Raw genomic sequence first — 144,179 nt, forward strand, 5'->3', positions numbered from 1 at the left:
TATAACCCCACAGGCAGGATAACCCAACAGATACTATAACCCCACAGGCAGTATAACCCCACAGGCACAATAACCTCACAGGCAGGATAACCCCACAGGCAGGAAAACCCTACAGGCAGGATAACCTCACAGGCAGTATAACCTCACAGACACTATAACCCCACAGGCAGGATAACCCCACAGACACTATAACCCCACAGGCAGGATAACCCCACAGACACTATAACCCCACAGACACTATAACCCCACAGACACTATAACCCCACAGGCAGGATAACCCCACAGACAGGATAACCCCACAGGCAGGATAACCCCACAGGCACTATAACCCCACAGACACTATAATCCCACAGGCAGGATAACCCCACAGGCACTTTAACCCCACAGGCAGGATAACCCCACAGGCAGGATAACCCCACAGGCACTATAACCCCACAGGCAGGATACCCCACAAGCACTATAACCCCACAGGCACTATAACCCCACAGGCAGGATAACCCCACAGGCAGGATAACCCCACAGGCAGTATAACCCAACAGACACTATAACCCCACAGCCTCTGTAACCCCACAGGCAGAATAACCCCACAGGCAGAATAACCCCACAGGCAAGATAACCCCACAGGCACTATAACCCCACAGACACTATAACCCCACAGGCAGGATAACCCCACAGACACTTTAACCCCACAGGCAGGATAACCCCACAGACACTTTAACCCCACAGGCAGGATAACCCCCAAAACAGGATAACCCCACAGGCAGGATAACCCCACAGGCAGGATAACCCCCAAAACAGGATAACCCCACAGGCAGGATAACCCCACAGGCAGGATAACCCCAAAGACACTATAACCCCACAGGCAGGATAACCCCACAGGCGGGATAACCCAACAGGCGGGATAACCCCACAGGCACTATAACCCCACAGACACTATAACCCCACAGGCAGGATAACCCAACAGACACTATAACCCCACAGGCACTATAACCCCACAGGCAGGATAACGCAACAGACACTATAACCCCACAGGCAGTATAACCCCACAGGCAGTATAACCCCACAGACACTATAACACCACAGGCAGGATAACCCCACAGGCAGGATAACCCCACAGGCAGGATAACCCCACATGCAGGATAACCTCACAGGCAGGATAACCCCACAGGCAGGATAACCCCACAGGCAGGATAACCTCACAGGCAGGATAACCCCACAGGCAGGATAACCCCACAGGCAGGATACCTCACAGGCAGGATAACCTCACAGACACTATAACCCCACAGGCAGGATAACCCCACAGACACTATAACCCCACAGACACTATAACCCCACAGGCAGGATAACCCCACAGACACTATAACCCCACAGACACGATAACCCCACAGGCAGGATAACCCCACAGGCACTATAACCCCACAGGCACTATAACCCCACAGACACTATAACCCCACAGGCACTATAACCCCACAGGCAGGATAACCCCACAGGCAGGATAACCCCACAGACAGTATAACCCCACAGACAGTATAACCCCACAGGCACTATAACCCCACAGGCACTATAACCCCACAGGCACGATAACCCCACAGGCAGGATAACCCAACAGACAGTATAACCCCACAGGCACTATCACCCCACAGGCGAGATAACCCCACAGGCGGGATAACCCCACAGGCGGGATAACCCCACAGGGACTATAACCCCACATGCAGGATAACCCCACAGGCGGGATAACCCCACAGGCAGGATAACCCCACAGGCAGGATAACACAACAGGCGGGATAACCCCACAGGCGGGATATCCCACAGGCACTATAACCCCAAAGGCGGGATAACCCCACAGGCAGGATAACCCCACAGGCAGGATAACCTCACAGGCACTATAACCCCACAGACACTATAACCCCACAGGCAGGATAACCCAACAGACACTATAACCCCACAGGCAGTATAACCCCACAGGCACAATAACCCCACAGGCACTATAACCCCACAGGCAGGATAACCCCAGAGGCAGGATAACCCCACAGGCGGGATAACCCAACAGGCGGGATAACCCCACAGGCACTATAACCCCACAGGCAGGATAACCCAACAGACACTATAACCCCACAGGCACTATAACCCCACAGACACTATAACCCCACAGGCAGGATAACCCAACAGATACTATAACCCCACAGGCAGTATAACCCCACAGGCACAATAACCTCACAGGCAGGATAACCCCACAGGCAGGAAAACCCTACAGGCAGGATAACCTCACAGGCAGTATAACCTCACAGACACTATAACCCCACAGGCAGGATAACCCCACAGACACTATAACCCCACAGGCAGGATAACCCCACAGACACTATAACCCCACAGACACTATAACCCCACAGACACTATAACCCCACAGGCAGGATAACCCCACAGACAGGATAACCCCACAGGCAGGATAACCCCACAGGCACTATAACCCCACAGACACTATAATCCCACAGGCAGGATAACCCCACAGGCACTTTAACCCCACAGGCAGGATAACCCCACAGGCAGGATAACCCCACAGGCACTATAACCCCACAGGCACTATAACCCCAAAGGCAGGATAACCCCACAGGCACTATAACCCCACAGGCACTATAACCCCACAGGCAGGATACCCCACAAGCACTATAACCCCACAGGCACTATAACCCCACAGGCAGGATAACCCCACAGGCAGGATAACCCCACAGGCAGTATAACCCAACAGACACTATAACCCCACAGCCTCTGTAACCCCACAGGCAGAATAACCCCACAGGCAGAATAACCCCACAGGCAAGATAACCCCACAGGCACTATAACCCCACAGACACTATAACCCCACAGGCAGGATAACCCCACAGACACTTTAACCCCACAGGCAGGATAACCCCACAGACACTTTAACCCCACAGGCAGGATAACCCCACAGGCAGGATAACCCCCAAAACAGGATAACCCCACAGGCAGGATAACCCCACAGGCAAGATAACCCCCAAAACAGGATAACCCCACAGGCAGGATAACCCCACAGGCAGGATAACCCCAAAGACACTATAACCCCACAGTCAGGATAACCCCACAGGCGGGATAACCCAACAGGCGGGATAACCCCACAGGCACTATAACCCCACAGGCAGGATAACCCCACAGACACTATAACCCCACAGACACTATAACCCCACAGACACTATAACCCCACAGGCAGGATAACCCCACAGACAGGATAACCCCACAGGCAGGATAACCCCACAGGCACTATAACCCCACAGACACTATAATCCCACAGGCAGGATAACCCCACAGGCACTTTAACCCCACAGGCAGGATAACCCCACAGGCAGGATAACCCCACAGGCACTATAACCCCACAGGCACTATAACCCCAAAGGCAGGATAACCCCACAGGCACTATAACCCCACAGGCACTATAACCCCACAGGCAGGATACCCCACAAGCACTATAACCCCACAGGCACTATAACCCCACAGGCAGGATAACCCCACAGGCAGGATAACCCCACAGGCAGTATAACCCAACAGACACTATAACCCCACAGCCTCTGTAACCCCACAGGCAGAATAACCCCACAGGCAGAATAACCCCACAGGCAAGATAACCCCACAGGCACTATAACCCCACAGACACTATAACCCCACAGGCAGGATAACCCCACAGACACTTTAACCCCACAGGCAGGATAACCCCACAGACACTTTAACCCCACAGGCAGGATAACCCCACAGGCAGGATAACCCCCAAAACAGGATAACCCCACAGGCAGGATAACCCCACAGGCAAGATAACCCCCAAAACAGGATAACCCCACAGGCAGGATAACCCCACAGGCAGGATAACCCCAAAGACACTATAACCCCACAGGCAGGATAACCCCACAGGCGGGATAACCCAACAGGCGGGATAACCCCACAGGCACTATAACCCCACAGGCAGGATAACCCAACAGACACTATAACCCCACAGGCACTATAACCCCACAGACACTATAACCCCACAGGCAGGATAACCCAACAGATACTATAACCCCACAGGCAGTATAACCCCACAGGCACAATAACCTCACAGGCAGGATAACCCCACAGGCAGGAAAACCCTACAGGCAGGATAACCTCACAGGCAGTATAACCTCACAGACACTATAACCCCACAGGCAGGATAACCCCACAGACACTATAACCCCACAGGCAGGATAACCCCACAGACACTATAACCCCACAGACACTATAACCCCACAGACACTATAACCCCACAGGCAGGATAACCCCACAGACAGGATAACCCCACAGGCAGGATAACCCCACAGGCACTATAACCCCACAGACACTATAATCCCACAGGCAGGATAACCCCACAGGCACTTTAACCCCACAGGCAGGATAACCCCACAGGCAGGATAACCCCACAGGCACTATAACCCCACAGGCACTATAACCCCAAAGGCAGGATAACCCCACAGGCACTATAACCCCACAGGCACTATAACCCCACAGGCAGGATACCCCACAAGCACTATAACCCCACAGGCACTATAACCCCACAGGCAGGATAACCCCACAGGCAGGATAACCCCACAGGCAGTATAACCCAACAGACACTATAACCCCACAGCCTCTGTAACCCCACAGGCAGAATAACCCCACAGGCAGAATAACCCCACAGGCAAGATAACCCCACAGGCACTATAACCCCACAGACACTATAACCCCACAGGCAGGATAACCCCACAGACACTTTAACCCCACAGGCAGGATAACCCCACAGACACTTTAACCCCACAGGCAGGATAACCCCACAGGCAGGATAACCCCAAAAACAGGATAACCCCACAGGCAGGATAACCCCACAGGCAGGATAACCCCCAAAACAGGATAACCCCACAGGCAGGATAACCCCACAGGCAGGATAACCCCAAAGACACTATAACCCCACAGGCAGGATAACCCCACAGGCAGGATAACCCCACAGACAGTATAACCCCACAGACAGTATAACCCCACAGGCACTATAACCCCACAGGCACTATAACCCCACAGGCACGATAACCCCACAGGTAGGATAACCCCACAGGCACTATAACCCCACAGGCACTATAACCCCACAGACACTATAACCCCACAGGCACTATAACCCCACAGACACTATAACCCCACAGGCAGGATAACCCAACAGACAGTATAACCCCACAGGCACTATCACCCCACAGGCGAGATAACCCCACAGGCGGGATAACCCCACAGGCGGGATAACCCCACAGGCGGGATAACCCCACAGGCAGGATAACCCCACAGGTGGGATATCCCACAGGCACTATAACCCCAAAGGCGGGATAACCCCACAGGCAGGATAACCCCACAGGCAGGATAACCTCACAGGCACTATAACCCCACAGACACTATAACCCCACAGGCAGGATAACCCAACAGACACTATAACCCCACAGGCAGTATAACCCCACAGGCACAATAACCCCACAGGCACTATAACCCCACTGGCGGGATTACACCACAGGCACTATAACCCCACAGGCAGGATAACCCCACAGGCAGGATAACCCCACAGGCGGGATAACCCCACAGGCACTATAACCCCACAGGCAGGATAACCCAACAGACACTATAACCCCACAGGCAGGATAACCCAACAGACACTATAACCCCACAGACACTATAACCCCACAGGCAGGATAACCCAACAGACACTATAACCCAACAGGCAGTATAACCCCACAGGCACAATAACCCGACAGGCACTATAACCCCACTGGCTGGATAACCCCACAGGCACTATAACCCCACAGGCAGGATAACCCCACAGGCAGGATAACCCCACAGGCGGGATAACCCCACAGGCGGGATAACCCCACAGGCACTATAACGCCACAGGCAGGATAACCCAACAGACACTATAACCCCACAGGCACTATAACCCCACAGGCAGGAAAACGCAACAGACACTATAACCCCACAGGCAGTATAACCCCACAGACACTATAACACCACAGGCAGGATAACCACACAGGCAGGATAACCCCACAGGCAGGATAACCCCACAGGCAGGATAACCTCACAGGCAGGATAACCCCACAGGCAGGATAACCCCACAGGCAGGATAACCTCACAGGCAGGATAACCTCACAGACACTATAACCCCACAGGCAGGATAACCCCACAGACACTATAACCCCACAGGCAGGATAACCCCACAGGCAGGATAACCCCACAGACACTATAACCCCACAGGCAGGATAACCCCACAGGCAGGATAACCCCAGAGACACTATAACCCCACAGACACTATAACCCCACAGGCAGGGTAACCCCACAGACACTATAACCCCACAGACACTATAACCCCACAGACACTATAACCCCACAGGCAGGATAACCCCACAGACACTATAACCCCACAGGCAGGATAACCCCACAGGCAGGATAACCCCACAGACACTATAACCCCAAAGGCAGTATAACCCCACAGACACTATAACCCCACAGGCAGGATAACCCCACAGGCACTATAACCCCACAGGCACTATAACCCCACAGGCAGGATAACCCCACAGGCAGGATAACCCCACAGGCACTTTAACCCCACAGGCAGGATACCCCACAGGCACTATAACCCCACAGGCACTATAACCCCACAGGCAGGATAACCCCACAGGCAGGATAACCCCACAGGCAGTATAACCCAACAGACACTATAACCCCACAGCCTCTGTAACCCCACAGGCAGAATAACCCCACAGGCAGAATAACGCCACAGGCAAGATAACCCCACAGGCACTATAACCCCACAGACACTATAACCCCACAGGCAGGATAACCCCACAGACACTTTAACCCCACAGGTAGGATAACCCCACAGGCAGGATAACCCCAAAAACAGGATAACCCCAAAAACAGGATAACCCCACAGGCAGGATAACCCCCAAAACAGGATAACCCCACAGGCAGGATAACCCCACAGGCAGGATAACCCCACAGACACTATAACCCCACAGGCAGGATAACCCCACAGGCAGGATAACCCCACAGGCAGGATAACCCCACAGACAGTATAACCCCACAGGCACTATAACCCCACAGGCACGATAACCCCACAGGCAGGATAACCCCACAGGCAGGATAACCCCACAGGCACTATAACCCCACAGGCACTATAACCCCACAGACACTATAACCCCACAGGCACTATAACCCCACAGACACTATAACCCCACAGGCAGGATAACCCAACAGACAGTATAACCCCACAGGCACTATCACCCCACAGGCGAGATAACCCCACAGGCGGGATAACCCCACAGGGACTATAACCCCACAGGCACTATAACCCCACAGGCACTATAACCCCACAGGCGGGATAACCCCACAGGCGTGATAACCCCACAGGCGGGATAACCCCACAGGCGGGATAACCCCACAGACACTATAACCCCACAGGCAGGATAACCCCACAGGCACTATAACCCCACTGACACTATAACCCCACAGGCAGGATAACCCAACAGACAGTATAACCCCACAGGCACTATAACCCCACAGGCGGGATAACCCCACAGGCACTATAACCCCACAGGCGGGATAACCCCACAGGCAGGATAACCCCACAGGCACTATAACCCCACAGGCAGGATAACCCCACAGACACTATAACCCCACAGGCACTATAACCCCACAGGCAGGATAACCCAACAGACACTATAACCCCACAGACACTATAACCCCACAGGCAGGATAACCCCACAGACAGGATAACCCCACAGACAGGACAACCCCACAGGCAGGATGACCCCACAGGCACAATAACCCCACAGGCAGGATAACCCAACAGACACTATAACCCCACAGACACTATAACCCCACAGGCAGGATAACCCCACAGACTGGATAAACCCACAGACAGGATAACCCCACAGGCAGGATAACCCCACAGGCACTATAACCCCACAGGCACTATAACCCCACAGGCAGGATAACCCCACAGGCAGGATAACCCAACAGACACTATAACCCCACAGGCAGGATAACCCCACAGGCACTATAACCCCACAGACACTATAACCCCACAGGCAGTATAACCCCACAGGCAGTATAACCCCACAGGCAGGATAACCCCACAGGCAGGATAACCCCACAGGCAGGATAACCCCACAGACACTATAACCCCACAGGCAGGATAACCCCACAGACACTATAACCCCACAGACACTATAACCCCACAGGCAGGATAACCCCACAGACACTATATAACCCCACTGGCAGGATAACCCCACAGACACTATATAACCCCACAGGCAGGATAACCCCACAGACACTATAACCCCACAGGCAGGATAACCCCACAGGCACTATAACCCCACAGGCACTATAACCCCACAGGCAGGATAACCCCACAGGCAGGATAACCCCACAGGCACTTTAACCCCACAGGCAGGATAACCCCACAGGCACTATAACCCCACAGGCAGGATAACCCCACAGGCAGGATAACCCCACAGGCACTTTAACCCCACAGGCAGGATAACCCCACAGGCACTATAACCCCACAGGCACTATAACCCCACAGGCAGGATAACCCCACAGGCAGGATAACCCCACAGGCAGTATAACCCAACAGACACTATAACCCCACAGCCTCTGTAACCCCACAGGCAGAATAACCCCACAGGCAGAATAACGCCACAGGCAAGATAACCCCACAGGCACTATAACCCCACAGACACTATAACCCCACAGGCAGGATAACCCCACAGACACTTTAACCCCACAGGCAGGATAACCCCACAGGCAGGATAACCCCAAAAACAGGATAACCCCAAAAACAGGATAACCCCACAGGCAGGATAACCCCCAAAACAGGATAACCCCACAGGCAGGATAACCCCACAGGCAGGATAACCCCACAGGCAGGATAACCCCACAGACACTATAACCCCACAGGCAGGATAACCCCACAGGCAGGATAACCCCCAGACAGTATAACCCCACAGACAGTATAACCCCACAGACAGTATAACCCCACAGGCACTATAACCCCATAGGCACGATAACCCCACAGGCAGGATAACCCCACAGGCACTATAACCCCACAGGCACTATAACCCCACAGACACTATAACCCCACAGGCAGGATAACCCAACAGACAGTATAACCCCACAGGCACTATCACCCCACAGGCGAGATAACCCCACAGGCAGGGATAACCCCACAGGGACTATAACCCCACAGGCACTATAACCCCACAGGCACTATAACCCCACAGGCGGGATAACCCCACAGGCGGGATAACCCCACAGACACTATAACCCCACAGGCAGGATAACCCCACAGGCACTATAACCCCACTGACACTATAACCCCACAGGCAGGATAACCCAACAGACAGTATAACCCCACAGGCACTATAACCCCACAGGCGGGATAACCCCACAGGCACTATAACCCCACAGGCGGGATAACCCCACAGGCAGGATAACCCCACAGGCACTATAACCCCACAGGCAGGATAACCCCACAGACACTATAACCCCACAGGCACTATAACCCCACAGGCAGGATAACCCAACAGACACTATAACCCAACAGACACTATAACCCCACAGGCAGGATAACCCCACAGGCACTATAACCCCACAGACACTATAACCCCACAGGCAGTATAACCCCACAGGCAGTATAACCCCACAGGCAGGATAACCCCACAGGCAGGATAACCCCACAGGCAGGATAACCCCACAGACACTATAACCCCACAGGCAGGATAACCCCACAGACACTATAACCCCACAGACACTATAACCCCACAGGCAGGATAACCCCACAGACACTATATAACCCCACAGGCAGGATAACCCCACAGACACTATATAACCCCACAGGCAGGATAACCCCACAGACACTATAACCCCACAGGCAGGATAACCCCACAGACACTATAACCCCACAGACACTATAACCCCACAGACACTATAACCCCACAGGCAGGATAACCCCACAGGCAGGATAACCCCACAGACACTATAACCCCACAGGCAGTATAACCCCACAGGCACTATAACCCCACAGGCAGGATGACCCAACAGGCAGGATAACCCCACAGACAGGATAACCCCACAGACAGGATAACCCCACAGGCAGTATAGCCCCACAGACACTATAACCCCACAGGCAGGATAACCCCACAGACACTATAACCCCACAGACACTATAACCCCACAGACAGGCACATCTGTATTTGGGGAGTTTCTCCCATTCTTTTCTGCAGATCCTCTCAAGCTCTGTCCGGTTGGATGGGGAGCATCACTGCTAAGCCATTTTCGGGTCTCTCCAGAGATGTTCGATCAGGGTTCAAGTCCGGGCTCTGGCTGGGCCACTCAAGGACATTCAGAGACTTGTTCCGAAGCAACTCCTGCATTGTCTTGGCTGTGTTCAATGCTGCAGACATTTTTTGGTATCGTTCCCCGGATCTGTGCCTCGACACAATCCTGTCTCGGAGCTCTATGAACAATTCCTTCGACCTCATTGTTTGATTTTTGCTCTGACGTGCCCTGTCAACTGTGGGACCTTATATAGACAGGTGAGTTCCTTTCCAAATCATGTCCAATCAATTGAATTTGCCACAGGTGGACTCCAATCAAGTTGTAGAAACATCTCAAGGATGATCAATGGAAACAGGATGCACCTGAGCTCAATTTCAAGTCTCGTGGCAAAAGGTCTGAATACTTAAGTAAATAAGGTATTTCTTTTTTTAATACATTTTATCGCATTACATCACATAACATTACATAACATAACATAACATTACATTACATAAATTACATTACATAAAATAACATTATATAACATAACATTACATCACATAACGTCACATGGTATCACATGACTTAACATCACATAGTATCACATAACATTACATAACATAACATAACATTACATAACATTACATAACATAGTATAACATAACATTACATAACATCACATCACATCACATAACATTCCTGACATCGCGACATCACACAGCATCACATAACATCACATAACAACACATAGTATCACATCACATACCATCACATACCATCACATAACATCACATCACATAACATCACATAGTATCACATAACATCACATAGTATCACATAACATCACATCACATTACATCACATCACATAACATCACATAACATCACATAACATAACATAACATAACATTCCTGACATCACACAGCATCACATAACATCACATAACATTACATAACATAACATTACATAACATTACATAACATAACATCACATAGTATCACATAACATAACATTACATCACATAGTATCACATAACATCACATAACATAACATTAGATAACATTACATAGCATCACATAGTATCACATCACATAAGATAACATTACATAACATCACATAGTATCACATCACATAACATCACATTACATAACATCACATAGTATCACATAACATAACATAAGATAACATTACATAACATCACATAGTATCACATCACATAACATCACATTACATAACATCACATAGTATCACATAACATAACATCACATAACATCACATAACATCACATAACATAATATCACATAACATAACATAACATAATATCACATAACATCACATAACATAATATCACATAACATCACATAGTATCACATAACATAACATTACATAACATCACATAGTATCACATAACATAAGATAACATGACGTAACATCACATAACATCACATTACATAACATCACATAGTATCACATAACATAACATAACATCACATAACATGACATTACATAACATCACATAGTATCACTTAACATAACATCACATAACATCACATAGTATCACATAACATCACATAGTATCACATGTTTGTGATGTTATGTTAAAAAAATTAAGTTTATGAAACTTGTTGATGCGGTTACAAAAACAACGGTATCGTTTGATCCGTAGCAGATATGATTGTTCCATGACCGTATTTGAATAGCGGAGAAGTAGACGAAGATGTCATATTGCTCAAACTTTGTTGTCGTAAGTTGTCGCCAAGTGGTCAGAGTTCCCTGATTTGTGTTACATGTTGCATTATTGCATTTACAGTGAATGGAATGTTGGAAGTGACAATGGGGAGCTTTAGAATGTCTAGGAAATGCAAAATCAAAATGTATAACTTGAAAAGTATAAAAGATATCAACAAATTTTAAACATTTCAGCCTAAACAATATAGGAGTTGAGTGCTAAAGAATAATAATAATAATAAGTATGTTGAAGATGTAAGTGGGAGATTTTGCTTTGCAAGCCCCACAATAATCTGTGTTCTGCCCCTGAACAAGGCAGTGGGTTACACTGTTCCTAGGCCATCATTGAAAATAAGAATTTGTTCTTAACTGACTTGCCTAGTTAAATAAAGGTTAAATAAATAAATAATAATAATAATAATATGAGTATGTAAGAAAGCTAGAGTTGTGCTTTGTCTTCAACACGCACACCTAATAAATCACGAAATAGTGTTTTTATTGGCATGGGTTTTGCGTGATGGCAAGGCAGACCAACAAATTGATGGACTGTGACTTTAAGAGAATTTATTTCCATATTTTATTCGCCTTGTCTGGGCGGACCGATTTGTCACTGGTACTTGAGAGCGAGAGAGAAAAAAACACTTGTACAGAAACTGCAAACGTTCATCTGAGAGACTGTAATGCAAGAGGTTGAAGGATACAGAGCTCTATTCAATTCTGGAGAATCAGTAACGGCAAGTTGACAAGATACCACCAATCACAACGGAAGTAACTTACTTAACTGGCGGTGAGTCCTACATATGATTCAGTTGGTAGGGTTGTTTATAAAATTACATTTATAGATTTTGGTTGAAGTTGTCAGTGCGCCGCCGGGTCGCCCAGTTTGTAAACAAATACGGTGAACATGCCCGGTCATCGGGTTGTGTGTGTGTGTGTGTGTGTGTGTGTGTGTGTGTGTGTGTGTGTGTGTGTGTGTGTGTGTGTGTGTGTGTGTGTGTGTGTGTGTGTGTGTGTGTGTGATTGTTTGTCAACCGCTTTCTGTTTACAGTAAAATAGCCTCCAGGCAGCGGAGACTACGATTTAATTCATGCATTTTTGAATCAATGAAAATGTGCCTATTTAGCGGATAATTAATTCATTGATTGAGTGTGAATAGAATGAAAGTGCGGCTCAGTTGTTCTGCTCCTTGCCTTGTTTCCACACACCACTGTTGTTTAGAAAAATCCGATTTTAGATTACATTTTGTGCTGTGGTTCACATTTTAGTAAGAATGTTTTGGTTTTATGTCTGCAATTGATAGGCCAAATAAAACCCGACAACAAGGGAGTTGAGCGTCCCAACTCGCGCGACTGATATCAAATTGAGATGGGAATGATTTCGCGGAACGGGACGAATTAATGACGTTTTCCTCATAATTAACCATTGCTGTGTGTGTGTGTGTGTGTGTGTGTGTGTGTGTGTGTACTTTCAAGAGTCTGCCCCAAGTCATTCACTGTCATTCATTGTTTTCACTACAATGTTCAAAGCTAAATCAATAGGTAATTTACACCACACTATGTTTATCGTACGTCAGTATCACGTTATAACATATTTTCAGTTTGCTTCGCACACGGAACCATAAACGGTTTGTTTACTTGGAGAGTGATGGCACATGGCAGCCTGCTTGGCACGCGAACCTCAACCAGCCTGGTCTCATAGACTAGACATGTTGGGCGGCAGGACGCGTCGCGGTTAAGAGCTTGGTTCGAGAATCTGTGGACGTGCCCTTGAGCAAGTCACTTAACCTAAATTGCTCCTGTAAGTCACTATGGATAAGAGCGTCAACTAAAATACGTAACATGGTAAACATAAATCCGGGACACTCAAATTAGTACGATAAATTGCGCTGAAAATACTGGACCCATAGCACATCACGAAACGAGTACAATGTACTAAGCTTTGAACACTTCATCAGATTTGCAAACGTGAAGTCCCTTACCAGAAGCTGCAAAGGACTGGAATGTCCACCAGGGGAAACGGCAGGGTCCCTCTATATAAAAACCGCTATAGGCCAGTCCTTTACCTTCAGAGGAGTACATGCATGGAACATTCTATCAGAAGAACACAAACTATTGGAATATTTTAGTACATTCAAAAGAAACGCCCCAAAACTTGTTACTACAGCTCCAACAGTACAGTCATGTATGAACTAATGATGTGTTCTTTTTATTATAATTGTTTGATTATGTATTTTATTTTATTTTTCCTGTTTTCATTTAAAGTCCATTTTAAGGACGGGAGCTAGAAACACTATAGTGCAATGCATCAGACGATTGTTTGTTCAATGTGTCAATGTGGTTGTACTTGTCCCTATCCAATAAGTAGTGTAGTTCGTTGGGATGGATGGTTAGGCATGTAACGCTACTGTCTAGCAAGCCAGAGTTTGCATTTTCTAATCTTATCACGGTCAACGTTAGCATTTTTTATATATATATATAATTAGCAACTTTGAAACTACTTACTACTTTTTTTAGCTACTTTGCAACTATTTAGCATGTTAGCTAATGTTAGCTTTAGCCACCTAGCTAACATTAGCCACAACAAATTGGAATTCGTAGCATATCGTTCGTTTCCAAATTCATAACATATTGTACGATTTGCCATTAGTAATATATCATACGAATTGTAATTCGTAACATATAATACTTAATGGATAATGGACATCCACAAATGAATACATATCATACGAAACGTAACATATCATACTAATTTCAGCTTCCCGGATATAAATTTACTATGTTACGTCTACCCCTGAGTCCAGGTTGCCTCAACAGATGAATGTAGGCTAATGGGGTTCCCCAGACTAGCACCACATGCCCCCAAATTCACCCTGATTTCGAGGATGACTTTGAATTATGAAGAAAAAACGTTTTTAAAAGCCATTTTGTTTAGATTGTAACCTACTTAATATCCAATAATTATACATGATTAGGAATTATTTAAAAAAATTCAAACCAATTTCATGGTAATTAGAAAATACACACATTTAGACAGGCTGTGCCAATGATGCCTAGTACCGCATTCTCCCATAGCCTGTCACAATAGCAGGTGCCTGGGAAAACAGCCCACCTTGCACCTTTACCTTCTGGCAATAAAGAGGTGGGAGAGGGAGGTGGGAGAGAGAGAGAGAGAGAGAGAGGAAGACAGACAGACAGACAGGGGGGGGTGGAAGACAGACAGACAGAGGGGGGGAGGTGGAAGACAGACAGAAAGACAGACAGGGGGGAGGTGGAAGACAGACAGACAGAAAGACAGACAGACAGAGGGGGGAGGTGGAAGACAGACAGACAGACAGACAGAGGGGGGGAGGTGGAAGACAGACAGACAGACAGACAGACAGACAGAGAGGGGGGGGAGGTGGAAGACAGACAGACAGACAGAGGCAGACAGACAGTCAGACAGACAGAGAGGGGGGGAGGTGGAAGACAGACAGACAGACAGACAGACAGACAGACAGACAGACAGACAAGGAGGGGGGAGGTGGAAGACAGACAGACAGACAGAGAGAGGGAGGTGAAAGACAGACAGACAGACAGACAGAGAGAGGGGGGGAGGTGGAAGACAGACAGACAGAGGGGGGGAGGTGGAAGACAGACAGACAGACACAGACAGACAGACAGACAGACAGACAGACAGAGAGAGGGAGGTGACAGACAGACAGACAGACAGAGGGAGGTGGAAGACAGACAGACAGACAGAGGGGGGGAGGTGACAGACAGACAGACAGACAGACAGACAGAGAGAGGGAGGTGGAAGACAGAGAGAGGGAGGTGGAAGTCAGACAGACAGACAGACAGACAGAGAGAGGGAGGTGAAAGACAGACAGACAGACAGACAGAGGGAGGTTGAAGACAGACAGACAGACAGACAGACAGACACAGACAGACAGACAGAGAGAGGGAGGTGACAGACAGACAGACAGACAGAGGGAGGTGGAAGACAGACAGACAGACAGACAGACAGACAGACAGGGAGGTGGAAGACAGACAGACAGACAGACAGACAGACAGACAGACAGACAGACAGACAGACAGACAGACATAGACAGACAGACAGACAGACAGACAGACACAGACAGACAGACAGACAGACAGACAGACAGACAGACAGACAGACAGACAGACAGACAGACAGACAGACAGAGAGAGGGAGGTGACAGACAGACAGACAGACAGAGGGAGGTGGAAGACAGACAGACAGACAGAGGGGGGGAGGTGACCGACAGACAGACAGACAGACAGAGAGAGGGAGGTGGAAGACAGACAGACAGACTGAAGTCAGACAGACAGACAGACAGACAGACAGAGAGAGGGAGGTGAAAGACAGACAGACAGACAGAGGGAGGTTGAAGACAGACAGACAGACAGACAGACAGAACAGACAGACAGACAGAGGTCAGAGAGAGGGAGGTGTAAAGACAGACAGACAGACAGACAGAGAGAGGGAGGTGAAAGACAGACAGACAGACAGACAGACAGGACAGACAGACAGACAGACAGACAGACAGACAGAGAGAGGGAGGTGGAAGAGAAGACAGACAGACAGACAGACAGACAGACAGACAGACGGAGGTGGAAGACAGACAGACAGACAGACAGACAGACAGACAGACAGACAGACAGACAGACAGAGGGAGGTGGAAGACAGACAGACAGACACAGACAGACAGACAGACAGACAGACAGACAGACAGACACAGACAGACAGACAGAGAGAGGGAGGTGACAGACAGACAGACAGAGAGAGGGAGGTGGAAGACAGACAGACAGACAGACAGACAGACAGACAGACAGACAGACAGACAGACAGAGAGAGGGAGGTGGAAGACAGACAGACAGACAGACAGACAGACAGACAGACAGAGAGAGGGAGGTGAAAGACAGACAGACAGACAGACAGACAGACAGACAGACAGACAGACAGACAGACAGACAGACAGACAGACAGACAGAGGGAGGTGGAAGACAGACAGAGAGAGGGAGGTGGAAGACAGACACAGACAGACAGAGAGAGAGAGGGAGGTGGAAGACAGACACAGACAGACAGAGAGAGAGAGGGAGGTGGAAGACAGACACAGACAGACAGAGAGAGAGAGGGAGGTGGAAGACAGACACAGACAGACAGAGAGAGGGAGGTGGAAGACAGAGAGAGAGATGTGGAAGAGAGCCCGGTGCACAGATTGAACAGCAGAGGGAACTACTCTCCTCTGCAGTCTCAGCCCCTGTGACCGTGCAGTAGAAGTTGGCATGCCTGTCGCATGGGCAGCGTGTGTGTGTGTGTGTGAAACCCTGTGCCAGCCTTCTGCTCACTGTCAGCGTGGTTTACTTACTAGTTGTATCATGTTCATAGTATCTGAAGTTACACTTGCTGTAGCATACCATAGTAAAGTGCCTAGTAGTGCTTCATCGGGTATCATTTGCCTACGTACGCATTATGGTAACTCTGCGCCACCACCCTGCCAAAGAAAGATATCCAGGTGAAACACTGCACAGTGTGACCGCTCATCATCATAATGTATTTGGAAATGTCTTGTAAAATATATTCCGACATGCATTAAAAAAAAATATATATATATATATATATTTAAATGTATGGCAAACAATAATAATTGGCCAAATCATATTGTAATTATTTTTTTTTAATTCATTACAATATGATTTGGGCAATTATTTTTGTTTGCCATACATTTCAATTTCAACATTTTTATTTTTATTTTTTTGTATTCATGTTGGAATATATTTTACAAGATGGGGGGAAAAAAAACAATTGTTTTATGAAGTTGAACATTATGTTGAACACAACTCTTTATGTCAGAATCTAAAAAAAATTGGTGAAATATATATTTTAAATGTTATTCACTGACACAATTGAAATGATATCACTGTCTAAGTGTTGTCGTTGGTGACCAGAACATGATGTCCATGTATCCATATGTAAAGAGTCATTTTAAGAAGCCGGTTTAGGAACCACCTTGGTCACCCTGAAGACTAAATGTCATGGCCATGCATTTCTGGAATAGTGTCAGGTATTACATGCATTTGAGCAAAAATGTATCTACACTACATTTCATGGGAATTTCTATCGTATAGGGGGGTGGGGGTGGGGGGGAGAGGGAAAGAGCGAGGGCGTGTGCAGTGAAACTTGTTTTGTTTTTTTCTTTCCGCTCCATGAAGCTCGTGGCTTTCGTGTGGCGGACGCTTGGGAGTTTCAGCAGGAACTGTGGTTTCACCCTGGGAAGGTAGCGTTAGGTTGCGTTAAGTGGGCCAGATCTGTTGGCACTCCATTGTTGGCTGACACTTTTATCAGGAACAGCTCTGCTCAATTCACACAGTGTGTGTGTGTGTGTGTGTGTGTGTGTGTGTGTGTGTGTGTGTGTGTGTGTGTGTGTGTGTGTGTGTGTGTGTGTGTGTGTGTGTGTGTGTGTGTGTGTGTGTGTGTGTGTGTGTGTGTGTGTGTGTGTGTGTGTGTGTGTGTGTGTGTGTGATGAGCGGTGGCATATTGAGAGCAGCCTTTCCAGGCTTATGCTAGGTCCCCATACACTGGGAATACTTGCCTCCTGACGCTGATGTAACGGTAACTCACAAACTCCAGGAATCAGGCTCATTTTTAAACCGGCTTTGAGAAATAGTGTGTGTTTTGAAGTGATTGTGGTGTGGTATTACCACCTGTTATGAATGTCTAATGATGAATAATTCCGTCCACTTCCTGAAGTTCAGCCGCTCTTTTATAACTAATGCTTTGATTGCTAATGAGACTTAAAAAAAAAAAAATGTTAATCAAGAATTGCTGGTCGCCAAAGTTATGTTCCACGTGATTTACAGTAACGCCATCTAAAGTTCCCCCCCCATGTCTCTCTCTAATGTTTTACTGAGGCTCCTGATTGATGAGGAGAAGGACCTTTTATCTCACTCGGCACACACACACACATCCTGTCCTAAAGTGTTCCTCTTTCCTGTAGGGCGACTACCGCTGAGGCTCCTAATGGATGATGAGGAAGAGGACATGTCTCTTCAGCATCCTGCCTCACAGTGCTGGGGCACCCACTTCAGGGACATCAAGTACCACACCAGGGACAGCAGAGGGTCCAGAGACACCAGGGACAGAGGGGACACCCAGGACATGTCTACACAGATGTCGACTGGACCCGTTGTCCCACGGTCAGAGGGACACAACATCATGGTTCCACAAGGGCACAACAACAACACTTTGCCCTGTGGGGTGCAGGACAATCACCAGGCCAGAATGCTGCTCCACGGTAAAACAAAAAAAAGCATGAAGAGGAAACCACTACCTCACACATGTATCATCAAACCTACACTGAGTGTATAAAAACATTAAGAACACCTGCTCTTTCCATGACATAGACTGACCAGGTGAATCCAGGTGAAGGATATGATCTCTTATTGATGTCACCTGTTAAAATTCAATCAGTGTAGATGAAGGGGAGGAGACAGGTTAAAGAAGGATTTTTCAGCCTTGAAACAATTGAGACATGGATTATGTATGTATGGGCAAGACAAAAGTTTTATGTGCCTTTGAACGGGGTATGGTAGTAGGTGCCAGGTGTACTAGTTTGTGTCAAGAACTGCAACGTTGCTGGGTTTTTAACACTCAACAGTTTTCCTGTGTGTATCAAGAATGGTCCACCATCCTAAAGGACATCCAGCCAACTTGACACAACTGTGGGAAGCAGTGGAGTCAACATGGGCCAGCATCCCTGTGGAACACTTTCGACACCTTGTAGAGTCCATTCCCTGACTAATTGAGGCTGTTCTGAGGACAAAAAGTGGTGGGGGAGGAGGGAGGTCCAACTCAATGTTAGGAAGGTGTTCCTAATGTTTGGTATACTCAGTGTATTTCAAATGCATGAATCAAACAAGGTGTTTGCGGTGTATTTGACTCAGGTCTGACCAGAGGACAGTTATAGTGTTTGTTTAGTGTGGTTAGGTCTGACCAGAGGACAGTTGTAGTGTTGGTTTAGTGTGGTTAGGTCTGACCAGAGAACAGTTATAGTGTTGGTTTAGTGTAGTGTAGTTAGGTCTGACTAGAGGACAGTTATAGTGTTGGTTTAGTGTAGTTAGGTCTGACTAGAGGACAGTTATAGTGTTGGTTTAGTGTAGTGTAGTTAGGTCTGACCAGAGGACAGTTGTAGTGTTGGTTTAGTGTGGTTAGATCTGACCAGAGGACAGTTGTAGTGTTGGTTTAGTGTGGTTAGATCTGACCAGAGGACAGTTGTAGTGTTGGTTTAGTGTAGTTAGATCTGACCAGAGGACAGTTGTAGTGTTGGTTTAGTGTGGTTAGGTCTGACCAGAGGACAGTTGTAGTGTTGGTTTAGTGTGGTTAGGTCTGACCAGAGGACAGTTGTAGTGTTGGTTTAGTGTGGTTAGGTCTGACCAGAGGACCGTTGTAGTGTTGGTTTAGTGTGGTTAGATCTGACCAGAGGACTGTTGTAGTGTTGGTTTAGTGTGGTTAGATCTGACCAGAGGACCGTTGTAGTGTTGGTTTAGTGTGGTTAGATCTGACCAGAGGACAGTTGTAGTGTTGGTTTAGTGTAGTTAGGTCTGACCAGAGGACAGTTGTAGTGTTGGTTTAGTGTATTGTGACTCGGGGGTTTTCCACTAGACCAAGGCATCAGGACAGTTTTCAACGTAACATCCAGCTGTTCAACACTGTCACAGTAGAGGTTGTCGTCCCATGGCTTTTTACATGTTTCATACACATTCTTACACTATATCATTCAGGAGAAAAAACAGACGGAGGCTGGAAAATACACACACACACACACACACACACACACACACACACACACACGCACATTTGAATAGAAGGTTGTGTGCTGTGATGTCATGTTGTCAGGGTGACATCACTCTAACAGCGTAAAACCGTTGAGTAACACGGTCGTGACTTCCGCCAGTTTATCAGACCAATGAGAGGTGACTATTTGTTCTCAACGTCTGGGTCAAAGTTCAGACACGTAAACACAGCCTACTGTTCTAACCAGCAGGCTGCAATTATTATCACCCCTGACTTGTCGTTAGATGCTTTATTTTTTTGTCTTTTTGTCTTTTTTTTTGTGTGTGACCTTTACCCCTTCTCACCGACATCCAGTGTAGTGCTTTGACAACTATCTCCTGCCTTATCCATCTCTTTATGTTCCTGTCCATCCCTATCTGTGCACTAAGGAACATACAGATCTATTTTTATTACACAAAGATAATTGTTTCCTTAATGACTTTGCCGTTGATGATGGCAGGTAGAGCGTGCCGTAGTCGGTGACTAAACCAACCTCGGCTGGGGGCGTCATTAAGCTTGTTGTTGGTTTAACTTTTTAATATGTTTGAGTTGCTACCGACACGCTCGTATCGAGGGAGTTTCTAATGTTTTACGACTCCTATAATTTGACTGTAAGAAACTAGAACCAGTTTAGTGTTACTGGCAGCGGTACAGCGACGCAGCGGCAGCATGCTACAGTAAACACCGTGAGTCACCTAGCCCGCCAGCCGGTCTTTGGTGACAGACAAAAGAAGCATTGTGTTTTCTGTTTCTGGCACATAAACACAACCGCCAGTAAATCTAGAAAGTTTAGCTGCTTGTCATGAGACCAGAGTCAAGGGCCAGTTCTAAATCAAGGCCCATACTAATTTATCCACTTCAAAAAGTCAAAGTGGGAGAGATCTGTTGTCTCCTTAAACCCTTCTCCCAAAATCATTAATATACCCAATTGCAAAACGCTTTGGTTTATTATCCTTGGGTCAACCGAATATCTCACTAACCAAAGGTGAATCAGAGGCTAAATCCAGCCCATGCCATTATAAAACAACTGAACAATATACATTTTTCTTCCCACAGGCAATGCTGGATTCTGTTTGCACTTCCCAGCTCAGTTTGAGCCTATGGACGATCAGGGAGCGAGGCAGAACGATGAGGGGGAGGGTAGGAGAGAGGACGATGAGGAGGAGAGGAGGAGAATGGAGGAGAGACTAGATGAAGAGCGGGTGGAGGATAGCATGGCGGATAGCACGGAGGTCAGGATCGGACGTAAGCTCCGGGAGATCGGAGACCAGTTCCACCAGGACCATGTTCAACTGGTAAGGGTCAAAGGTTAACTGTGTGTGTGTGTGTGTGTGTGTGTGTGTGTGTGTGTGTGTGTGTGTGTGTGTGTGTGTGTGTGTGTGTGTGTGTGTCTGCGTGTTTGGTTGGGTATGGTGCTGGGGCCACCCACTGCCAGACTGCTCTGGCTTGTGGATTTTTCTAGGCCGTCATTGTAAATAAGAATTTGTTCTTAACTTATTTGCCTAATTTAAATAAAGGTTAAATAAAATAAAACAATTCACAGTGAAAAGAAAAGTCCCAACATTTTACCAACTGGGGTGGCCACAAATATGCCTGCTAAAAATAGAGCTTTGTCACTGATTCAACCACATTCTGGGCTAGAACCATTCAGTGGAACCATTCCCCCCCCCACAACCCAACACCACAAATTACCAAGCAGATATGCTAGAGGATGGAGCCTGCTCACAGAATTCATAAAGTATTATTATTTACATTGAAAAAGGCGATTTTATTTACACTTCTGAAGTACAATGAACATTAGGAACGGCTACTCTTTCCAAGACGTAGACTGACCAGGTAAAAGCTACGATCCCTTATTGATGACACCTGTTCAATCAGTATAAATGAACGGGGAGTAGACAGGTTAAACATCCTTAAGAGTCTATTGAAGCACCGGTGCGTCAATCTAAGTAAAATAATTTTACAACCCCCCCCCCAACAAAATCCATCAATTTAAGATAGACATATATCTGCTTTTTTGCAGTGGCTGCATCTCAATCCACTACATTGCCTGCATCTCAATCCACTACATTGGCTGCATCTCAATCCACTACATTGGCTGCATCTCAATCCACTTTTTGGCTGCATCTCAATCCACTTTTTGGCTGCATCTCAATCCACTACATTGGCTGCATCTCAATCCACTACATTGGCTGCATCTCAATACATTGGCTGCATCTCAATCCACTACATTGGCTGCATCTTTGTCAGACCATGAGACATCCTGAAAATCAGTCTTCTTACGAAAACGTGTGTGTGTCATCCAAACTATTATGGGAAGGGGAATCTCTCACAAACAACGATGGTGTTCTCTGTTTTGCTCTACGACCCCCCCCCCCCACAAATGTCACGGGACTCCTCTGAAGGTAACCGGGACTCCGCTGAAGGTAACCGGGACCGGTTTAAAAAGTTAATGGAAGTATAGAGGTAGTTTTGCACCTACCCCAAAAAAGGGGTGTCCCCCCCCCCCCAAAAAAAATAATATCTCCTAGATTTAGGACAGACACTTCAAAACCTTATTCCTTATGATTAATTTTTTGACTGTCTTTTGCTATTTATGAATGTGTTATTCAGTGTGTTTCTATGGGCTGGTGGCCCATAGAATATTTTATCAAATACATATATTTTTATACCTAAAAGGGTCGTGAAATTCAAAATCAAATAGCTAAATTATCCATTGTATGACCATCTCAAAACAACCCAGCCCCCCAACACCGCCGTAGATTGTTAACAATTTCAACAACTAGGGATGGGCGTCTTCCCCTATCAAGACGATTCAATACGTATCTAGATACATGGGATACGATACAGGAACTATATGTTTTAGTTTGAAACGATTAGGTTCGATTTGATTAGACGATGAATCGATTCAGTTTGATGCGATATGATTTGATGCATAAACACATTAATGTTCCATTCTACATTAACATCTCTCTGAGCTGGGCCATCGCTGAGCTGGGCCATCGCTGAGCTGACTGTTGTGTAAAGAAATAAATAATAATAATAATAAACACTTGTTCTCAGTTGAAGCTGACGTTTATCTCAAAAATACAACGGAAATAGAACTACCATATCACCTAGTCATTTACCATTAAAAAAAAAAAACACATAGAAAACATATAAACAAAATACACTGTCCAATCGATGATATGAATCATGGAGGCTATACTAGACAATCATTGATGAACACAACACTGACGTGTGTTTGTGTGTTTGTTGAAGGATGTATGTCTATGGTGTATGTACTAGGTAGGCACCTGATCTGAGCCCATAAGGGAGACTAGAATTCAACCACTGAAGTAGTGGACGCACCAGTTGTCACAAAATATGAGACGTTTTCAGAAGGTAGAACGAATGTAATACAAGCAAAACATTTTGAGTAAATCTGATTTTGAACCGATGCATGCCACATGCTACACCGAACCCAAAAAATATAAACGCAACATGTGAAGTGAGTTGAAATAAAATATTCCTGTCAGGTGTGGCATATCAAGAAGGTGATTAAACGGCATGATCATTACACAAGTGAACCTTGTGCTGGGGACAATATAAGGCCAACCCTATAATGTACAGTTTTGTCACACAACACAATGCCACAGATATCTAAAGTTTTGAGGGAGTGTGCAATTGGCATTCTGACTGCAGGAATGTCCACCAGACCTTTTGCCAGAAAAATGAATGGTCATTTTTCTACCATAAGCCACCTCCAACATCGTTTTAGAGAATTTGGCAGCACGTCCAACCGGCTTCACAACCTCAGATCACGTGTAACCACGCCAGAACAGGGCCTCCACATCCTGCTTCTTCCCCTGCGGGATCGTCTGAGACCAGCCATCCGGACAGCTGATGAAACTGTGGGTTTGCACAACCGAAGAATTTCTGTACAAACTGTCAGAAACCGTCTCAGGGAAGCTCCTCTGCGTGCTCGTCGTCCTCACCAGGGTCTTGGCCACTGGAACGCTGGCAGAAGTGTGCTCTTCATTAATGAATCCCAGTTTCAACTGTACCGGGCAGAAAGTCTGTCGTGTGGGCGAGCGGTTTGCTGATGTCAAAGTTGTGGGGTTATGGTATGGGCAGGCATAAGCTCATTTATTTCAATTGACTGACTTCCTTATATGAACTGTAACTCAGTATATTCTTTGAAATTGTTGCATGTTGCGTTTTTATATTGTTGTTCAGTGTACATTTGGATCGGTTTGGGGTTCATGGACCGATGCGGTCATATCTTCAACATTTGAATTGTGTTTTTTGTCGGACAGGGAGAAGCTTTTGTCATGTAGCCTGAATTAGCCTAGCTAGTTAGCTATCTTATCTAGCTTTCTTCTCTCTGCAGTCAAGACAGGTACTTTTTTAAATTTAGATAGGATGATAAATAACTGGTAAGTCTCTACTTGGGTGAGTTAACATGCAGTGGTTGTTTTCTCTCTCTCTCCCAGTCTGTGCCCGTCTCCAGCACTCCCACTCCCACACATTTACACAGTCGGCCGCTCCCCACTCGCTCTATGCCTCTCTCTCTCTCTCTCTCTCTCTCTCTCTCTCTCTCTCTCTCTCTCTCTCTCTCTCTCTCTCTCTCTCTCTCTCTCTCTCTCTCTCTCTGTCTCTCTGTCTCTCTGTCTCTCTGTCTCTCTCTCTCTGTCTCTGTCTGTAGCTCCGGGTAATAAAATAGCAAAACAATTGGCTTTTCTGCTGCGTCCTCACTCATGAAGTGTTTGATGTGAATTTTCGATTTCATTTGCATTGATGTCGGAGTGACTCGAGGGACAATATATATTATATTGGTCCTTTTTCAATGGATTAAATACTGATACAAATACATCGGTAAAAGACTAATATCGGCTGATTTTTAATATCGGTCAACTGATAAATCCGTCGGGCTTTAGTTACAGGCTGTTGTGAAATAGTAGAACCTGCTGTAACTGACTAGTACTTTTTTTCTCTAAGTGACCAAAACATGGTGACGTTCTAATTTTTAGCTGATATGGGAATGAATACACAACTAGCATATCCAACTGGGATAATGTTTTAGGTTACACCGGCAAGTGTGTACCGGACGTGATTGGGAGTCCCGTAGGGCGGCTTACAATTTGCCCAGAGTCATCTGGGTTTCGCCGGTGTAGGCCGTCATTGTAAATAAGGATTTGTTCTTAACTGACTTGCCTTGTTAAATAAATAAAATGGAGATGTGGTAAACTAACAAGGCTAGCTAACTTGCTATGTTTTTAGCCAGGCTGCCAGCTAGCTACTACTAGCAAGGGAAGGTGACTCTTCCTTGTTTTCACAAAATTAAAATACAAAAAATAAAAAACTTTGCTCGCGCCACCTTGTGAATGGGGACCGGCGAGGATATCATGTTACCACAAGATGTCCGCTATTGTAAGGTTTACTACAAGCTTCACTCCGTTGATCTATATGCACATTTTTATTTAACTTAACCTCTCTGCTAACACACTACACTGTCTCTGCTAACACACTACACTGTCTCTGCTAACACACTACACTGTCTCTGCTAACACACTACACTGTCTCTGCTAACACACTACACTGTCTCTGCTAACACACTATACTGTCTCTGCTAACACACTACACTCATTACAGCGTAGTCACCTCTATGGGGGGGGAGCGAGGGAATCATTTGCATAGTTTCATAGAAGCAAATTTACACAATGGGGCGGTGGGTAGGTACTAGTGTCCACTTGAAAAATAACTCAGTTCAATTCTTTTTAAAACATTCCTCTGTTAATGAGTAAAACCCTGGGAGGGGGACCCCTTATCTGTGGTGTAAGTATTAGGCTGTGCATGGGTCTGTTTGCTAAGGTGAGGTGTGGCTGACTGAGTATCAGTCGTGGCTGGTAGTTTGGGAGAGCGAGAGTTCGACTAGACAAAGAGTTACGGAGGATGTGTAGTGTTCAGTGTGTGAGAGCTACTCTGAGTCTGGGTAGATCTGTGCCGGCTGTTTTATAAGCGGAACTAAAAATAGAGCTGTGACTCACTAGCTACAGATACTGCCAGTAACGTGACGATTACCCTCACTTACTACCCCCACTGACTGGATTTGTGTCTGTGTGTCTGTGTCTGTGTGTGTGTGTGTGTGTGTGTGTGTGACAGAGAGAGATAAGAGGGTCTTTTATCTAGAAGAGACAGCAGAGACAGTTGTTTTTATTTGGAATGATCTGATAATATTGTCAACACAAAGCCTGTCGTAGTAGTGTTGAAACACAGAGGATCTGCTGCTCAGGACACATGACATCCACAATGTTTCTGTGTCAGATTTCTCACTGTGGCCTCTGTCACACACTTCCACATGACATGAGGCTGTGTGAGCTAATGTTTAGCTCAATTAGCTGTCAAGTCTGTCTCTGTCTGTCGTGCATATCATATCTAACTTGGCAGGTAGCCTAGTGGTTAGAGCGTTGGGCTAGTAACCAAAAAGTTGCTGGGTTGAATCCCCGAGCTGACGAGATGAAAAAAAATCTGTCGTTCTTCCCCTGAACAAGGCAGTTAACCCACTTTTCCCCGGTAGGACTGTCATTGTAAATAACAATTTGCCTAGTTAAATAAAGGTATTAAAACAAAAAAAAACTCATTTTTGATGAGGTGACCAGGGGAGGTACAGAGGTAGGGCCAGGGAGTTTGAGGTTTAGGTGTTACCCATCTGTTTTTAGGAGAGCTGTAACCAAGTCCTTATTGTATTTGGTTACCAAGTGTGACCGATTTTTAATGAAGCACTTCACTATTGTTCCTGTCAAGAAAGCACTGTCCAAAACCCCCATTATACAACAAATACAGTACCTTCAGAAAGTATTGGACTTTTATTTTATTTTACTCTTGACTTTTTCCACATTTTTGTTTGTGTTACAGCCTGAATTTAAAATGGATTACAAATCAATTCAAAATTGAAAACTGAATTTCTTGAGTCAATAAGTATTCAACGCCTTTGTTATGTCAAACCTAAATAAGTTCAGGAGTAAAAATGTGCTTAATAAGTTGCATGGACTCACTCTGTGCAATAATAGTGTTTAACATTATTTTTTTTAATGACTGCCTCATCTCTGTACCCCAACACATACAATTTATCTGTAAGGTCCCTCAGTCGAGCAGTGAATTTGAAACATAGGTTCAACCACAAAGACCAGGGAGGTTTTCCAATGCCTCGCAAAGAAGGGCACCTATTGGCAGATGGGTAAAGATACAAAAAAAAAAGCAGACATTGAATATCCCTTGGAGCATGGTAAAGTTATTCATTACACTTTGGATGGTGTATCAATACACCCAGTCACTACAAAGATACAGGTGTCCTTCCTAACTCAGTTGCCAGAGAGGAAGGAAACCGCTCAGGGATTTCAGCATGATGCCAATGGTTACTTTAAAACAGTTCCAGAGTTGAATGGCTGTGATAGGAGAAAACTGAGGATGGATCAACAACATTGTAGTTACTCCACACTAACCTAAATGACAGAGTGAAAAGAAGGAAACTTGTACAAAATAAAAAATATATTTCAAAACATACATCCTGTTTGCAACAAGGCACTAAAGTAAAACTGCAAAAAAATGTGGCAAAGAAATTAACTTCATGTCCTGAATACAAAGTGTCATGTTTGGGGCAAATCCAACACAAAACTGAGAACCACTCTCCATATTTTCAAGCATGGTGGTGGCTGCATCATGTTATGGGTATTTCATTCATTTTCTTAAATAAAAAGAAACAGAATGGAGCTAAGCACAGGTAAAATCCTAGAGGAAAACCTGGTTCATTCTGTTTTCCAACAGACACTGGGAGGCAAATTCACCTTTCAGCAGGACAATAACCTAGAACACAAGGCCAAATCTACACTGCAGTTGCTTACCAAGACGACATTGAATGTTCCTGAGTGGCCAAGTTACAGTTTTGACTTGAATTGGCATGAAAATCTATGGCAAGACTTGAAAATGGCTGTCTAGCAATGATCAACAACCAACTTAAAATAGCTTGAAGAATTTTTTTTGTAAGTGTGCAAATATTGTACGATCCAGATGTGCAAAGCTCTTAGAAACTTACCCAGAAAGACTCACAGCTGTAATCGATGCCACAGATGATTCTAACATGTATTGACAGGGGTGTGAATACTTATGTAAATTAGATAATTCTGTATTTCATTTTCTGAAAATGTTCCCAAAAATTCTTAAAACATGTTTTCACTTCGTCATTATGGGGTGTTTTTGGTAGATGGGTATGAATACTTTCTGTATCTGAGGGACAAATGCCTGCTCTGAAATCCATCCCTTTTCTTGCATTCTGGGAAAAATGTACACCCTTTGTTACATAACATTTTTAAATGGCATCAAAAATTTGGTTATTGTAATCAGTGGTCTAAATAATAAAGCCTTCTCCACTGGCCTAGTGGAAGTAAAATAGGCACTGCAACATAACATTAAGACGCTCAATTAGGGTTGTGTTTAGTTGCGCTGGTTCAACTCATTTCAGTCTGCCTACTACTCTGTGGAGAGATACGGTCTGCTTACTACTCTGGGGACAGACAGACACACAGACAGACACACAGACAGACACACAGACAGACACACAGACACACACAGACAGACAGAAACACAGACAGACAGACAGGCACTGCCTACTACTCTGTGGACAGACAGACAGACAGACAGACAGACAGACAGACACTGCCTACTACTCTGTAGACAGACAGACACACACAGACAGACAGACAGGCACTGCCTACTACTCTGTAGACAGACAGACACACACACAGACAGAGTGTGACTGACTGATGCTTATGCAACCTGCTGAAATACCCAGCTTGGCTTTTCAGTTAGAAAGCCAACAGGAGATGCGCTTGAACAGAGATGAGAGGGAAAGAAGTGGAGGAAGAGAGGCTTTAGTGGCAGGATAGATGCAGCTCCTGGAGGGGGAGGGAGGAGGGGGATGGGGAACAGTAACCTGTTCACTCCGTGCAGGCTCTAAGACAGTTCTTAGTGACGGAGCCCAGTTATGTTGCACTCCAAGCGTAACTGAGACAGAACTGCTGTTGTGGAAATATCCGACGTGCTCCGGTGTTGTGTCTGGTCTAGACGGCTGGTTTACCACCGGTTATAGTGTTTCACCTCAGCCGTGATGTCATATTCAACTCAGGAAGCACCACAGACGGTGTCATTTGTGGTTTTCAATAACTTGTTGCTGATGGTAACGTCTGTGATGATGGTTATGGTGATGGACGGGTTTATGTAAGGCACTTTGTGAAAACTGTTGCTGTAAAAAATATATAAAATAAAAAAAAGCTATAGAACTAATTCTGATTGATTGATTGATATTAATCTCCCTCCTGCTCTCTTGTCTTCCTCACAGTTCCTGCAGCATCAGAGGGATGTCCTGCCAGTCTGGATGCGTCTCACAATGGCCCTCTATGGCTTCCTGTTTAACAGAGGGCCCCCCGCCATACCCCGTCCGAGAGGACAGGAGAGATGAGGGAGTACCTCGCAAAACCCCTCCACCCATCTCAGAGGGCCTCCCCCGACCAAAACGAGCGACCAGACTTTTAGATGGCACTGTATGATGGAACACGGGTTTGGATTCCTTTTTAAAATTTTTTTTTAATCAAAGATGAAGAACTGGTCACTGCTGGATGGAGACTAGAAGCATCTCTCCGTCTCTCTCTCTCTCTCTCTCTCTCTCTCTCTCTCTCATGCTGTTAGAACACAGAGATATTTTCTAAAATAATTGTGAAATATACCTTTTTTTTTTTTTATATATATATATGAGAGGTCCCTTCAAGAGAAGACTTTATGGTCTTCTGTGTGAACTTCTACTCACCCACCCTACCACGAACTTGACAAACTTCCAATGTATTTTCTGAACTAGCAAAACTCCATGTAACTCGATGTTTCACACTGGTCTATATTTTAAAAATGGTTGTGATTTTTAATGACTCTGTGGTGGGGTTGTCGAGTGGTGAGCGCTGTCTGCATTCGTGACATGTTGATCTCTGGTGTAGATTGAGCTCCGTTGTCTTATCCTATGTCTTTCAATGGTGTCATCCACCAGCAATTCAGTCTGAATGAGAGGAAGATTCAGTCTGAATGATGGGTCTGTTTTTTTGTTTTTTTTTAATCAACAGGATGAATGCATGTATAATTTAATTTGTGTTCTTAAAGATCCTTAGATATATGTGTATATGTATGTATGTATGTATGTATGTATGTATGTATGTATGTATGTATGTATGTATGTATGTATGTATGTATGTATGTATATATGTGTATGTGTCTCAAAGTTGAGGACAACTTTTTGATAAACTCTGACAGAGAAAAGATTGGATTTTTCAGGATTTCTTTATCTGGCAGGATAGACAATCACAAACAACAGACCCTGTGACGATAGAAAGGGTAACAAGAGACTACCACATGGGTCTGCTGGGGGGGGTGGGGGTGAGGCAAAGACAAATGTTGTACAATCAACGATTGGAGCAATACTGTATAGATGAACCAGTTTGGAAGGCACTAAAGAAACCTTAGGAATCTAATTGCAGTTACAATCCAATTTGCATGCATGGGACAACGTACTGTATATCTAATAACTCAATCAATCAATGATGTTCAATGACGGCCATCTTTTGATTTGATGACGTCACTCAGTTCGATTGAACTAGCCGTGACCTCTTACTCTATATAACTCTTTATCTTCGCCTGAATCTGTTTTGGCATCAACACAGGTACAATTGAAATGGTTTCATGAAATAGACAATGAAAATGTATTCCTGTGTTGGTATGGCTAAATATGTTCAACAGGAATGAATGTACACAACGCTGTCGACCAGCTGTCTAGGTACTGAAGGGTTGAGTCCTATGAAACTGTCCCATTTTTTTTTTGTGTGTGTTTTTGCAGAAAGGTTTTGTACAAAGTCATTTTTTAAATTTTATTTATCAATGCACACTGACACCGTGCTACCATTGGTTTTTACTGAGGGGTGGGGCTCAGTTCTAGTGAGTTCTCACCTCCACCATGTCTACTCCTAAAGACTAGTTCTGAGGATTTCAGAAAGTCCCATAGAATCCAATTTGTGTCAGCATTTTGATTTAGTGCAGCATTTCAATATGAAACCAACGACCACTGAGTGAACTGGTTCTTATTTGAGTAAATTTTTTAAAAGTGGTTTTAAAAATGATAATATCAACAGAAGACAGGATTTCGAATCTAATGTAAAAAAAAATAAAAAAAATAAAAAGACTAAATTATAATATGAATGTAATTAATGACGACATTGATGGGTTAAACCTTTTTTTTTCAGGGAGTAGTTGCCGAGTCATTCAAGGCCTTCCTTAATGAGTGTTTCTATTCTACTTTAACATCATGCGCATATGCAAATTCCTAATGAGAATAACAAGGTTTGCATGTGTTGTACTGTTGATTTTATAGAACATCCTCTTCCCACATGACGTCACCTGATCAACAGACTATTGTTTCTGTTCCTATAAGTCCCAAATGGCACCTTGTTCCCTACGTATATAGTGCTCTACTTTTTAACCAGAGCCCATAGAGAATAGTGTGTAATTTGGGATGCATCCATGTTCTTTGATGGTTATCTGTGATGTCATTGACAGAAGGTTATAATGTCAGATTTCACCACAGACGCTGTTCTGTTTTGACATTCCACAATACATTTGAATATTTAAAACATCTCGAAACAAGGAAGATGACAAGACCAGGGAAAGAGAAAGTTGTACCCTTTGGCTCAGAAAGAGAGACCGGTCTCTTTGAAAGCACGTAATGCCAAAAAGTTTTCTGCAAACCACCGAACACTGAGCCAGTCGAAGTAGTCTCTATATCAGCCATCTCTCTCTCTCTCTCTCTCTCTCTCTCTCTCTCTCTCTCGCTCTCTCTGCCATCTCTCTCGCTCTCTCTCTCTCTGCCATCTCTCTCGCTCTCTCTCTCTCTCTCTCTCTCTGCCATTACAACTCCTCCCTCGTTCAATCATCAACTACTCCCTGGCCTTTTCCACAATAGTTTTCTTTTGACACTTTTTTTACGTTCCTTTTCAAAAGTAATTTATTTTAATTTATTTTAGTCTATTTTCGCTCAGTGCTACTGTATAGCTATGCGGATGTGTACAGTTTCTTCTCCTCCTAGTAGATGGAACAGTTGAGCCAGGACAGTCAGTAACAGTACTGTGTGTGTTAGAATCCCAAATGGCACCCTATTCCCTATATAGTGCATAGGGTTCTGATCAAAAGTAATACACTATGTAGGGAATAGGGTGCCATTTGTGTGTTAGCTGGGCCTGTGGGTCGAGAGGACAGACGGACTAATAGCCATGTGTCTCCTCTCACTAAGCTGTGTGTGTGTGTAACACCAAATGAACAGACAATCAAATGTGCTAAATGTGCCTTCCGTGAATTAGACCAGCCATCATCCATCACAAAAGTCTGGTCGTGGTTATCTACAGATGGTGTTCACAGCTCTCCTAGTTCAGTCTGGTTGTCTATAGATGGTGTTCACAGCTCTCCTAGTTCAGTCTGGTTGTCTATAGATGGTGTTCACAGCTCTCCTAGTTCAGTCTGGTTGTCTATAGATGGTGTTCACAGCTCTCCTAGTTCAGTCTGGTTGTCTATAGATGGTGTTCACAGCTCTCCTAGTTCAGTCTGGTTATCTATAGATGGTGTTCACAGATCTCCTAGTTCAGTCTGGTTGTCTATAGATGGTGTTCACAGCTCTCCTAGTTCAGTCTGGTTGTCTATAGATGGTGTTCACAGCTCTCCTAGTTCAGTCTGGTTGTCTATAGATGGTGTTCACAGCTCTCCTAGTTCAGTCTGGTTGTCTATAGATGGTGTTCACAGCTCTCCTAGTTCAGTCTGGTTGTCTATAGATGGTGTTCACAGCTCTCCTAGTTCAGTCTGGTTATCTATAGATGGTGTTCACAGCTCTCCTAGTTCAGTCTGGTTATCTATAGATGGTGTTCACAGCTCTCCTAGTTCAGTCTGGTTGTCTATAGATGGTGTTCACAGCTCTCCTAGTTCAGTCTGGTTATCTATACCACACTAGTTGCTTGGTTGACCATGTGAGCTTCAAATGGAACCCTATTCCCTATGTATGTGTACTACATTTGACCAGGACTTATCGAGAACAGGGTTCCATTTGACCTGGAAGCTATAGAGAACAGGGTTCCATTTGACCTGGAACCTATAGAGAACAGGGTTCCATTTGGGACACAGCCATATCCACCCTCTAGGTCACATGCCTTATCAATGACCTTTAACCCAGACCCCTCTCAACCCTGACCCCTTTCAACACACACAGTCCCGGCCCATCACCTCAAAACTCAAATATCCAAACGACTGTTGGCAATCAACGTGCACTAGAAGTAATGTTGTTTTATGTTTTTTTTTATATGCGTCTCTTTTTATACTCCTCTACTGAACCTTAACCTCTCCAGATTCATGTGTCTTTAAAGATCTGTTATATATTCTGGATTGGCCTAGCTCGATCTATTTATATTCTGCATTGGCCTAGCTCAACAGGACTATCCATATGTCTTTAAGATCTGTTATATATTCTGGATTGGCCTAGCTCGACAGGACTATGTTTCTGTGCTGTGTTTGAAACATATTCACTACTTTTGACCAGGGCCCATTGGGCTCAAAAGTAGTTTACAATAAGGAATAGGGTGCGATTTAGGGATCCTAGTAGGGATATAGGCTGAGGGTACAAGGAGGAGTGAGGCACGACGGTGCCAGTATTATTTGCATGGAGGAGGGGTTGTGTGGTCATCCTATAGGTTGGTGTTGACGACAAACCCATAGGAACCAACCGTTGGTGTTGACGACAAACCCATAGGAACCAACCGTTGCCTCAATCCCCTTCCAGGTTAAAATGTATATGCTATGTTCAACCTTCAGTGTCTTGAATATCAAGTCCAATTTTTTTCATTTATTTTTTATTTTTAAATTTCCTAAGAAAGTGTGAATCTTAACAATTAAGTGCTGTGATTATTTGTGTTTTATATAAACAAAAGTTTGTTGCAGCTGATTCTTAACTTTTTAAAACTTTCTAAGCAAAAAAAAAAAAAAAGTTTTCATACTTTCTTTTGTAAAAAACAAATGTAAGAATGAAATCTGAAAACATAATTTCTTGCTTTTTAAATGTTGTGACATGATTCTTGTTTTTTACCAATTAAGTCCGCTGTGTCGTTCTCAGTTCAAGGGCTGTTTTGATATTTGATCATTCTGTATATGGAGTAAAAATGCATGTCCCAGCATTCCTGAAATCTGGATCTTAAGGGGTTTGAATGTAAATTCATTGAGTGGAAAAACCACAGTGTCTCTTTTTGAAATACTATATGAACTGAAACAGCGAAGCCTTCCGTCTAACTTCTGCTCTGTTGAATTGGGACTCTTTATTTACCATTGTCTTCTAATCACACATCATTAGAGCTCTCAGAACCATCTTCAAATCACATATCACTCTAGAACACATCATTAGAGCTCTCAGAACCATCTTCAAATCACATATCACTCTAGAACACATCATTAGAGCTCTCAGAACTGTCTCAAGGATTCCACGTCGGTGTGTTCTACGATGTCTGGCCCCGTCTGTCTATATGTAGCAGAACTATGCGTTCGTAATGGCACCCTATTCCCTATATAGTTGCACTACTTTTGACCAGAGCTTTATGGTCCTTGGTTAAAAGTAGGGCACTATATAAAGGGAATAGGGTGCCATTTTAGATGCAACCTGTGTTATCTCTGAGATGCTCCTGAAAGCCCTGCACGATTTTTAAACCATGTGGAACACGGCGGGAAAGAGGGAGGGAAGAAGGGTGGAAAATATTTGTTTTTCTAGTGCAATATGCTGTACATAAAGAGCTTGGCTCTACAAAGTCTACAAATCTTTCCTCACTAAACATTTTCTCACTGAAATTTCCTTTTTGTTGTATAATGGGTACACTGTCTTTTTTTTTCCTTCGTTTTTTTTAATTAAAATGTTATGAACGTTTCAAATGGCTTGTGTTTTGGCTTTGTTTCTGTCCCCTCTTACTACAAGTGTTACGTAAGGCTTTGTTCACGTAGTCAGACACACGATAATGAGAATGTCCTTCTATGAACACATCACACACTGAACACATCACAGATGTGTCCCTATGGACTCTGGTCAAAAGTAGTGCACTATATAGGGAAGAGGGGGACATTTGGGATGTGTATAGTGTGTTATGTTTCCATTTGGGACGCACTATACACATCATCTTCTTCACCCACACAGAGATGGTAAGATACTATTGATGATATTATTAATTATTATGAAATAGGATTATGAATGTCATTCTCATGTTTCACAAGTTTGGACAGCGCAGCACAGAAGAGCTCAGTACAGTAGAATACAGTACAATGTACTACTGTATTGGACTATGTTCTACTCACTGTAGAGGACGGCGTTCTACTCACTGTATTGGACTGTGTTCTACTCACTGCACTGGACTGTGTTCTACTCACTATAGAGGACTGTGTTCTACTCACTGTAGTGGACTGTGTTCTACTCACTGTAGTGGACTGTGTTCTACTCACTGTAGAGGACTGTGTTCTACTCACTATAGAGGACTGTGTTCTACTCACTGCACTGGACTGTGTTCTACTCACTGTAGAGGACTGTGTTCTACTCACTGCACTGGACTGTGTTCTACTCACTGCACTGGACTGTGTTCTACTCACTGCACTGGACTGTATTCTACTCACTGTAGAGGACAGAGTTCAACTCACTGTAGTGCACTGTGTTCTACTCACTGTAGTGGACTGTGTTCTACTCACTGTAGAGGACTGTGTTCTACTCAATGTAGTGGACTGTGTTCTACTCACTGTAGAGGACTGTGTTCTACTCAATGTAGTGGACTGTGTTCTACTCACTGTAGAGGTCTGTGTTCTACTCACTGTAGTGGACTGTGTTCTACTCACTGTAGTGGACTGTGTTCTACTCACTGTAGTGGACTGTGTTCTACTCACTGTAGTGGACTGTGTTCTACTCACTGTAGTGGACTGTGTTCTACTCACTGTAGTGGACTGTGTTCTACTCACTGTAGTGGTCTGTGTTCTACTCACTGCACTGGACTGTGTTGTACTCACTGTAGAGGACTGTGTTCTACTCACTGGACTGTGTTCTACTCACTGCACTGGACTGTGTTCTACTCACGTTAGAGGTCTGTGTTCTACTCACTGCACTGGACTGTGTTCTACTCACTGAAGAGGACTGTGTTCTACTCACTCAAGAGGACTGTGTTCTACTCACTGTAGAGGACTGTGTTCTACTCACTGTAGAGGACTGTGTTCTACTCACTGTAGAGGACTGTGTTCTACTCACTGTAGAGGACTGTGTTCTACTCACTGTAGAGGACTGTGTTCTACTCACTGTAGAGGACTGTGTTCTACTCACTGCACTGGACTGTGTTCTACTCACTGTAGAGGACTGTGTTCTACTCACTGTAGAGGACTGTGTTCTACTCACTGCACTGGACTGTCTTCTACTCACTGCACTGGACTGTGTTCTACTCACTGCACTGGACTGTGTTCTACTCACTGTAGTGGACTGTGTTCTACTCACTGCACTGGACTGTGTTCTACTCACTGCACTGGACTGTGTTCTACTCACTGCACTGGACTGTGTTCTACTCACTGCACTGGACTGTGTTCCACTCACTGTAGTGGACTGTGTTCTACTCACTGTGCTGGACTGTGTTCTACTCACTGTAGAAGACTGTGTTCTACTCACTGTAGAGGACTGTGTTCTACTCACTGTAGAGGACTGTGTTCTACTCACTGCACTGGACTGTGTTCTACTCACTGCACTGGACTGTGTTCTACTCACTGCACTGGACTGTGTTCTACTCACTGCACTGGACTGTGTTCTACTCACTGCACTGGTCTGTGTTCTACTCACTGTAGAGGTCTGTGTTCTACTCACTGTAGAGGACTGTGTTCTACTCACTGTAGTGGACTGTGTTCTACTCACTGTAGTGGACTGTGTTCTACTCACTGTAGTGGACTGTGTTCTACTCACTGTAGTGGACTGTGTTCTACTCACTGCACTGGACTGTGTTCTACTCACTGTAGTGGTCTGTGTTCTACTCACTGTAGAGGACTGTGTTCTACTCACTGTAGAGGACTGTGTTCTACTCACTGTAGTGGACTGTGTTCTACTCACTGTAGTGGACTGTGTTCTACTCACTGTAGTGGACTGTGTTCTACTCACTGTAGTAGACTGTGTTCTACTCACTGTAGTGGTCTGTGTTCTACTCACTGTAGAGGTCTGTGTTTTACTCAGTGTGTGTCTTGTTACCAGTTACAGGTTTTAATCACTTAATATTTCACAAAATATACAGTTCCAGTAAAACGTTTGGGCACACGTTCTTATTAAAGTTTTTATTTTTATTTTAACAATTTTCTACATTGTTGAATAATAGTGAAGACATCAAAACTATGAAATAATACATATGTTATCTGTCATCAAGGCAAAGGGTGGATACTTTAAATAATGTAAAATATAACATATATTTTGTTTCGTTTATCACATTTTTGGTTACTACATGATTCGATATGTGTTATTTCATAGTTTTGATGTTTTCACTATTATTCTACAAAGAAAGAAAATCCCTGGGCACAAGGCACAGGGCAAAATAAACTTACAGAAGGTCAAACATTTCTCCAAAACTAAATATGTGTTGATATTAGTTGGCAGAGGTCTGTTTCAGATGCCTTTTTCTAGGACCCCTTCCTGTTTATCCACAAATCACAAAGCCTTTACAGGAGATTTATTTGTATTATTTTTTACCTTTATTTAACTTGGCAAGTCAGTTAAGAACAAATTATTATTTATAATGACGGCCTACCGGGGAACAGTGGGTTAACTGCCTTGTTCAGGGGGCAGAACGACAGACCTTGTCAGCTCAGGGATTCGATCTAGAAACCTTTCGGTGACTAGTCCAATGCTCTAACCACCAGGCTAACTGCCACCCCAGATACAAGCCTTGACAACCCTGTAAAAATACAATGGCACTTCTGGCAAAGAAAGTGCAGATCAGTCAAAATACTGAAGCTTAACATTCTTCAAACAATGGAGGTATATCATAAACCTGTTGGGCTTCTGCGAAGAAGAGAGGTATGTAAAACGTTACAGGCGCTCTGCTTTAGCCTGTACCCTAATCTATATGTGCTGTTTTGCCAACTCCAATGCATGGCAATGATCATAGACAGCACAACGAACAGATCTGGCTGGTGCCAGGCTAGAGGTGCTCCGCGTTATAGTAAGACCTTATATAAACTGTGATTCACACATCTGAGACCCACACTCTTCCTTCCGGCTTCTGCTCCTGTTCTGAACACACTGGTTGGTGTGTTGTGATCAGTAGAGGAGGTAGAGGGTTATTCTAGTGAAGGTGTAGACGAGACAGTTAGTCTCTACAGCTACTAGCTAGGAGAGAAATGTAGAACAGTCGGGGCGGCAGGTAGCCTAGTGGTTAGAGCGTTGGGCTAGTAACCGAAAGGTCCCTAGCTAGCAGAGTACAGTCGGGGCGGCAGGTAGCCTAGTGGTTAGAGCGTTGGGCTAGTAACCGAAAGGAGAGTACAGTAGTACAGTCGGGGTGGCAGGTAGCCTAGTGGTTAGAGCGTTGGGCTAGTAACCGAAAGGTCCCTAGCTAGCAGAGTACAGTCGGGGCGGCAGGTAGCCTAGTGGTTAGAGCGTTGGGCTAGTAACCGAAAGGTCCCTAGCTAGGAGAGTACAGTCGGGGCGGCAGGTAGCCTAGTGGTTAGAGCGTTGGGCTAGTAACCGAAAGGTCGCTAGCTAGTGGTTTTAGAGACTAACATCTAACTACTGTACTCTCCTAGCTAGTATCTGTGTGGTTACACATTTGCATATTTTGTTCTCACTCTGTTCTGTCCTCGCTCTCTGTTCTGTCCTCGCTCTCTGTTCTGTCCTCGCTCTCTGTTCTGTCCTCTCTCTCTGTTCTGTCCTCGCTCTCTGTTCTGTCCTCTCTCTCTGTTCTGTCCTCTCTTTCGGATGTTTCCTGACAGAGCTGCGATTTTCTCTACTGTGGGCAGCAACTAGAGACACTGGCTGAGTTATGGCAGGACTGGTGCTATACCTCCTAAACACTACCATATAATACATTACCCACAGCCCCTCTACCTCCTAAACACTACCATATAATACATTACCCACAACCCCTCTACCTCCTAAACACTACCATATAATACATTACCTACAGCCCCTCTACCTCCTAAACACTACCATATAATACATTACCCACAGCCCCTCCACCTCCTAAACACTACCATATAATACATTACCCACAACCCCTCTACCTCCTAAACACTACCATATAATACATTACCCACAGCCCCTCTACCTCCTAAACACTGCTATATAATCCACAGCCCCTCTACCTCCTAAACACTGCCATATAATACATTACCCACAGCCCCTCTACCTCCTAAACACTACCATATAATACATTACCCACAGCCCCTCCACCTCCTAAACACTGCCATATAATACATTACCCACAGCCCCTCCACCTCCTAAACACTACCATATAATACATTACCCACAACCCCTCTACCTCCTAAACACTACCATATAATACATTACCCACAGCCCCTCTACCTCCTAAACACTGCTATATAATCCACAGCCTCTCTACCTCCTAAACACTGCCATATAATACATTACCCACAGCCCCTCTACCTCCTAAACACTACCATATAATACATTACCCACAGCCCCTCCACCTCCTAAACACTGCCATATAATACATTACCCACAGCCCCTCCACCTCCTAAACACTACCATATAATAGATTACCTACAGCCCCTCTACCTCCTAAACACTACCATATAATACATTACCCACAACTCCTCCACCTCCTAAACACTACCATATAATACATTACCCACAACCCCTCCACCTCCTAAACACTACCATATAATACATTACCCACAACCCCTCTACCTCCTAAATTGAAACTAATTTCAGGTTTTGAAAATCACCGTTTTTTTACTGATGTCACAGAGAAGCGTTTTTTTAGGCCCTGTTTTCACACACCTTCACTTTTTCCAAAGTGGAACTAAAAGTGATTCAATTGTCATTTTTTGTTAATGATCTAGTCAAAATAATGTCAAAGTGGAAGAATTTATACAGTAAGTGTCAAAAGTTTGGACACACCAACTCATTCCAGGGTTTTTCTTTATTTTTACTTTTTTCTACATAGTAGAATAATAGTGAAAAAATCACAACTATGAAATAACACATACGGAATCATGTAGTTACCAAAAAAGTGTTAAACAAATCTAAATATATTTTATGTTTGACATTCTTCAAAGTAGCCATCCTTTGCCTTGATGACAGCTTTGCACACTCTTTGGCATTCTCTCAACCAGTTTTACCTGGAATGATTTTCCAACAGTCTTGAAGGAGTTCCCACATATGCTGAGCACTTGTTGGATGCTTTTTCTTCACTCTGCATTCCAACTCATCCCAAACCATCTCAATTGGGTTGAGGTCGGGTGATTGTGGAGGCCAAGTCATCTGATGCAGCACTCCATCACTCTCCGTCTTGGTCAAATAGTCCTTACACAGCCTGGAGGTGGCTAAAAGACTAACAGACTGAACTCTCTGATCCAAAATCACAGAAAGGTCAAGAGGTCATTGATGTCAGTTATCATCATAACTTCTGCTTCACTCATTGAACTCCCCGCCCAGGCCAGGCTGTGTTGGCTGGCTTGTTGTGAACCTCTGAACTCACCGCCCGGGCCAGGCTGTGTTGGCTGGCTTGTTGTGAACCTCTGAACTCACCGCCCGGGCCAGGCTGTGTTGGCTGGCTTGTTGTGAACCTCTGAACTCACCGCCCGGGCCAGGCTGTGTTGGCTGGCTTGTTGTGAACCTCTGAACTCATCGCCCGGGCCAGGCTGTGTTGGCTGGCTTGTTGTGAACCTCTGAACTCACCGCCCAGGCCAGGCTGTGTTGGCTGGCTTGTTTTGGATGATCTCATTCATCAGCAGTTGTTTCCCCAGCTGGAGCTGGAGAAAGCACAGAGGGATATATAGGCATTGTTTCGCATGTTAACACTGTCTGTCTATCCCTCGATGGTAAAAATAGCCAGCTCCATTTTCTCTCTCTTTGCAGCAGAGCTAGACAGAGCCAGGGAGCGGAGAGCCAAAAACAATATTTGGCCTAGGCAGCAGATGTCCCCTAACTAACAAACCCACCAGGGCTGGGAGGGGGAACTCTTGGCATCGCTACACCTAAGATACAGAATAATAATAAGATGTGGGTTTATCAGGAAACTCCAGAAATGTGTGTACCCTTTACCCTTCATCGTTGATTCAAGAGTAGAAAGTGCGAGCTCTTGTCTCGCTTTCAGATTCTCTGATTTTCAAGGTGATGAAAAACTTGCCATTCTCTTTTATTTAAGTAAATACTTTATAAGTTCAGGGAGTTGTCCTGTTTCTGGCAGCCATGTTAGAGACAAGTTAAAGGATTTCAGCTTTAATTTCACTGCAGAAAACCAGGTCTCTCTCTCTCTCCTCATCTCTCTCTTTCTTTCTCGCTTTCTCTCTCACCCTCTCTGACTGGTGTTTGGCTGTCTTGGCTGACAGCCAGCTCAGAGCAAACAGTGGCACTGGTCGTCAGGGTGACAGATACCAATTTTGAGGGCAATAAAGTAAGTAATAGAAACTGTGAGAGGTTAACCCCTGAGGTACCAGTGGTTGTGTGGTCAGGTTCTGGCCCTCTAAGCTCATCTACAACAGCTACAACAACAACCCACTGGGCACACACTGGTTGAATCAACGTGTGTGTGGGGGGGAAATCATCAACCAGTACTGTTTTCATCTCATTTTAATCAGCATTATAAACGTTTAAATAAGGGTAAAAAAAAAGACTTAAACTCTAATATAATGACTTAACCTTGACTTATAGGTTGTTAGGATATAACAAAATATAAAATATCCAAACGTAAAAGTTTATTATTAATGTCATGAATTTGGCATCCTATTTATAGGGCTAATGGTAACTACTTGTAAACTTCTAAAGACCAGTCATGAATGAATGACAGTAAACCTAGCTACACGTTGAAAAGATGGTGCCCATTGGGTAAATCACATGTCAATGAAGCCAACATAAACCCAACCTCACTCCTAATTTACTTTCACATACAGCTTGTTTAAATAAGAAAAGTAGGAGGAGTTACTTTCAACTTGTGAATTTTATTCAGGTCTACGCAAATTATTGGTCTACGCAAAGGAGTATGGAAGCTGATCAGTATCCATAGGTGTTGACATGGCAGCTCAGCAGAAACAAACACAGCTTATTTTCAAAGCTAAGCAGGGTACATAGAGGTAGGTATCTCGATGGTACAGTAGACTAGTTCTCACTGAAATACATTAGTCTTCATACACCAGTAGGAGTCAATGTTCAGGCAGAAATCGTTGGACTGTGGATTCACATTTTATTTCAATATTCCTCTTTATTTAGGTTGATGGGCATGACATTGAAAACAAAGACCTTGATTCAAACATGCCATTTTTCTATCAACATTGAAACAAGGTCGAATAACAAATAATCAAATTTGAAATTCGACAAATTTTCAACCACCCAAAAATACTGTATATTGAATATAGGATGACATTTTTTTTTTTAATCATTTCCACGTGGAATTTTGAACGCAATTTCAATGTATACATAGTTGGAATGATAATGTTCGTATTTAAGTTGAAGCCATTTGCACACACTGTATATCGACTTTTTCAGCTGTATTATTGACTGTATGTTTGTTTATTCCATGTGTAACTCTGTTGTTGTTTGTGTCGCACTGCTTTGCTTTATCTTGTCCAGGTCGCAGTTGTAAATGAGAACTTGCTCTCAACTAGCTTACCTGGTTAAATAAAGGTGAAATATATATTTTTTTAATTAAGTCTTACCCCAATTTCAATATTTACAACGTTGGTTGAAATTAGATGAAAACAGTACTGGTTTATGACTCTTTTTTTTTCGAATCAAATGTATATTCCGCACTGATTCCACGTCACAATACGTTGACAATTGACGTTGAAACAACGTTCATTAACGTTCATTCAACCAGTGTGTGCCCAGTGGGAAGCTTGCCTATCACAGCATCAGATAGGTTTGTATGACAGGTCTCTTGTGTGCGCCAGAAGCTACTGCCCTAAACTTTACACTCTTTGGAAAAAACGGGTTCCAAAAGGGCTCTCCGGCTGTCCACACAGGAGAACCCATTTTTTGTGGGGTTCCAGGTGGAATTCTCTGGTAAAGAGAAGTGCAGAGGTGTCACACTATACCATCTTCCCCCACCATCGATCTGCTGTCTGACATAAATTAGATGGGGCTTACATCTGATCACCTTGGCCTGTGAAATAAAGAACAAACTTCTCTTTCTGAGTACCAATTACTAGTAAACCTGACCTGTAACTGTAGGAAAATAGCAAGCCTCCGACAACAACAACAGAGACCATCCTCGTGAATCATTTTTCCAAATGAAGATTACTACTGTACATCTCCCTCATCTATGTGTAACTGGGAGAACTGCCACTATCCGTCACTCCAGTCCACCACACCTGGGTTCAAATAGTGTTTGTTTCTTTCAAATGTCTCACGCTGTGCTTGAATGAGTTGGCATGGCTCAGTGGAGTCCCAAAGTGCAAGCCTTGCCCTTCTGGTCGCCACACAGTCTCAAGCCTTGCCCTTCTGGTCGCCACACAGTCGAGACACTGACTTGGCCAGGTGGAATCAACACACTGACTTGGCCAGGTGGGGGCGAGACGCTGACTTGGCCAGGTGGAGACGACACGCTGACTTGGCCAGGTGGAGACGACACGCTGACTTGGCCAGGTGGAGACGACACGCTGACTTGGCCAGGTGGAGACGGCACGCTGACTTGGCCAGGTGGAGACGACACGCTGACTTGGCCAGGTGGAGACGACACGCTGACTTGGCCCGGTGGAGACGACACGCTGACTTGGCCAGGTGGAGACGACACGCTGACTTGGCCAGGTGGAGACGACACGCTGACTTGGCCAGGTGGAGACGACACGCTGACTTGGCCAGGTGGAGACGACACTCTGACTTGGCCAGGTGGAGACGACACGCTGACTTGGCCAGGTGAAGACGACACGCTGACTTGGCCAGGTGGAGACGACACACTGACTTGGCCAGGTGAAGACGAGACATTGACTTGGCCAGGTGGAGACAAGACACTGACTTGGCCAGGTGGAGACAAGACACTGACTTGGCCAGGTGGAGACGAGACACTGACTTGGCCAGGTGGAGACGACACACTGACTTGGCCAGGTGGAGACGAGACATTGACTTGGCCAGGTGGAGATGACACACTGACTTGGCCAGGTGGTGTCGACACATTGACTTGGCCAGGTGGAGTCGACTTGGTTCAGCTGTAAAATATAATGGACCAGCAAAGCTCTCCTCTCCGGCCTCCTGACCTGGCATTGGTCACCCTGCACAAAGCAATAAGCACAGTATCAGTCTGTTGGAGGTATTAAGTCAGTAAATCATAGAATTATCTGGCTATGGAAGTCAGGCAGGTCAGTCAAGCAGAGAGTAAAGCACCAGCCAACCTGTAAGGAGAGAGGAGAGCTGGGTTAGAGTTTCTCTCTCCTCTCTCCTTCTCTTCCACTCTCAGTTTCTTTATCAGTTTGAATCTCCCCTGAACAATACATAGCCCGTTTCACTAGTTGCACAACCCGTGGGTAGTGAAAGTAAAAGTCTGTCTGGCATACTGTTATGAGAGCGTAGTACACTACACAGACGTGGTACACTACACAGATGTGGTACACTACACAGACATAGTACACTACACAGACATAGTACACTACACAGACATAGTACACTAGGCTACTGGACAACTAGTCATGGTCAAGCAGTAAATTTTAGCTTATTTTTTCATTTGACACCAATGTAAACACTGGTTTAGGATCCCATTCTGTTTTTTCATTTGTAACATGCATTTCAGGAATGAAGGCTTTCACAGAGTTTACTGCTGTGTTGATGCTAGAAAATATTGAATTGGCTACTTCTGACTCCAACGTTGAACAGTTCATCCCCAAGGGAAACAATGCGCCAGACGAAAAACGAAGGTGGGTGAAGCTCAGGACACAGCTTTTATATTTGGAGCTTTTATATGTTCCTCAGGATGAATAGGAGATCCTCTCTCCTAGGACATCACTTATATTTCAGGGGAGTTATTCCTGTTCAGCGGAGGGTGGCGGGGTGTGAGATGTTGGACAACGGCGAACCGGCCCTGATTAGGACGTTGGACGCTTTCAATGGAATGTTGGCAGATCGAATGTATTACAATATGGCTCAGGATACCTCAGCACCTCAGGATACCTCAGGATACCTCAGCACCTCAGGATACCTCAGCACCTCAGGATACCTCAGGATACCTCAGCACCTCAGGATACCTCAGGATACTTCAGCACTTCAGGACACAAAACAAGAGGCTTTTTTTGTGAACGCTTAACTTCCGTTTGCGTACACTTTTTGAGGAAATTCTTGGCTGTCCAATGGAGACTTGGGCGTACCATCTGAGGAAGAGGTCTGGAGGTCAGAGAGAAACACCCCTACACCTGCACCACCTCCCACCTCAGTCTGGAACAACAAGCTGGCTGTCAGATGGGTTCCAGATGTGGGCCGGGACAGGGGAGCGTCTCTAGTCATTCTCGCAGTTCCACTGGACATGGTGACGATAGTTACACTATGTGTTGTTTCCATGTGTCAGGAAGAGACGAGCTAAAGCTGACTCCCAGAGTTGATGCCCAAATGGCCGAACCAATTCAACTGTGTTCAAATTCTAAGAACGAACAGCTCGCTCAATTTTGTTACGGATGCAGCTCAAGGGACAGAAAAAAACCTTACCCCTTAAACTGTAGTACCCAACTCTGGTTAACATAACCTTCCTTGATCGCTGCATGACTTGATACTGAAACAAAAAGCTGTGTTGTTGACGTGGATTTGCTTGACCACATATTAAATGTAGCGTTGATTAGCATTTCCTTGGATCACATTGGTGTCCCTGGTAACATCTTTCTCAAATACCCCTAAAAGGTATACATGAAGTTGTATTGACCTCTTAGTGTAGCCCAATTGTGCTTTTGTAGTCGTTTGAGACAAACATGGATCGTCCATTGCCGGTGAAGATTCATGGAGGGGTTTGTTCAGGGTTAGACTCCGCCACCCAGGAAGAGTGAGCTGACCCAGACAGAAGTGTGTTGTGAGCGTTTTACTGTCTGATGAGCCAGTCCTGATAAATTAAGATCACAGACAGAAACCAGAGATAGGATCAATAAATTCCTGTAAAAATCTCACCTGGTTATTGGCAGAAGGTTTCTATTTGAGACATTATGTTTTTGGATTAACCAATTGAGTAATCCAACCTCTACGGTGCTTTATGCCCATCTCAGGCAATATTCCTGTTCTTCACCGATCTTGCAACTTCAATACCCAACACATTAACCCACTAGGCTCATCAATTCTCCATCTCCCACACCCTGCCTCCACACAGACCCAGACAATGGCACTCACATGGCCCCTGCTGGCCTAGTACAGACACATTAACAAAGTGAAAACAGTACAGCATTAATACAGTGCTACTGACCCAGTCCAGCTTTAATACAGTGTTACTGGCCCAGTTCAGCATTAATACAGTGTTATAGACCTAGTTCAGCATTAATACAGTGTTATAGACCTAGTCCAGCATTAATACAGTGTTATAGACCTAGTCCAGCATTAATACAGTGTTATAGACCTAGTCCAGCATTAATACAGTGTTACTGGCCCAGTTCAGCATTAATACAGTGTTACTGACCCAGTTCAGCATTAATACAGTGTTATAGACCTAGTCCAGCATTAATACAGTGTTATAGACCTAGTCCAGCATTAATACAGTGTTATAGACCTAGTCCAGCATTAATACAGTGTTACAGACCCAGCCCAGCATTAATACAGTGTTACTGGCCCAGTGCAGCATTAATACAGTGTTACAGACCTAGTCCAGCATTTATACAGTGTTATAGACCTAGTCCAACATTAATACTTTCAGGCACATTAGCAAAATATGACCCCAGCTTGGATGCCCACTCTAGCACGGCACTTACGGGGGCTGGTATTACTCGCACCGGACTGTGCGTGCGCATGGGCGAGATCGTGCGCACTTCCGCATATACTGGCGTTCTCACCGCCAAACGCTCCCCATAATAAGCACAGGGAGTTGGCTCAGGTCTAATGCCTGACCTAGCCAATCTTCCCGTGTGCCCCCCCCCCAAACATTTTTGGGGGGCTGCCTCTCAGGCTTCCTTGCCAGCCGTGTTCCCGCATAGCGTTCCCGGTCCTCTCCAGTCTTCCTCCATGGTCCTTCTCCAGCTAATATCTCCTCCCAAGTCCATGACTCCTTATACTCCTCTTGCTGCTCCTTCCTCCGCTGCTTGGTCCGTTGTTGGTGGGTAGTTCTGTAACGTTTGTCGTATTGAGTGGACCAAAATGCAGCAGGAATGTGTATACTCATCTTCTTCTACTAGAAGGAGAAACACAAACAAAATACTTTTACAAAATAAACAACAAAGACAGTCCTGTAAGGCTAAACGCCATACACGGAACAGGAAACAACTACCCACCAACACAGTGACAAAAACCCCTTACTTATATATAGCCTCCAATTAGAAGCAACAAAGAACAGCTGCTTCTAATTGAAGGCCAACCCCAAAAACCCTGAACATAGAAATAGACTAAATAGACACAGACATAGAAATATACTAACATAGAACATTGCCCCAAAAAAAACGAAACACACCAAACAAACACCCCCTGCCACGCGCTGACCAAACTACAATAACAAACAACCCCTTTTACTGGTCAGGACGTGACACCTAAAAATAAGGAAGCCTGTACAGAATACAAATATTCCAAAACATGCATCAAATTTTCAACAAGGCACTTGTCACGACTTCTACCGAAGGCGGCGCCCCCTCCTGCTCGGGTGGTGCTCGGCGGTCGTCGTCACCGGCGTACTAGCTGCCACTGATTCCTTTTTGTTTTCCCCCCTTTTCGTTATTAGGTGCATCTGTTCTTAGTTGGGCTAATTAGCTGGCTTTATTAGCCAGCAGGCCCGCCTGCTCTGTGTGCGGGATTATTTTTCCATTGTATGCTGTGCGTGATTACACGCGGTTTGTTGCACATTTTTCAGTGGTGCGTATGTTTGCGCAAGCTGTGTTTTGTCCCGTGTGTTTGGGGCACTTTGGTTTGTAGTGCGCTCTGTGCGCCGTTTGAGTTGGCTGTCGTTTGGTTTGGAAGCCTATTAAAGCCAATACACCGAATCGCTGTTTTCCTGCATTTGATTTCTCATCTACCAACACCCACGCCTTACAGCACTTATGTAATACTGTTTAAAAAATGTGTACTTAACGTAAGGACTTAACGGAGGGTCTAACACATTTCTCTTACTGGTCTGCCTCTTTAGTCCAGGATGCATTGCATGTTGCCATTGCCAGAGATAGTATAGAAAGGAGATAGGAAACCAATGAATGAAGGAACGTATAACGCCACACCAAGCAGACTGTCAATCAATCGCGTTCACGTTGTCACGCTGTGTTACGCAATCCCTTCTCAAAATCAGTTTATATATCGAGAAACGTGCCTATTTCCCTCGAAAGTTTCCAATGTTTCGATTCCAAAGCTATACGATACTACAGATAGCAAGTTAATTATCTCACATCTCAGAAAAGATTTGTAATGTTGTAATCCTTGATGGGGAAATTTGTGCTAATGTTGAGTGATTTGGTCCGACATGTTTTATGCTAGAAACAAGGTGTAAAATACCTGGGAAAGTCTTGACTCCGATGCATATGGGGGTGTCATTGTTTCATTGCTTTGACATTCAGAGGCTGAGCTACAACCTTCTATAGCCAAGAAGACAAAACATTGACTTTGCTTGGGAAGTAATCTAATTCTGTCACTATCAACTGATTAAGCTAATCACTTTCTGTGCAATAGAAGATGTTTAAACTCAGACAGCTTTAAGGGAAACACTTGTGAGCTTCTCTCGTTGGGTTAAGCCATGGAAGAAGAGTAGCCAGCAGGGGTGGAGGGGTAGGTATACTCTGTCTGGAGTGGAAAGGTAGGTCTACTCTGTCTGGGGTGGAAAGGTAGGCCTACTCTGTCTGGGGTGGAAAGGTAGGCCCACTATGTCTGGGGTGGAAAGGTAGGCCCTACTCTGTCTGGGGTGCAAAGGTAGGCCCTACTCTGTCTGGGGTGGAAAGGTAGGTCTACTCTGTCTGGGGTGGAAAGGTAGGTCTACTCTGTCTGGGGTGGAAAGGTAGGCCTACTCTGTCTGGGGTGAGAAGGTAGACCTAACTTTTGAATGTACATATGTTAAGATTCCTATTGATGTCTCAGATTTAATTATTTGCAAACAGGGACAGTTTCGTTGCAATCAAGACACACTGATTTGGCATTGGATAAATATGAAGATGTGAACACATAGGCCTATCGCTATGTCCATTCTTAGCTTGTCATGTCAGTAATACTGAATGTGTAGTAGTAAAAAATATTATTTTAATATTACGTAGTATTGCATGAGGTGTTTATAAAAGGCTATTTGTTCTCGGACCTGCAAATACGATGATAGATTAATTATTTTAGATTCATTCAATGCTTTTACTATGAAAGGAGATCTTTCCACCCCATGCTCTTGTCCACGGTGATCTGTGAACCCACAACCTTCTGGCCCGCAGCCCTGTGCGCTATCAAAATTCCTGTGTTACCATGTAATGCTGACAGGACGAAGAACAGTTTCTAAAACTGCATATCTAAGGTACTGGTCTGTCAAAGAGGTGAGGGTAAAGGGTAGACATGTTCTCTGCTATCCATTTTGTTTTTATTATTATTTTGGCTATAGGGGAGAGTCACTTTTTTTCTTTTTTTTTAAGCGTTCAGGGAGGGTTTAGGTCAAATATATTTTGCTGAAGGGAGGGCCATCCATTTTCATTTCAGAGCGGTCCGATTTTCTCCATGTAACCCTTATTATAAATCATGTTCACTCCCTAAGTGGTTTTATTATCTGTCCTGGGTCATAGGTAGAGAATTATGGGAGAGGGAGAGAGAGGGGAGAGCAGGGAGACAGAGAGGAGAGAGCAGGGAGAGAGCAGGGAGACAGAGAGGGGAGAGAGCAGGGAGACAGAGAGGGGAGAGAGCAGGGAGACAGAGGGGGGAGAGAGCAGGGAGACAGAGAGGGGAGAGAGCAGGGAGACAGAGAGGGGAGAGAGCAGGGAGACAGAGAGGGGAGAGAGCAGGGAGACAGAGAGGGGAGAGAGCAGGGAGACAGAGAGGGGAGAGAGCAGGGAGACAGAGAGGGGAGAGAGCAGGGAGACAGAGAGGGGAGAGAGCAGGGAGACAGAGAGGGGAGAGAGAAGGGAGACAGAGAGGGGAGAGAGAAGGGAGACAGAGAGGGGAGAGAGCAGGAAGACAGAGAGGGGAGAGAGCAGGGAGACAGAGAGGGGAGAGAGCAGGGAGACAGAGAGGGGAGAGAGCAGGGAGACAGAGGGGAGAGAGCAGGAAGACAGAGAGGGGAGAGAGCAGGGAGACAGAGAGGGGAGAGAGCAGGGAGACAGAGAGGGGAGAGAGCAGGGAGACAGAGAGGGGAGAGAGCAGGGAGACAGAGGGGAGAGAGCAGGAAGACAGAGAGGGGAGAGAGCAGGGAGACAGAGAGGGGAGAGAGCAGGAAGACAGAGAGGGGAGAGAGCAGGGAGACAGAGAGGGGAGAGAGCAGGGAGACAGAGAGGGGAGAGAGCAGGGAGACAGAGAGGGGAGAGAGCAGGGAGACAGAGAGGGGAGAGAGAAGGGAGACAGAGAGGGGAGAGAGCAGGGAGACAGAGAGGGGAGAGAGCAGGGAGACAGAGAGGGGAGAGAGCAGGGAGACAGAGAGGGGAGAGAGCAGGGAGACAGAGAGGGGAGAGAGCAGGGAGACAGAGAGGGGAGAGAGCAGGGAGACAGAGAGGGGAGAGAGCAGGGAGACAGAGAGGGGAGAGAGCAGGGAGACAGAGAGGGGAGAGAGAAGGGAGAGAGCAGGAAGACCGAGAGGGGAGAGCAGGAAGACAGAGAGGGGACTCATCTTTTCATTGTCATGTGCCACTTTTATTACTCAGACTCTACGTCATGCTTGTGCCCCCCTGGGCTTGGACATTCCCCACAATGAATCAAAGACAGAGATAGAGTAAATAAGCTTGAATCGCTTAGATATCTAACACCATGTTGGTTCATTGTTGACTCTTGAATCGTTTAGATATCTAACACCATGTTGGTTCCTTGTTGACTCTTGAATCGTTTAGATCTCTAACACCATGTTGGTTCCTTGTTGACTCTTGAATCGTTTAGATCTCTAACACCATGTTGGTTCCTTGTTGACTCTTGAATCGTTTAGATCTCTGACACCGTGTTGGTTCCCTGTTTTTTTTATTTCACCTTTATTTAACCAGGTAGGCTAGTTGAGAACAAGTTCTCATTTGCAACTGCGACCTGGCCAAGATAAAGCAAAGCAGTTCGACACAAACAAGAACACAGAGTTACACATGGAATAAACAAACATAAAATCAATAATACAGTAGAAAAAGTCTATATGCAGTGTGAGCAAATGAGGTAGGATAAGAGAGGTAAGGCAATAAATAGGCCATACTGGCGAAATAATTACAATATAGCAATTAAACACTGGAATGGTAGGATGTGCCGAAGATGAACGTGCAAGTAGAGATACTGGGATGCAAAGGAGCAAAATAAATAAATAAATACAGTATGGGGATGAGGTAGATTGGATGGGCTATTTACAGATGAGCTATGTACAGGTGCAGTGATCTGTGAGCTGCTCTGACAGCTGGTGCTTAAAGTTAGTGAGGGAGATATGAGTCTCCAGCTTCAGAGATTTTTGCAGTTCGTTCTAGTCATTGGCAGCAGAGAACTGGAAGGAGAGGCGGCCAAAGGAAGAATTGGCTTTGGGGGAGACCAGAAAGATATACCTGCTGGAGCGCGTGCTACGGGTGGTTGCTGCTATGGTGACCAGTGAGCTGAGATAAGGCGGGGCTTTACCTAGCAGAGACTTGTAGATGACCTGGAGCCAGTGGGTTTGGCGACGAGTATGAAGCAAGGGCCAGCCAACGAGAGCATACAGGTCGCAGTGGTGGGTAGTATATGGGGCTTTGGTGACAAAACGGATGGCACTGTGATAGACTGCATCCAATTTGTTGAGTAGAGTGTTGGAGTATTTTGTAAATGACATTGCCGAAGCCGAGGATCGGTAGGATGGTCAGTTTTACGAGGGTATGTTTGGCAGCATGAGTGAAGGATGCTTTGTTGCGAAATAGGAAGCCGATTCTAGATTTCATTTTGAATTGGAGATGTTTAATGTGAGTCTGGAAGGAGAGTTTACAGTCTAACCAGACACCCAGGTATTTATAGTTGTCCACATATTCTAAGTCAGAACCGTCCAGAGTAGTGATGCTGGATGGGCGGGCAGGTGCGGGCAGCGATCGGTTGAAGATTGACTTGTTGATGACCCAAAGGCCACTAGTCTGGAGGGAATGACTGTCACGAAACACTTGGATAGCAGGAGGGGTGAAGTCAGGTGCAGGAGACTGAGGTCCGTGAAACAAACGTTTAATAATTATTGAAAAAAAATGCCGCAACAAGACAGGGTGCACAATAATACAGGAGGAGAACAGCTCCAAAAATACTAAAGGACGGGACGCAGCCCGGCAACCCTAATGCTTAAAACACGCAGCGTAAATAGGAAAATGCAATATAAACCCCTACGTGCCCAAAAGGAATGACACATAAACAATCCCGCACAAATCCACAAACGAAACAGACAAACTAAATACCCCACTATTTGACTAACACAAAACAGGTGTGGACCTAAACAGACATAACTAACAGACACTGAAACATAGATCGGTGGCAGCTAGTAGGCCGGCGACGACGACCGCCGAGCACCGCCCGACCGGGGAGTGGCGCCCCCTTCTGTGGACGTTGTGACAATGACAGAGGGCGGTATGACCATGGACATCAATTTGTAACTGTAACACAACATGAAAAGCTTCATCCTGCTGTACATGATGTTGGTAAATAAATATTACAAACCTGACAAATTCATATGTTGTCAAAGACAACTAACAGATTTTATTAAGCTCTTGTGTCTTCACCTCCAATAAAAAATGATCTAACACGCAAAATATAACCTAACCAGACCGTTACTGAAAACGGCAGTAACTAAAACTCTGAGTTGTAGTCAGTCACACCAAAAACCAGTATTGGTTACCTTTGGTGCATAGTGCTGATTGATTAACTTGGGCAGTGAACTGAAAACCCCTCTATGTCAGTGTTGAAATTCACATTGCAGTTTTTTTTGTCCTAGGCTCTGTTATCTGTCAGGGCTAGACACAGTGGACTGGCCCGTCTTTAGGGGTGAGAACAAAACAGAACAGCATCTGGACTTTAGATCTATATATTGGCTCAATGGAATAAGACATCACAGAGTGTGATGAGTGGATGTCCCGGACGTACAGGGAGGGAGGGAGGGAGGGAGGGAGGAAGGGAGCAGTGAGGGAGGGAGGGAGGAGGGGAGGGAGGGAGGGAGGGAGGGAGGGAGGGAGGGAGGGAGGGAGGGAGGGAGGGAGGGAGGGAGGGAGGGAGGGAGGGAGGGAGCAGGGAGGGAGGGAGCAGGGAAGCAGGGAGGGAGAGAGGGAGGCCGTGGCTCCGGAGACGATTACAGTAGGCCAAAGGGGAAGCAGTACACACACAGGGACCACACAGGGAATACACAGGGAGAAATTACACACAGGGAGTAGGAAACACACAGGGAGTAGGAAACACACAGGGAGTAGGAAACTCACAGGGAGTAGGAAACACAGGAAACACACAGGAAACACACAGGGAACACACAGGGAACACACAGGGAATAGGAAACACACAGGGAACACACAGGGAACACGAAGGGAATAGGAAACACACAGGGAACACATAGGGAATAGGAAACACACAGGGAACACACAGGAAACACGAAGGGAATAGGAAACACACAGGGAACACATAGGGAATAGGAAACACACAGGGAACACACAGGGAATAGGAAACACACAGGAAACACACAGGGAACACACAGGGAATAGGAAACACACAGGGAACACACAGGGAATAGGAAACACACAGGAAACACACAGGGAACACACAGGGAATAGGAAACACACGGAACACACAGGGAACACGAAGGGAATAGAAAACACACAGGGAACACACAGGGAATAGGAAACACACAGGGAACACACAGGGAATATGAAACACACAGGGAACACACAGGGACCACACAGGGAATAGGGAACACACAGGGAATAGGAAACACACAGGGAACACACAGGGAACACACAGGGAATAGGAAACACACAGGGAACACACAGGGAACACACAATGAATAGGAAACACACAGGGAACACACAGGGAACACACAGGGAACACACAGGGACCACACAGGGAATAGGGAACACACAGGGAATAGGAAACACACAGGGAACACACAGGGAACACACAGGGAATAGGGAACACACAGGGAACACACAGGGAACACACAGGGACCACACAGGGAATAGGGAACACACAGGGAATAGGAAACACACAGGGAACACACAGGGAATAGGAAACACACAGGGAACACACAGGGAACACACAGGGAACCTACAGGGAACACACAGGGAACACACAGGGAACACATAGGGAATAGGAAACACACAGGGAACACACAGGGAACACACAGGGAACACACAGGGAATAGGAAACACACAGGGAACACACAGGGAACACACAGGGAACACACAGGGTATAGGAAACACACAGGAAACACACAGGGAACACACAGGGAACACACAGGGAACACACAGGGAACACACAGGGAATAGGAAACACACAGGGAACACACAGGGAACACACAGGGAACACACAGGGGAGTTTTCATTTCACTCTTATCAAACACTAAAAGCTATGACGTCACTGTCCACAGAGGAAATCTTGGTGTCCATCCCAAATGATATCCTATACTAGTATAGTGCATTACCTTCAACCAGGGCTCATAGTTCTATTACCTTACTGCTGGGTAACAACCAGGGCTTGCTGTGGTTGCTATAGGTTACAATGATACTATGGTTGCTATAGGTTACATTGATACTATTGATTGTTATACTGTAGGTACAGTGATACTATGGTTGTTATAGGTTACAGTGATACTATGGTTGCTATACAGTACATTACAGTGATACTATGGTTGCTATAGGTTACATTGATACTATGGTTGCTATAGGTTACAGTGATACTATGGTTGCTATAGGTTACAGTGATACTATGGTTGCTATAGGATACAGTGATACTACGGTTGCTATAGGTTACAGTGATACTACGGTTGCTATAGGTTACAGTGATACTATTGATTGTTATACTGTAGTTACAGTGATACTATGGTTGCTATAGGTTACAGTGATACTATGGTTGCTATAGGTTACAATGATACTATGGTTGCTATAGGTTACAGTGATACTATGGTTGCTATAGGTTACAGTGATACTATGGTTGCTATAGGTTACAGTGATACTACGGTTGCTATAGGTTACAGTGATACTATGGTTGCTATACAGTACATTACAGTGATACTATGGTTGCTATAGGTTACATTGATACTATGGTTGCTATAGGTTACAGTGATACTATGGTTGCTATAGGTTACAGTGATACTATGGTTGCTATAGGATACAGTGATACTAAGGTTGCTATAGGTTACAGTGATACTATGGTTGCTATAGGTTACAGTGATACTATTGATTGTTATACTGTAGGTACAGTGATACTATGGTTGCTATAGGTTACATTGATACTACGGTTGCTATAGGTTACAGTGATACTACGGTTGCTATAGGTTACATTGATACTACGGTTGCTATAGGTTACAGTGATACCGCGTTGCTATAGGTTACAGTGATACTGCGGTTGCTATAGGTTACAGTGATACTGCGGTTGCTATAGGTTACAGTGATACTACGGTTGCTATAGGTTACAGTGATACTACGGTTGCTATAGGTTACAGTGATACTATGGTTGCTATAGGTTACAGTGATACTGTGGTTGCTATAGGTTACAGTGATACTGTGGTTGCTATAGGTTACAGTGATACTACGGTTGCTATAGGTTACAGTGATACTACGGTTGCTATAGGTTACAGTGATACTATAGTTGCTATAGGTTACAGTGATACTACGGTTGCTATAGGTTACAGTGATACTATGGTTGCTATAGGTTACAGTGATACTATGGTTGCTATAGGTTACAGTGATACTATGGTTGCTATAGGTTACATTGATACTACGGTTGCTATAGGTTACATTGATACTACGGTTGCTATAGGTTACAGTGATACTACGGTTGCTATAGGTTACAGTGATACTATTGATTGTTATACTGTAGGTACAGTGATACTATGGTTGCTATAGGTTACAGTGATACTATGGTTGCTATAGGTTACAGTGATATTACGGTTGCTATAGGTTACAGTGATACTACGGTTGCTATAGGTTACAGTGATACTATGGTTGCTATAGGTTACATTAATACTATTGATTGTTATACTGTCGGTACAGTGATACTATGGTTGCTATAGGTTACAGTGATACTATGGTTGCTATACAGTACATTACAGTGATACTATGGTTGCTATAGGTTACATTGATACTATGGTTGCTATAGGTTACAGTGATACTATGGTTGCTATAGGTTACAGTGATACTATGGTTGCTATAGGATACAGTGATACTATGGTTGCTATAGGTTACAGTGATACTATGGCTGCTATAGGTTACAGTGATACTATTGATTGTTATACTGTAGGTACATTGATACTATGGTTGCTATAGGTTACATTGATACTACGGTTGCTATAGGTTACAGTGATACTATGGTTGCTATAGGTTACAGTGATACTACGGTTGCTATATGTTACAGTGATACTACGGTTGCTATATGTTACAGTGATACTACGGTTGCTATAGGTTACAGTGATACTACGGTTGCTATAGGTTACAGTGATACTATGGTTGCTATAGGTTACAGTGATACTATGGTTGCTATAGGATACAGTGATACTATGGTTGCTATAGGTTACAGTGATACTATGGCTGCTATAGGTTACAGTGATACTATTGATTGTTATACTGTAGGTACATTGATACTATGGTTGCTATAGGTTACATTGATACTACGGTTGCTATAGGTTACAGTGATACTACGGTTGCTATAGGTTACAGTGATACTACGGTTGCTATATGTTACAGTGATACTACGGTTGCTATAGGTTACAGTGATACTACGGTTGCTATAGGTTACAGTGATACTGCGGTTGCTATAGGTTACAGTGATACTACGGTTGCTATAGGTTACAGTGATACTATGGTTGCTATAGGTTACATTGATACTACGGTTGCTATAGGTTACAGTGATACTACGGTTGCTATAGGTTACAGTGATACTACGGTTGCTATATGTTACAGTGATACTACGGTTGCTATAGGTTACAGTGATACTATGGTTGCTATAGGTTACAGTGATACTACGGTTGCTATAGGTTACAGTGATACTATGGTTGCTATAGGTTACAGTGATACTATGGTTGCTATAGAGTAGGTTACAGTGATACTATGGTTGCTATAGAGTAGGTCAGAGTTCCAGTATGACTTTGAGATGACAGAATAAGAGGGGTTTAATTTCCAGTGTCAGCTGAAAGAGGGGAGTTAGGTATGGAGGGGGGGGGGCATCGTTAGGTCTGAGGGGCACGTAAACAGACACTTACACGCACACACAATACACACACAGTACATTCACACTCCTATGGCCCGGGGGCACCAGCTGGGTCTCTGTGGGGAATCCTGGTTCATACACAGAGCTGACAGTGTAACTCACAGCCCGGGTAACACGAGACATGACCGAGGAAGGATTGAGGAGGGAGGGAGGGAGGGAGGGAGGGAGTTGAGACTGCATGCAGAAACAGCCTTCGTGTACAACTCGAAGCCACAAACAATGCATGCAGAGCCCGAGGACAGCAACAACATCTCTACGTCAAGGCAATCAGACTGTTAAACAGCCACCACTAACACAGAGAGGCTGCTGCCAACATACAGACTTGAAATCATTGGCCACTTTAATAAATGGATCACTAGTCACTTTAATAATGTTTACATATCTTGCATTAGTCATCTCATACGTATATACTGTATTTTATACCATCTATTGCATCTTACCTATGCAGCTCGGCCATCGCTCATCCATATATGTATATTTATATATTCTTATTCCATCCCTTTACTTAGATGTGTGTATTAGGTAGTTGTTGTGGAAGTTGTTAGATTACATGTTAGATATTGCTGCACTGTCGGGAACTAGGAACACAAGCATTTCGCTACACTCGCATTAACATCTGCTAACCCTGTGTATGTGACCAATAGCATTTGATTTGATTTAATTAGATCCAACGAAATGATGAGAAAACAAAAAAGAGAACTATTTGACACAGTGGAAAAGATTTACCCCCAAAAAAACACTGAGCAAACTGAAACGCTATCTATCCCTAAACGTGGTTCCCCTGTGGCTCTGTTGGTAGAGTGTGATGCTTGTAACGACAGTCTTGTGGGTTCGATTCCCACAGGGGGACCAGTATGAAACTGTATACACTCACTACTCTAAGTTGCTCTGTTGAGAGTTTCTGCTAAATGACTAAAATGTGCAGAAAATGCACAATATCTGACCACTGTAACTTAACAATTCTTGACCAAGTACAGTCTCAGTGAGCATAGCCTTGCTATTGAGAGAGGTTTCCCTAGGAAGACCCAGCTTCTCAAGAGAAGAAAGGCTCTGTGCACATTGCCCACAAAATGAGGTGAAAGCTGAGCTGCATTTCCTAACCTCCTCCCAAATGTATGACCATAGAGACAGACCCACAAAGATTTTGAAAATCAAATATTGATGAACTCCCATATCTGTTTGGCGAAATACCACAATGTGCAATCACAGCAGCAAGATGTGTGACCTGTTACCATTAAAACTGGGCAACCAGGGAGCACAAACAACATTGTAAATACAACTAATCTTTATCCGTTTACGTTTATTTGCACGTTGTTAAAAAACACTGTACGTGGCTGACAATAAAACATTTGAAATGTCTTTATCCTTTTGAAACCGTTATGAGTGCACTGTTTGCTGTAATTATGAGTGCACTGTTTGCTGTAATTATGAGTGCAATGTTTACTGTAATTATGAGTGCAATGTTTACTGTAATTATGAGTGAAATGTTGTTTATTTCACTTGCTTTGACAATGTAAACATATGTTTCCCATGCCAGTCAAGCCCGTTGAATTGAAAGACAGTCAAGACAGTCAAGACAGACAAGACAGACAAGACAGACCAGACAGACCAGACAGACCAGACAGAAAGAAAGAAAGTTGTGTATCCAGAAACAAAAGGAAGAAATAGAGAAGGTTATAAGGAAGGATTTGAAAAAGGAGAGGATGTGAAAAGAAAAACTGCTTTGGTTCTCTTATTGTTATGAGCATTTTTTATATTTTAACTTGGCAAGTCCGTTAAGAACAAATTCTTATACCTGGGCCAGTTGTGCATCACCCTATGAGAGCTCCCAATCACAGCCAGATGTGATGCGTCCCTGGATTCGAACCAGGTATTGCAGTGACGCGTTCGTACACTGAGATGCTGTGTCTTAGACCACTGTACCACTTGGGACCTTCAGTGATACATCTACATCTGCATTGCTTGCTGTTTGGGGTTTTAGGCTGGGTTTCTGCATAAGCGCAATATGACATCTGCTGATGTAAAAAGGGCTTTATAAATACATGTGATTGATTGATTGATCGATTGATGCTAAGATACTGGAGCTATCAATTGCGCCGGCAACGACCTCCAGCTTGACCCCAATGACCTTTTGACCTCCCTCTAGATGAGACAGAGGCCCCACTGGGGGAAAAATAGTTTCCCTCACTCCAAATCTCACTGCGGGAGAGAGAGAATTACTCTCAATAAATAAATGTCCTAATTATTACTGTGTAAAATGTTGCATGTTGAATTGCATGACTGCCTCTGAAACCATCTCCTCACATACAGACATACCAGCAGCAACGCCAACAGAGCGGGACATCCTGTTTTTCCAGGTCACGGTCCTCCAAGAATAGCACAGAGGCATGTTGTTAACCTTACCCACAGCATAATGGACTGACTGACTGACTGTAGGGCAGCAAGGAAACTATAGAGACATGTTGTTAACCTCACCCACAGCATAATGGACTGACTGACTGACTGTAGGGCAGCAAGGAAACTATAGAGACATGTTGTTAACCTCACCCACAGCATAATGGACTGGCTGACTGACTGTAGGGCAGCAAGGACACTATAGAGGCATGTTGTTAACCTCACCCACAGCATAATGGACTGACTGACTGACTTTAGGGCAGCAAGGAAACTATAGAGACATGTTGTTAACCTCACCCACAGCATAATGGACTGACTGACTGTAGGGCAGCAAGGAAACTATAGAGACATGTTGTTAACCTTACCCACAGCATAATGGACTGACTGACTGTAGGGCAGCAAGGAAACCATAGAGACATGTTGTTAACCTCACCCACAGCATAATGGACTGACTGACTGACTGTAGGGCAGCAAGGAAACTATAGAGACATGTTGTTAACCTCACCCACAGCATAATGGACTGACTGACTGTAGGGCAGCAAGGAAACTACAGAGACATGTTGTTAACCTCACCCACAGCATAATGGACTGACTGACTGTAGGGCAGCAAGGAAACTATAGAGACATGTTGTTAACCTCACCCACAGCATAGTGGACTGACTGACTGACTGTAGGGCAGCAATGAAACTATAGAGACATGTTGTTAACCTTACCCACAGCATAATGGACTGGCTGACTGACTGTAGGGCAGCAAGGAAACTATAGAGACATGTTGTTAACCTCACCCACAGCATAGTGGACTGACTGACTGACTGTAGGGCAGCAATGAAACTATAGAGACATGTTGTTAACCTTACCCACAGCATAATGGACTGGCTGACTGACTGTAGGGCAGCAAGGAAACTATAGAGACATGTTGTTAACCTTACCCACAGCATAATGGACTGACTGACTGACTGTAGGGCAGCAAGGAAACTATAGAGACATGTTGTTAACCTCACCCACAGCATAATGGACTGACTGACTGACTGTAGGGCAGCAAGGAAACCATAGAGACATGTTGTTAACCTTACCCACAGCATAATGGACTGACTGACTGACTGTAGGGCAGCAATGAAACCATAGAGACATGTTGTTAACCTCACCCACAGCATAATGGACTGACTGACTGACTGTAGGGCAGCAAGGAAACCATAGAGACATGTTGTTAACCTCATCCACAGCATAATGGACTGACTGACTGACTGTAGGGCAGCAAGGAAACTATAGAGACATGTTGTTAACCTCACCCACAGCATAATGGACTGACTGACTGACTGTAGGGCAGCAAGGAAACTATAGAGACATGTTGTTAACCTCACCCACAGCATAATGGACTGACTGACCGTAGGGCAGCAAGGAAACTATAGAGACATGTTGTTAACCTTACCCACAGCATAATGGACTGGCTGACTGACTGTAGGGCAGCAAGGAAACTATAGAGACATGTTGTTAACCTCACCCACAGCATAATGGACTGACTGACTGACTGTAGGGCAGCAAGGAATCTATAGAGACATGTTGTTAACCTCACCCACAGCATAATGGACTGACTGACTGACTGTAGGGCAGCAAGGAAACTATAGAGACATGTTGTTAACCTCACCCACAGCATAATGGACTGACTGACTGTAGGGCAGCAAGGAAACTATAGAGACTTGTTGTTAACCTCACCCACAGCATAATGGACTGACTGACTGACTGACTAGGGCAGCAAGGAAACTATAGAGACATGTTGTTAACCTCACCCACAGCATAATGGACTGACTGACTGACTGTAGGGCAGCAAGGAAACTACAGAGACATGTTGTTAACCTCACCCACAGCATAATGGACTGACTGACTGACTGTAGGGCAGCAAGGAAACTTCCCTGACTGTTGTGTTCCTCTGGTTTCCCCTCCTGTGGTGTGTGTGTGTGTGTGTGTGTGTGTGTGTGTGTGTGTGTGTGTGTGTGTGTGTGTGTGTGTGTGTGTGTGTGTGTGTGTGTGTGTGTGAGAGAGAATCTCTAGCTAGTGTTACAGCAGCCATACTCTACAGTCCCTCACTGGTCAAGAGGTATGTGTATGACAGAGAGTACACACACAATATCTACTCTTACAGTCTGTCAACAGTGGAGAGGTATGTGTTCAAGTATTATCATGCATAGAGTGTATATGAGATACACAGTGCATTCAGAAAGTATTCAGACCCCTTGACTTTAAAATGGATGAAGTAAATGTTTCCCCTCAGCTCCTGAGTGGCGCTGTAGTCTAAGGCACTGCATCGCAGTCCAAGAGGTATCACTACAGTCCCTGGTTTGAATCCAGGCTGTATCACATCCGGCTGTGATTGGGAGTCCCATAGGGCGGCGCGCAATTGGCCAGGGTTTGTCCGGTGTAGACCGTCATTGTAAATAAGAATTAGATTTTTAACTGACTTGCCTATTTAAATAAAACATTTATCTACACACAATACCCCATAATGACAAAGTGAAAACAGGTTTTTAGAAATGTTTGCAAATGTATTAAAACAAAAAAAACTGAAAAACTTATTTACATAAGTATTCAGACCCTTGGCTTATGTGAATCGAAATTGAGCTCAGGTGAATCCTGTTTCCATTGATCATCCTTGAGATGTTTCTACAACTTGATTGGAGTCCACCTGTGGTAAATTCAATTGGTTGGACATGATTTGGAAAGGCACACACCTGTCTATATAAGGTCCCACAGTTGACAGTACATGTCAGAGCAAAAACCAAGCCATGAGGTCGAAGGAATTGTCCGTAGAGCTCCGAGACAGGATTGTGTCGAGGCACAGATCTGGGGAAGGGCACCAAAACATTTCTGCATTATTGAAGGTCCTCAAGAACACAGTGGCCTCCATCATTCTTAAATGGAAGAAGTTTGGAACCACCAAGACTCTTCCTAAAGCTGGCTGCCTGGCCAAACTGAGCAATCGGGGGAGAAGGGCCTTGGTCAGGGAGGTGAACAAGAACCTGATGGTCACTCTGACAGAGCTCCAGGGTTCCTCTGTGGAGATGGGGGAACCTTCCAGAAGGACAACCATCTCTGCAGTACAACACCAATCAGGCCTTTATGGTAGCGTGGCCAGACGGAAGCCACTCCTCAGTGAAAATGTCTAAAAAAACTGTTTTTGCTTTGTCATTATGGGGTATTGTGATGTCATTATTGGGTATTGTGATGTCATTATGGGGTATTGTGATGTCATTATGGGGTATTGTGATGTCATTATGGGGTATTGTGATGTCATTATGGGGTATTGTTTGTAGATTGACGAGGAAAAAAACGATTTAATCAATTTTAGAATAAGGCTGTAACAAATGAACTGTACATACCACAAACACTTGGTGATGGTATGCATAGCTTCATCAGCATCCGCCGGGTCTGGACTCCAACTGCTATGCTGATGCTGAGGTATGTGTGAAGAGACGTGGAGGGGTGGTGGTTGACCTTGTGGGACCCAGAAGGGGTTTTATTTTGCTGTTTTTCTTGATTCAGGACTTTTCAACCTTTCTGTCTGAAAGTGGTGTTGGGTTAGACCTCCCCTCTCTTTCCGTCTGTCTGTGGTGTCAGGTTAGACCTCCCCTCTCTTTCCGTCTGTCTGTGGTCAGGTTAGACCTCCCCTCTCTTTCTGTCTGTCTGTGGTGTCAAGTTAGACCTCCCCTCTCTCTCTTTCTGTCTGTCTGTGGTGTCAGGTTAGACCTCCCCTCTCTTTCTGTCTGTCTGCGGTGTCAGGTTAGACCTCCCCTCTCTTTCTGTCTGTCTGCAGTATCAGGTCAGGCCCCCCCCTGTTTCCGTCTGTCTGTGGTGTCAGGTTAGACCTCCCCTCTCTTTCTGTCTGTGGTGTCAGGTTAGACCTCCCCTCTCTTTCTGTCTGTCTGCGGTATCAGGTCAGGCCTCCCCTCTCTTTCCGTCTGTCTGTGGTGTCAGGTTAGACCTCCCCTCTCTTTCTGTCTGTGGTGTCAGGTTAGACCTCCTCTCTCTTTCTGTCTGTCTGTGGTGTCAAGTTAGATCTCCCTTCTCTCTCTTTCTGTCTGTCTGTGGTGTCAGGTTAGACCTCCCCTGTCTTTCCGTCTGTCTGTGGTGTCAAGTTAGACCTCCCCTCTTTTTCCGTCTGTCTGTGGTGTCAAGTCAGACCTCCCGTCTCTTTCTGTCTGTCTGTGGTGTCAGGTTAGACCTCCCCTCTCTTTCTGTCTGTCTGTGGTGTCAAGTTAGACCTCCCCTCTCTCTCTTTCTGTCTGTCTGTGGTGTCAGGTTAGACCTCCCCTCTCTTTCTGTCTGTCTGTGGTGTCAAGTTAGACCTCCCCTCTCTCTCTTTCCGTCTGTCTGTGGTGTCAGGTTAGACCTCCCCTCTCTTTCTGTCTGTCTGTGGTGTCAAGTTAGACCTCCCCTCTCTCTCTGTCTCTCTGTCTGTGGTGTCAGGTTAGACCTCCCCTCTCTTTCCGTCTGTCTGTGGTGTAAGGTTAGACCTCCCCTCTCTTTCTGTCTGTGGTGTCAGGTTAGACCTCCCCTGTCTTTCCGTCTGTCTGTAGTGTCAGGTTAGACCTCCGCTCTTTTTCTGTCTGTCTGTGGTGTCAAGTTAGACCTCCCCTCTCTTTCCGTCTGTCTGTGGTGTCAAGTTAGACCTCCCCTCTCTCTCTTTCTGTCTGTCTGTGGTGTCAGGTTAGACCTCCCCTCTCTTTCCATCTGTCTGTGGGGTCAGGTTAGACCTCCCCTCTCTATCTGTCTGTGGTGTCAGGTCAGACCTCCCCTCTCTTTCCGTCTGTCTGTGGTGTCAGGTTAGACCTCCCCTCTCTATCTGTCTGTGGTGTCAGGTCAGACCTCCCCTCTCATTCCGTCTGTCTGTGGTGTCAGGTTAGACCTCCCCTCTCTTTCCATCTGTCTGTGGGGTCAGGTTAGACCTCCCCTGTCTGTCTGTCTGTGGTGTCAGGTCAGACCTCCCCTCTCTTTCTGTCTGTCTGTGGTGTCAGGTTAGACCTCCCCTCTCTATCTGTCTGTGGTGTCAGGTTAGACCTCCCCTCTCTTTCCGTCTGTCTGTGGTGTCAAGTTAGACCTCCCTTCTCTAGCTGTCCACTCTATCTGTCTGTTGTGTCAGGTTAGACCTCCCCTCTCTTTCTGTCTGTCTGTGGTGTCAAGTTAGACCTCCCCTCTCTCTCTTTCTGTCTGTCTGTGGTGTCAGGTTAGACCTCCCCTCTCTTTCTGTCTGTCTGTGGTGTCAAGTTAGACCTCCCCTCTCTCTCTTTCCGTCTGTCTGTGGTGTCAGGTTAGACCTCCCCTCTCTTTCTGTCTGTCTGTGGTGTCAAGTTAGACCTCCCCTCTCTCTCTGTCTCTCTGTCTGTGGTGTCAGGTTAGACCTCCCCTCTCTTTCCGTCTGTCTGTGGTGTAAGGTTAGACCTCCCCTCTCTTTCTGTCTGTGGTGTCAGGTTAGACCTCCCCTGTCTTTCCGTCTGTCTGTGGTGTCAGGTTAGACCTCCGCTCTTTTTCTGTCTGTCTGTGGTGTCAAGTTAGACCTCCCCTCTCTTTCCGTCTGTCTGTGGTGTCAAGTTAGACCTCCCCTCTCTCTCTTTCTGTCTGTCTGTGGTGTCAGGTTAGACCTCCCCTCTCTTTCCATCTGTCTGTGGGGTCAGGTTAGACCTCCCCTCTCTATCTGTCTGTGGTGTCAGGTCAGACCTCCCCTCTCTTTCCGTCTGTCTGTGGTGTCAGGTTAGACCTCCCCTCTCTATCTGTCTGTGGTGTCAGGTCAGACCTCCCCTCTCATTCCGTCTGTCTGTGGTGTCAGGTCAGACCTCCCCTCTCATTCCGTCTGTCTGTGGTGTCAGGTTAGACCTCCCCTCTCTTTCCATCTGTCTGTGGGGTCAGGTTAGACCTCCCCTCTCTATCTGTCTGTGGTGTCAGGTCAGACCTCCCCTCTCTTTCTGTCTGTCTGTGGTGTCAGGTTAGACCTCCCCTCTCTATCTGTCTGTGGTGTCAGGTTAGACCTCCCCTCTCTTTCCGTCTGTCTGTGGTGTCAAGTTAGACCTCCCTTCTCTAGCTGTCCACTCTATCTGTCTGTTGTGTCAGGTTAGACCTCCCCTCTCTATCTGTCTGTGGTGTCAAGTTAGACCTCCCCTCTCTATCTGTCTGTGGTGTCAGGTTAGACCTCCCCTCTCTTTCCGTCTGTCTGTGGTGTCAGGTTAGACCTCCCCTCTCTGGACAGACAGACAGACACTGGACAGACAGACAGACACTGAACAGACAGACACTGAACAGACAGACAGACACTGAACAGACAGACAGACACTGGACAGACAGACACTGGACAGACAGACAGACAGACAGACAGACAGACAGACAGACAGACAGACAGACAGACAGACAGACACTGAACAGACAGACACTGGACAGACAGACAGACACTGAACAGACAGACAGACAGACACTGGACAGACAGACACTGAACACACAGACAGACACTGGACAGACAGACACTGAACAGACAGACACTGGACAGACAGACAGACACTGGACAGACAGACAGACACTGAACAGACAGACAGACACTGAACAGGCAGACACTGAACAGGCAGACACTGGACAGACAGACACTGAACAGACAGACACTGGACAGACAGACAGACAGACACTGAACAGACAGACAGACACTGAACAGACAGACACTGGACAGACAGACACTGGACAGACAGACAGACACTGAACAGGCAGACACTGGACAGACAGACAGACACTGGACAGACAGACACTGAACAGACAGACAGACACTGGACAGACAGACACTGAACAGACAGACACTAGACAGACAGACAGACACTGAACAGACAGACAGACACTGAATAGACAGACACTGGACAGACAGACACTGGACAGACAGACAGACACTGAACAGGCAGACACTGGACAGACAGACAGACACTGGACAGACAGACACTGAACAGACAGACACTGGACAGACAGACAGACACTGGACAGACAGACACTGAACAGACAGACAGATACTGAACAGGCAGACACTGGACAGACAGACAGACACTGGACAGACAGACACTGAACAGACAGATACTGGACAGACAGACAGACACTGGACAGACAGACAGACACTGGACAGACAGACAGACACTGGACAGACAGACACTGGACAGAGAGACAGTGGACAGACAGACACTGAATAGTTAACCTTTATTTATATGGATGACGCTGGGCCACACTGTACCATGTCTACCCAAAATAGTTCACTTTTATTTAACTAGGCCAGTCTGTCTACAATGACGGCCTACACCGGCCAAAACCCAGACGACGCTGGGCCACTCTGTACCATGTCTACCCACAATACATTCAATCAACACAATCAAATGTATTTATAAAGCCAGATATCACCAAGTGCTTATACAGAAACCCAGCCTAACCCCCCCCCCCAAAACAAAACAGCACGCAATGCAGATGTAGAAGCACGACACCGAGTCAACCTACCTACAATACCCCATGTCTACTACCCACAGTACACCATGTCTGGACAGCTGACGATGTGAAGGTGTGAAACAGAACTACGTGTCTTTAACATAGAAGGGAAGCGACAATTGTGCAGAGATCCTCATTATAGCGGAGAGACAGCGTGAGAACGAGTGGTGTTGTGGTTAAACGTCATGAGGTGCGATCGGGCCTGCTGCTCGAGCTATCACGCTGAGCTGGGTATGAAATAGATCTGATCTTAAAGGGAAATTCCAAAGGGGAGGTTGGGGGGGTGTGGGGGATAAATAGATGTCTTTAGCCAGCATCAACATCATGGGACTGAGATGAAAGAATAGCTTTGTGAGAGACTCAGTCTATCATGGTTATGTGAGAGATTCAGTCTATCATGGTTATGTGAGAGATTCAGAGTATCATGGTTATGTGAGAGATTCAGAGTATCATGGTTATGTGAGAGATTCAGAGTAGCATGGTTATGTGAGAGAGTCAGAGTATCATGGTTATGCAACATTGGTGCAGTATGTACCGTATGTTACATACATGCCTAAAACACAGGAGGCTGCTGAGAGGAGGACAGCTCGTGATAGTAGCCGGGAACGGAAGAAAATGGAACGACATCCAACACCCGGGGAAACCATGGAAACCATGTGTTTGATTCCATTCCACTGATTCCGCTCCAGCTGTTACCACGAGCCCGTCCTCCTCAAATTAAGGTGCCACCAACCTCCAGTGGCTAAAAAAAACAACATCCTACGAAAGAAGATTTAGCCTTGTCCCGAGCCCTCATAATAACCAACAGTTACCTTAGAAAACGGATATATAACCCGTAGTATGGATTCTGGTCTGTTATCATCGGAGAGGTTGTTGTTTTTTTCTTCAATAAGTTTAACTGAGGTTGCAGATTAAACACTATAGAAGTAGGTCAAACAACTTGACCACTTCTTCACCACACGTGTCCGTTTAAGAGCCTGTTCTGAGCACAGAGATCAGAGGATTAAAAAGATCATATCTCTTGAGTATAAGTACCTCTAATTGGCTCTCTCCTGCCAGAGAAGAGAGATGTGTTTTAGAACAGAGAGAGGTGTGTTTTAGAACAGAGAGATGTGTTTTAGAACAGAGAGATGTGTTTTAGAACAGAGAGATGTGTTTTTGAACAGAGAGATGTGTTTTTGAACAGAGAGATGTGTTTTAGAACAGAGATGTGTTTTAGAACAGAGAGATGTGTTTTAGAACAGAGAGATGTGTTTTAGAACGGAGAGAGATGTGTTTTAGAACGGAGAGAGATGTGTTTTAGAACGGAGAGAGATGTGTTTTAGAACAGAGAGATGTGTTTTAGAACAGAGAGATGTGTTTTAGAACAGAGAGATGTGTTTTAGAACAGAGAGATGTGTTTTAGAACAGAGAGATGTGTTTTAGAACGGAGAGAGATGTGTTTTAGAACGGAGAGAGATGTGTTTTTGAACAGAGAGATGTGTTTTAGAACAGAGAGATGTGTTTTAGAACAGAGAGAGATGTGTTTTAGAACAGAGAGAGATGTGTTTTAGAACAGAGAGATGTGTTTTAGAACAGAGAGATGTGTTTTTGAACAGAGAGATGTGTTTTAGAACAGAGAGATGTGTTTTAGAACAGAGAGATGTGTTTTAGAACGGAGAGAGATGTGTTTTAGAACAGAGAGAGGTGTGTTTTAGAACAGAGAGATGTGTTTTAGAACAGAGATGTGTTTTAGAACAGAGATGTGTTTTAGAACAGAGAGATGTGTTTTAGAACAGAGAGATGTGTTTTAGAACAGAGAGATGTGTTTTAGAACAGAGAGAGATGTGTTTTTGAACAGAGAGAGATGTGTTTTTGAACAGATAGAGATGTGTTTTAGAACAGAGAGGTGTGTTTTAGAACAGAGAGATGTGTTTTAGAACAGAGAGAGGTGTGTTTTAGAACAGAGAGAGGTGTGTTTTAGAAGAGAGATGTGTGTTTTAGAACAGAGAGATGTGTTTTGAACAGAGATGTGTTTTAGAACAGAGATGTGTTTTAGAACAGAGATGTGTTTTGAACAGAGATGTGTTTTGAACAGAGAGAGGTGTGTTTTAGAACAGAGAGAGGTGTGTTTTAGAACAGAGAGAGATGTGTTTTAGAACAGAGAGAGGTGTGTTTTAGAACAGAGAGAGGTGTGTTTTAGAACAGAGAGAGATGTGTTTTAGAACAGAGAGAGGTGTGTTTTAGAACAGAGAGAGGTGTGTTTTTGAACAGAGATGTGTTTTTGAACAGAGATGTGTTTTTGAACAGAGATGTGTTTTGAACAGAGATGTGTTTTAGAACCGAGAGAGGTGTGTTTTAGAACCGAGAGAGGTGTGTTTTAGAACCGAGAGAGGTGTGTTTTAGAACCGAGAGAGGTGTGTTTTAGAACAGAGAGAGGTGTGTTTTAGAACAGAGAGAGGTGTGTTTTAGAACAGAGAGGTGTGTTTTAGAACAGAGAGATGTGTTTTTGAACAGAGATGTGTTTTTGAACAGAGATGTGTTTTTGAACAGAGATGTGTTTTAGAACAGAGATGTGTTTTGAACAGAGATGTGTTTTAGAACCGAGATGTGTTTTAGAACAGAGAGATGTGTTTTAGAACAGAGATGTGTTTTAGAACAGAGATGTGTTTTAGCACAGAGCTCAGAACAGGCATAATATGAGACACCAAGGTTATTTCTCTAAATTTCCTTCTAATTTTTTCCAACACAGTCTCGAAGGTGTGTGTGTGTGTGTGTGTGTGTGTGTGTGTGTGTGTGTGTGTGTGTGTGTGTGTGTGTGTGTGTGTGTGTGTGTGTGTGTGTGTGTGTGTGTGTGTGTGTGTGTGTGTGTGTGTGTGTGTGTGTGTGTGTGTGTGTGTGTGTGGTGGTGAGGCAGTGCCAGTAGAATAACTAGGATGTGAAAGAGAGAGAAAGGAAGGAGTATTGTTCTTGGCACTGAGCAGAACAACCAAATCCAAGACCCCAGATGGACTCAAACAAGCTCCAGCAATAACACACACACACAGAACAGATACACACACACACAGGATACACACCTAATAACTTGTGAATTAGTGGCAGTCTCTGTTCCCTGATATTGCTCTGTTCAGAGACCTTGTCTACCTAACCAGTCTGAACAATAGGAGTCTGGAGCCAGGCCCTTAAAACAACAACACAGCCTCCGTCTTTTAAGGAAATGCAATGTAAAGGCACACGGCTTACTTTATTGATACTTTTTCCTACGTTCCCAGATGGATGGACGGAGAGACGGACAGCCCACGCACACAGACAAAACTCTCACAATCACACGTAGAAACGTTCTCCCACAGAGAGGCTTCCCGCGTTGACACACTGTATAGTCAACGTCAACATTATTATTCTAATCAAATACTAAATCTATCAAGACTATACCGCAGTTACGTAATAGCTACAAGACACAGAGATATTGACTGTTTGAACACTGTCAATGTTATGAACTGTTGTGTCAGACACGATTAAACACAAACACTTTGAATTCCCTGAGGACGGTTTGGGTATAGTCCCTCTCTCTCTCCTCTCTCTCTCTCTCTCTCTGTCCCTCTCTCTCTCTCTCTCTCTCTCCTCTCTTTCTCCCTCCCCTCTCTCTCTCTCTCCTCTCTTTCTCCCTCCCTCCCTCCCTCCCCTCTCTCTCTCTCTCTCTCTCTCTCTCTCTCTCTCTCTCTCTCTCTCTCTCTCTCTCTCTCTCTCTCTCTCTCTCTCTCTCCTCTCTCTCTCTCGCTCTCTCTCTCTCGCTCTCTCGCTGTCTCGCTGTCTCTCTCTCCTCTCTCGCTGTCTCTGTCTCTCTCTCCTCTCTCGCTGTCTCTGTCTCTCTCTCCTCTCTCTCTCTTTCTCTCCTCTCTCTCTCTCTCCTCACAGGAAAACAAGACCACAGCAGCAACCATAGCGACAGAGCGAGAGGAAGACCTGGCCTGGGCCTGTCACCTATCACAGCTTCTGATTGGCTGAGAGGTCTGTTGTTGCTTTGTTGCCGTGGGATGTGCAGGCAGGTCTGTCAGCCGGAGAGAGCCTTGTGTTGCCGTGACCTTGTGTTGTTGCCGTGACGGACGCTGCTCAGCTCTCTCCACTCAGCAGTCCTGTCAGTCCCGTTATAGAGGCAGCAGGAAAGGAGACCGCAGGGTTTTACATATTTTATTCAACCTTTTCTTTTGACAGGGAATCATGCTGAGACCAAGATCTCTTTTACAGACGAGCCCTGTAAATACCAAAAAAAATACACTATTAAAAGCAAAACAGAGATCCAAAACACAATCGTAGAAAACATGAAGATTATTTGCTAGACTAGCTGTTAGACTGACAGTCTTTCTCTCTCTCTCTGTCTGTCTCTCTCTCTCTCTCTCTCTCTCTCTCTCTCTCTCTCTCTCTCTCTCTCTTTTCTCCGTCTCTCTCTCTCTCTCTTTGTCTCTCTCTCTCTCTCTCTGCCTCTCTCCCTCTCTCTCTCTCTCTCTCTCTGCCTCTCTCTCTCTCTCTGCCTCTCTCCCTCTCTCTTTCTCCCTCCTGCCTCTCTATCACTCATTCTGCTATTTTTTTACTACAGTTTCCTATAGAATATTAGCTATGAGTAGGTCGGTAGTCTAGCAGTTAAGAACGGTGGGCCAGTAACCGAAAGGCACTTAACCATAATTGCTCTTTTAAGTCGCTCTGGATAAGAGTGTTTGCTAAATTAGTAAAATGTTAAAATTGAAGACAGTACTTACTATCAAATTCTGTAGTAAACTTGAAGAATACTATGCTGCACACTGTAGTATCCCTCTAACATGAAGTACTTACTACAGAATGTTGTTGAATACTTTGGTAAATACTACAGTATTATCCACACACAAAACACCGCAGTAAATACTTTAGAAATGTCTGCGAAAAACACTACAGTCTGCAAAAAAAAAACAATACACTTTTATTTAACTATAGTAAATACTACAGTTTTTAATTTGTGCCACTCATAAGTGAGAAATCTACATGCCAAGTATAGCCCTTATATTTTGTCCCCTACAGAAAAGAGCAGAAGCTCTGAACTCCAGTCCTATCTACCTACATGTTATGGAACATGTGAATGTTTAGTATTTCCCCAGTTGGTTTCCTCAAGGAGAAAGCCTCCACTTCTGTGTCAAAGATAACAAAAACAAAAACAGTAAAATACTACGGTAGTGTCCTCTAAAACACTACAGTAAATACTACAGTATACTACAATCTGCAAAAAACACCAAATGAATTACTGTCGTATGTACTACAGTTTTCTTTTACTACATACTATAGTTAACTACACATACTACAGTAAATAAAAAATCTTATTTTTTCATGTGGGTTCTCTCCCCTCTCTCTGTCTCTCCTCGCTTTCCTGCTTCTCTCTCTCCTCTCCCTCCTCTCCCTCCTCTCTCTCCTCTCTCTCTCTCCTCTCCCTCTCCTCTTCCTCTTCCTCCTCTCCCTCTCCTCTCCTTTCTCTCCTCTCTCTCTCCTCTTCCTCCTTTCTCTCTCCTCTCTCTCTACTCTCCCTCCTCTCCCTCTCCTCTCCCTCCTCTCCCTCCTCTCTCTCTCTCCTCTCCCTCCTCTCTCTCCTCTCCATCCTCTCTCTCTCCTCTCCCTCCTCTCTCTCTCCTCTCCCTCCTCTCTCTCTCCTCTTCTATTCATCTTTCTCGTCTCTACTAGGTCTCTAGGTAATGCAGGTGCATCATGACTCCTCTGAATCTATTTACTTGATAACTAACTTTATTTCTTCCTCAGATTCCACTGACTCACTTTTGATGGACGCCGGTTTTGTTGATCCACCTGAAGTCTTGATGTACCTCGGGTCACATGACAGTAGGATTATCGGAAGTAATAAAACTTCAACATCATGTGAGTTATGTTTCTGGTTGTGGTGGATAGCTGCTGTTATATTCAAATCTCATATCTGTTTAATAAAACGTAATCTCATTAGAATACAACCGTTCCTGCTCTGGTAGCCAAGCATGATGTCATGGCCTAGTTACGCAACCTCTAACAGCCATTTGTCTCCTTCTTACAGACATTGTATTAAAACGGTTAACTAATAGCCTGATTCCAGCTACAAATAATGTGAGTCAAACATATTAGTGTTACTGATATACAATAATGGGTGCCGTTTTACAGGCACCTAACAAATTGTGCTATTCTGTATGTTTTTTTGTTGTTGTGTTTTTTGTAACTTGTTTGTAACTTGTTTGTACATAAATCCCTGATCCCCGTCATTTTACATGAAGAGTAGACGTCAATACAGGGGTCGCAGATCATGGTGGTTGGTGAGAATTTGTTGGTGATAATCCACCTTTTCCACTGGCGGAACAATCATTGGAGAATAAACTGGATGAGCTCCGATCGAGAATGTCCCACCAACGGGACATTCAAAACTGCAATATCTTTTGTTTCACTGAGTCATGGCTGAACGAGGATATGGATAATATACAGTTGGCTGGGTTTTCCGTGCATCGGCAAGACCAAACAGCAACCTCGAGTAAGACAAAGGGTGGTGGTCTGTGTCTATTTGTCAATAACAGCTGCTGAGCGATCTCTAAAAGGAAGTCTCTAGGTTTTGCATCGCTTGAGTTAGAATACCTCATGATAAACTGCAGTCCATACAATTTACCAAGAGATTTTTCATCTATATTATTCGTAGTCGTCTATTTACCACCACAAACCGATGCTGGCAATAAGATCGCCCTCAACGAGCTGTATAATCCCATAAGCAAATAAGAGAAGCAGCACCCCTAGTGGCCGGGGTCTTTAATGCAGGAAAACGTACATCCGTTTTACCTAATTTATACCAGCATGTCACATGTGCAACCAGAGACACATACAAAGCTCTCCCTCGCCCTAAATTTGGAAAATCTGACCATAATTATATCCTCCTTATTCATGCTTATAAGCAAAAACTCAAGCAGGAGGAACCCTTGACAATCTCATTACGGAAGTGGTCAGATGACGCGGATGCGTTTTGTGAGCACAGACTGGAAAATGTTCTGGGAATCATCCGTTGGAATGGAAGAGTATACCACATCAGTCACGATGTCGTCCCCACAGTGACTGTACTCCACATCTATATACATATCTACATCTCTCTGTACATACATAGCCCAACCAGAAGCCATGGATTACAGGCAACATCCACTCTGTGCTAAAGGCTCAATCGCTTCGAAGCAAGCAACACTGAAGCATGCATGAGAGCACCAGTTGTTCCGGACGACTGTGTGATCACGCTCTTCGTAGCCGATATGAGTAAGACCTTTAAACAGGTCAACATTCCCAAGTCCGCAGAGCCAGACGGATTACCAGGACGGGTACTCAGAGCATGCGCTGACCAACTGGCAATTGTCTTCACTGACATTTTCAACCTCTCCCTGACTGAGTCTGTAATACCTACATGTTTCAAAAGACCACCATAGTCCCTGTGCCCAAGAACGCCAAGGTAACCTGCTTAAATGACTACGGCCCCGTTGCACTCACGTCTGTAGCCATGAAGTGCTTTGATAGGCTGGTCATGGCTCACATCAACACCATCATCCCAGAAACCCTAGACAAACTTCAATTTGCATACCGCCCAAACAGATCTACAGATGATGCAATCTCTATTGCACTCCACACTGCCCTTTCCCACCTGGACAAAAGGAACACCTATGTGAGAATGCTATTCATTGACTACAGCTAAGCGTTCAACACCATAGTGCCAACAAAGGTCATTACTAAGCTAAGGACCCTGGGAGTAAACACCTCCCTCTGCAACTTGATCCTAGACTTCCTGACTGGCTGCCCCCAGGTGGTAAGGGTAGAGAACAACACATTAGCCATGCTGATTCTTAGCGGTGTGTGTTTAGTCCCCTCCTGTACTCCCTGTTAACCCACGACTGCATAGACACGCACGACTCCAATACCATCATTAAGTTTGCCAATGGTATGGCAGTGTGGTGCCAGGACAACAACCTCTCCCTCAATGTGAGCAAAACAAAGGAGCTGATCGTGGACTACAGGAAAAGGAGGACAGAGTACGCCCCCATTCACATCGACAGGGCTGTAACGGAGCGGGTCGAGATCTTCAAGTTCCTTGGTGTCCACATCACTAAGGATCCATCATGGTCCAAACACACACCAAGACAAACGTGAAGAGGGCACCACAGCGCCTATTCCCCCTCCGGAGACTGAAAATATTTGGCATGGGTCCTCGGATTCTCAAACTGTTTACGCTACTGCTACTGTGGGAGATAAGCAGCTGTGCTGAAGGGGAAAGAACATAAATATTTTGGCTATAGGAGGAGAAGAAGACATCTACATTTTACATTTTAGTCATTTAGCAGACGCTCTTATCCAGAGCGACTTACAGTAGTGAATGCATACATTTCATCATTATTTTTTTTTCATACTGGTCCCCTGTGGGAATCGAACCCACAACCCTGGCGTTGCAAACACCATGCTCTATCAACTGAGCCACACAGGACCATGTGGTTCTGATAGAGCAACAGGCCATGGTGGGAGGCATAGCAACCTGACAACCAGACTTGAGTTATGCAGAAAGGGCCCCCAAATACTCAAGATAGCCAGACAAAGGGGTACAGAGAAAAGGATGAGCACAGATGTGGGCGTTAACAAGCAACAACTCATATGGAGAGATAATGGTAAAGAACGGTCAAGGGAAGCTATTTTCATATAGAGGGAGGGGACTCTATACGTTATGCAAAGACAGAATCATATAAAGATAGGACTCTGTAATATGAGAATTTAGTCTTTTCCATGGAGGGGCTTGGCTCTGTTACGTGTGTAATAGGGTCCTTCCATGGAAGGGCTCGGCTTTGCTACTCTGTAATAAAGTCTATATTGAATTCACAAGTTCTTGTAAGAGTATTATGTTCTTAAGACAATTTTCCACGACACTACTCACTGTTTATTATCGATTCATGTTCACCTACATGCAGTGGTAGAAAAAGTACCCAATTGTCATACTTGAGGAAAAGTAAAGTTACCGTAATAGAAAACAATTCAAGTAAAAGTGAAAGTCACCCAGTAAAATACTACTTGAGTAAAAGTCTAAAAGTATTTGGTTTTAAATATACTTAAGTATCAACAGTAAATTGTTAAAATATAAAAGTAAAAGTATAAATCATTTTTAATTCCTTATATTAAGCAAACCAGAAGACACAATTTTCTTGATTTTTTTTAATTTACAAACAGCTAAGGGCACACTCCAAAACTCAGACATCACCTACAAATGAAGCATTTGTGTTTAGTGAGTCCTCCAGATCAGAGGCAGTAGGGAGGACCAGGGATGTTCTCTGTTTAGTGAGTCCACCAGATCAGAGGCAGTAGGGTGAACCAGGGATGTTCTCTGTTTAGTGAGTCCTCCAGATCAGAGGCAGTAGGGATGACCAGGTATGTTCTCTGTTTAGTGAGTCCTCCAGATCAGAGGCAGTAGGGTGAACCAGGGATGTTCTCTGTTTAGTGAGTCCTCCAGATCAGAGGCAGTAGGGAGGACCAGGGATGTTCTCTGTTTAGTGAGTCCACCAGATCAGAGGCAGTAGGGTGAACCAGGGATGTTCTCTGTTTAGTGAGTCCTCCAGATCAGAGGCAGTAGGGTGAACCAGGGATGTTCTCTGTTTAGTGAGTCCTCCAGGTCAGAGACGGTACCAGTACCCCCTGTATATAGCCTTATTGTCATTTTATTGTGTTACTTTTTAAACTTTATTTCTTATTATTTATTTATTTTTGCAAATATTTTCTTATTTACTTTGAAAAACTGCCTTGTTGGTTAAGGGCTTGTAAGTAAGCATTTCAGGGTAAGGTTGAATTCTGTTGTATTCGGACCATTTTTTATTTTACCTTTATTTAACTAGGCAAGTCAGTTAAGAACAAATTCTTATTTACAATGACGGCCTACCAGAGGGCAAAAGGCCTCCTGCGGGGATGGGGGCTGCGATTAAAAATAAATTCAATAAAAATATAGGACCAAACACACATCACGACAAGAGAGATAACACAACAATACATAAAGAGAGACCTAATGTCACGGTTGTCGTAAGGAGAGGACCAAAATGCAGCAGGGAAGTGTATACTCATCTTCTTTATTACGGACAACGAAGGAAAAACCAAAATAAACACGTATACAAAAACACAAACGAACTAGAGAGTCTTGTCAGGCGCGCGCACACACACACACACAGCAAAACAAGAAACAATCTCCCACAAACACTAAACCAAACACATACCCATATATAGGACTCTCAATCAGAGGCAACTAGAAAACACCTGCCTCCAATTGAGAGTCCAAACCCCAATTAACTAGACATAGATATACAACTAACCAGAAAGAACATAGAAATACTAACACAGAACATAACCCGGAACTAACTAACCAAACACCCTACTAAATAAACCACCACCCCGAACCACATAAACAAAATACCCTCTGCCACGTCCTGACCAAACTACAATTACAAATAATCCCTAATACTGGTCAGGACGTGACACCTAAGACAACAACATAGCAAGGCAGCAGCACATGACAACACAGCATGGTAGCAACACAGCATGACAACAACATGGTAGCAACACAACCTGTCAGCAGCACAACATGGTAGCAGCACAAAATGGTAGCAGCACAAAACAGGGTACAAACATTATAGGGCACAGACAACAGCACAAAGGGCAAGAAATCTATTTTGATTTGATTTATTTTGAGACATTTCAACCCTGTTTTGCAGACATAATATTGTCCATTCTGTAGTAACTTACATTACATATGCACTCTCTCAACCATCTGATTACACACACCACATCTACACCTATAGACGTATCTACACCTATAGACGTATCTCCACCTATAGACGTATCTACACCTATAGACATATCTACACCTATAGACATATCTACACCTATAGACACATCTACACCTATAGACATATCTCCACCTATAGACATATCTACACCTATAGACATATCTACACCTATAGACATATCTACACCTATAGACACATCTACACCTATAGACATATCTACACCTATAGACATATCTACACCTATAGACATATCTACACCTATAGACACATCTACACCTATAGACACATCTACACCTATAGACACATCTACACCTATAGACATATCTACACCTATAGACATATCTACACCTATAGACGTATCTACAACCTGTAGACATATCTACACCTATAGACACATCTACACCTATAGACGTATCTCCACCTATAGACGTATCTACACCTGTAGACGTATCTACACCTATAGACACATCTACACCTATAGACGTATCTACACCTATAGACACATCTACACCTATAGACACATCTACACCTATAGACGTATCTACACCTATAGACGTATCTACACCTATAGACGTATCTACACCTGTAGACACATCTACACCTATAGACGTATCTACACCTATAGACACATCTACACCTATAGACATATCTACACCTATAGACACATCTACACCTATAGACACATCTACACCTATAGACATATCTACACCTATAGACACATCTACACCTATAGACACATCTACACCTATAGACGTATCTACACCTATAGACATATCTCTACCTGTGTGGAGACTCGGGAAAGTCAGGTAGCTTTAAAGGACCTACACACTGACACTGGAACACGCACTCACACACACACACACACACACACACACACACACACACACACACACACACACACACACACACACACACACACACACACACACACAATACACACAAACGCACTCACACACATTTACATTTACATTTACATCATTTAGCAGACGCTCTTATCCAGAGCGACTTACAAATTGGTGCATTCACCTTATGATATCCAGTGGAACAACCACTTTACAATAGTACATCTATATCTTTTTCTTTTTTTAAATCTTTTTTTTGGTGAAGAATGGCGTAACAGCACCTCTTCAACCTAAGGAGGCTGAGAAATTTGGCTTGTCACCTAAAACACTCACAAACTTTTACAGATGCACAATCGAGAGCATCCTGTCGGGCTGTATCACCGCCTGGTACGGCAGCTGCTCCGCCCATAACCGGAAGGCTCTCCAGAGGGTAGTGAGGTCTGCACAACGCATCACCGGGGGCAAACGACCTGCCCTCCAGGACACCTACACCACCCGATGTCACAGGAAGGCTAAAAAGATCATCAAGGACATCAACCACCCGAGCGACTGCCTGTTCACCCCGCTATCATCCAGAAGGCGAGGTCAGTACAGGTGCATCAAAACTGGGACCGAGAGACTGAAAAACAGCTTCTATCTCAAGGCCATTAGACTGTTAAACAGCCATCACTAGCATAGAGTGGCTGGCTGCCAACATACAGACTCAAATCTCTTGCCACTTTAATACATTTAATAAATGGATTTAATAAAGGTATCATTTGTCACTTTAAATAATGCCACTTTAATAATGTCTACATATCCTATATTACTCATCTCATATGTATATACTGTATTTTATACCATCTACTGCATCTTGCCTATGCCGTTTGGCCATCGCTCATCCATATATTTATATGTACATATTCTTATTCATCCCTCTACATTTGTGTGTATAAGGTAGTTGTTGTAAATTTGTTAGATTACTTGTTAGATATTACTGCACTGTCGGAACTAGAAGCACAAGCATTTCGCTACACTCACATTAACATCTGCTAACCATGTGTATGTGACAAATAAAATGTGATTTGATGGTCATCGGTAGGTGGGGGCCAGAGATTACATTTACATTTTAGCAGACGCTCTTATCCAGAGCATCTTACAGTAGTGAATGCATACATTTCATACATTTATTATAATTTTTTTTCCCAGCACTGGTCCCCCGTGGGAATCAAACCCACAACCCTGGCGTTGCAAACATCATGCTTTACCAACTGAGCCACACAGGACCAGATTGTGGGTAAGGGGTGTTAATAACGATGTTGACAGATGGGCTGAGGGTTAATTAAGGGTCAAGGTTAAGGTTCACACTTGGTACCAAAAACGTATAACTGCACTTTTACCTAGTGAACTGTCCGTTGTTGTCTCTGATCTCTATCTGATCAATGACCACTAACCTCTGCTTCCAGATCAAGCTCTGACACCGGCATACTACTGGTCCACACTTTACCTTGTAGCAGTGTGTAAAGTAATTCACTTTGGTGGGTCCCCTGCGGGACGGTTGAGCTAATGTAGGCTAATGCAATTAGCATGAGGTTGTAAGAAACAAGAACATTTCCCAGGACATAGACATATCTGATATTGTCAGAAAGCTTAAATTCTTGTTAATCTAACTGCACTGTCCAATTTACAGTAGCTATTACAGTGAGAGAATACCATGCCATTGTTTGAGGAGAGTGCGCAGTTTTAAAAATACAAAAAAGTGGTTGTTTTTTCTTTTACCAGATCTAATGTGTTATATTCTCCTACATTCCAAACTTCAAAGTGTTGCCTTCCAAATGGTACCAAGAATATGTATATCCTTGCTTCAGGGCCTGAGCTATAGGCAGTTAGATTTGGGTATGCCATTTTAGGCAAAAATGTAAAAAAAGGACCAGATCATTAGATCTGTGTGTCGTTGTCTCCCCCCCACACCCCCCACCCCCACAGGACGGTTGAGCTAACGTGCGCTAATGTGATTAGCATGACGTTGTAAGTAACAAGAACATATCCCAGGACATAGACATGTCTTATATGGGCAGAAAGCTTAAATCCTTGTTAATCTAACTGCACTGTCCAATTTAGCTATTACAGTGAAAAAAATATCACGCTATTGTTTGAGGTGAGTGCACAACAACAAAAAACTTTTATCACGGCTACTGGTTTGATACATTCGCCTCTGAAGGTAAATAATGTACTTACATTCAGTAACCTTGCTCTGATTTGTCATCCTGAGGCTCCCATAGATAAAATGTAGCATAGTTTTGTTTGATAAAATCCTTTTTTATATTCAAATGGAGGAACTGGCTTCTACAGTTTGAACCCATTGCTGTGTCAGATTCTTGATATCAAGAGATTACTGACGCTTGTGCTTGTAAATTATTAGCGGTTTTGGTACTTGTCTGATGATGCAACCATTTCTAGTCCCCGCTGGCCTGGCCTGGGTACTGACAGGCTGATGACTATCTACACCCTAGTCAATGTTTCCTGCGGAGGGAGTTTGGCCGCTCTCCGACATGGAGGATGACTGGGCCGGGAGATGCATCTCTGGTAAATGTATAGACAGTCATAGTGTTACAGGTCAAGTCTGAAGGGGTGAGATTTCAATATTTGTCTAACAGTCTCTTAGTGATGGGAGTTTGAGCGAAGTTGTCCGCTTTCTACACAGATTGAAGAAGTGCATCTGGTCTGGCCAGGAGATGTTTCTTTTAGGTAGATTTGCAGACCTAAGGAGAGGGTGTGTTACAGGTCAGGTCTGAAGGTGAGAGGAGATTTCGGTATGATGCAACCCTTGTTAGTCCTCCCTGGCCCGGTGTGAATAGAAAGCTCAAAGCCCTCACTACATGTTCTCACTACGGAACTCCAATTTGAGCAGCAGCAGCTGAAAAATGAGCTCCTACAAATATTGAAATTTACATGGTTTTTAGAGTGAAGTACATCGGAAAAAAGCAAAAGAAAACTGCAAGACTGAATAGGAGAAAAAACAAGCAACAAACAAAGAAGATAGGCTTTTGAAAAATAACTATTTTTCATAAAATTGTAGTTATCTTAGCAAGCTGAATTGTTTACCAGTTGCTAAGCAGTTGCTAGGGACTCTTTTGGAAGAAGCTAGCTAGCTAACGAAGAACAACAAAGAATATCTAGTTAACAGAAGAAAAGAAAGAGAAAATCAGGACAGAAGAAAAAGGATATCAAAGTGAAACAGTTCTCTAAAGACACAGGAGACAATAATACAAGAAACAACACTTCTGTAGCTTGTCAACTATGTGTCTGTCTATCCCTGTTCTCTCCTCTCTGCACAGGCCATACAAACGCTTCACACCGCGTGGCCGCTGCCACTCTAACCTGGTGGTCCCAGCGCGCACGACCCACGTCGAGTTCCAGGTCTCCGGCAGCCTCTGGAACTGCCGGTCTGCAGCCAACAAGGCTGAGTTCATCTCAGCCTATGCTACCCTCCAGTCCCTAGACTTCCTGTCGCTGACGGAAACATGGATTACCACAGATAACACTGCTACTCCTACTGCTCTCTTTTCGTCTGCCCACGTTTTCTCGCATACCCCTAGAGCATCGAGCCAGCGGGGTGGTGGCACTGGAATCCTCATCTCTCCCAAGTGGACATTCTCTCTTTCTCCCCTGACCCATCTGTCTATCTCCTCATTTGAATTCCATGCTGTCACAGTTACCAGCCCTTTCAAGCTTAACATCCTTATCATTTATCGCCCTCCAGGTTCCCTTGGAGAGTTCATCAATGAGCTTGACGCCTTGATAAGTTCCTTTCCTGAGGATGGCTCACCTCTCACAGTTCTGGGTGACTTTAACCTCCCCACGTCTACCTTTGACTCATTCCTCTCTGCCTCCTTCTTTCCACTCCTCTCCTCTTTTGACCTCACCCTCTCACCTTCCCCCCCTACTCACAAGGCAGGCAATACGCTTGACCTCATCTTTACTAGATGCTGTTCTTCCACTAATCTCATTGCAACTCCCCTCCAAATCTCCGACCACTACCTTGTATCCTTTTCCCTCTTGCTCTCATCCAACACTTCTCACTCTGCCCCTACTCGGATGGTATTGCGCCGTCCCAACCTTCGCTCTCTCTCTCCCGCTACTCTCTCCTCTTCCATCCTATCATCTCTTCCCTCTGCTCAAACCTTCTCCAACCCATCTCCTGATTCTGCCTCCTCAACCCTCCTCTCCTCCCTTTCTGCATCCTTTGATTTTCTCTGTCCCCTATCCTCCAGGCCGGCTCGGTCCTCCCCTCCTGCTCCGTGGCTCGACGACTCACTACGAGCTCACAGAACAAGGCTCCGGGCAGCCGAGCGGAAATGGAGGAAAACTCGCCTCCCCTGCGGACCTGGCATCCTTTCACTCACTCCTCTCTACATTCTCCTCTTCTGTCTCTGCTGCTAAAGCCACTTTCTACCACTCTAAATTCCAAGCATCTGCCTCTAACCCTAGGAAGCTCTTTGCTACCTTCTCCTCCCTCCTGAATCCTCCTCCCCCTCCTCCCTCTCTGCGGATGACTTCGTCAACCATTTTGAAAAGAAGGTTGACGATATCCGATCCTCGTTTGCTAAGTCAAACGACACCGCTGGTCCTGCTCACACTGCCCTACCCTGTGCTTTGACCTCTTTCTCCCCTCTCTCTCCAGATGAAATCTCGCGTCTTGTGACGGCCGGCCGCCCAACAACCTGCCCACTTGACCCTATCCCTCCTCTCTTCTCCAGACCATTTCCGGAGACCTTCTCCCCTTCCTCACCTCGCTCATCAACTCATCCTTGACCGCTGGCTACGTCCCTTCCGTCTTCAAGAGAGCGAGAGTTGCACCCCTTCTGAAAAAAACCTACACTCGATCCCTCCGATGTCAACAACTACAGACCAGTATCCCTTCTTTCTTTTCTCTCCAAAACTCTTGAACGTGCCGTCCTTGGCCAGCTCTCCTGCTATCTCTCTCAGAATTACCTTCTTGATCCTAATCAGTCAGGTTTCAAGACTGGGCATTCAACTGAGACTGCTCTTCTCTGTGTCACGGAGGCTCTCCGCACTGCTAAAGCTAACTCTCTCTCCTCTGCTCTCATCCTTCTAGACCTATCTGCTGCCTTTGATACTGTGAACCATCAGATCCTCCTCTCCACCCTCTCCGAGTTGGGCATCTCCGGCGCGGCCCACGCTTGGATTGCGTCCTACCTGACAGGTCGCTCCTACCAGGTGGCGTGGCGAGAATCTGTCTCCGCACCATGCGCTCTCACCACTGGTGTCCCCCAGGGCTCTGTTCTAGGCCCTCTCCTATTCTCGCTATACACCAAGTCACTTGGCTCTGTCATATCCTCACATGGTCTCTCCTATCATTGCTATGCAGACGACACACAATTAATCTTCTCCTTTCCCCCTTCTGATAACCAGGCGGCGAATCGCATCTCTGCATGTCTGTCAGACATATCAGTGTGGATGACGGATCACCAGCTCAAGCTGAACCTCGGCAAGACGGAGCTGCTCTTCCTCCCGGGGAAGGACTGCCCGTTCCATGATCTCGCCATCACGGTTGACAACTCCCTTGTGTCCTCCTCCCAGAGTGCTAAGAACCTTGGCGTGATCCTGGACAACACCCTGTCGTTCTCCACTAACATCAAGGCGGTGACCCGATCCTGTAGGTTCATGCTCTACAACATTCGCAGAGTACGACCCTGCCTCACACAGGAAGCGGCGCAGGTCCTAATCCAGGCACTTGTCATCTCCCGTCTGGATTACTGCAACTCGCTGTTGGCTGGGCTCCCTGCCTGTGCCATTAAACCCCTACAACTCATCCAGAACGCCGCAGCCCGTCTGGTGTTCAACCTTCCCAAGTTCTCTCACGTCACCCCGCTCCTCCGCTCTCTCCACTGGCTTCCAGTTGAAGCTCGCATCCGCTACAAGACCATGGTGATTGCCTACGGAGCTGTGAAGGGAACGGCACCTCCATACCTTCAGGCTCTGATCAGGCCCTACACCCAAACAAGGGCACTGCGTTCATCCACCACTGGCCTGCTGGCCCCCCTACCTCTGAGGAAGCACAGTTCCCGCTCAGCCCAGTCAAAACTGTTCGCTGCTCTGGCACCCCAATGGTGGAACAAGCTCCCTCACGACGCCAGGACAGCGGAGTCAATCACCACCTTCCGGAGACACCTGAAACCCCACCTCTTTAAGGAATACCTAGGATAGGATAAAGTAATCCTTCTAACCCCCCCCCTTAAAAGATTTAGATGCACTATTGTAAAGTGGTTGTTCCACTGGATATCATAAGGTGAATGCACCATTTTGTAAGTCGCTCTGGATAAGAGCGTCTGCTAAATGACTTAAATGTAAATGTTATGTAATGTTCCTGTCACTGTTGTCGTAAGGCTTGAACCAAAACGCAGCGGGAATATGTATAGTCATCTTTTTATTTTGAAGAAGGAGAAACAACTAAATACGTATACAAAAAGAACAAAACGAAACAGTCCTGTCAGGTGCAACAAACACTAAACAAGGAACAACTACCCACAAAATCCCATAGAAAAACACCCCTCTTAAATAGGACCTTCAATTAGAAGCAACTAGGAGCAGCTGCTTCCAATTGAAGGTCAACCCAACAAACACCACATAGAAATAGATATACTAGAACTAACATAGAAATAGACTAACAAAGAACATAGCCCAACAAACCCCGAAACACTCTAAACAAACACCCCCTCTTAAATATGAACATAGCCCAACAAACCCCGAAACACTCTAAACAAACACCCCCTGCCACGTCCTGACCAAACTACAATAACAAATAACCCCTTATACTGGTCAGGACGTGACAGTTCCTGAGTGAATATTTCCTGTTGAATTTGGCTTGTCCCTGCTCTAACAGGAAGTGGATCTGAGGAGGACACTGAGGCACAGAAGATGTCTCTCTCTCTCGCTCTCTCTCTCTCTCTCTTTAGAGGCCTATGGAGTCAGAGTTACAGGACAGGTCTAATGGCGTGTTGGTAGCATTGAATGTTGTGCTACAGGTCACAGCTTGGGATGGAGATGGCAGACTCAATCATCCCTGTCTTCACTTCTGTTCACTACCCATTCATTTAACATGATGGTTAAATATCTGTCCGTCATTCTACAACTCCTAAAAGATGAATCATATATAATGAAGATACTCTCAGAATCCCAAAATGTGACATACATGTATAACCAGGATGAACTTCCATTGTCAGCCAATGAATACACACACACACACACACACACACACACACACACACACACACACACACACACACACACACACACACAATAAACACCAACTAGTTTGAGATATCAGTACAGCCAGGATTTCTACCTTCGCAACCAGAAGACAAATGAAGAAAAAGAGAGAACAGAATATTGATTGATTTTTCATTTATACTTTTTTAATATATTCACAAGCACAGCATGCCACTAATTACACGATGTACAGAGGAAATTAATATCTCAAGGCTCAGGAGATTAGTATTATCAACATTACTGATAAACCAGCTCTGTGGGGCATCTCTCATTGTGTGTGTGTGTGTGTTTCTCCCTCAGTCCTGTGATGAATGGTGTATTCCAGACGTCCTGCTATTACAGTAATTACAGCCGTACAACCCCACAGCATGCTCCCTCATAATCAACACCTCCGTGTACAGTGATTTTCTATACAAGAACGGATTAGAATCTGTCGTCTTCTCCCATTATTTAAGAGATCACCATTAATCAAAATGGACGAAACGTGACTTGATTCACTAACCAGGAAGACAAGGTTTGCGTCCCAAATGGCACCCTATTCCCTACATAGACCTATGGGCCCTGGTCATGTAGTGCACTATAAAGGGAAGAGGATGCCACTTGGGATGAGAACAAAGGAACTTTGCAGGTAGCCTAGCGACAGGTAGGTTAGCGGCAGGTAGCCTAGAGGCAGGTAGCCTAGCGGCAGGTAGGTTAGTAATTAAGAGTGTTGGGCCATGCTGAAAGGTCACTGGTTAAAATCCCCGAGCCGACTAGGTGAAAAAAACTGCCGATGTGCCCTTGAGCAAGGCACTTAACACTCATTTCTCTTGAAAGTTGCTCTGGATATGAGTGTTTTTAAATGACTAAAATGTAAGTGTTGGTTATATGAGGAATAGGAAGGCTCTGTCAGGGTCTGGTTAGTTATATGTGGAATAGGAAGTATCTGTCAGGGTCTGGTTAGTTATAGGAAGGCTCTGTCAGGGTCTGGTTAGTTATATGAGGAATAGGAAGGCTTTATCAGGGGCTGGTTAGTTATATGAGGAATAGGAAGGCTCTGTCAGGGTCTGGTTAGTTATATGAGGAATAGGAAGGCTCTGTCAGGGTCTGGTTAGTTATATGAGGAATAGGAAGGCTTTATCAGGGGCTGGTTAATTATATGAGGAATAGGAAGGCTCTGTCAGGGTCTGGTTAGTTATATGAGGAATAGGAAGGCTCTGTCAGGGTCTGGTTAGTTATATGAGGAATAGGAAGGCTCTGTCAGGGTCTGGTTAGTTATATGAGGAATAGGAAGGCTCTGTCAGGGTCTGGTTAGTTATATGAGGAATAGGAAGGCTCTGTCAGGGTATGGTTAGTTATATGAGGAATAGGAAGGCTCTATCAGGGTCTGCTATTTATATGAGGAATAGGAAGGCTCTGTCATGGTCTGGATAGTTATATGAGGAATAGGAAGGCTCTATCAGGGTCTGGTTAGTTATTTGAGGAATAGGAAGGCTCTGTCAGGGTCTGGTTAGTTATATGAGGAATAGGAAGGCTCTATCAGGGTCTGGTTAGTTATATGTGGAATAGGAAGGCTCTATCAGGGTCTGGTTAGTTATTTGAGGAATAGGAAGGCTCTGTCAGGGTCTGGTTAGTTATATGAGGAATAGGAAGGCTCTGTCAGGGTCTGGTTAGTTATATGAGGAATAGGAAGGCTTTATCAGGGTCTGGTTAGTTATATGAGGAATAGGAAGGCTCTGTCAGGGTCTGGTTAGTTATATGAGGAATAGGAAGGCTCTGTCAGGGTCTGGTTAGTTATATGAGGAATAGGAAGGCTCTGTCAGGGTCTGGTTAGTTATATGTGGAATAGGAAGGTTCTGTCAGGGTCTGGTTAGTTATATGAGGAATAGGAAGGCTCTGTCAGGGTCTGGTTAGTTATATGAGGAATAGGAAGGCTCTGTCAGGGTCTGGTTAGTTATATGAGGAATAGGAAGGCTCTGTCAGGGTCTGGTTAGTTATATGTGGAATAGGAAGGCTCTGTCAGGGTCTGGTTAGTTATATGAGGAATAGGAAGGCTCTGTCAGGGTCTGGTTAGTTATATGTGAAATAGGAAGGCTCTGTCAGGGTCTGGTTAGTTATATGAGGAATAGGAAGGCTCTGTCAGGGTCTGGTTAGTTATATGTGGAATAGGAAGGCTCTATCAGGGTCTGGTTAGTTATATGAGGAATAGGAAGGCTCTGTCAGGGTCTGGTTAGTTATATGAGGAATAGGAAGGCTCTATCAGGGTCTGGTTAGTTATATGAGGAATAGGAAGGCTCTGTCAGGGTCTGGTTAGTTATATGTGAAATAGGAAGGCTCTGTCAGGGTCTGGTTAGTTATATGAGGAATAGGAAGGCTCTGTCAGGGTCTGGTTAGTTATATGAGGAATAGGAAGGCTCTGTCAGGGTCTGGTTAGTTATATGTGAAATAGGAAGGCTCTGTCAGGGTCTGGTTAGTTATATGAGGAATAGGAAAGTTCTGTCAGGGTCTGGTTAGTTTTATGTGGAATAGGAAGGCTGTATCAGGGTCTGGTTAGTTATATGAGGAATAGGAAGGTTCTGTCAGGGTCTGGTTAGTTGTATGAGGAATAGGAAGGCTCTATCAGGGTCTGGTTAGTTGTATGAGGAATAGGAAGGCAGGGTCTGGTTAGTTTATGAGGAATAGGAAGGCTCTGTCAGGGTCTGGTTAGTTGTATGAGGAATAGGAAGGCTCTATCAGGGTCTGGTTAGTTGTATGAGGAATAGGAAGGCAGGGTCTGGTTAGTTTATGAGGAATAGGAAGGCTCTGTCAGCTGTCACAAACTGGCTCCAAGTTCGTAACAAAAAGGGAGACAACGTGGAGATAAGGAATAACAAAATATATTTATTAACTAAATTAACCTATATACAAATGAACAATAGTGTGTCTGCATGGAAAGAGTCTCCCCAATGAATGTGGAAGAGGTCTATTTATCCTGGGACACACCCGAGCCCAGGTGTTTCCCATGTAGCTAACAACCCTCCCGGCTCCGCCCACCGGCATCCTAATAAGGAAACAAGAGCAAAGAGAGAAAATACGGCAGACAGAGTGGGAGGGTCGTCACACAGCGTCTGGTTAGTTATATGAGGAATAGGAAGGCTCTCTCAGGGTCTGGTTAGTTATAGGAAGGCTCTATCAGGGTCTGGTTAGTTATATGAGGAATAGGAAGGCTCTGTCAGGGTCTGGTTAGTTATATGAGGAATAGGAAGGCTCTATCAGGGTCTGGTTAGTTATATGAGGAATAGGAAGGCTCTGTCAGGGTCTGGTTAGTTATATGAGGAATAGGAAGGCTCTATCAGGGTCTGGTTAGTTATATGAGGAATAGGAAGGCTCTATCAGGGTCTGGTTAGTTTTATGTGGAATAGGAAGGCTCTATCAGAGTCTGGTTAGTTATAGGAAGGCTCTATCAGGGTCTGGTTAGTTATATGAGGAATAGGAAGGCTCTATCAGGGTCTGGTTAGTTATTTGAGGAATAGGAAGGCTCTGTCAGGGTCTGGTTAGTTATATGTGGAATAGAATGGCTCTGTCAGGGTCTGGTTAGTTATATGTGGAATAGAATGGCTCTGTCAGGGTCTGGCTCTATCTGCAAACTGAAGAGCCTCTGAATGTGTTGTCCATTAGATGGAAAAAGAAAAGCACTTGTACCATTGTACCTTTCAGAGAGGCCAAACTGTTCTTTATATACCACAGTACCTTTCAGAGAGGACAGGCTGTTCTTTATATACCACAGTACCTTTCAGAGAGGACAGGCAGTTCTTTATATACCACAGTACCTTTCAGAGAGGACAGGCTGTTCTTTATATAGCACAGTACCTTTCAGAGAGGACAGGCTGTTCTTTATATAGCACAGTACCTTTCAGAGAGGACAGGCTGTTCTTTATATAGCACAGTACCTTTCAGAGAGGACAGGCTGTTCTTTATATACCACAGTACCTTTCAGAGAGGACAGGCTGTTCTTTATATACCACAGTACCTTTCAGAGAGGACAGGCTGTTCTTTATATACCACAGTACCTTTCAGAGAGGACAGGCTGTTCTTTATATACCACAGTACCTTTCAGAGAGGACAGGCTGTTCTTTATATACCACAGTACCTTTCAGAGAGGACAGGCTGTTCTTTATATAGCACAGTACCTTTCAGAGAGGACAGGCTGTTCTTTATATACCACAGTACCTTTCAGAGAGGACAGGCTGTTCTTTATATACCACAGTACCTTTCAGAGAGGACAGGCTGTTCTTTATATACCACAGTACCTTTCAGAGAGGCCAGACTGTTCTTTATATACCACAGTACCTTTCAGAGAGGACAGGCTGTTCTTTATATACCACAGTACCTTTCAGAGAGGACAGGCTGTTCTTTATATACCACAGTACCATTCAGAGAGGACAGGCTGTTCTTTATATAGCACAGTACAGTACAGTTGAAGTCGGAAGTTTACATACACTTAGGTTGGAGTCATTAAAACTCGTTTTCAACCACTCCACACATTTCTTGTTAACAAACTATAGTTTTGACAAGTCGGTTAGGACATCTACATTGTGCATGACACAAGTAATTTTTCCAACAATTGTTTACAGACAGATTATTTCACTTATAATTCACTGTATCACAATTCCAGTCAGATGTTTACATACACTAAGTTGACTGTGCCTTCAAACAGCATGGAAAATTCCAAAAAATGATGTCATTGCTTTAGAAGCTTCTGATTGTCTAATTGACATCATTTGAGTCAATTGGAGGTGTACCTGTGGATGTATTTCAAAGCCTACCTTCAAACTCAGTGCCTCTTTGCTTGACGTCATGGGAAAATCAAAAGAAATCAGCCAAGACCTCAGAAAAACTATTGTAGACCTCCACAAGTCTGGTTCATCCTTGGGAGCAATTTCCGAACGCCTGAAGGTACCACGTTCATCTGTACAAACAATAGTACGCAAGTATAAACACCATGGGACCACGCAGCCGTCATACCGCTCAGGAAGGAGACGTGTTCTGTCTCCTAGAGATGAGCTTACTTTGGTACGGAAAGTGCAAATCAATCCCAGAACAACAGCAAAGGACCTTGTGAAGATGCTGGAGGAAACAGGTACAAAAGTATCTATATCCACAGTACAACGAGTCCTATATCGACATAACCTGAAAGGCCGCTCAGCAAGGAAGAAGCCACTGCTCCAAAACCGCCATAAAAAAGCCAGACTACAGTTTGCAACTGCACATGGTGACAAAGATTGTACTTTTTGTTCTCTGGTCTGATGAAACAAAAATAGAACTGTTTGGCCATGATGACCATCGTTATGTTTGGAGGAAAAAGGGGGAGTCTTGCAAGCCGAAGAACACCATCCCAACCGTGAAGCACGAGGGTGGCAGCATCATGTTGTGAGGGTGCTTTGCTGCAGGAGGGACTGGTGCACTTCACAAAATAGATAGCATCAAGAGGTAGGAAAATGATGTGGATATATTGAAGCAACATCTCAAGACATCAGTCAGGAAGTTAAAGCTTGGTCACAAATGGGTCTTCCAAATGGACAATGACCCCAAGCATACTTCCAAAGTTGTGGCAAAATGGCTTAAGGACAACAAAGTCAAGGTATTGGAGTGGCCATCACAAAGCCCGGACCTCAATCCTGTAGAAAATGTGTGGGCAGAACTGAAAAAGCGTGTGCGAGCAAGGAGGCCTACAAACCTGACTCAGTTAAACCAGCTCTGTCAGGAGGAATGGGCCAAAATTCACCCAACTATTGTGAGAAGCTCGTGGAAGGCTACCCGAAACGTTTGACCCAAGTTAAACAATTTAAAGACAATGCTACCAAATGTTAATTGAGTGTATGTAAACTTCTGACCCACTGGGAATGTGATGAAAGAAATAAAAGCTGAAATAAATAATTCTCTCTACTATTATTCTGACATTTCACTTTCTTAAAATAAAGTGGTGATCCTAACTGACCTAAAACAGGGAATTTGTACTAGGATTAAATGTCAGGAATTGGTTAAGATGTATGTAAACTTCCGACTTCAACTGTATACCATAGTGCCTTTCCTACGTCAACAGCACTGTAAGTAATATCAGCTCACTTGTCCATGGGAATTAAAGCTCCTGTATATTCTTCTTGCAGCAGAATTGATAATAAATCAAGTCCGTGTCTCAAATGGAACCCTATTCCCTACTCCCTACCTAGTGCACTACTTTAGACCAGGACCATAACCACCCTATTCCCTACCTAGTGCACTACTTTAGACCAGGCCCCATAACCACCCTATTCCCTACCTAGTGCACTACTTTAGACCAGGGCCCATAACCACCCTATTCCCTACCTAGTGCACTATTTTATACCAAGTCCCATAACCACCATATTCCCTACATAGTGCACTACTTTAGACCAGAGCCCTTAACCACCCTATTCCCTACATAGTGCACTACTTTAGACCAGTGCCCATAACCACCCTATTCCCTACATAGTGCACTACTTTAGACCAGAGCCCATAACCACCCTATTCCCTACCTAGTGCACTACCTTAGACCAGTGCCCATAACCATTCTATTCCCTACATAGTGCACTACTTTAGACCAGAGCCCATAACCACCCTATTCCCTACCTAGTGCACTACTTTAGACCAGAGCCCATAACCACCCTATTCCCTACCTAGTGCACTACTTTAGACCAGAGCCCATAACCACCCTATTCCCTACCTAGTGCACTACTTTAGACCAGTGCCCATAACCACCCTATTCCCTACCTAGTGCACTACTTTAGACCAGGGCCCATAACCACCCTATTCTCACATAGTGCACTACTTTAGACCAGAACCCATAACCACCCTATTCCCTACATAGTGCACTACTTTAGACCAGAGCCCATAACCACCCTATTCCCTACCTAGTGCACTACTTTAGACCATAGCCCTACACACACAGTGACTTACTCTCCCCCGGGGTTTGGCAGCTGCAGGAGGACCAGCTGTAAATCAGGGGCAGCAGGTAGCCTAGTGGTTAGAGCGTTGGGCCAGTAACCGAATGGTTGCTGGATCGCATCCTCCGAGCTGACAAGGTAAAAATCTGTCATTCTGCCCCTGAAAAAAACTGTTCCTAGGCCGTCATTGAAAATAAGAATTTGTTCTTAACTGACTTGCCTAGTTAAAAAAAAATATTCAGATGTCTGCCAAGTGAAGGATAAGATAGCCTAGTGAAACCTGGCTGAACTCACCACTGTATCTCCTGAAGAGCAGAGTTCAGTTTGGTGCAACCAGGCTGCATGAGCAGAATCTAACAAACACAACCAATTAACAGTCTGCTTATTTAACCCATCAGATTTGGTGAAGAAAAATCCTATCTTCATCTGATGTCTCCTCACTCAATTTACAAGGCCGTGTTACTGTTCATTGTCTAAACGAGAAGTGAAATGTTTACTACGTAAAGCATCGGGCATTACATACACCTAGAGTAATCAAGAAGAAAGTCCACCGGGTTCATTCAATTGAATTTCAGCCTATGTAATGTACGGTCTTCCCAATCAAGCTGCACTGTAAAGAAGTAGTGTAGTTTCTTGTAAAACGGATTTTTTGGACTGCAGCTGTAGACCAGACGTAGCTGTGGTTTCCTCCTCTGTGCAGGTGTCTCCTCAGCTCAGAGAGCTTGCGTCAGGTCATGTTACCCAATGCAGCCGGAACAGAAGCAATGAATTAACTCACAACACACTTCTTTGTGTATTCCCTTTGTCTTCTCTCTTTCCACCTTCTCTCTTTTCCCCTCCTTTCTTTTCTTACATCCTCCAGGCGGGATCAAGGAGGTCCTCACTGGTGAAACACGACCCCTGCCATGCTGTGTCCGACACACACACACACACACACACACACACACACACACACACACACACACACACACACACACACACACACACACACACGCACACACCGCAGAGTATCACTTTGATTAACAGGTTCCAAAAAAGGCCAGGTGCTGCTGGAGTCCAGCACAGGGAGACCTATTCTATTGTCATGGTGACCAGGGGGACCCATTCTATTGTCATGGTGACCAGGGAGACCTATTCTATTGTCATGATCAGGGAGACCTATTCTATTGTCATGGTGACCAGGGGGACCCATTCTATTGTGATGATCAGGGAGACCTATTCTATTGTCATGATCAGGGAGACCTATTCTATTGTCATGGTGACATGGTAAATGTAAATGTAAATGTAAATGTCATGATCAGGGAGACCTATTCTATTGTCATGGTGATCAGGGAGACCAATTCTATTGTCATGGTGACCAGGGAGACCTATTCTATTGTCATGATCAGGGAGACCTATTCTATTGTCATGGTGACCAGGGAGACCTATTCTATTGTCGTGGTGATCAGGGAGACCTATTCTATTGTCATGATCAGGGAGACCTATTCTATTGTCATGATCAGGGAGACCTATTCTATTGTCATGATCAGGGAGACCTATTCTATTGTCATGGTGATCAGGGAGACCTATTCTATTGTCATGGTGATCAGGGGGACCTATTCTATTGTCATGATCAGGGGGACCTATTCTATTGTCATGATCAGGGAGACCTATTCTATTGTCATGGTGATCAGGGGGACCTATTCTATTGTCATGATCAGGGAGACCTATTCTATTGTCATGGTGATCAGGGGGACCTATTCTATTGTCATGATCAGGGGGACCTATTCTATTGTCATGATCAGGGAGACCTATTCTATTGTCATGGTGATCAGGGAGACCTATTCTATTGTCATGGTGATCAGGGAGACCTATTCTATTGTCGTGGTGATCAGGGAGACCTATTCTATTGTCATGATCAGGGAGACCTATTCTATTGTCATGGTGATCAGGGAGACCTATTCTATTGTCATGGTAATCAGGGAGACCTATTCTATTGTCACGATCAGGGAGACCTATTCTATTGTCATGGTGACCAGGGGGACCTATTCTATTGTCATGGTGATCAGGGGGACCTATTCTATTGTCATGATCAGGGGGACCTATTCTATTGTCATGATCAGGGAGACCTATTCTATTGTCATGGTGATCAGGGAGACCTATTCTATTGTGATGATCAGGGAGACCTATTCTATTGTCATGGTAATCAGGGGGACCTATTCTATTGTCATGGTGATCAGGGAGACCTATTCTGTTGTCATGGTGATCAGGGAGACCTATTCTATTGTCATGATCAGGGAGACCTATTCTATTGTCATGGTGATCAGGGGGACCCATTCTATTGTGATGATCAGGGAGACCTATTCTGTTGTTATGGTGATCAGGGAGACCTATTCTATTGTCATGGTGATCAGGGAGACCTATTCTATTGTCGTGGTGATCAGGGAGACCTATTCTATTGTCATGGTGATCATGGAGACCTATTATATTGTCATGGTAATCAGGGAGACCTATTCTGTTGTCATGGTAATCAGGGAGACCTATTCTGTTGTCATGGTAATCAGGGAGACCTATTCTGTTGTCATGGTAATCAGGGAGCCCTATTCTATTGTCATGGTGATCAGGGAGACCTATTCTATTGTCATGGTAATCAGGGAGACCTATTCTATTGTCATGGTAATCAGGGAGACCTATTCTATTGTCATGGTGACCAGGGAGACCTATTCTATTGTGATGGTAATCTGGGAGACCTATTCTATTGTCATGGTGACCAGGGAGACCTATTCTATTGCCTTGTCTCCATGTGGGATGATTGAAAAGTCGGAAACATCCTCAGGTGACAGAGGCTTGTGTGTGTGTGTGTGTGTGTGTGTGTGTGTGTGTGTGTGTGTGTGTGTGTGTGTGTGTGTGTGTGTGTGTGTGTGTGTGTGTGCCTGTGTTCGTGTGACACGCTTCACAGAATATGAAAGAGAAAAGGCTGCAGACCTTCATGAGGCCCTGGGGGTTGATGACGCTGTGACTGTGACGGTGGTGTGAGATTTACTGTAAGAAGGACCTGTGACACCTAACCACAGCACACACACACACACACACAAATACCATTATAGTTTTTGCAGTTGGAGGCCCAGTCCAAACCAGATTGTCTTTGCTCCTTCACAACAATTTTGGACCCCCTTGTGGCCCCCCTAAATGTGGAGTATGAAATTATTTTTACATAATTAATTTTTGCTATTGTTCTTTTTTTACATCCGTTATTAGACAGTGGCAACGATGATGATTATGAACATGGTCTTTTGGCTGCTAATGCAGTGAAGAAAACGATATGACAACAATAACGTCTAATGTAACTGGCCCCTCTAACAGTACAACTGGCCCCAGCTTGGCCCCCTCCAGTTGAAATGGTTTAGAACCGCCACTGGTCACTACTACATACGGCGATACCTAGGGGCGTGTTAGGGGCGTGTTAGGGGCGTGTTATTGGCGTGTTAGGAGCGTGGCCCAAATGGCATCTGTATCATGCACTACCATGGGGCTCTGGTCCAAATTGTGCACTTCATAGGGAATAGAGTGCAATTTGGTGGACACACCGTAGTGAAACTTCTAGTGTGATCACATGTACTCTACTCCCCCCCCCCCCTCTCTCCACCGATGTGCTGTGCTGTGCTGTGTGGCAACACCAGACTATCGAGTTCCTAATCTAACCACCAGAAGCTATAGAGAAGCACAATCTCCAGCCAGGTGGTTCTCCTGATGAACATTGTTTAAGTTCACTGGGTTCATACAGCTGACTTGTAACTGTACCAGACTGTCTGTAATCAAACTGACTGACAGCTATTGAACGACAACCCATGGGTTTAGATAAAGTACTGTAAATGGCTGAATGGAATCTGGCATTGTCTCAGTACTCCCTCTACAAGTACATATAAAGATTAATATTTTTTAACGAGGCAAGTCAGTTAAGAACACATTCTTATTTACAACAATAGCCTACCTGGGAAACAGTGGGCTAACTGCCTTGTTGAGATTTTTTTTACTTTGTCAGCTCAGGGATTCGAGCCAGACACCTTTAGGTTACTGGCCCAATGCTCTAACCACTAAGCTACCTGCTCTAACCACTAGGCTACCTGCTCTAACCACTAGGCTACCTGCCTCTAACCACTAGGCTACCTGTCTCTAACCACGAGGCTACCTGTCTCTAACCACTAAGCTACCTGCTCTAACCACTAGGCTACCTGCTCTAACCACTAGGCTACCTGCTCTAACCACTAGGCTACCTGCTCTAACCACTAGGCTACCTGCCTCTAACCACTAGGCTACATGCTCTAACCACTAGGCTACCTGCTCTAACCACTAGTCTACCTGCTCTAACCACTAGGCTACCTGCTCTAACCACTAGGCTACCTGCTCTAACCACTAGGCTACCTGCTCTAACCACTAGGTTACCTGCCTCTAACCACTAGGTTACCTGCTCTAACCACTAGGCTACCTGCCTCTAACCACTAGGCTACCTGCCTCTAACCACTAGGCTACCTGCCTCTAACCACTAGGCTACCTGCCTCTAACCACTAGGTTACCTGCCTCTAACCACTAGGCTACCTGCCTCTAACCACTAGGCTACCTGCCTCTAACCACTAGGCTACCTGCTCTAACCACTAGGCTACCTGCCTCTAACCACTAGGCTACCTGCCTCTAACCACTAGGCTACCTGCTCTAACCACTAGGCTACCTGCTCTAACCACTAGGCTACCTGCTCTAACCACTAGGTTACCTGCCTCTAACCACTACGCTACCTGCTCTAACCACTAGGCTACCTGCCTCTAACCACTAGGCTACCTGCCTCTAACCACTAGGCTACCTGCTCGAACCACTAGGTTACCTGCCTCTAACCACTAGGCTACCTGCTCTAACCACTAGGCTACCTGCCTCTAACCACTAGGCTACCTGCTCTAACCACTAGGCTACCTGCTCTAACCACTAGGCTACCTGCCTCTAACCACTAGGCTACCTGCCTCTAACCACTAGGCTACCTGCTCTAACCACTAGGCTACCTGCTCTAACCACTAGGCTACCTGCCTCTAACCACTAGGCTACCTGCCTCTAACCACTAGGCTACCTGCCTCTAACCACTAGGCTACCTGCCTCTAACCACTAGGCTACCTGCTCTAACCACTAGGCTACCTGCTCTAACCACTAGGTTACCTGCCTCTAACCACTAGGCTACCTGCTCTAACCACTAGGCTACCTGCCTCTAACCACTAGGTAACCTGCTCTAACCGCTAGGCTACCTGCTCTAACCGCTAGGCTACCTGCCACTAGGCTACCTGCTCTAACCACAAGGCTACCTGCTCTAACCGCTAGGCTAACTGGCGCTAGGCTTCCTGCCGCCCCTACACTAAACACAAACGACATACAATATCTGAGATGACACCAGTTTATTGTCCCTGGCTGGCAATCACAGAGGCAGAAGCGTAGGCTGTGGCTTTGACACTATCAACAACAATGACACGCAAATGGACTCACCAGACAGGGGGCCCTGAGGGAGAGAGAGAGAATCTTATCTAGAAGGAGAGAGCGAGATCCTTCCTGTCACTGTTGGGTGGCATTGAGCGGCTGCAAAACAGGAAGCTTTCCCTGAGAAGAAACAGAAAACAGCCGCGTAATTAACCTCTGAAGAGAAGCAGTGGGCTGGTTCTCACATATTTTTTTTACGTTTTTTTTTTGCACTAGCACATCATCAAGCTTCGATTGTTTGAATCAGCTGTGTAGTGCTATAGGGCAAAAAAAAAAAAAAAAGTGCCAGAACGTACACCTCTTGGAGTCCCCAGGACGGAGTTTGGGAAACACTGACCTAAGGGATGCAACACTAAAGACAAAGCCAGGATGTGACGTTACAGAGATGTGTTCTGTTGCGCTGTTGACTGAGATGTGTTCTGTTGAGTTGTATAAGTGAGTTGACTGAGTTGTGTTCTGTTGAGCTGTTGACTGAGATGTGTTCTGTTGAGCTGTTGACTGAGATGTGTTCTGTTGAGCTGTTGACTGTGATGTGTTCTGTTGAGCTGTTGACTGAGATGTGTTCTGTTGAGCTGTTGAATTGAGTTGTGTTCTGTTGAGCTGTTGAATTGAGTTGTGTATAAACTGTTATAAAAAAAACAGTGTTGAATTTGTAACAGTCACAGTCTGCCCCCTAGTGTTCATTGGTTAACAAACATGTAGGAGTATACACTGACTGGACAAAACATTAGGAGCACCTTCATTTATAGATTTTGTATTTGAAAACTTTTGGGGGGTAGATGAGCTTTAATATTGCAGATAGATTGTAGCTTCCATCAATATAATTGTCTGCATCATTTCCAATCCCCCATATATATTTTTTGTAAATATACAGTACCAGTCAAAAGTTTCAGAACACCTACTTATTCATTTACATTTACATTTACGTCATTTAGCAGACGCTCTTATCCAGAGCGACTTACAAATTCAAGGGTATTTCTTTATTTTTACAATTTGTATACATTGTAGAATAATAGTGAAGACATCAAAACTATGAAATAACACATATGGAATGATGTACTTAACCTTTATTTAACTAGGCAAGTCAGTTAAGAACAAATTCTTATTTACAGTGAGGGCCTACCAACATGCTAAAGGCCTTCTGCGGGGATGGGGGCTGGGATTAAAAACAAAAATAAATGTAATTAAAATATTGGACAAAACACACATCACAACGAGACAACACAACACTACATAAAGAGAGACCTAAGACAACAACATTGCATGGCAGCAACACATGACAACACAGCATGGTAGCAACACAACTTGACAACAACATGGTAGCATCACAAACTGTCAGCAGCACAACATGGTAGCAGCCCAAAACACGGTACAAACATTATTGGGCACAGACAACAGCACAAGGAGCAAGAAGGTAGAAACAAAAATACATCACGCAAAGCAGTCATAACTGTCAGTAAGAGTGTCTATGATTGAGTCTTTGAATGAAGAGATTGAGATAAAACTGTCCAGTTTGAGTGTTTGTTGCAGCTCATTCCAGTCGCTAGCTGCAGCGAACTGAAAAGACGAGCGACCCAGGGATGTGTGTGCTTTGGGGACCTTTAACAGAATGTGACTGGCAGAACAGGTGTTGTATGTGGAGGATGAGGGCTGCAGTAGATATCTCTTTAGCTTCACAGAGTTCAACAAACAAACACATCTCAACATCAACTGTTCAGAGGAGACTGTGTGAATCAGGCCTTCATGGTCGAATTGCTACAAAGAAACCTCTAATAAAGGGCACCAATAAGAAGATGAGACGTGCTTGGGGGAAAAAACATGAGCAATGGACATTAGACCGGTGGAAATCTGTCCTTTGGTCTGATGAGTCCACATTTGAGATTTTTGGTTCCTACCGCCGTGTCTTTATGAAACGCAGACTAGGTGAACAGATGATCTCTGCATGTGTGGTTCCCACCATGAAGCATGGAGGAGGAGGTGTGGTGTGGTGGTGCTTTACTGGTGACACTGTCAGTGATTTATTTAGAATTCAAAGGACAGTTAACCAGCATGGCTACCACAGGATTCTGCAGCGATATATGCCATCCCATCTGGTTTGTGCTTAGTGGGATTATCATTTGTTTTTCAACAGGACAATGACCCAAAACACATCTCCAGGCTGTGTAAGGGATATTTGACCAAGAAGGAAAGTGATGGTCTACCAACATGCTAGCATCCTCCTCCGAGTTGTCCACTGCACTGAGGCTAGGTAACACGGTCACCACCGATAAATCCATGATAATCGAAAATTTCAATAAGCATTTCTCTACGGCTGGCCATGCCTTCCTCCTGGCTACTCCAACCCCTGGCCAACAGCTCCGCCCCCCCGCAGCTACTCGCCCGAGCCTCCCCAGCTTCTCCTTCACCCAAATCCAGATAGCAGATGTTCTGAAAGAGCTGCAAAACCTGGACCCGTACAAATCAGCTGGGCTAGGCAATCTGGACCCTCTCTTTCTAAAACTATCTGCCGCCATTGTTGCAACCCCTATTACCAGCCTGTTCAACCTCTCTTTCGTATCGTCCGAGATCCCTAAAGATTGGAACGCTGCCGTGGTCATCCCCCTCTTCAAAGGGGGTGACACTCTAGACCCAAACTGCTATAGACCTATATCTATCCTGCCCTGCCTCTCTAAAGTCAGATCACTGACCATTGCGAATCCCACCGTACCTTCTCCGCTGTGCAATCCGGTTTCCGAGCCGGTCATGGGTGCACCTCAGCCACGCTCAAGGTACTAAACGATATCATAACCGCCATCGATAAAAGACAGTACTGTGCAGCCGTCTTCATCGACCTGGACAAGGCTTTCGACTCTGTCAATCACCGTATTCTTATCGGCAGACTCAATAGCCTTGGTGTCTCTAATGACTGCCTCGCCTGGTTCACCAACTACTTCTCAGACAGAGTTCAGTGTGTCAAATCGGAGGGCCTGTTGTCCGGACCTCTGGCAGTCTCTATGGCGGTACCACAGGGTTCAATTCTCGGGCCGACTCTTTTCTCTGTACATATCAATTGTGTCGCTCTTGCTGCGGGTGATTCCCTGAACCACCTCTACGCAGACGACACCATTCTGTATACTTCTGACCCTTCCTTGGACACTGTGCTAACTAACCTCCAAACGAGCTTCAATGCCATACAACACTCATTCCGTGGCCTCCAACTGCTCTTAAACGCTAGTAAAACCAAATGCATGCTTTTCAACCGTTCGCTGCCCGCACCCGCCCGCCCGACTAGCATCACCACCCTGGACGGTTCCGACCTAGAATATGTGGACAACTATAAATACCTAGGTGTCTGGGTAGACTGTAAACTCTCCTTCCAGACTCATATTAAACATCTCCAATCCAAAATCAAATCAAGAATCGGCTTTCTATTTCGCAACAAAGCCTCCTTCACTCACGCCGCCAAACTTACCCTCGTAAAACTGACTATCCTACCGATCCTCGACTTCGGCTATGTCATCTACAAAATAGCTTCCAACACTCAGACTGCATCCAGTTTGCTGAGTAATCACAGTGTCATCCGTTTTGTTTCCAAATTACCTTATACCACCCACCACTGCGACCTGTATGCTCTAGTCGACTGGCCCTCGCTACATATTTGTCGCCAGACCCACTGGCTCTAGGTCATCTATAAGTCTATGCTAGGTAAAGCTCCGCCTTATCTCAGCTCACTGGTCACGATAACAACACCCACCCGTAGCACACGTTCCAGCAGGTATATCTCACTGATCATCCCCAAAGCCAACACCTCATTTGTCCTCCTTTCCTTCCAGTTCTCTGCTGCCAGTGACTGTAACAAATTGCAAAAATCGCTGAAGCTGGAGACTTATATTTCCCTCACCAACTTTAAACATCAGCTATCTGAGCAGCTAACCGATCGCTGCAGCTGTACATAGTCCATCTGTAAATAGCCCACCCAATCTAGCTACCTCATCCCCATACTGTTTTTATTTACTTTTCTGCTCTTTTGCACACCAGTATCTCTACTTGCACATCATCATCTGCTCATTTATCACTCCAGTGTTAATCTGCTAAATTGTAATTATTCGCTACTATGGCCTATTTATTGCCTATCTCCTCATGCCTTTTGCACACACTGTATATAGACTTTCTTTTTCTACTGTGTCATTGACTTGTTTATTGTGTTGTTGGCTTGTTTATTGTTTATTCCATGTGTAACTCTGTGTTATTGTCTGTGTCACACTGCTTTGCTTTATCTTGGCCAGGTCGCAGTTGTAAATGAGAACTTGTTCTCAACTAGCCTACCTGATTAAATAAAGGTGAAATATATATATTTTTTTAATCAGATGACCTGGCCTCCACAATCACCCAACCTCAACCTAATTGAGATGGTTTGGGATGAGTTGGACCGCAGAGTGAAGGAAAAGCAGTCAAAAAATGCTCAGCATATGTGGGAACTCCTTCGACTGTTTGAAAAGATTCCAGGTCAAATCATATTCAAACCAAATAGAATTGTATTTGTCACATGCGCCAAATACAACAGGTGTAGACCTTACAGTGAAATGCTTACTTACAAGCCCTTAACCAACAATGCAGTTCAAGAAATAGAGTTTAGAAAATATTTACTAAATAAAGTAAAGTAAAAAATGTAATAAAATCAAAAAGTAACGCAAGAAAATTACATAACATTAACGAGGCTATATACAGGGGACACCGGTACCGAGTAAATGTGCAGGTGTACAGGTTAGTCAAGGTCATTTGTAAAGTGACCATGCATAGATAATAAACAGCGAGTTACAGCAGTGTTAAAACAAATGTAAATAGTCCAGTGGCCATTTGATTAAATATTCAGAAGTCTTATGGCTTGGGGGTAGAAGCTGTTAAGGAGCCTTTTGGTCCTAGACTTGGTGCTCCGGTACCGCTTGCCATACAATAGCAGAGCGAACAGTCTATATCTTGGGTGACTGGAGTCTTTGACATTTTTTTGGGCCTTCCTCTGACACCGCCTAGTGGATAGGTCCTGGATGTCAGAAGGCGTGGCCAAGTGATGTACTAGGCTGTACACACTACAGTCTGTAGCGCCTTACCGTCAGATGCCGAGCCGTTGCCATACCAGGCGGTGATGCAACCGGTTAGGATGCTCTTGATGGTGCAGCTGTAGAACTTTTTTGAGGATCTAGGGACCCATGCCAAATCTTTTCAGTCTCCTGAGGGGGAAAAGGTTTTCTTATGCCCCAGTATTCTCACATATGTGTTCCTTTTGTCCAGGTGGGAAAGGGCAGTGTGGAGTGCGATTGAGATTGCGTCGTCTGTGGATCTGTTTGGGCGGTATGCGAATTGGAGTGGGTCTATGGTTTCCGGCATGATGGTGTTGATGTGAGCCGTGACCAGCCTTTCAAAGCACGTCATGGCTACTGACGTGAGTGCTACGGGGCAGTAATCATTTAGGCAGGTTACCTTCACTTTCTTGGGCACAGGGACTATGGTGGTCTGTTTGATACATGTAGGTATTACAGACTCGGTCAGGGAGAGGTTGAAAATGTCAGTGAAGACTCTTGCCAGTTGGTTCACGCATGCTTTGATTACACGTCCTGGTAATCCGTCTGGCCCACGGCTTTCTGAATGTTGACCTGTTTAAAGGTCTTGCTCACATCGGCTATGGAGAGCGTGATCACACAGTCACCTGGAACAGCAGGTGCTCTCATGCATGCTTCAGTGTTGCTTGCCTCTAAGTGAGCATAAAAGCTATTTAGCTCATCTGGTAGGCTTGCGTCACTGGGCAGCTCGCAGCTGTGTTTCCCTTTGTAATCTGTAATAGTTTTCAAGCCCTGCCACATCCGACAAGCATCAGAGCTGGTGTAGAAGGATTCAATCTTAGTCCTGTATTGATGCTTTGCCTGTTTGATGGTTCGTCAGAGGACATGGCGGGATTCTTATAAGCGTCCAGATTAGTGTCCCGCTCCTTGAAAGCGGCAACTCTAGCCTTTAGCATGGTGCGGATGTTGCCTGTAATCCATGGCTTCTGGTTGGCATATGTACGTACGGTCACTGTGGGGATGACATCGTCGATGCACTTATTGATGAAGCCGGTAACTGAGGTGGTATATTCCTCAATGCCATTGGATGAATCCCGGAACATATTCCAGTCTGTGCTAGCAAAACAGTCCTGTAGCGTAGCATCCGCGTCATCTGACCACTTCCGTATTGAGCGAGTCACTGGTACTTCCTGCTTTAATTCTTGCTTGTAAGCAGGAATCAGGAGGATATAATTATGGTCATATTTGCCAAATGGAGGGCGAGGGAGAGCTTTGTATGTGTCTCTGTGTGTGGAGTAAAGGTGGTCTAGAGTTTTTTTCCCTCTGGTTGCACATGTGACAGGCTGGTAGAAATGAGATAAAACGGATTTAAGTTTGCCTGCATTAAAGTCCCCGGCCACTAGGAGCGCCGCTTCTGGATGAGCCTTTTCTTGTTTGCTTATGGCCTTATACAGCTCGTTGAGGGCGGTCTTAGTGCCAGCATCGGTTTGTGGTGGTAAATAGATGGCTACGAATAGTATAGAAAGTGTGGTATAGAGCTTATTGTAAGGTATTCTACCTCTGGCGAGCAATACCTCGAGACTTCTTTAATATTAGACATCGCGCACCAGCAGTTACTGACAAATAGACACACACTCCGCCCCTCGTCTTTCCAGACGTAGCTGCTCTGTCGTGCAGATGCACTGAGAAGCCAGCCAGCTCTACGTTGTCTGTGTCGTCGTTCAGCCACGTCTCGGTGAAACATAAAATATTATGGTTTTTAATGTCCCGTTGGTAGGATAGTCTTAATTGTAGGTCATCAATTTTATTTTCCAATGATTGCACGTTTGCTAGAAAAACAGATAGCAGTGGGAGTTTACTCGCTCGCCTCCGGATTCTCAGAAGGCTGCTCGATCTGCGGCCCCATTTACGCCGTCTTTTCTTCATGCAAAAGACTTGGATCTGGGCCTGTTCCAGTGAAAGCAGTTTGTTTTCCAATGATTGCATGTTGGCCAATGAGGGTAATGGTGGTGTTCCTACTTGTCTGCACATTTTTACAAGGCACCCTCCTTTTCTTCATCTTTTTTTTCACGCTGATGACAGGGACTTGGGCCTTGTCTTGACAAAGCAGTATATCCTTCGCGTCAGACTCATTAAATAAAAGCTGGTTGAGAGAATGCCAAGAGTGCGCAAAGCTGTCATCAAGGCAAGGGATGGCTGCTTTGAAGAATGTAAAAATATAAAATAGATTTTGATTTGTTTAACACTTTTTTGGTTACTACATGATTCCAAATGTGTTATTTCATAGTTTTGATGTCTTCACTATTATTATACAATGTAGAAATAGTAACCATAAAGAAAAACCCTTGAATGAGCAGGTGTGTCCAAACTTTTGACTGGTATTGTACATACAGTTGAAGTCGGAAGTTTACATACACTTAGGTTGGAGTCATTAAAACTCGTTTTTCAACCACTCCACAAAGTTCTTCATGAGGTAGGAAAATGATGTGGATATATTGAAGCAACATCTCAAGATATCAGTCAGGAAGTTAAAGCTTGGTCGCAAATGGGTCTTCCAAATGCACAATGACCCCAAGCATACTTCCAAAGTTGTGGCAAAATGGCTTAAGGACAACAAAGTCAATGTTTTGGAGTGGCCATCACAAAGCCCTGACCTCAATCCCATAGAAATTTGTGGGCAAAACTGAAAAAGTGTGTGCGAGCAAGGAGGCCTACAAACCTGACTCAGATAAACCAGCTCTGTCAGGAGGAATGGGCCAAAATTCACCCAATTTATGGTGGGAAGCTCGTGGAAGGCTACCCGAAACGTTTGACCCAAAATGATCAATTTAAAGACAATTCTACCAAATACTAATTGAGTGTATGTAAACTTCTGACCCAATGGGAATGTGATGAAAGAAATAAAAGCTGAAATAAATAATTCTCTCTACTATTATTCTGACATTTGACATTCTTAAAATAAAGTGGTGATCCTAACTGACCTAAGACAGGGACTTTTTACTAGGATTAAATGTCAGGAATTGTGAAAAATGTAGTTTAAATGTATTTGGCTAAGGTGTATGTAAACTTCTGACTTCAACTGTATATATAAATACATATATATATTTTTTAAAATATTTTTTCCTTTATTATTTTCCACTAACCCTACCACCCCTCCCCTAGCTGGAGTATACTAATGAACAACAGCACTTACTTCCGGTAGGGACGTACTAAGGTCCCGGATAGGGGGAGAAGGAACGAAAGATGGCGGAAGCGGATGATGAAGTGGATTCTGAATCTAATGGCGGTAGAATCAAGGAGAATTGGAGTATTGTCCAAAAGAATTGAAAACTGAGCAAAGTAGTGTACAGTGATGAGAATGAAACCCTTTGTATCTAGTAGGAGTACAGATTCTTAATGAGGAGCAGCTGAGCAGAGTACCAATCTTGAAGAAACCATTTGAGCAATCCAAACTGCTGGTTAAAGTGAAGGCTGTGAAGATCACGAGAGGCAGGCTTGTTTAGATTTTTTTTGTGCTTCTGCGGATCATAAGCAACATGTGTAATGTCTTAACCGATTTGATAAGTTTGAAGTGTGTCTCTTCGGAACAGGGCACCCCTCAAGGGGGTTATATCTGACGATTTTGAAGAGATGAAAAATATTCCTGCCGTGATTGAAGCACGTCGGATGAATCGTGTGCTGAATGGTGAAAAAGTGAAGAGTATCTGTTCTTTTTTTTTTTTTATATATATGGAGTCTCTCCCTACTCAAGTGCAGTTGGTGTATATTAACTACAGAGCCAGAGCATTTATCCCAAGACCAATGCAGTGGGATCATTGTAAATATTTTGGTCATATAGCAAGTGTTTGCAGAAGGGAGAAGCCGAGATGTCCAAGTTGTGAAAAGGATCATATATGTGTTATAAAAGTGATGAATATGTTGCAATTGCGGTGGGAAACATGAAGCCACGTCTTTCGAATGCCCCACAAGGGTGAAAGAGAACGAGGTGGCCAAAGTCAGGGTTGTACTGAGCATTTCATATGCAGCAGCTGTGAAAAAAGGTTGAAGGGTTGAATGGTGCATCCAAAGTGTCCATGGTAGTGGATTGGCCTACACTGCAGGATGCAGGTGTTGCCTTTCACCAGCAGGATCCTGACATTTTGAAGGTTAAGATGGTGGACTTTGTAGCCTTTGTAGCTGTGGTAATTAATGGCACTGCCAAGGTGGAGAGAAGGTGGACTTTGTGGCCTTTATAGCTGTGGTAATTAATGGCACTGCCAAGGTGGAGAGAAGGTCCAGGAAGATAGAAATCATAGTGATTGCGGTGGAGCGGTTCCTGGGGCTGAAAGATTTTCAGCAAAGGAGTTACATGGAATATTGGCACAAGCCGTACCACCCTCTCAGGCCCTAGAGGCGTACCACCCTCTCAGGCCCTAGAGCCGTACCACCCTCTCAGGTCCTAGAGCCGTACCACCCTCTCAGGTCCTAGAGCCGTACCACCCTCTCAGGTCCTAGAGCCGTACCACCCTCTCAGGTCCTAGAGCCGTACCACCCTCTCAGGTCCTAGAGCCGTACCACCCTCTCAGGTCCTAGAGCCGTACCACCCTCTCAGGTCCTAGAGCCGGACCACCCTCTCAGGTCCTAGAGCCGTACCACCCTCTCAGGTCCTAGAGCCGGACCACCCTCTCAGATCCTAGAGCCGTACCACCCTCTCAGGTCCTAGAGCCGGACCACCCTCTCAGGTCCTAGAGCCGGACCACCCTCTCAGATCCTAGAGCCGTACCACCCTCTCAGGTCCTAGAGCCGTACCACCCTCTCGGGTCCTAGAGCCGTACCACCCTCTCGGGTCCTAGAGCCGTACCACCCTCTCGGGTCCTAGAGCCGTACCACCCTCTCGGGTCCTAGAGCCGTACCACCCTCTCGGGTCCTAGAGCCGTACCACCCTCTCGGGCCCTAGAGCCGTACCACCCTCTCAGATCCTAGAGCCTTACCACCCTCTCAGGTCCTAGAGCCTGAAAAGGGAGATATGGAGAACTGGAAGAAGGAAGAAGTGGGAGTTTTGTTTGTTTTGGCAATGTACTATTTTAATTAGGGTGGATTAAGTTTTACTGTTATGTATGGATTTATTTATTTGTATTTTATTTTTTGGGTTACACCTTTTGGTGTGTAAGTCCGCCATAAAACCCACAGAAGAAGAATAACAACAAGGTCCCAGATAGCACGTATCTTTTAAAACAATCAATATGTGTGTTTCTTTTAAGGTCTTTGTATAATCTGTAATTTGTTGTACCCCCTAGCATATGTTATCATTGTCTATTTGTATACTTCTTGTATGTATACAGATTATTCTACATTATTAAAGTAAAATAGCACGTATCTCGTCCCGATCCACCAGTATCCCCTATTGCTTTGCGAGTGTGTTTGAAACCATAAGCATTTTACATTCAGCGGCGCTAGTGTTTATGTTAGCAGGGCATTTTCTTTTAGGAATTATCAGCTTTTTTATTAGTAACGAATCTTAGTTTTAAGTACATCACACGCAAACATGGAGATCGGCACAGAAATAAGCAAGAAAATACGGGTGAGGTTATTTGATACTATTCAAAATCAATAGACTTTATTGACATGTCAAGTTAAATTAGCTACATTGTCAACGTATACATATAACAACAATGGTGGGACCAACAGTAATAATAATAATAATAATTATATTTGTCTTGGAAACGTACCAGCAACTGATTAAAAAAAACTATTTTCACACGACTTCGATATAAGAGTTAGCGTTAGCGTTAGCGGAAATGCTCTCCAACCACGGAAGTGGCGTAAAAAAAAAGTGTGTCCCACGTCCCTTAGCAACGAAAGCTAGCGTTTATATTGGACAGATTCAGGTAGGTCCCTCCCTGTTTGCTGAACCTGTCCAATAGAAACACTCGTTTTCGTTGCAAAAAAAAACCAAAAAAAACGGAACCGTTTTCAAAACTGTTTGGGGTTTAATCAGTGGTCCAAACAGTTGCAAAACGCCGATAGAAACGAGAGTTTCTATTGGACAAATGCAGGTTGGTCCATCTCCGTTTGCTTCCGTTTAAGAAACGTTTTGCAACAGAATCGGCGGAATGAATAGACACTAAGTAACGCTGGCTAGGTGACCCGTGAGACAAGACAATATGTGTAAAGGTGTCGAAAATACAATGACATCTAATTACACTTTATGCTTGCATTTTTGGCATGACAATCATTGCTCTGAACGTTATCCAGATAAATGTAGCTACGTTGGCTAGCCAGGCAAGGGAATGCGAGAGAGTCATTGCAAACTGGTACTGTATTATTGACTGTATATTTGTTTTACTCCATGTGTAACTCTGTGTTGTTGTATGTGTCAAACTGCTTTACTTTATCTTGGCCAGGTATTAATTGTAAATGAGAACTTGTTCTTAACTAGCCTACCTGGTTAAATAAAGAAAAATAAACATGGAACGTTACAGTAGCTAGGTTGTCTTTTTGACCAAGGCTAGCAATTCACAATGTATTTTATATATATATATATATATATATATATATATATATATATATATATATAGGCTGCTATCAAGGGGAAACTTCAAGAACTTGGTGCCTATGTTGGTAAGTGTGAATATCATCAGCTTTTGAACACATGTGCATCAGCTGCAATCTTGACTGTTTACCTTCTAAAATGGGTTGTAGATTCCCTTGCTTCAGATGTGATTTTGTTAACTGTTGTAACTGTCTCTCTCCAAGATGAAGAGCTACCAGACTATATCATGGTGATGGTGGCCAACAAGAAGACTTCACAGCAGATGTCTGACGACCTGGCCCTCTTCCTTGGAAACAATACCATCAAGTTTACTGTCTAGTATGTAGCTAACCAGCTAGGCCTGGTCCCAGATCTGTTTGTACTATCTTGCCAAATTCTAAGGTAATTGAATTGCTGTTTGGCAAGTTAGCACAAACAGATCTGGGACCAGGTTATAGCTAGTTAGGTGTAAACGCTTCTCCTAACCCTGGTGTGTTGTCATTAACAGGTTACACGAAGTCCTGGAGAAACTGAGGTCTGTGGCAGTAGGTCAATTCCAGTAACACCAAAGGAGTCTGTGCTTTCACTGAAAGTAATACTGTAGCGGCTGGTGAGAGAGGGTATCGCCCTATCAGAGATCAAAGGAACCCGAGATGGTTATGTAACAGACTTCAAGGCCAGGGTTGTTTATAATACTGTAATATAAAGTAATCTTGTGTGTTGAGTGTCTACTCTTTTCTGTTCTTGAATAGAGACAATGCATTTTTTTTAAACAAATGCTATATCTGTTGAAATGTGTTATCTGTCCATGTGTAACTATATTGACAATCTCTCTCTCCATGTGTATATCTAGAACCAGAGTCCCTGAGGCCTCCGCTCTACTCTGAAGCTGGCATCTCAGCTGCGAAAAGCCAGAGGAAGGGTGGGGGGTCAAAGGGGCTTGTGGTGTCCAGTTCGCTCTCTGATAGGACGGAGGCCCGCGTGTCCAGCTCCGCCCATGAGTGTAACCGATGTGAAATGGCTAGTTAGTTAGCGGTGGTGCGCGCTAATAGCGTTTCAATCAGTGACGTCACTCGCTCTGAGACCTGAAGTGGTTGTTCCCCTTGCGTTGCAAGGGCCGTGGCTTTTGTGGCGCGATGGGTACTGATGCTTCGTGGGTGTCAGTTGTTGATGTGTGCAAGGGTCCCTGGTTCGAGCCCAGGTTGGGGCGAAGAGAGGGACGGAACCTACACTGTTACATGAGCACAGGTAAGTGTTGATTTTTGAGACATGGATTAAATGTTGAAAATATCACTGTTCTAGTTGGCTTTGATCATGTGGAAGAACCCTAACACTGACTCATAAGACCTCTGAAGACCTTCATGTCGTTCAACTATATAGAGCTTCAGTGTTTTATCATAAGCAAACGGCCCAGCTTTGACTCACACTAACTGTACTGCCATTCTGTCTAGAAGGGTCTCCTCAGACAAGACCTCCCAGTCCAGCCGTACCTCCACGGTCAAGCCCCAGGTGGATTCCTCCGAGGCCGTCATCGACATCAAGCCCGAGCTGGACGATGAACTCATCGGCGAGGACCCCGTGGACATGGGCGTCCTGCCTGTTTGCCTGCGTGGATCTAACTCTGGAGGAAGAGGAGTGCGGGCGCCGACTCAGATCTACCAGCCGCCCCCAGGGCAGGCCTTCCTCAGGGGACAAGCAGGTTGGCAGACGCCTACAGGTCGTCAGAGGGATCCTCGGGGTCTCACAGCAGGCATCAGCACGGCAGCTATCACCTGGAGAGACTGCAGGGCATACAGAGATGGAGGCAGCAGCAGGGTACAGATCACCTTCCCCAAACTGTGTGTTATGTGGTCCATGTTAGTTAGTTGAATAAAACCAGACTACAGATTACGCTCTTACACCTTCACACCAGTAGAGGAGGAGGATGACGAGGAGGATGAAGGATAGGCTTTTTTTCTAACTGTCTTTTCTGGTGGTGTTGCCTCCAGAACCCGGAGTGGGAAACGAGGAAGCGCAAGGCCCCAGTGGTGAGCTCCGTGGTGCGGGTGAACCAGGCGGCTGACGAGGGTCCAGACAGTAACGAGCTAGAGGAGGAGGAGGAGGATGACGAGGAGGAGGATGAAGGATACGGCATCAAGAGCATATCCAGCAGAGTGTCCCTGCCTTCCAAACCAGAACGCAGGTAAGAGAACGCAAACACCATCACTGTCTCTCTTTTATGCTCTCTCCTTTTTCACTAAATTTTAATCTACTCTGTATTTATTTTGCTTCCTGTTTTGCTAAATTGTAACTCTTACTCCCAGTTAGTGAAAGTGGAAGCCTTAGGACAGTAGAAAATCTGTCTTGTATCCTGTTTTGAACATCGCTTGTCTTTCACATAAATTGTACACTCCATTGTTTGTGTCCCCAGTGTGTTATCTGTGTATTGACCCATGTCTCTGTTTCTAGACCCTCTTTGCCCCCAGCCAAACAAGCCAACAAGAACCTGCTGATGAGAGCTATTTCTGAGTCCCAGGTCTCCATCAACAAGACTCCAGCTGGTATGTTTTGCTCTGTCAATCTGCCTGAATAAAGATGATTACCTTTTTATTATAGTAATCCCTAAAGGTTAATAAAATATGTGTTTATTTGCCCCTTCCTGTTGCAAAGATGCCTTCACTGTCAATCTGCCTGAATGAAGAATGAATCTTAACTATTGGACATGTGTTGTCCTGTTTTATTATCATGACACCTGGGTCGTATTCATTAGGCACCAAATGGATCAAAACGGACTGAAATGGTGAGGGACTACCACTACCTGAACGTGTTATATAAAAACCTTGTTTTTGTTTTTTTTGTTTGCGAAATGTTTTACTACGTTGTGTACTAATGAGTACGACCCTGTTGCCTTCATGTCTTCCCCTAGTACCACAGAGACAAACGGTTCCCGTGGCTCCCAGGACCCGTTCAGCCAGAGATGAGATGAAAGCAGCCATCCAGCAAGTTCAGGAGAACCTTCGCGGCCTGGGCCCCGAGGGACAGACTTTCAGGACCCCAGGCAGCTAGATACAGTGCATTCGGAAAGTATTCAGACCCCTTGACTTTTTCTACATTTTGTTACGTTAAAGCTTTATTCTAAAATTGATTAAATTGAAGGTGGGAAAAAAAACGATCTACACACAATACCCCATAATGACAAAGCAAAGCCTTTACTCAGTACTTTGTTGAAGTGCCTTTGGCAACGATTACAACCTCGTCTTCTTGGGTATGACGCTACTAGCTTGGCACACCTGTATTTGGGGAGTTTCTCCCATTCTTCTCTGCAGATCCTCTGTCAGGTTGGATGGGGAGCGTCGCTGCACAACTATTTTCAGGTCTCTCCAGAGATGTTCAATCAGGTTCAAGTCCGGGCTCTGGCTGGGCCACTCAAGGACATTCAGAGACTTGTCCTGAAGCCACTCCTGCGTTGTCTTGGCTGTGTGCTTAGGGTCGTTGTCCTGTTGGAAGGTGAACCTTCACCCCAGTCTGAGGTCTTGAGCGCTCTGGAGCAGGTTTTCATCAAGGATCTTTCTGTACTTTGCTCCGTTCCTTTTTGCCTCGATCCTGACTAGTCTCCCAGTCCCTGCCGCTGAAAAAACATCCCCACAGCATGATGCGGCCACCACCGTGCTTTACCGTAGGGATGGTGCCAGGTTTCCTCCAGACATGACGCTTGGCATTCAGGTGAAAGAGTTCCATTTTGGTTTCATCAGACCAGAGAATCTTGTTTCTAATGGTCTGAGAGTCTTTAGGTGCCTTTTGGCAAACTCCAAGCGGGTTGTCATGTGCCTTTTACTGAGGAGTGGTTTCCGTCTGGCCACTCTACCATAAAGGCCTGATTGGTGGAGTGCTGCTGAGATGGTTGTCCTTCTGGAAGGTTCTCCCATCTCCACAGAGGAACTCTGGAGCTCTGTCAGAGTGTCCATCGGGTTCTTGGTCACCTCCCTGACCAAGGCCCTTCTCCCCCGATTGCTCAGTTTGGCCGGGAGGAGAGCTCTAGGAAGAGTCTTGGTGATTCCAAACATCTTTCATTTAAGAATGATGGAGGCCGCTGTGTTCCTGGGGACCTTCAATGCTGCAGAAATGTTTTGGTACCCTTCCCTAGATCTGTGCCTCGACACAATCCTGTCTCGGAGCTTTACGGACAATTCCTTCCACCTCATGGCTTGATCTTTGCTCTGACGTGCACTGTCAACTGTGGGACCTTATATCAAATCAAATCAAATGTATTTATATAGCCCTTCTTACATCAGCTGATATCTCAAAGTGCTGTACAGAAAATATAGACAGGTGTGCCTTTCCAAATCATGTCCATTCAATTTAATTTACCACAGGTGGACTCAAATCAAGTTGTAGAAACATCTCAAGGATGATAATTTACTAAAATGTTAAATTGTTTGCTTTGATTTGTGTGTAGATACATTTTTATTTAATAAATTTTAGAATAAGGCTGTAATTTGGGATGCACGATATATTGGGTAAGCATATCGGAATCGGCCGACATTAGCTAAAAATGCCAACATCGGCCCGATGTCTAGTTTAACGCCGATGTGCAAAACCAATGTCAAAGCTGACGTGCATACCTATATGACGTAATGACTCCATGAAAAATATAGCGCTACACTTGCAAAGCAGCATTCCTAACCTAACCCACAATGTCTGCTGTGCAGATCGAGCCGTCAACAATTCGAGCAGTCATTTGAAAGAGTAAGAAAATTTCATTGCGACAGCTCAAAGGCGAAATCCATTAAAGCCAAGATAATGGATTTCATTGCCCTTGACAATCAACCGTTCTCTGTCGTGGATGATGTTGTCTTTTGCCGACCCAAGTAGGCGCTATTTCTTTTCAGATGTTGCACAGTATTGTTGAAACTCCCATTCATGAGCTTCTTGCTATGGTGCGTCACTGCTATTAGCTTCACGACTGACATTTGGACCTGCGACGTGGGTCGACGAGGATTTCCTACTGAGGAAAGCCGTTTTGCATGCTCAATAATGTGCTGGTTTTCATACCGCTGCTGCCACTTCAATGGCGTTTGAGAACATGTTTGAAACTTGGAGACATGAACACACTTCCAGCTCCATTCAAACAACTGACTCAACAAATAAGCTCAACTGCAACTGTAGCAGACGTGATATTCTCTGTCATGGCATTGAAGCGCCTGCTCAACAAAACTGACAACACAGACCGTCGGGTTAACTTGGAAAAGTTGGGTTAACTTGGATGGGTTAACTTGGAAAAGTACTCTACAAGAAGCTGTGAACAAGCGATTTTGAGGGCATTCTCTCTGAGCCTCTTTACTGTGTCGCCACCATGCTCGATGCTAGGTACAAGGACCGCTACTTAAATAAAGACAAGAAACAGGGTTTACGTGAAATGTTAGACAAGATGGAAACGGGACACAGTGACCGTGCGCACCAAGGAAGAGAAGCCACAGACAGAGTTGAAACATACATTTTAGTCATTTAGCAGACGCTCTTATCCAGAGCGACTTACAGTAGTGAGTGCATACATTTCATACATTTTTTCCCGTTTTTTTTCCTGTACTGGTCCCCCGTGGGAATCAAACCCACAACCCTGACGTTGCAAACACCATGCTCTACCAACTGAGCCACAAGGGAGCCTTCATTGCTTGACATGTATGATAAAATCCTGGTAGAGACTGAACAAACAGCACAGGAAGTAAGTGAAAGAGATGTTGACGTTTTACTGGTAATGGGGACAAACGTAAATGCCAACAAAATAACTTTTTGTGTGTGTGTGTGTGTGTGTGTTTCAACTATAACTTCTAATCTGCTTTAAAGGACACTAAAATTAAATATCGGTTTTGTTTTTTGGGCAAGGAAAATATCTGTATCGGCTAAACGTTTCATATCCGGTGCATCCCTATCGTAATGTAACACAATGTGGAAAAAGAGAAGGGGTCTGAATACTTTTCTATTGCACTGTATATCAGATATCAAGGCCTAATCTCTGAAATTCACCCCTAATCCCTTCGCCCTAGGTACTTGGCGAGATCTCGGAGGATTTGATTAGTATAGGCAATATGGGGGAACCTTTACCTAGTTTACCAGAGGGTTCGGTGGGGCTATTATTGTTAGCCATATTGATCGTACCTTTTTTAAAACCGCTCAGGTCTTCATAAGTGCATAGGGGTATAATCGGGATTGGGCCCATGACTTCCCATCTCATTAGAGGAGCATGATTGTTGTTGTTTGTCCTGACTAACTGTACTTTCTGGTGTCTCCCTCTAGTTCAGTCCCTGGCCTCTCGGCTGCATTTACACGCACCAAAGGACATGAGAACACAGCACAGTGACCATCTAGGTGAATGTCCTGTTTTAACCCCAAATTATTTTCCAATCATTTCTTTCTGAACAGAACAGGAGGTGGTTCCCATCAGGAACAGACTGGGACCGTTGGGGGAGGAGGTGGTTCCCATCAGGAGCAGACTGGGACTGTTGGGAGAGCAGGTGGTTCCCATCAGGAGCAGACTGGGACCATTGGGAGAGGAGGTGGTTCCCATCAGGAGCAGACTGGGACCATTGGGGGAGGAGGTGGTTCCCATCAGGAGCAGACTGGGACCGTTGGGAGAGGAGGTGGTTCCCATCAGGAACAGACTGGGACCGTTGGGAGAGGAGGTGGTTCCCATCAGGAGCAGACTGGGACTGTTGGGAGAGGAGGTGGTTCCCATCAGGAGCAGACTGGGACCGTTGGGAGAGGAGGTGGTTCCCATCAGGAGCAGACTGGGACCGTTGTGGGAGGAGGTGGTTCCCATCAGAAGCAGACTGGGACCGTTGGGGAAGGAGGTGGTTCCCGTCAGGAGCAGACTGGGACCGTTGTGGGAGGAGGTGGTTCCCATCAGGAGCAGACTGGTACCGTTGGGGGAGGAGGTGGTTCCCGTCAGGAGCAGACTGGGACCGTTGGGAGAGGAGGTGGTTCCCATCAGGAGCAGACTGGGACCGTTGTGGGAGGAGGTGGTTCCCATCAGAAGCAGACTGGGACCGTTGGGGAAGGAGGTGGTTCCCGTCAGGAGCAGACTGGGACCGTTGTGGGAGGAGGTGGTTCCCATCAGGAGCAGACTGGGACCGTTGTGGGAGGAGGTGGTTCCCATCAGGAGCAGACTGGGACTGTTGGGAGAGGAGGTGGTTCCCATCAGGAGCAGACTGGGACCGTTGGGGGAGGAGGTGGTTCCCATCAGGAACAGACTGGGACCGTTGGGGGAGGAGGTGGTTCCCATCAGGAGCAGACTGGGACTGTTGGGAGAGGAGGTGGTTCCCATCAGGAGCAGACTGGGACCATTGGGAGAGGAGGTGGTTCCCATCAGGAGCAGACTGGGACCGTTGGGGAGGAGGTGGTTCCCATCAGGAGCAGACTGGGACTGTTGGGAGAGGAGGTGGTTCCCATCAGGAACAGACTGGGACCGTTGGGAGAGGAGGTGGTTCCCATCAGGAACAGACTGGGACCGTTGGGAGAGGAGGTGGTTCCCGTCAGAAGCAGACTGGGACCGTTGGGGAAGGAGGTGGTTCCCGTCAGGAGCAGACTGGGACCGTTGTGGGAGGAGGTGGTTCCCGTCAGGAGCAGACTGGGACCGTTGGGGGAGGAGGTGGTTCCCGTCAGGAGCAGACTGGGACCGTTGGGAGAGGAGGTGGTTCCCATCAGGAGCAGACTGGGACCGTTGTGGGAGGAGGTGGTTCCCATCAGAAGCAGACTGGGACCGTTGGGGAAGGAGGTGGTTCCCGTCAGGAGCAGACTGGGACCGTTGTGGGAGGAGGTGGTTCCCATCAGGAGCAGACTGGGACCGTTGTGGGAGGAGGTGGTTCCCATCAGGAGCAGACTGGGACCGTTGGGAGAGGAGGTGGTTCCCATCAGGAGCAGACTGGGACCGTTGGGGGAGGAGGTGGTTCCCATCAGGAACAGACTGGGACCGTTGGGGGAGGAGGTGGTTCCCATCAGGAGCAGACTGGGACCGTTGGGGGAGGAGGTGGTTCCCATCAGGAACAGACTGGGACCGTTGGGGGAGGAGGTGGTTCCCGTCAGGAGCAGACTGGGACCATTGGGGGAGGAGGTGGTTCCCATCAGGAACAGACTGGGACCGTTGTGGGAGGAGGTGGTTCCCGTCAGGAGCAGACTGGGACCGTTGGGAGAGGAGGTGGTTCCCATCAGGAGCAGACTGGGACCGTTGGGGGAGGAGGTGGTTCCCATCAGGAACAGCCTTGGACCGTTGTGGGAGGAGGTGGTTCCCGTCAGGAGCAGACTGGGACCGTTGTGGGAGGAGGTGGTTCCCATCAGGAGCAGACTGGGACCGTTGTGGGAGGAGGTGGTTCCCATCAGGAGCAGACTGGGACCGTTGGGGAAGGAGGTGGTTCCCGTCAGGAGCAGACTGGGACCGTTGTGGGAGGAGGTGGTTCCCATCAGGAGCAGACTGGGACCGTTGGGAGAGGAGGTGGTTCCCATCAGGAGCAGACTGGGACTGTTGGGAGAGGAGGTGGTTCCCATCAGGAACAGACTGGGACCGTTGGGAGAGGCGGTGGTTCCCATCAGGAGCAGACTGGGACTGTTGGGAGAGGAGGTGGTTCCCATCAGGAGCAGACTGGGACCGTTGGGGAAGGAGGTGGTTCCCGTTAGGAGCAGACTGGGACCGTTGTGGGAGGAGGTGGTTCCCATCAGGAGCAGACTGGGACCGCTGGGGAAGGAGGTGGTTCCCATCAGGAGCAGACTGGGACTGTTGGGAGAGGAGGTGGTTCCCATCAGGAGCAGACTGGGACCGTTGGGGGAGGAGGTGGTTCCCATCAGGAGCAGACTGGGACTGTTGGGAGAGGAGGTGGTTCCCATCAGGAACAGACTGGGACCGTTGGGAGAGGCGGTGGTTCCCATCAGGAGCAGACTGGGACTGTTGGGAGAGGAGGTGGTTCCCATCAGGAGCAGACTGGGACCGTTGGGGAAGGAGGTGGTTCCCATCAGAAGCAGACTGGGACCGTTGGGAGAGGAGGTGGTTCCCATCAGGAGCAGACTGGGACTGTTGGGAGAGGAGGTGGTTCCCATCAGGAGCAGACTGGGACTGTTGGGAGAGGAGGTGGTTCCCATCAGGAGCAGACTGGGACCGTTGGGAGAGGAGGTGGTTCCCATCAGGAGCAGACTGGGACTGTTGGGAGAGGAGGTGGTTCCCATCAGGAGCAGACTGGGACTGTTGGGAGAGGAGGTGGTTCCCATCAGGAGCAGACTGGGACTGTTGGGAGAGGAGGTGGTTCCCATCAGGAGCAGACTGGGACTGTTGGGAGAGGAGGTGGTTCCCATCAGGAGCAGACTGGGACTGTTGGGAGAGGAGGTGGTTCCCATCAGGAGCAGACTGGGACCATTGGGGGAGGAGGTGGTTCCCATCAGGAGCAGACTGGGACCGTTGTGGGAGGAGGTGGTTCCCATCAGGAGCAGACTGGGACCGCTGGGGAAGGAGGTGGTTCCCATCAGGAGCAGACTGGGACTGTTGGGAGAGGAGGTGGTTCCCATCAGGAGCAGACTGGGACCGTTGTGGGAGGAGGTGGTTCCCATCAGGAGCAGACTGGGACCGCTGGGGAAGGAGGTGGTTCCCATCAGGAGCAGACTGGGACTGTTGGGAGAGGAGGTGGTTCCCATCAGGAGCAGACTGGGACCATTGGGGGAGGAGGTGGTTCCCATCAGGAGCAGACTGGGACTGATGGGAGAGGAGGTGGTTCCCATCAGGAACAGACTGGGACTGTTGGGAGAGGAGGTGGTTCCCATCAGGAGCAGACTGGGACTGTTGGGAGAGGAGGTGGTTCCCATCAGGAGCAGACTGGGACTGTTGGGAGAGGAGGTGGTTCCCATCAGAAGCAGACTGGGACCGTTGGGAGAGGAGGTGGTTCCCATCAGGAGCAGACTGGGACTGTTGGGAGAGGAGGTGGTTCCCATCAGGAGCAGACTGGGACTGTTGGGAGAGGAGGTGGTTCCCATCAGGAGCAGACTGGGACCGTTGGGGAAGGAGGTGAGGAGGATTCGTTTTTGTTGTTGCATGATTTAAAAAATATATTTAAAATTTTTTATTTAACCTTTATTTAACAAGGCAAGTCAGTTAAGAACAAATTCTTATTTACAATGACGGCCAAACCCGGCCAAACCCGGACGACGCTGGGCCAATTGTGCGCCGCCCTATGGGACTCCCAATCACGGCCAGATGTGATGCAGCCTGGATTCAAACCAGGGAGTGTAGTGACGCCTCTTGCTCCCGAATGTGGCACAGTGGTCTATCAGCATAAAAATACATGCAGACAGATGAAAGTTAAATCAATTCAACCACTCATGAAGATGCACTGTTACCCAGTCTATTGTCAACTAAACTAAATGTTCTGTTTGTTGCCTGCCTTTTTCTAAGGTACCATCCGTTTACATCATGTTTTTTTGGTTTTTTTTCTAACACAACTTTTGTTTACATTTTATAAGCTCATACAACTGCATTTTAAAATCATCAAAGATGACACTCAAGTTTACCAACGTGTTTCCATTGTGCTCTTGTTTAGGTGCCTATGAGGATTAGGCTGAGGTTAGAGGTGGCGCCTCCTATGAGGAGTAGACGGGTGGAGACTACAGTGCCTATGAGGAGCAGGCTGGGAGCCATGGTCAAAGAGGAGATCCAGCCAGCTTCTCCACGCATGGTGCAGCCAGCCAGGTATATCATACTGACTGCCCTCTTCGTGACTCAAGACTGCTGGCTCAGATATTTTATTTTCACATTGTTGTAGCAGCAGGGTTCCAGCATGGGTCACTGAAAACAATCTGGCCCCATAATATATCTGATGCCAGTCTGATCTAAGCGGACTGATGGCCATAGGCTAGTTAGCTAACCATGCACCTAAACTAGGCTGGAAACTAACAAAACCATAATGCTTTTGTATGTATGTCCCCCTCTCCCTTCTGTCTCCCTTCTGTCTCCCTTCTGTCCCCCTCTCCCTTCTGTCCCCCTCTCCCTTCTGTCTCCCTTCTGTCTCCCTTCTGTCTCCCTTCTGTCCCCCTCTCCCTTCTGTCCCCCTCTCCCTTCTGTCCCCCTCTCCCTTCTGTCTCCCTTCTGTCCCCCTCTCCCTTCTGTCCCCCTCTCCCTTCTGTCCCCCTCTCCCTTCTGTCCCCCTCTCCCTTCTGTCTCCCTTCTGTCCCCCTCTCCCTTCTGTCCCCCCTCTCCCTTCTGTCCCCCCTCTCCCTTCTGTCCCCCCTCTCCCTTCTGTCCCCCCTCTCCCTTCTGTCCCCCTCCCTTCTGTCCCCCTCTCCCTTCTGTCTCCCTTCTGTCCCCCTCTCCCTTCTGTCCCCCTCTCCCTTCTGTCCCCCCTCTCCCTTCTGTCCCCCTCTCCCTTCTGTCCCCCCTCTCCCTTCTGTCCCCCTCTCCCTTCTGTCCCCCTCTCCCTTCTGTCCCCCTCTCCCTTCTGTCCCCCTCTCCCTTCTGTCCCCCTCTCCCTTCTGTCTCCCTTCTGTCCCCCTCTCCCTTCTGTCTCCCTTCTGTCCCCCTCTCCCTTCTGTCCCCCTCTCCCTTCCGTCCCCCTCTCCCTTCCGTGTGTAACCTAGGATACTATGACATGGCGGCAGATGACAGTTGTCCTAAACCAGCCAAGACCATCATGCCTGACCCCTCCATCCACCTCGGAACAAACCCCAAATTATTTTTTATTTTACCAGGCTTGTCTCAAATCTCTTTTTATTTTTTTATTTTTTATATTTTTTATATTTTTATACAAGAGACCTGGCCAAAATAGCAGCACAGACACATTTACAACATCAAATACACAGCAGTACAGTTTTAAGAAGACATATACACATTGAACAACCTTTTGTAACTGAGATAACTGTCCCTTACACCAGAGTTCCCTTACGGTTGGTTTCCACTACTTCGTCATGCCCAGTGTTTCCCCCCACAACACGACAGCTGATTTTGAAATAATTGCGTTCTAAACTGTAGATCGTGATTGGTTGATTATTGGTGTCGGGTGGGTGGAGCCGAGACACAACCGTGTCACCAATCAGACCCCACGAGGACTGGAGTGTCTCAGCAACCAAACTTCCTGAAATCACTCATTTAAAAAAAAAAAACTTTTATTTCTTTTTTAAAAATCGTTTTTGTTGTTGATGGAAAGCGGTTCTGCCAGGGTGAGGAGGCTTTTGGACATTGCAGTAGTAATGCCACCTGATTCAAGCAAGGTTGACCTTCATGGAAATCATCAGTCTCAGGGAGGGGAAGATGTTGTTAGACAGATTTGACACTGCATTCAGAACAAACACCCAATAGTGGAGATTACAGCAGAATACTGTCTGGTGGACACTCATCCCTCATGTTACCTTAACTACAGCAGAATACTGTCTGGTGGACACTCATCCCTCACGTTACCTTAACTACAGCAGAGTGGTGGACACTCATCCCTCATGTTACCTTAACTACAGCAGAGTGGTGGACACTCATCCCTCATGTTACCTTAACTACAGCAGAATACTGTCTGGTGGACACTCATCCCTCACGTTACCTTAACTACAGCAGAGTGGTGGACACTCATCCCTCATGTTACCTTAACTACAGCAGAGTGGTGGACACTCATCCCTCATGTTACCTTAACTACAGCAGAGTGGTGGACACTCATCCCTCATGTTACCTTAACTACAGCAGAGTGGTGGACACTCATCCCTCATGTTACTTTAACTACAGCAGAGTGGTGGACACTCATCCCTCATGTTACCTTAACTACAGCAGAGTGGTGGACACTCATCCCTCATGTTACCTTAACTACAGCAGAGTGGTGGACACTCATCCCTCATGTTACCTTAACTACAGCAGAGTGGTGGACACTCATCCCTCATGTTACCTTAACTACAGCAGAGTGGTGGACACTCATCCCTCATGTTACTTTAACTACAGCAGAGTGGTGGACACTCATCCCTCATGTTACCTTAACTACAGCAGAGTGGTGGACACTCATCCCTCATGTTACCTTAACTACAGCAGAGTGGTGGACACTCATCCCTCATGTTACCTTAACTACAGCAGAGTGGTGGACACTCATCCCTCATGTTACCTTAACTACAGCAGAGTGGTGGACACTCATCCCTCATGTTACCTTAACTACAGCAGAATACTGTCTGGTGGACACTCATCCCTCATGTTACCTTAACTACAGCAGAGTGGTGGACACTCATCCCTCATGTTACCTTAACTACAGCAGAGTGGTGGACACTCATCCCTCATGTTACCTTAACTACAGCAGAGTGGTGGACACTCATCCCTCATGTTACTTTAACTACAGCAGAATACTGTCTGATGGACACTCATCCCTCATGTTACCATATATATATTATTTATATTTTAACTTTGAACTTTCTTCAAACTACAAATCTACCATTCCAGTGTTTTACTTGCTATACTGTATTTACTTTGCCACCATGGCCTTTTTTGCCTTTACCTCCCTTATCTCACCTCATTTGCTCACATTGTATATAGTGTTATTTTTTTCTACTGCATCATTGATTGTATGTTGTTTTACTCCATGTGTAACTCTGTGTTTTTGTATGTTGTCGAACTGCTTTGCTTTTTCTTGGCCAGGTCGCAATTGTAAATGAGAACTTGTTCTCAACTTGCCTACCTGGTTAAATAAAGGTGAAATAAATAACTAAATATATGTATACACACAAAAGTATGTGGACATGTAGGGGAAGGGTCTCAGTGACCCTCCCCATTATTGATTAAGGGGACTTTAAGATTCATGTGTTTTGCTGCAGGCCTTATAATAAGATACTGTTGCTATGTGTCTGAAACTCTGCCACTATACGTTGAACAAGCCATCTATATTAGTCTTTGTGGTTAAGCCCTGGCTGTTGTGAGAGTGTGCTTGCAGGCTGGGTCTGAGTCAGACTGAAACTAGATCAAGAGAAGTAACCACTGTCTGGTTTAGATATTTTGATCTTTTTTGACAGTGGACAATGCTAATGAATTCAGAGAAGCTACTGCACTAGGTTACCTCTTTAATAAGGTAACCTCAGCTTATTGCTGCACACATACATTGACGTATAGTTGAAGTCTGAAGTTTACATACACCTTAGCCAAATACATTTAAACTCAGTTTTTCACAATTCCTGACATTTAATCCTAGTAAAAAGTCCCTGTTTTAGGTCAGTTAGGATCACCACTTTTATTTTAAGAATGTGAAATGTCAGAATAATAGAAGAGAGAATGATTTATTTCAGCTTTTATTTCTTTCATCACATTCCCAGTGGGTCAGAGGTTTACATACACTCAATTAGTATTTGGTAGCATTGCCTTTAAATTGTTTAACTTGGGTCAAACGTTTCGGGTAGCCTTCCACAAGCTTCTCACAATAGTTAGGTGAATTTTGGCCCATTCCTCCTGACAGAGCTGGTGTGACTGAGTCAGGTTTGTCGGCCTCCTTGCTCGCACACGCTTTTTCAGTTCTGCCCGCAAATTTTCTATGGGATTGAGGTCAGGGCTTTGTGATGGCCACTCCAATACCTTGACTTTGTTGTCCTTAAGCCATTTTGCCACAACTTTGGAAGTATACTTGGGGTCATTGTCCATTTGGAAGACCCATTTGCGACCAAGCTTTAACTTCCTGAATGATGTCTTGAGATGTTGCTTCAATATATCCACCTAATTTTCCTACCTCATGATGCTGTCTATTTTGTGAAGTGCACCAGTCCCTCCTGCAGCAAAGCACCCCCACAACATGATGCTGCCACCCCCGTGCTTTACGGTTGGGATGGTGTTCTTCGGCTTGCAAGACTCCCCCTTTTTCCTCCAAACATAACGATCATCAATATGGCCAAACAGTTCTATTGTTGTTTCATCAGACCTGAGGACATTTCTCCCAAAAATGTTTTTTCTTTGTCCCCATGTGCAGTTGCAAACCGTAGTCTGGCATTTTTATGGCGTTTTGGAGCAGTGGCTTCTTCCTTGCTGAGCGGCCTTTCAGGTTATGTCAATATAGAACTCGTTTTTACTGTGGATATAGATACTTTTGTACCTGTTTCCTCCAGCATCTTCACAAGGTCCTTTGCTGTTATTCTGGGAGTTTAGATAGATTTGCACTTTTCAAACCAAAGTACGTTCATCTCTAGGAGACAGAACGAGTCTCCTTCCTGAGCGGTATGACGGCTGCGTGGTCCCATGGTGTTTATACTTGCGTACTATTGTTTGTACAGATGAACGTGGTACCTTCAGGCATTTGGAAATTGCTCCCAAGGATGAACCAGACTTGTGGAGGTCTACAATTTATTTTCTGAGGTCTTGGCTGATTTCTTTTGATTTTCCCATGACGTCAAGCAAAGAGGCACTGCGTTTGAAGGTAGGCCTTGAAATACATCCACAGGTACACCTACAATTGACTCATGGCTTTCGAAGCCTATCAAAAGCTTCGAAAGCCATGACATCATTTTCTGGAATTTTCCAAGCTGTTTTAAGGCACAGTCAACTTAGTGTATGTAAACTTCTGACCCACTGGAATTGTGATACAGTGAATTATAAGTGAAATAATCTGTAAACAATTTTTTGAAAAATTACTTGTGTCATGAACAAAGTAGATGTCCTAACCGACTTGCCAAAACTATAGTTTGTTAACAAGAAATTTGTTGAGTGGTTGAAAAACAAGTTTTAATGACTCCAACCTAAGTGTATGTAAACTTCCCACTTTAACTGTAGGTGATCATATCACCAGGGAGTGATCACATGTATATAATCACTTACTCTGAAACATACATACTGTGTTTCCATTGTCAACTTCTGTATGCAATAGCATTAATAAAGGTTTTAATTGATTAACTTAAAGAAGATATTGTCTGGCTGCTGATTTCACCAATAAGCCAATGATTGACAAGGAACCTACCCCCCCCCCCACCCCCCGTTGCTGACAGGTGTATACAATTTTGCCACACCTATTGCACACAGACATGCAATCTCCATAGACAAACATTGGCAATAGAATGGCAGGGGGGAGGGGGGGACCAACTCCATATTGACGCACATGATTTTGGAGTGAGATATTAAAGGAGCAGGTGTCCACATACTTTTGGTCATGTAGCTCATCTCATCCAATCATGTCATCTCTCTGTTTCAGGAGAAGAGGTGGAGACGGAGGAGGAGGAGGAGGAGGAGGGCTGGTCCTGTGAAGAGACCAAAGGTTCTAGAACGAAGTTCTGGCCGGTCTGTAAAAGTGGAGACGGCTGTGTCTACCACCACCCAACTACACAGTGCAAGTAGGTACCACCACCGCCGCCCCACGGTAGTAGGTACCACCACCGCCGCCCCACAGTAATTGTTTTTGGCTGAGGCCCTCAATGGATTGGAAATCAAAACAGACTGCATTTTAGACACATGTTTTATGGAGTGATAAGTCTATGCAAATGTATTGTAGGAATATAAACACCTGTAAATCATGGTGCTGAAATGTGATTCTAGACTCTTCAAGTACAGATTCACTTGATCCCTTTTATATTGACTAATGTTTCCGTCCCCCTCTCTGTGACTAGGGCCTTTCCCAGCTGTAAGTTTGGGGACAAATGCCTATTCGTCCATCCTAACTGTAAATTTGACGGCAAGTGTTCCAAACCAGACTGCCCCTTTACACGTCAGCCGCCGGGGACCCGTCCCCTACACCCCTCTAGCCAGACCTGGTACATAAACACACCTTTTATGGTCTTTTAGCAGAACATTTTATCCAAAGCAATTTACAGTTCATAGCAAGACATGTTTCTTTATAGTATGGCTGTTGACATATGTCCTTCAGTGGGCCTGACGTCGCATGTGGCTTTTGAAGTTTGTCAGAAGTTCTTAATTGTTTTTTCCTTAGTTTTGTCTTCCTGCAGTGGCCTCCACCCCAGTCCAGAATTGTCTGTTGTTTCTTCCCAGAGTGTAAGAAGATGAGCTGCCTGTTCTACCAACCCAAGGTCAGATACTAATTATGATTGAGGACTTATGGTGTGTGTGTGTGTGTGTGTGTGTGTGTGTGTGTGTGTGTGTGTGTGTGTGTGTGTGTGTGTGTGTGTGTGTGTGTGTGTGTGTGTGATCCTATTCTGTTAACTAACATGTTGTGATATTAATGAAGACGTGGCTGATCATGAAGAAGACTGTAACGTAGTCTGTCTCCTGTCTCTGTCAGCCTTGTCGGTTTGGTGCCCAGTGTAAACGTACTGGCTGCACCTTCTACCAACCCACTGCCTCGGTCCCTCCCAGACACGCCCTCAAGTGGACTAAGGCCCAGAGCAGGTAACCAGGCATTACACATACTTAGTATTACCTGCCCAGGACAGGTAACCAGATGCACAATAAACACACAGTACTTTCACAAAGTATTCATACCCTTTTACTTTTTGTACAACATTTTGTTGTTATCAAGTGGGTTGGAAATGGATTTGTCTTTTACATTTTTTTTTGTCAACTAGCGACACAAAATATTATGTCAAAGTGGGACAACAAAAAAAAAACTAACATTTGTAAAAATGTCTTGGTTAGATGAGTATTCAACGCCCCTGAGTATTCAATGCCCCCGAGTATTCAACCCCCCTGAGTATTCAATACACGTTAGAAGCACCTTTGGCAGCGATTACAGCTGTGAGGTTTTTTTTCTTTATGGGTAAGTCTCGAAGAGCTTTTCACACCTCGATTGTACAATATATTCACATTATTATTTTCTAAATTCTTCAAGCTCTGTCAAATTGGTTGTTGATCATTTCTAAACAGCCATTTTCAGGTCTTGCCATAGATTTAAGTCAAAACTGTAACTTGGCCACTCAGGAACATTCACTGTCTTGGTAATCAACTCGCAGTGTATATTTGGTCTTGTGTTTTAGGTTATTGTCCTGCTGAAAGGTTAATTAAACTGTCTGGTGGAAAGCAGACTGAACCAGGTTTTACTCTACGATTTTGACTGTGCTTAGCTCTTCCGTTTCTATTTATCCAAAAACAAAATCCCTAGTCCTTGCTGATGACAAGCATACCTATAATATGAAGAGTGGTACTCAGTGACGTGTTGGATTTCCCCCAAACAGAACACTTTGTATTCAGGACATAAAGTTAAATTCTTTGCCACATTCTTTTCAGTTTTACTTCAGTGCCTTGTTGCAAACAGGATGCATGTTTTTTGAATATTTGTATTCTGTACAGGCTTCCTTTTCACTCTATCAATTTAGGTTGATCCATCATCAGTTTTCTCCTACCACAGCCTTTACACTCTGTAAGTCACCATTGGCCTCATGGTGAAATCCCTGAGCAGTTTCCTTCCTCTCCGGCAACTAAGTTAGGAAGGACGCCTGTATCTCTGTAGTGACTGGGTGTATTGATACACCATCCACAGTGTAATTAATAAATGCTCAAAGGGATATTCAATGTCAGGTTAAAATAAAAAATAAACAATCTACAAATAGGTGCCCTTCTTTTACGAGGCACTGGAAACTCCCTGGTCTTTGTGGTTTAAATCTGTGGGTTTTTTTTATCCACTGCCCGATTGAAGGAACTCCCAGATAATTGTAAACTCAGAAAAAAAGAAATGTCCCTTTTTCAGGACCCTGTCTTTCAAAGATAATTCGTAAAAATCAAAATAACTTCACAGATCTTCATTGTAAATGGTTTAAACACTGTTTCCCATGCTTGTTCAATGAACCATAAACAATTAATGAACATGCACCTGTGGAACGGTCGTTAAGACACTAACAGCTTACAGACGGTAGGCAATTAAGGTCACAGTTATGAAAACTTAGGACACTAAAGAGGCTTTTCTGCTGACTCTGACAAACACCAAAAGAAAGATGCACAGGGTCCCTGCTCATCTGTGTGAATGTGCCTTAGGCATGCTGCAAGGATGCATGAGGACTGCAGATGTGGCCAGGGAAATAAATTGCAATGTCCGTACTGTGAGACGCCTAAGACAGCGCTACAGGGAGACAGGATGGACAGTTGATCGTCCTCGCAGTGGCAGACCACATGTAACAACACCTGGACAGGATCGGTACATCCGAACATCACACCTGCGGGACAGGTACAGGATGGCAACAACAACTGCCAGAGTTACACCAGGAATGCACAATCACTCCATCAGTGATCAGACTGTCTGCAATAGGCTGAGAGAGGCTTGACTGAGGGCTTGTAGGCTTGTTGTAAGGCAGGTCCTCACCAGACATCACTGGCAACAACAACGCCTATGGGCACAAACCATTGTCACTGGACCAGACAGGACTGGCAAAAAGTGCTCTTCTCTGACGAGTCACAGTTTTGTCAGTTTTGTCTGGTCGGATTCATGTTTATCGTTGAAGGAATGAGCGTTACACCGAGGCCTGTACTCTGGAGTGGGATCGAGGTGGAGGGTCTGTCGTGGTCTGGGGCGGTGTGTCACAGCATCATCGGACTGAGCTTGTAGTCATTGCAGGTAATCTCAACGCTGTGCGTTACAGGGAAGACATCCTCCTCCCTCATGTGGTACCCTTCCTGCAGGCTCATCCTGACATGACCCTCCAGCATGACAATGCCACCAGCCATACTGCTCGTTCTGTGCGTGATTTCCTGCAAGACAGGAATGTCAAGGGGTGTGAATACTTTCCGAAGGTCCTGTACCGAGTATTACCTACACAGAGGACAAACTCTCTAAATAGTCATTTTAAACGGGTGTTAAAAACTATCATTTTCATGTCTGGGTTTGTCTAGAGTTAAAGCACGGATATGTTATTTTGCATTTTGATAATTTTCTCGTTCTACTCAACATTTTTTACTGGAACTTTTGTTTAAGTCGAAGTGACGTCTTTCATGACTGATCACCAAACTGTGTTCTGGTTTGTCCTAATGCAGTGCTTTTTGTTTTTCTAGCTAGACTACAAGAAACGAGCAGCCCGAGACTGACTGAGTCCAGATGATGTGAAGCTATTGAAGATGTGGTGATGCTGTTCAGTTATTTTTTATTTCTCTTATGGTTTAATTATCAACGATCTGGTCAGTCTTTTTTTTATTTGCTTTTATTTCATTTTTATTTGTGAAACTAACAGATTTTTTTTTTTACCGGACAACTTACAGGGTTTTATAAAGTTGTGGTACGGCACATTTTTTTTGATATTACTGAAAGTATATTAAAGTACTTCACATGTCAAGTTGTTGGTCTGTGTATTTTCAATTTAGAGGGAGCCAACTGGGAACGAGTGGCATTTTCATTACACTGCTAGACTGACTGGGTGCCACCCCTAAAAGTCTGTCTGGACCTGCCGTTTCCACACATCAATCAATTCAATTAATTTTATAAAGCCCTTTTTACATCAGCAGTTGTCACACAAAAAAAGTGCTTAACAGATACCCAGCCTAAAACCACAAAGAGCAAACAATACAGAGACTGAAGTACAGTTATTTAGAGCCTGGTTCCTCTAGTCTACCTACAACAGCCAGAAGAGGACTGGCCACCCCTCAGAGCCTGGTTCCTCTAGTCTACCGAGGGGGTGACCAGTCCTCTTCCGGCTGTTCTTGGTAGACTAGAGGAACCAGGCTCTGAAGGGGAATAGCTCCATAGTTTACTGAGACAAAGTGCATGAATCTTTTTCATAGTCATACAATAAATCACATTTACATGGTGTTTTAGTCATTTAAAAGATGTTCTTATCCAGAACAACTTTTAGTGCATTCACCTTTTAAGGTGAAACTCTCAACTCACATTTCATCCTTTGCCCAAACACTTCAAAGTTTTTTTTAAATGCATTCAGGTGAGAAGTTGTGGGTGGTGGTGGGGGGGGAATTACTCATAAATATTGATTTTGGTGGTGAGTAAATATACATGTACCCAATGATGTATATAAATACTAGATTGATTTTTCTATGTTTTGGCCATTGAGAGGCTTTGAAGCCACCAGTCGGCCATATTGGCACTCCCTAGTAAGAATAGTCCACCATTTAAATAAATGGAATTCTACAGTATTTCAATTCAATGTTTATAGGACAAAATTACATGTATTTACATGTATGTTGTGATTATAGTGGGGAGCGTAACAGTCATCTCAAAAAATTATACTTTAAGGAATTTTCTTAAAATGTTTTTCATTATTTGTATGTTTATCTCACATATCATTTAAAAGTCTGCATTAATGTGTCTGTTATAGAATAGATGTGCCAAAAATGAATATAGACATTTAATAAATGCATTTCTATACCTTCCTAAATAATGGTGGGGAAGAGCCAAGATGGAGGCACGGTGGCTTCAACACAATGGTGAGGGAGAGCCAAGATGGAGGCACGGTGGCTTCAACACAATGGTGAGGGAGAGCCAAGATGGAGGCATGCTGGCTTCAACACAATGGTGAGGGAGAGCCAAGATGGAGGCACGGTGGCTTCAACACAATGGTGAGGGAGAGCCAAGATGGAGGCACGGTGGCTTCAACACAATGGTGAGGGAGAGCCTAGATGGAGGCATGCTGGCTTCAACACAATGGTGAGGGAGAGCCAAGATGGAGGCACGGTGGCTTCAACACAATGGTGAGGGAGAGCCAAGATGGAGGCACGGTGGCTTCAACACAATGGTGAGGGAGAGCCAAGATGGAGGTACGGTGGCTTCAACACAATGGTGAGGGAGAGCTAAGATAGAGGCACGCTGGCTTCAACACAATGGTGAGGGAGAGCCAAGATGGAGGCACGCTGGCTCCAACACATCAAGTGTATTTATAAATCAAAGCATACTTACCAGGAGTACACTGGCACACTGTGATAATAAAATGGTGCATCTGGAGCAAATATGGCTCTGGACCAGCGGAGGCTCGTCAGAGGAAGAAAGGGAGGATCGTCCTCAGTGAATTTCATAAAAATAAAATAGTGAAACATTCAAAAAGTTTTCCTTTTTTAGATGAAAAAAAAAACATTTTTTGTAATGAAGGTCTACAGTCACCTCAACAGCACTCTCTCGGGTAGCAAATCAAATTTGATTGGTCATATACACATATTTAGCAGGTGTTATTGCGGGTGTACTGAAATGCTTGTGTTCCTAGCTCCAACAATGCAGTAATATCTAACAATACACGTGTGTGTATATGTATAGACTATATGGATAGTATGTGGATAGAATATTTAGTATAGGTAGGATAAAAATGTATATACTGTATTGTAGTCAAGGCCATCCTATTCAACTACTGCTATACATATACTAATGAACTGGGAAAAACAGTACGTAAACATTATTAAAGTGACCAGTGTTCCATGTCTTGGGCTGACTGTTTAACAGTCTGATGGCCTTGAGATAGAAGTTGTTTTTCAGTCTCTCGGTCCCAGCTTTGATGCACCTGTACTGACCTCATAACGTGGTGAATAGGCTGTGGCTCCTTGATGATCTCCTTGGTGCTGTAGGTGTCCTGCGTTGGGCTGACCGCACCACCCTCTGGAAAGCCCTTGCGGTTGCAGGCGGTGCAGTTGCCGTACCAGGCGGTGATACATCCCAACAGGATGCTTTCAATGGTGCATCTGTACTCCACTGCGGCCCTGTCGATGTGGCTGGAGGCTCCCTTTACTGGCTCCTGTAGAAGTGATTCTGATCTCTCTCATCATCTCTAGTCCACGATCAGCATTTTTGTTTTGTTGATGTGGAGGGAGAGGTTATTTTCCTGGCACCACTCCGCCAGAGCACTCACCTCCTCCCTGTAGGCTGTCTCGTCGTTGTTGGTACATGTGTGGCCACGCAGTCATGGGTGAACGAACAGGGAGTACAGGAGGGGGCTGAGCACGCTGTGTTGAGGATCAGTGTAGTGGAGGTGTTGTTTCCTACCTCCACTACCTGGGGGCGGCCCGTCAGGAAGTCCAGGACCCAGTTGCACAGGGCGGGGTTCAGACCCAGGGCCCCGAGCTAAATTCAAAACGTTGAATTTGGTCATATGCGGAACTGTGCCTTACTGCCTTTTGAAGTTTGTGTAACATCACTATTCTAGTCAAGGAAGCATCATGCTAAATATATTGCCACACTCCATTTACCAAGACTATTGCCAAATAAAGTTACTCTTTAAGGTAAGCTAGGACAACCACATAGAAACAGTATCACAGTCATATTAAGTAAATGTTCACCAATAAAGTAATTATCAACACTATTAGGAAAAAGACAAATTGCGAGCGTTAGTTTATTTTTGTATTATTCTTTTACATACCTTACCAAAGAGTCACCCATAACAACTGGGCAGTGCTTGACATAGACATAACATGTTTAAAACGGAGCCAAAGACAAGCGGGATTTCAACACCGCTGCGATTCCACAAGAGGTCACTGTTGACGCCGCGTGACGTCACGAATTTAACTTGAAATGCTTTAAAAATCCCCTCGTCTCTCGCCGGGTGCAGTGGCGTGCGCCTGTAATCCAAGTTGCTGGGAGGCTTAGGCTGGCGGATCGTTTGAGCTCAGGAGTTCTGAGCTCCAGTGGACTATGCCGATCGGGTGTCCGCACTAAGTTCGGTATCGATATGGTGCTCCTGGGGGAGCCCGGGACCACCAGGTCGTCTAAGGAGGGGTGCACCGGCCCAGGTCGGAAACGGAGCAGGCCAAAGCCCCCGTGCCGCTCAGTAGTGGGATCGCGCCTGTGAATAGACGCTGTAGTGCAGCCTGAGCAATACAGCGGGACACAGTCTTTTTACGTTTTGCATTTGTAACATAAATATGCTAAAACTTCATTTAGTGTTGAATATCATCAGGAAGATATTGGGTATTCCATTATTCATTTAATTTCTAAAGATAATGTTCATTTCTTTGCTTAATTTTCGCCCGTTTCTCTGATTTAGCCACGATGTTGTGGTAAAACCGTTCGGGAGACGGAAGTCCCTCCACTGCCTCCTGTTGGGACTCCGGTGTAAATAACTGGATTTTCCTGAACACTTCCCCGAGAGCTCCAGTAATGGACGCTGTTGTGGTAAAAGTCATATCATTGTAAATGAATAGTAATGTAAAAATGAAGTTGTCTATCATTTCAATGGCGAAGCTGCATGAAGATGGAAGTAATTCAGATGTGACGTCATTGTTTTAACCTCATGGTTCAACGTGGCAATAAATCAACACAATCTTAACTTTTTTAGTTGTTTCAAATTGCCGCTGTTTTGGAGATGGAATTGGGGTGATCGCGTATACTGTGTTAATGATGATACAAAAAAATAATAATGGAGAGCACTATTTTTTTACACGGTAAAACTTAACATTTGAGGCATTTGTGGTAAGTATCTGAGGGTCCGCCATTTTCATGCATGTCAAATCAAATTGTATTTTGTCACATGCTCCGAATACAACAGTTGTAGTAGACCTTACAGTGAAATGCTTACTGACAAGCCCTTAACCAACAATGCAGTTTTAAGAAAATACCTAAAAAGTAAGAGATAAGAATAACAAATAATTAAAAGAGCAGCAGTAAATGTCTGTTGGCTATGAAAAGCCAACAGACATTTACTCCTGAGGTGCTGACCTGTTGCACCCTCCACAACTACTGTGATTATTATTATTTGACCCCGCTGGTCATCTATGAACATTTGAACATCTTGGCCATGTTCTGTTATAATCTCCACCCGGCACAGCCAGAAGAGGACTGGCCACCCCTCATAGCCTGGTTCCTCTCTAGGTTTCTTCCTAGGTTCTGGCCTTTCTATGGAGGTTTTTCCTAGCCACTGTGCTTCTACACCTGCATTGCTTGCTGTTTGGGGTTTTAGGCTGGGTTTCTGTACTGCACTTTGAGATATCAGCTGATGTAAGAAGGGCTATATAAATACATTTGATTTGATTTAAATAACAATAGTGACACTATATACAGGGGGTACCGGTACAGAGTCAATGTGGAGGCTATATACAGGGGGTACCGGTACAGAGTCAATGTCAATGTGTGGGGGCACCGGTGTCGAGGTAATTGAGGTAATTATGTACATGTAGGTAGAGTTATTAAAGTGACTATACATAGATAATAACAGCGTGGGGGGGGCTCAATGCAAATAGTCTGGGTAGCCATTTGATTAGCTGTTCAGGAGTCTTTTGGCTTGGGTGTAGCTGTTTAGAAGCCTCTTGGACCTAGACTTGGTGCTCCGGTATCGGAGCAGAGAGAACAGTCTATGACTAGTGTGGCTGGAGTCTTTGACAATTTTTAGGGCCTTCCTCTGACACCGCCTGGTATAGAGGTCCTGGATGGCAGGAAGCTTGGCCCCGGTGATGTACTGGGCTGTACGCACTACCCTCTGTAGTACCTTGTGGTCGGAGGCCGAGCAGTTGCCATACCAGGCAGTAATGCAACCCGTCAGGATGCTCTCGATGGTGCAGCTGTAGAACCTTTTGAGGATCTGAGGACCCATGCCAAATCTTTTCAATCTCCTGAGGGGGAATAGGTTTTGTCGTGCCCTCTTCACAACTGTCTTGGTGTGCTTGGGCCATGTTAGTTTGTTGGTGATGTGGACACCAAGGAACTTGAAGCCCTCAACCTGCTCTACTACAGCCCCGTCGATGGTAATGGGGGCATGCTCGGTCATCCTTATCCTGTAGTCCATAATAATCTCCTTTTGTCTTGATCACGTTGAGGGAGAGGTTGTTGTCCTGGCACCACACGGCCAGGTCTCTGACCTCGTCCCTATAGGCTGTCTCATCGTTGTCGGTGATCAGACCTAGCAGACCTATCAGACCAAACTTAATGATGGTGTTGGAGTCATGCCTCGCCATGCATGAGCATGAGTGAACAGGAAGTACAGGAGGGGACTGAGCACGTACCCCTGAGGGGCCCCCGTGTTGAGGATCAGCGTGTCGGAAACGCAGCCTGAAACAAATTCTTAAATTGCAGCAAATCAAGACTGTATAAAAACATAACTATGAGTCCGTAATGGTTTCACAAATCATTGACAAACCAAAACACACTACGTGCCATAAACCTTTTTATTATTATTATGAGTATTGTCTGCATTTCATTACAGGTCGTGGTCCTCAGGGTGGTAGAGCTCACTCATCAGCCGGTAGATGTAAGAGGGAGCGTTGCCGCCGATGTTAGAGATGAACAGAGTGATGAGTTCAGGAGGAACGTAGTCGAACACGGGGCAGTGCACGTTCACCTTGGACAGAATCTCTCCTATAGAAACAAACAGAGTAAAGTTACGTTTGCATGTACAGCTTTTCATTTTGTAGAAATGCTGTATAACGCTATAAGATCATTTTCCCCTCAGAGACATTAAAGTGCATCTTATCCAGGGACATTAAACTGTACAACACCTTGGCCAGAATCTCTCCTACAGACTTCTCAGATAGAGATCAGAATCTCTTCTACAGACAAGCAGAGACCTCTCAAATAGAGATCAGAATCTCTCCTACAGAGACAAGCAGAGACCTCTCAGATAGAGATCAGAATCTCTCCTACAGAGACAAGCAGAGACCTCTCAGATAGAGATCAGAATCTCTCCTACAGAGACAAGCAGAGACCTCTCAGATAGAGATCAGAATCTCTCCTACAGAGACAAGCAGAGACCTCTCAGGTAAATATCAGAAGTAATCAGTTACTGATCGTGAGCTTTTACAAAAACTGATTACTGTATTTACAGTGCATTCGAAAAAGTATCCAGACCCATTCCCTTTTTGCACTTTGTTAAGTTACATCCTTATTCTAAAATGGATTAAATTATAAACCGGAAATACCTTACATAAGTATTCAGGCCCTTTGCCATGAGACTCGAAATTTAGTTTAGGTGCATCTTGTTTCCATTGATCATCCTTGAGATGTTTCTACAACTTGATTCAATTGATTGGACATGATTTGGAAAGGCGCACACCTGTCTATACAAGGTCCCACAGCTGACATTTTTACATTTACATTTTAGTCGTTTAGCAGACGCTCTTATCCAGAGCGACTTACAGTAGTGAATGCATACATTTCATACATATAATATTATTTTTTTTGACAGTGCATGTCAGAGCAAAAACCAAGCAATGTGGTTGAAGGAATTGTCCGTAGAGCTCCGAGACAGGATTGTGTCGAGGCACAGATCTGGGGAAGGGTACCAAAACATTTCTGCAGCATTGAAGGTTGTAGCTTCGTACCCAAGAAGACTCAAGGCTGTAATTGCTGCCAAAGGTGCTTCAACAAAGTACTGAGTAAAAGGTCTGAATACTTATGTAAATATGATATTTCCGGGGGGTTTTTTTGTACATTTGCAATTTTTTTTAAAACATGTTTTTGAAGGGGGGAGATACTTAAATCAATTTTATAATAAGGCTGTAACGTAACAAAATGTGGAAAAAGTCAAGGGGTCTGAAAAGTTTCCAAAATGCCCTGTAGGTGAGAAAAAGGATGGGCAAAGAATGCAAGTTTACCTTCCGTGAAGGGAAGCACCTCGTGTGGGGACACAAACTTATGGAATGTGTCTTCTTCATTAGGAAACTGAGAACACAAAAAAATCCAACCAGTCAAGTCACACAATGATGAATATAACAGAAGACAACGTGATAGTCCGAGGATGTTTGGCCTCACCTATCACCTATTAGTGAAGCAGGGCTCACTGATACCACACTTCTATTCAGAAAGTCATTATTCTGTTCCTGGTGACTGTTGTTGTGAATACCTGAGGCGAGAGTTTGAACATGGGAGCGCAGACGATGAGCGGAGTAGAGTGGTGCCTGGCTGCTAGAGCCACAGTGTGAGTTCCATTGATCGCCCTGAGCCCGCCATTGGCCAGAACAGTCTGTGTTCCGATGATGACCTGGTGAGAGGGCAACCAAAAGCAGGAACAGAATCAAACTAGTTTAGTTGCATTGACAATAGACAAGCTTCCTCTAGTGAACGAAAGACTCTTTTAAATGAAATAAGACCGGAAATAAGCATTAAATTAAAATGCTTCGATATTACGACTTCTATTTTATGTTCTGTCTGTGTGAAAGAAAAATCACATAACAGTAAAAGTGTCAAATTCACCTTGTTCACTCGGGACATCACTGCAAATATGGCAGCGTCGGCTATTACAGTGGTCTCGATGCCTGCTTTGGAGAGATTAGTAGCCATTTCATGACCCTTGGGAAGGAGGCAGACAGAAGGGTCGTTACTACAGTGTGTTGCCTAAATGTCAAATGTTCATTATTTCAATAACACATGTACAAACATTTCACGAGACAGTTCAATTCATGAAATATATTAAACGTATGGCTCCCGTTAAAGGGTGTGACATTTAAACGTTTTAACGAAAATTGGGATCGTTAATGTTAAGAAAATATCACTAACCTAAATTACAAAAATGTAAAAATCACAAAATATGAAATATTGTGTGGTTGAAGGGCAGGTGGAATAAAGGGAAAATAATGCATTAAAAATACAAAAATATATCATTCTATAGAGAGCAAGGCTTTAATGTAACAAAAAGTCAAGGGGTCTGAATATTTTCCCGAAGGCACTGTATCTAGAACCAGACTACAAGATGCCATGTCAAGGCCCGGATGGAAGAACTGTACAACGATTGTTCTGCAAGTACAAAGTGCAAGCTGTGAAACGCCAAACGTTTGCGTTAGCAACAGATTGTTGGATGTTTATGAACAGACTGTCATACATCACTGCAGCGAGCCATCACGTTGATGACAAATGGGACATGAAGTCTCATGTAAATGAAAACGTGGAGGAGAGGGACACAGAGAACTTAAAACGGCATTAACCATCGTCGTTTGAGTGGGTGGGGGACAGCAGCTCGGTGAGCACCGTCTGGTAGGTGGTGAGCACCGTCTGGTAGGTGGTGAGCACCGTCTGGTAGGTGGTGAGCACCGTCTGATAGGTGGTGAGCACCGTCTGATAGGTGGTGAGCACCGTCTGATAGGTGGTGAGCACCGTCTGATAGGTGGTGAGCACCGTCTGGGAGGTGGGGAGCACCGTCTGGGAGGTGGGGAGCACCGTCTGGGAGGTAGCCAAGACTGTGGTAGTTGTGGTAGATTGAACTGCACTGCCCCCTAGCACTCATTAGCAGGACCAGATCTGGAATGTGAATTCACATCATTTTATGATTTTTTCCCCCCCTTATCTTTTAATTAACACTAGAACTGTGAAAGCAGCCATTTTGACTGGTTATGAATTGTATTTTGTTTTTATGACTCCGCCATTTTTAAAGTCATGCCTCCCTCTGTCCTTGACTTGTCCTAAACTAATCTATATAACACACTGTCTGAATCAGTCTATAAACACACTGCCTGTCTGTCTAAACCAGTCTATATAACACTGTCTGAATCAGTCTATATAATACACTGTCTGTCTTAACCAGTCTATAAAACACACTAAACCAGTCTATATAACACACTGCCTGTCTAAATCAGTCTATATAATACACTGCCTGTCTAAACCAGTCTATATAATACACTGTCTGTCTAAACCAGTCTATATAATACACTGTCTGTCTAAACCAGTCTATATAATACACTGCCTGTCTAAACCAGTCTATATAACACACTGTCTGTCTAAACCAGTCTATATAACACACTGTCGTTAGAATCTTAATATCACAAACAGAACTGGAGTCAGAACCCGTTTTAGGAGGACATGTCATTTTTTTAATGGTTTTCCCCAGTTGCCCCTCCTCCTCCTGCCGACAGCAGGGCCTGCTCCCCCCCTCCTCCTCCTGCCGACAGCAGGGCCTGCTCCTCCCCTCCTCCTCCTGCCGACAGCAGGGCCTGCTCCTCCCCTCCTCCTCCTGCCGACAGCAGGGCCTGCTCCTCCCCTCCTCCTCCTGCCGACAGCAGGGCCTGCTCCTCCCCTCCTCCTCCTCCCGACAGCAGGGCCTGCTCCCCCCCTCCTCCTCCTCCCGACAGCAGGGCCTGCTCCCCCCTCCTCCTCCCGACAGCAGGGCCTGCTCCCCCCCTCCTCCTCCCGACAGCAGGGCCTGCTCCCCCCCTCCTCCTCCCGACAGCAGGGCCTGCTCCCCCCTCCTCCTCCCGACAGCCCCCCTCCTCCTCCCGACAGCAGGGCCTGCTCCCCCTCCTCCTCCCGACAGCCCTCCCCTCCTCCTCCCGACAGCAGGGCCTGCTCCCCTCCTCCTCCCGACAGCGCTCCCCTCCTCCTCCCGACAGCAGGGCCTGCTCCCCTCCTCCTCCCGACAGTTGAAGGTGCCGTGCCCAGTTGACAATCACCCCTATAATTACCTCAAAATGGCATGTACCCTCTATCAGTCCACCGAATCACAGCAGTCTTACCAGTCTACTCTGGCCTACTAGGGAGTACACAGTGAGAGTGTGTGTAATTTACCACGGCAAGAAGACCGAGACGAACGGATGCACATGCTGCGTTAGTGTTGCTACAAGATCTGAACGAAAATGCCTCAGATGGAAGAAATCAATCATGACACCTCTGATGATTATTCTGGTTCTGAGCCTCAGTCTGAACCTACATCTCTGATGATTATTCTGGTTCTGAACCTACATCTCTGATGATTATTCTGGTTCTGAACCTACACCTACATCTCTGATGATTATTCTGGTTCTGAACCTACACCTACGAGGCCTATGTGCAAAAAAGCCAGAACGGTATACACTGAGCAGGTGCCCGCGCCGCCACCAAATGAAAGCCGGTGACAATGCTATGGTCCAATTATCAGCAGAAAATGTCCTCACTGAGAGAGCAGGCCTTACATCTCAAGCACAAAAAAACATCAGCAATGCACTCACCAGCTTCGTTTGTTTATGTGACATGCTACAGTACATCAGGGACTGTGGCTGAGACGCACAGAGAGCAAGGAGACACTGACTGGGATCTGTCTATTGATGAGCTGGAAGCAGTCATTTAAATCCTGTACAGCCCAGTACATCCCCGGGCCCAAGCTTCCTGCCATCCAGGATCTCTATACCAGGCATTGTCAAGAGGAAGGCCCAAAGGTCAAAGACTCCAGCCAACCTAGCCATAGACTGTTCTCTCTGCTACCGCACGGCAAGCGGCTATATTTGATTTGTATGCCCGTGGAGCATGTATATGGACAGCTTCTGGTCAGACATGCACTGTATGGGATACGTTACGGGATCGCTCCAGAGAGACGGCGTACGTTACGGGATCGCTCCAGAGAGACGGCGTACGTTACGGGATCGCTCCAGAGAGACGGCGTACGTTACGGGATCGCTCCAGAGAGACGGCGTACGTTACGGGATCGCTCCAGAGAGACGGCGTACGTTACGGGATCGCTCCAGAGAGACGGCGTACGTTACGGGATCGCTCCAGAGAGACGGCGTACGTTACGGGATCGCTCCAGAGAGACGGCGTACGTTACGGGATCGCTCCAGAGAGACGGCGTACGTTACGGGATCGCTCCAGAGAGACGGCGTACGTTACGGGATCGCTCCAGAGTGACGGCGTACGTTACGGGATCGCTCCAGAGAGACGCCGTACGTTACGGGATCGCTCCAGAGAGACGGCGTACGTTACGGGATCGCTCCAGAGAGACGCCGTACGTTACGGGATCGCTCCAGAGAGACGGCGTACGTTACGGGATCGCTCCAGAGAGACGGCGTACGTTACGGGATCGCTCCAGAGAGACGGCGTATGTTACGGGATCGCTCCAGAGAGACGCGCGTACGTTACGGGATCGCTCCAGAGAGACGGCGACGTTACGGGATCGCTCCAGAGAGACGGCGTGCGTTACGGGATCGCTCCAGAGAGACGGCGTACGTTACGGGATCGCTCCAGAGAGACGGCGTACGTTACGGGATCGCTCCAGAGAGACGCCCGTGCGTTACGGGATCGCTCCAGAGAGACGCCGTACGTTACGGGATCGCTCCAGAGAGACGGCGTGCGTTACGGGATCGCTCCAGAGAGACGCCGTACGTTACGGGATCGCTCCAGAGAGACGGCGTACGTTACGGGATCGCTCCAGAGAGACGCCCGTACGTTAAGGGATCGCTCCAGAGAGACGCCGTACGTTACGGGATCGCTCCAGAGAGACGCCCGTACGTTACGGGATCGCTCCAGAGAGACGCCCGTACGTTACGGGATCGCTCCAGAGAGACGCCCGTGCGTTACGGGATCGCTCCAGAGAGACGCGGTGCGTTACGGGATCGCTCCAGAGAGACGGCGTACGTTAAGGGATCGCTCCAGAGAGGCGGCGTACGTTACGGGATCGCTCCAGAGAGACGGGCGTACGTTACGGGATCGCTCCAGAGAGACGGCGTACGTTACGGGATCGCTCCAGAGAGACGGCGAGCGTTACGGGATCGCTCCAGAGAGACGGCGTACGTTACGGGATCGCTCCAGAGAGACGGCGTACGTTAAGGGATCGCTCCAGAGAGACGCCGTACGTTAAGGGATCGCTCCAGAGAGACGCCGTACGTTACGGGATCGCTCCAGAGAGACGTCGTACGTTACGGGATCGCTCCAGAGAGACGGCGTACGTTAAGGGATCGCTCCAGAGAGACGGCGTACGTTAAGGGATCGCTCCAGAGAGACGCCGTACGTTACGGGATCGCTCCAGAGAGACGGCGTACGTTACGGGATCGCTCCAGAGAGACGGCGTACGTTACGGGATCGCTCCAGAGAGACGGCGTACGTTAAGGGATCGCTCCAGAGAGACGCCGTACGTTACGGGATCGCTCCAG

General features: G+C 45.4%; 2 protein-coding genes and 1 long non-coding RNA gene across 3 annotated transcripts in view; 1 reads left to right on the top strand and 2 right to left on the bottom strand.

Moving 5' to 3' along the window:
- Window positions 1-12,709: 12,709 nt before the first annotated feature.
- On the top strand, window positions 12,710-35,920 carry LOC106571026 (uncharacterized). Its single transcript, XM_014143654.2, has 4 exons — window positions 12,710-12,859; window positions 19,070-19,366; window positions 21,961-22,199; window positions 30,281-35,920. Exons 2-4 carry the CDS (start codon window positions 19,093-19,095, stop codon window positions 30,398-30,400), a joined length of 633 nt encoding a protein of 210 aa, XP_013999129.1. The 5' UTR covers window positions 12,710-12,859; window positions 19,070-19,092; the 3' UTR covers window positions 30,401-35,920.
- A 12,534-nt stretch (window positions 35,921-48,454) lies between these two features.
- LOC106571027 (uncharacterized) lies at window positions 48,455-100,535 on the bottom strand. The gene is made up of 5 exons (XR_001320837.2): window positions 100,378-100,535; window positions 100,091-100,201; window positions 72,710-72,980; window positions 64,633-64,747; window positions 48,455-48,509 (listed from the first exon to the last, which is right to left on the bottom strand). It is a non-coding gene; the product is annotated as an uncharacterized lncRNA (long non-coding RNA).
- A 36,974-nt stretch (window positions 100,536-137,509) lies between these two features.
- The window catches only part of ei2bb (Translation initiation factor eIF-2B subunit beta), a 10,004-nt gene continuing 3,334 nt past the window's right edge, over window positions 137,510-144,179 (bottom strand). The window contains 4 exon segments of the mRNA NM_001140635.1: window positions 137,510-137,712; window positions 138,948-139,014; window positions 139,196-139,333; window positions 139,546-139,641. Coding sequence (NP_001134107.1) covers window positions 137,555-137,712; window positions 138,948-139,014; window positions 139,196-139,333; window positions 139,546-139,641 — 459 coding nt within the window. The 3' untranslated portion in view covers window positions 137,510-137,554.

Source organism: Salmo salar, chromosome ssa15, assembly GCF_905237065.1.
Source record: "Salmo salar chromosome ssa15, Ssal_v3.1, whole genome shotgun sequence".
NCBI lineage: Eukaryota > Metazoa > Chordata > Actinopteri > Salmoniformes > Salmonidae > Salmo > Salmo salar.

What these genes read in the sequence shown, in the direction of transcription:
- LOC106571026 (XM_014143654.2), top strand. Translation starts at nt 19,093, where the DNA reads ATGGATGATGAGGAAGAGGACATGTCTCTTCAGCATCCTGCCTCACAG. An exon ending in GGCCAGAATGCTGCTCCACG is followed by an intron (nt 19,367 to 21,960) that starts GTAAAACAAAAA and finishes TTCTTCCCACAG; the next exon opens with GCAATGCTGGATTCTGTTTG. An exon ending in ACCAGGACCATGTTCAACTG is followed by an intron (nt 22,200 to 30,280) that starts GTAAGGGTCAAA and finishes TCTTCCTCACAG; the next exon opens with TTCCTGCAGCATCAGAGGGA.